Consider the following 144,179-nt stretch of genomic DNA (forward strand, 5'->3'; position numbering starts at 1 on the left):
TCATGATTTTATTTTAGCACGAAAATCAGATGCCCTTGCTACACACGAGACAGTTGGTTACCCTCAGCTTCCTGACAGAGCCTTGTCTGATCTAGATGTCTAAGATAGTAAGGGTCTGGTAAAAATGTAGGCTATATGGTTGAAAGAGAGGGAGATATTTTATCTGGAAAGAGAGAATGTTAAATTTTGCTTCAAGATAGTTGGCTTATTTTATAGTAAAGAGTGTAGAAAGTTTAGAGAGGGGTCAGAAGAAACCATCTGTAAGATGAGGATATAAAGTGTCTAGCACTGTAGTAGGTGATTTTTATAATATTATATATATCTCAGCATACCATAAATGTGTTTGAATAAAGGAGGGTCTGTAAATAGTACACCTCACCAGCTCAGTAGACAAGAAAATCGGTTGCAGTCATTACATAAACTTAATCAATCTAAAAATTAATCTACAGTTACCTTAGAATATCTGTCAGAATTTTATATCTCTGAAATTAATTGAGAATTTCTAAATAAATAATGAATGAATGTGAGTTTCAACTACCTTTATATCATTTACTTAGGTATAATTATATAAATAACCTAAAAATAATAGGTAGCAAGTAGAGTTTTGATATAAATTTCAATTTTTTTCTCTGCTAGGGAAATCATTAGTTTTTGCTGATGAGATAGTCAAACAATTCACTCTCAATATCTCATCACAGTCACTGGTTCCTTTCTCTTCATCACTCTTCCTGCTGGTACAGTATGCAGAACTAACTTTTTGTGCTTTTCATTAATGACTTCTCATTACTTATATAGGAATTCAACTCTTTTTTTCTCTAATGATTGATTATCCTGTATCCTAGTTAGCTCACTTTCTTTACTGTAGCATGCTGTGATAAGTGGAACATTCCATTTCCTTTAACAAGAAAAAAAAATTCTTGATTGTGAAAATGAGGTTCCTGTTATGTAGCAACATGGGCATTGTTACATTTTTGCTCTCATTGTACAATTTGTATTTTCCACATATCTCTCAATATTACTTTCAATTTACAAAACAACAGCATCACCAACAATAAGAAATCAATAGCTGCAAATCTTCCATATGCCAAATGCTGTGCTAGACCCTGAAGTAGAGAGTTGAATAAGATGTAGTCTCTGACCTTCAAAAATTGAGAGAGGGGTATGTCAACAAAACATTCCAATAATATTAGAGAGTAAAACAACAGGTTTGCACAAAGAACAAAATACCCCAAAAGTGTGATTCATTCATCTGGAAGTGTGGATTGGGCAGGAAATGTTGGGTTAAGACATTTTGCAGAGGTCATATCTGAGCTTATCCAGTTAAGTCCATTTCCTTCTCAATTGTAAACGACTTGTCCCGATGAAAAGATGATTAATGCACTAATTATACTGTATTAAGAGTGTATACAATGAAAACTAAGCCTCTTTCTCACTCTACATTTTTTTTTTTGCTATCTATGCAAGCAACCAAATCACAACTTTAAACCACCAACAAGAATAAGCAAATACAAAACCAAATACTTAAATGTGCAGGTGTTGTATTAACTATCAATTTTCTCCTACAGAAACCAATTTCAGACATTTTGTGAATACCTACTTTTTCTTACCTGGGGAGTTCTTCACCTTCTTTTTATCTAAATAGCTCTATTAAGACAAAGAGTAGTTGAATCCATTTCACTGTTCTATATTTCTTTAAGTTCTTAGACACTGTAGTTTGGGGGATGTAGCCTTCATATATAGAAAGTAAATGTCAAGTTGCAAAAGTAATGTATGGTTGGAGAGCCAAGGTTCTGATTTTTTTTTTCTTCATCTACAATTTAGACCACCATGTACAATGTCCTTTAGCTTCTAGGTCATTCTTTTCTTTTTGTAGAGAGTCTTAGTAGATAAAAATTACAGCCAACAGTCTCAAGGATACCAACCAGGGCTTCAGAGCCATATAACTTAAAAACTAGAAGGAACCTCAGATAACATATAAATAAATATATGCTTTTTCAGCTAAAGAAACTCAGAGAAGTGAAATGATTTGCCTCAGTTAAAACAAGTAGGTAGTGGCATGACTGTCACTAGAACTAATTCCTGTTTCCTTTTAAACTGGTCTTTACCCTAATACAAAAGCTGAAATAGAAACACTGGAGAGCTGATTACAATACATATTACTGGATCTCATCACCAGAGGTTGTAATTCGTTAGGTATAATGGAGGCCCAGTAATCTGCATTTCTAACAAGTTGCTGGCTGCTGCTGCTGCCTTAGTAAGAATACATGGAGAAACCTGCTCTACAGCATGCATCTTGAGGCCTTATGTAAGTATTCTTAAACCCAAGCCTGTAATAACTTAGTAGAAAGAAGTTCTGACTCTAAAGTGAATATTTCCTTTTCCTTCCTAATAAGACAGTTCATCTCTCTGTAGTACACTTAAAGGTTTGATCTAGAACCTGAAGATTTTCTCTTCGTAATTATTTATTTAATTTAAAGCCAGTTAATGTATGCATGCTTCTTAAAATATGAAATAACATTTTTACTGTATGACTTACACCTTATTCATTAATCGAAAGTACCTTCATCAACATTCATGATTATTGATTTACACGTCGTGAATTTACCTATCCAATATTTACCCATCTTGTCAAATTAGTCAACAATGACTGTAAATTATTCTGTCACAAACTTGCAATCCCCTGCTATCCCTTTACCTCTCTGCCTCCATCTTCCTTTCCCTCCCCATTCACTACCTGAGCTCATGTGGTCATGTCAGAAATATATCATTAAACTGTAATGATTATACTTTTGCTTTTCTTTGCTCCACAGACACACACTGACAAAAATCATTCTTCTTTCAAAGAAATCACAGTGTCTAAATAATTCCAAGGTTTTATAAATATATTAAGAAAACAAATGCATTGAGCAAATATAACTGCCATATTAAAAGATATTTTTAATATCACTAGACTATTTTTGCTTTTCTAAAAGTATAATTTTCTCCTAGGTCAACTATACACGTTTAATTTGTATGCTCATTGCTTTCTATTAAAGCAATTATGTATATTTTCTGGAAAAAAGATCCTAACTTTTAATAGACAGAATTTAACTAGGGTTTTTGACAGAGATATTCTCAATCAACTACCTATTCTTCTCGCTTTCGATAGTCATGAAGGCAGTCATAGAAAATGAAGGTTTATAATGAGACACTATAGTACCCTACCATGGGGACAATGATTGACATCATGTTCTCATTAATCTCTCCTTTCTTCTTTTTTTTTTTTGGTAAAAAATAAAAAAGCCATATGAACATATGAACATTTTTCAGGGCAAGCATGGAGCCATTATGAAAGCTAAAATTGATTTTTTTCTTGAACATCTAAACATACACACATGTGGAGGACATATTTGGGTAGTGATTGTTTCTCAATGACATTCTTTTGGAGAAGGATGGGAGGTCATATCTTTTGAAGAATTTTGTGAGCCTTAATTTTTCAGAAAGTCTTAGGTCTTCTTTATGATTCTAAAGAGTTAGAGAAACCTGTGGTAATCCAAAGAGTGAAACTAAAGACCCGTGTTAGTCTCCTTAACTCTGGGCTTAGTTGAGAAACCTTCAGCAAGATTAGCTACATAATTGTAGGGGGAGGATGTCCAGTACAAAGCATGGCTTGACTTCATGTTAAAAATCCTTAACAATTTCAAGATGGCAACTGTAGAGCATTAAACCAAATGTAGGACTCTTCTGCGAGCAGGGCCCTGTGTGCCTGCGCAGGCCACAAGCTCACGAAGCTGACTCTACCTCCAATGTCTCCATGGATCTCTTTGTGTATTGTGAAATTTTCATAGTATTTTTTTAATGTTGTCTTAAATTCACCCTTTGTTATTCTTTCTTTTAGCAGCAGTTTTAATGGGGCCTATGATGACACAGTCGAAGAATATTATTGCCCAGGTTCCCTATCACCTAGATGTGATCATATTACTAAGTTCAGGCTGAGGGGATGTAAACAAAATTGATGTGTGTGACTTCCAGGGCTCCTCCTTAAAGCTGACTCTACCTTCATGTTTCCTTCCAGAATGCAAAGCTCAATTCATCTGCAGAGAAAGAAGCTGGGGATTCAGAACAGAAACTATGAAGAAAAAAAAGAGTTGCATGTATTTGTACCTTTTGGTAAATGAAACATGTTAAATGATACAAATGAAAAGTACCCTACTAAAAAAATTCCCAGGTGAAAGAGAAGGCAGGAGAACTTGAGGTACAGTCTGTTGGGCTCTGAGGTGAGGAGATGCCAGCTAAAACATTGCTTTTTAAATATGTAAGTTCATATGCCCTCTGATTTGTCATTTTCCAAATTTTTCTCCCTTACTTTTTATGAGATCTCCTCATCTTTCTAGGTTTATCATTAATATACTTTGCTTTAGAGAATGTAACTGAGTCACAACATCTAGGAGACTTCTAATAAATAAATAAGATTTGAAATTAAGGTAAAGTTTAAAGCATAAGGACATAAAAATGGCACCTACTTTTATTTTCTAGCATTTAGTTTATCACAGCTTTACTAACTAATGTTCCTTGAAATAAGCTATATCAATTTACAGATATTATTAAAAATGCACAGAAAATAAATGAATACTAATATCCAAGCATGTGAATTAAATAACTCAAATTGAAACCTTGGCAATACCACCATCTTATGGTAACATTTTAAGGTTTTTAAAACTTTGATATTAATACATAGCAAATTATTTTTAATGTATACAATTATAATATATAACTATAAAATTCTTATAACTATACCAAATATTATATTAAATATATACATACATCATATATGCACATATATGATAGATGTATGTGTATGTATTTATATACAGTCATACACACATTGTTTAACAACTGGGATATGTGTACTTACACAAATCTAAATGATATGGCCTACTACACACCTGAGCTATACGGAGTAGCCTATTGCTCCTAGGTTACAAACTCGTAAGGCATGTTACTGTACTGAATAACATAGGCAGTTATAATGCAATGGCAAGTATTTGTATATTTAAATATATATAAACATAGAAAAGGTACAGTAAAAACACTGTATAAAAGGCAAAAATGGTAAACCTATGTAGGGCACTTATCATGAATGGAGCTTGTAGGACTGAGAATTACTCTGGATGAGTGAGTAGAGGGTGAATATGAAGGCCTGGAACATTACTGTGTACTACTGCAGACTTTATGATTTATTTATTTATTTATTTATTTATTTATTTATTTATTTATATCTTGAGACAGAGTCTCGCTCTGTTGCCCAGGCTGGAGTGCCATGGCACAATCTCAGCTCACTGCATTCTCCACCCCCCGAGTTCAAGCAATTCTCCTGCCTCAGCCACCTAAGTAGCTGGGATTACAGGTGTGCGCCACCATGCCCAGCTGATTTTTGTATTTTTAGTAGAGACGGGGATTCATCATGTTGGACAGGCTGGTCTCAAACTCCTGACCTCGTGATCCACCCGCCTTGGCCTCCCAAAGTGTTAGTATTACAGATGTGAGCCACCACGCCCGGCCTACTAGTGCAGACTTTAGAAATGCTTTACATGTAGGCCACACTCAATTTATTACGAATATTTTTTTCTTTAATAATAAATTGACTATCTTGCTGTAAGTTTTTACTTTATAAACTTTTCATTTTTAACATTTTTTTACTCCTGCTTTTTGAAAACTTTTGTAACAAAATTTATCTTAAAGTACAAAGACATTGTATAGCTGTACAAAATTTTTAATTTCTTTATATTCTTATTCTATAAGCCTTTTTCTATTTTTTAAATAATTTTTAACTTTTTTAACTTTTTTGTTAAAAACTAAGACACATGCACACACCTTGGCCTAGGCCTACAGAGGGTCAGGATCATAGAGTCATCACTAGGTAATAGAAATTTTCCAACTCAAATCTGATCATATGAGTCCACTGTTGTACACGCAGCCTGTTGTTGAGTGAAACGTTGTTACTGGTCACATGACTGTATGTAGCTCCACAAACATCTCTTTCTAAAACTTCATTGTATTGTTATTTTTCCAATATGCTAATTCACTGGTTTTTCCCTCCCGCACTTTCAAGTCTTTTATTTCTACACCATTTAATATCTTATACTGGCAGTACTCGAATTTGTCATGTATTTTTATAATTCTTGTCAGTTTATTTTCTATCTCATGTGATTATCTTCTATATTCATTTTTCTTCTTTCATAATTTTTTAAATGAAGTGTGCTTGTTCTCTAAATGGTCTCCTTTCTCTTAAGGTAAATCATCTATGAAAGCATTTTCTCCATGGGTCTTACCGGTGTCTTGTGAAATTTTCATAGGTTTTTCTTTTTGATGTTGTCTTAAATTCACCCTTTGTTATTCTTCCTTTTAGCAACAGTTTTAATGGGGCCCATGATGACTCAGTTAAAGAACATTATTGTCCAGGTTCCCTGTCACCTAGATGTGATCATATTATGAAGTGCAGGCTGACGGGATGTAAACAAAATTGATGTGTGTGACTTCCAGTGCTTTTCCCTAAGAATAGGATGTTTTCTCTGAATTCCCTTTCCCTGCACAGTAGGTTGGAAAATGTCAACAACCAAATTAACCATCGTGCTGCTAGAGATGAAAATCAAGTACAGATAATGACAGAGACTTTACTCGATTAAGTCCTTGGATGAGCTCAAGAAGTGTCTACTTAGCTGTAACCCCTTGGAAAGTTACCTTAAGAAAGTAAAATTGCTATGTTGTTTGAGAAGCTATATTTTTAAGTATTGTTATTATGGTAGTTTCTAGATCAAGATTTCTCAACTCAATATGATTGACATTTGGGGCTGAATGTGTTTTTGTACTAAAAAGCTGTCCTGTGTATTTTAGGGTGTTTAGTAGCATCCTTAGCCATTACCACTAGAGGCATTCTTAGCCATACCACTACGGCATTCTTCTGGTCGTGACTAGCAAAAATGTCTCTGGACTTTGGCAAATGTCCCCTGTGGAACAATTGTGTTTCTGCTTGAGAACCACTAGTCTGTAGATTAACGAATGTAGACATTGTTCCCTGTAGTAACGCTGCCTTAATAAAACTTATAAAATATTGCTTTCACTTAGGAGTCGGTGAGAAGAAGTGACAAGGCATTGAAGCCTGGAAGGTGGTGATAATTCACCTGCTGCAGCGTTGGATAGAACTGTTAACTGTGGAAAGTACTAGGCAGAACGTATTCCTGTGGAGATTAAAGCTGCTAGAGAAGTGCTTAGAAAGGCAGAATGTCAGTATATTTTGATTGCTATATGCAGTTTTTAGTAAAATATTATAACAAAAAATGAGCACAGCTAGGAAAAAATGAACACTTGAAATTAGAAATAGAGGTGACAGAACTTTTTAAGGGAGATAATCTAAAATTGGCTAATAAACTAGAAAAGTGAGATTTCTCAGAGTTGAAAAAACTAACTGCCTCAGTACTTCAACAATGGGAAAAATAGTGTCACTCATGGCTTTTTTTAGAGTCCCCCCATTTGGACTTTTCAGCCAAAAGTATGAAAAAGCCACACACAAAGATTAGATTATAAATACTGCCTTCATACCACTACGAACTTTTTCATATGACCACGTTAGTCATCTTTAAAATAAAGAAAAGCGGGCCCAGGGCCGGGCTTACGCCTTTTAATCCCAGCACTTTGGGAGGCCGAGAGGGTGGATAACCTGAGGTCAGGAGTTGGAGACCAGCCTGGCCAACACAGTGAAACCCTGTCTCTACTAACAGTATAAAATTTAACCAAGTGTGATGGCATGTGCCTATAGTTCCAGCTACTTGGGAGGCTGAGGCAGGGGAATTGCTTGAACCCGGGAGGCGGAGGTTGCAGTAAGCAGAGATCACACCACTGCACACCAGCCTGGGCGACAAAGTGAGACTCTGTCTCAAAAAAAAATAAAAAATAAAAATAAAAATAAAAAAAGGCCAAGCAAAGAAGCCAATTAATTAAAAACAAGGATCAGAAGGTAAAGAAGTGTAACTAGAAGAGATTTTTGGTGAAGTTCTTCCAAATGAAACTAAACAGACCAGAAACCTTAATTCTTGAAAAAGTTGAAAAACCACTAGCTCAGCATTGAAAGGCTTTTAATTGTGTGATACAAAAAGATATCCTTGGTTTATTAAACCAGAACCAGCTGCTTGTCATGGTGGCTCACACCTGTAATCCCAGTACTTTGGGAGGCTAAGGCGGGAAGATCATTTGAAGCCAGGAGTTCAAGACCAGCCTGGTCAACATGATGAAACCCCATCTGCACTAAAACTACAAAAATTAACCAGATGTGGTGGTACATGCCTTAATCCCTGCTACTTGGGAGGCTGAGTCATGAGAATCTCTTGAACCCGGGAGGTAGAGGCTGCAGTGAGCCAAGATCGTGCCACCTTACCCCAGCCTGAGTGACAGAGAGAGATTCTGTCTCAGAAAAATCAAACAAACAAAACTGTACCAGCAAAAAGAGGCTAGGAAATCTGTGCGGTGGCCTGATATGGCCTGATGAAGCATACCACCTGCTTCAGAATATGCCACGGAAGTTAAGGAAACAAAGAAAATTTCCCAATTGGTCAAATGACCGGCCAGAAAAGGACAATGGATAAGTTCCTCCCAGAGACCAGAACCAGTCTAACCAAGGAAATTCTGGTGCTGCCAGGTCAGGGAGTTCTCGAAATTCTGATCCAGAGTGATTTATTTCATAATTGTAATGAGCCAGTGACTTTTTCTAGGTAAGTATTTTTGTTGCAGTTGTCCTATTTCTTTTTCACTATTGTATATTGGCTAGGTATGGAGTGAGGGGCTGGGAGGTATGAGAAAAATGACTGTGTTTCTGAGTTCATCACTGTTGGGCCCCCACTGGATCACACAGAAAGAATTGTGTGTAATTCAGAGATACCCAATTTTGAGTAGGATGCAGTAACTGGACAAGTCATTTGATTGTATAGTATCTCTTGGAGAACAGATGTTTTCTTTTTGGAAAGCAAAACAGAACAAAACAAAACATGAATACTTGTACATGGATACTTGGGAGGCCAGTATGGCAGTCTGTCAGAAACCATTAATTTTCCTCAGTGTTTTTTCCCTCCTTACTTCCTTTCAACAATAGAATCTATTGACTTTTTAGCTGGGCACAAGGTATGCAGCTAGAGAGAATACATCCCCAATCCTCCCTTGCAAAATAGGCCTTATCTCACAACAAATGCCAATAGGATAAGTGAAAACAAATTTCTAAACTTTTTGAATCATGTATTGAAAAGAAAACTAATTGCCTTTCAAGAACTTCCCCCTTCAAGTTGGCAATCAAGTAGCAAAAACTTGAACAGTGGCATCATACCATACACAGACTGAACTCCCTCACTGGGAGTAACAGATCTATTTCACCAGTTTGGTTCCCTAGATGACCTCATAAAGGAAAGCCTGTGTTATTTGCCCTGGGTTCTCAGGTGAGAGAGTGATATGTTTTAATCTTGTTTCAACTACAACTACTGAAGTTTTGATTCCATTAATCCTAACTCCTACATCTTTCCTGGGATTATTATGATATTAACATTCTGCTTAAAATATGTTGAAGTTGCAGATGTATTAAGATTTATATTTGAAGCTTAATTATTCAGGATATTGAATATACACAATTGATCTGGGGTTACGGGACATAAGACATTATAGCTGGGAAAGGTTAATCTGCATTTTTACTCTTAATTACTATTGTTATTAATAGCATTGCTCTGAACTACCTCTTTGTCTACAGAATAAAGCAAAATATTTTCCAATAAGTGTTTTTTTTGTTTTTTCTACATTTCTTATCATTTTATCTTCTGTTTTCTAATAGAGAATTATATCTATTTTCCCATTATTAAACTATGTATATATATTTTATTTATCTCAAAAACCAAGTTTTATAACATACCAGTTTTGTTATCTATTTATTAAAGAATGCCTGCCTTAAAAATAAAACAATTACGTATTTACAACTTGGGTTTAACTTGTAGCTCTTTTTCTAGCTGGCATTTGTGTGTACTCTTGTGCACTGATATGCACACAAACATAATTCTTACCTTGAGTTTAATTTCTTTTCTTTTTAAAAATTCTTGGGTTTAATAAGGATCTTTCATTTCCCTTTCTTTTTCCTATTTAGTATAACATTTCCTCTTAGCAGAACTTTAATGGTACCCATGAGTTCTTATACTTAATTATTTTTCTCAGTTTGAGCATATTTATTGTTTGTTTGTGAACTTTCATTCCACTCTTTCCCAACAACTTAAGTTTTGACTTTTGGGTTTCAAATTGTGAAACAATAGCAAAGTTGGACTAAAATAAAAAGATTCAGCTTCTTCAGCTCACCTTCTTTAATAGGCAACTTAAGAAAATGTCCTCCCTACAATGCACAATGGTGAAGTTCAAATGAGAACTTGAATAGGCAAATACACGACCAAACTAAAATGAACTGCTGTGCTGATACTAAGAGTTCCCGGTGGCCCGTTGCTTGTCCGTTACATAGGTCTTGATCTAGGAGTAGATTTTAACAAAAGTCACATGGAAATGTAAAAGCACTAAGCTGACTTAAAGGCTGTGGACAGAAAACAGAAGGAAGTAACACTATGTTAACTACATGTTGCTGAGGGCCTCTACGCCAGGAAGGATTTTACCTTCCAGAAGCTCTAGACTGGCACCACCTCCAGTGCTGACATGGCTGACTTTATCCTCAGTGTTCCATTTGGCACAGCAAGTAGCAGTGTCTCCACCCCCTATAATAGTGATGCAGCCCTTGGAAGTGGCTTTCACAATTTCATCCATGAGGGCTTTGGTTCCCTTAGCAAAGGCATCCCATTCAAATACTCCTAACGGCCCATTCCAAACAATTAGCTTTGCTTGAACCACAACTTGAGCATGATTCTTGTTGCTCTCAGGACCACAGTCCAAACCCATCCAGCCGGGAGGTATGCCAGATGCTACAGTGGCTTTTCCAACCTGAGCATTCTCATCAAACTTGTCAGCAGTAACAAAGTCAACAGGAAAAGTAATCCTTACACCATTCTTTTGTGCTTTGGTCATGATATCTTTGACAATCTTGGCTCCCTCTTCATCAAACAGAGAAGCACCAATCTCCATGTTGTTGAGTACCTTAAGGAAGGTGTAAGCCATTCCACCACCAATAATCATCTCATTGACTTTGTCCAGCATATTTTTGATAAGTTGGATCTTGTCTGCCACTTTGGCTCCACCAAGTATAGCCAGAAAGGGTCTCACTGGGTTTTCCAAGGCTTTAGCAAAGTAATCTAGTTCCTTCTTCATCAAGAATCCAGATGCTTTATGGGGCAGATTCACTCCCACCATGGAACTATGAGCCCGGTGCGCAGTGCCAAAAGCATCATTGACATAGACGTCCCCTAGCTTAGAAAGCGATGCTCGGAAGCCTTCTATTTTATCTGGCTCAGCTTTAATCTTCTTTCCAGAAGGATCTTGGCCCTTCCCTTCTTCCTCCACATGAAAGCGCAAGTTCTCCAGCAGGATGACTGAACCAGGAGCTGGGTTGGCACAGGCATTCTCCACTTCTGCGCCTACACAGTCCTTCAGGAACAGAACATCCTTGCCCAGCAAGGATTTGAGCTCAGCAGCAACAGGCTGTAAGGAATATTTGTCAGGCATGGGAACACCATCAGGCCGACCTAGATGACTCATAAGAACTACTGCCTTGGCTCCATTGTCTAGGCAGTACTTGATGCTTGGGATGGAAGCCTTGATCCTCTGGTTGTTTGTAATCAGGTTCTTCTTCATGGGAACATTGAAGTCTACTCTCATGATTACTCGCTTCCCTCTAACATCCAGTTTGTCTAAAGTCAACTTCTTAGAAAGAGACATCTTGACAATATAAAAACATAGGCTGACACCTGGATCTTAATGCTGAAGAACCAACTTGCTGTTGGGAGGCTGAGTCGGTGGTGATTTTTAACGTCCTTGCCCCTTGCCCCACCCCTTTCTTTTCCACACTGTCTCCAGCGCAACAGCCACTGTTAGACTGGAAAGGAAATCTAGCTTTGTGATTGGCTCATGGTCCTGTCAATCTGGATCTGAAATGTGTTGCTAGGTGAAGATTCCAACTGCCTGGACAGAGGGCCAGGTAGGGGATTAGAGGTACCTGGCTTTGGGCGAGACTTGGGTAGGTGAAGAAATCCCAGAATAAGAATGGTTCTAAAAAACAACAAGAATGGTCCTGAGGTCTGCGACTCCTTCTGGCTCTTTTTGCCCCCACCCCACAGCTCGGTTAACAGTTGCTCTTATTATTAAAAACAAAACAAAAAGAACTCCACCCCCACACCCGCAAACCTACATACACCTCATTCACGTTAAATCTTAACTTTTTGATATATAAAAACCTCTGTAGTGCCAAATAAAAGAAATATTTGAAATAATGATTTTCATATGAAACCTCGCTTATTCAAGTCAGCATAGTATAGTTCTGTCTTTTCCTTGTCTTGATAAATATTTCTGTTGAGGATGCGGCTTGTTGTTAGCCTTCATCTTTAGATATATTCTAGGATGGGATGGGAATGCTGTCATATTTTCACTACTTTGCTTCTTCCATTTTACTACCACGGAAGAATTTCAGACTACCATGAAAGAATGGTCACTTCTGCAGGAGAATCCCATAAGATCATAGCAAAAAGAGTATCAGTAACAAGTGCTGAAAGTAATGGTGACATTTCTTTCAGACTACAATGTTACGATGAGGTTCTTTATTTTTTCTCTCCTCTCTGTTTGCTTTGCTACCTATACAGCTTAGAAAATGAGCTGAGAAAAGTGCATGGTTTTCATAAGGATGAAAACATCTATTAGAATTGAAAGTGAGTGAGATAGTCCATTTTTGGAGATAGCAAATGTATGTGGCTAGTTGGTTTAGTAATGAAAATTGGCTTTACAATTTTTTTTCATTCAACTCTATAAGCTGAATGAACTAAATATGTAAAATGAAGTCTTTGACAGAAATATATTTGAGGCATCACCTACTGAGATAGCTAAAATAAAAAATAAAAACAAGTGTTGAGAAAGACGTGGACAAATTGGAATCCTCATTTATTGCTGATAGGAATGTCTAATGGTGCATCCATTTCAGAAAAGAGTTTATCAGTTCCTCAATGTTGAAAATTAAGTCAGCAGTATTTAAAAGCAACCTTAAATGGTGTTAAAAATATATAGTAACAGAAACTCTCAGTTATTGCTCCCAGGAATGAAATATGCTACAGCCATTTTGGGAAACAGCTTGGCAGTTTCTTACAAATATGCATAGACTTACCATACAAGTCATCAATCCTATTTCCAGATATTCATCCAAGGACGTCAAAAACCTGTATTCTCTCAAAATTCTGTAAACAAATGTTTAGAGTAGTTTTCTTAATAATTACCAAAAATTGTATATTCTTCAAGTAATAAATAAATAAACTGTGATAGATCCATGCGATGGAATATTATTTTAAAAAAAGAAAAGAAACAAGCTATTTACTTACACAAAAGCCCTGGATAAAACTTAAATATGTCTTACTAGCTGAAGAAAGCCAGGCAAAATAATTATGTAGAGATTGTACAATTCCATTTGTATGATATTTGAAAAAAGGCAAGACTATAGGGATGGAAAACATATCAGTGGTTGCTACATGTTAGGAGAAGACAGGGTGGTCAACTATAATGGGGATACGCAGAAGGATTTTTAGTGTGGTAAACTTTTCTATGAGGTACTGGAGTGGTGGATACAACATTCTATGCACTTGTCAAAATTCATAGAATTTTACATTGTAGAGAGTGAACTTTATGAATGCAAATAAAAAAATATGATCTAGAGTGTTAGGGAATCTTATTATGTAATATAGCCTCTGACAAATAAGCCTAACTGTATTGTAATATATAGGAAATTTTACTACAGGTGATGTGGAAATTTTACTACAGGTCATGTGGAAAAAAAAAGGAGATGACTTAAGTAACTTTGCAAAAGAGGTTTTCAGTTTGTAAAATTAAAGACGAAAACAACTGTCCATAAATATAATACTCTAGTTGGTAAGTTTGAATATCACACACTTATAGGTGAATAATTCTTAAACTATGTGTGTTATTAGAGATAAGCAAATAATGGAAGATAATAAAAAGTTTCTCACTGTCAGGAAAATAAGTTACAAATAAGCAAGAGCAGAATGAACTCTGTGGTGCTAGATTAAGAGTCTGAGATATCAGTATGAACTCATATTAAGTTCAATATACACATAGGTTGATATGGAAATAATTGCAGATATGTGTATAATATGTGTTCATTTTCTATTGCTACTGTAACAAACTGTCACAAATTTAGCTACTTGAAATAACACAATTTTGTGTTCAAAAACAATCCTGTACATCAGAAATTCAGGTTGGCTCTCCTGGTTTCTTGCTCTGGATTTTATAAAGTTTTTTTGGCTGGGTTTTCATTACTAGGCTCTAGGAAGAATTTGCTTCTAATCTCGTTTAGGCTTTTGGCAGGATTCAGTTCCTTGCAATTATAGGACTGAGCTACCTGCTTTTGGCTAGCTGTTAACAAACCCCTGAAGGTCCTCTCAGGTTTGTAGATTCCTATATCTGAGAGCCAGCAATGATGCATTGAATTCTTAGAGTTGGAATCTCTCTGATTTTCATTTCTACTCCATCTGTTTTCTGCTTTCAGCCAGAGAAAATTCTCTGCTGTTAAGGACTCATTTGATTAAGTTGGGCCAAACTAGATAATACAGGATAAACTCCCCAATTAAATACTGTGATATAATTATATCTGCAAAGTCTCTTTTGTCATGTAGCACCAGTATTTACAAGTTCTGGGGAATAGGATATGGACATCTTTGGTGGGCCATTATTCTGCCTACTCAAACAGGATTTGGATACACACAAATATTTTCAAGCTCTGTTCATAAGAGGGCAGAGAAGCAGTGACTTATAAATAAATAAGTGGGGGTGGGGGAAGGACAAAATTTATAGAGGAATTCCAAATAATGTGTGTAGATACATTCTTCTACTAGAAGTGGAGCTTAATTGACTGCTTGAATGTAGTGATAAATAGATTCTGAGTATTCAAATTATTATTCATCATGATTTACAAATATTATAATTGAAAGACCCAAAAGGAAAATATGCTCTTCTGTTTTGACACCTTTCTGTAAAGAAGATTTGCAGTGTGTTCTGCACTAACCTAAACCACAAGGGCATTTTGTCACTACTTCCCCAAGATCTGTCTTCATGTAACAGCATCAAGCTCTGAGGACCTTGTCTTTCAAAATTAAAATCCTGATACCACATATCACCCCACATAGAGGCTGAAATGTCTTCTTGACTAAATCAAGTTTTCATCTATGTTCACAGTATCAGTGTCTCTACGTCCTGCTGTTCTTGGACAGGTTTTCCAGGTTTTGTTTATGCAAATGTCCTCTGTTTCTCTCCAGGACTTTTAAGGCCGGCTTACTTAGCTACTAGTATTTGCTCATGGTGGTGACTGATTAAAATCTATGGTGGAAAGATTTCATCACAGGCTTTCAATTTTCTTTGAAAATTGGAACATGTTATGGATATACTCGATTATTCTTTCTATTAGGAAGCCTTTGAAATATTTGGAGCAGTTTAACTTCAATTCACCTTTCTGTTGACAATGATTGTAAAATATGCAACTACATATTCCCTATGTTATGCAGAGTTCTGGGTGCTGAAATGACCAATAATCTATAGTTACACATATTCTCATGTACATATCGTGTCATTTTAGTCACTAATTTTTGATATTTCAAAATACACCAATCCTTCTTTTAACAATTTAAAAATAATTTTTAAATTGCTTATGAATTTGTAAATGTCCATATTAATAATAGCAGCAAATTACAATTTATGCATTTGAAAATATTTCCATGAGTTCTTGGGATCATTGTAAAAGGTAGGCTAAGGTCTGTGTGGTGCTATTTCCCACTTTCAATGGTGAAAACTGCTACTCTTGTATCAACCTAATAGATAACTTCTTACATAGTGCAGAATTAGTTTGAAAACAACAGAATAATTCACACGATAACATTATGTATGAATTAGCTGATGCATTTGTTTTAAAGTATACCTTTTTTGCATTTGTTCCTCCATCTACTTATCTATTCTTCTAACAGTTCTGTTGCATAAATTTTAAGTAAATTTTACTCTTTTTATATTTTTTTTCTATAATCTAATTTTTTAGAAGATAAAAGGACATGTGGAGATATGGCCAGAATTAAATAGCTAAGTTACTCAGTCACAAATAGGTAAATTTTAGGACGTTTGTGTATTAAATTCCTACAGATCTCTGTTATTGATTATTAATTGATATAGGCACTGAATAGGACAAACTCAATGTGAAGACTAAGAATTTTAGTGTTATTGCAATAAAGTTAATGTGACATAAGTTCTATAAATATTATAGTATATAACACAAATTATTACCAGTTGAAACTAATCCTAGGGGAGAATTGATGTATTGCTGATATTAGGTTTTATTTTCCTTAAGGAGTCCAAATTAGATCAGTGGATGTAATCATCCTTAATAAGAAAATTGTCTTCTTAAAGTTATAATTGAAAAGCGTGTTTCAAGAGTGAACACTTTAATTAAAATTTTAATAAAAGAGATTGGAAGCTACGGAGTTTAATTCACAGCAATAAGTTATTTTAGAGTTATTTAAAACTAATGAGTAACCTGGGATTATTTTTCTAAAGACGTTCCAAAAACTTTTATCAATTTAGCTTTAAATATATTTTATTATTCTACAATAAAATAATGAATTAATTCATTAAAACTAAAACAATTGTAAGTATCAGCTTGTCTTCTAATACTGAAACTCAGGACATTCCCATTGCTATATGATTTTTCTATTACTCCCAAGCTAAAAAGTTTCAATAGAAAATAGAAGTATTGGATGCCTCCTGAGAAACAAATGGTCCACTGAATTTTAATAAAATATATCTTTACTTATTAAGGCTACTACTTAATCCTCATTATGATGTATCTAATTGTGGCTTGCATTATGCAAAACATATTTATAATTTAAACAATTATATTAGTTGATTAACTTTTGATACAGTCAAAATATTTGCCTGATACTATTTCTTGGGGTTTCATCTGTTATAGCATGTTGAGGATAACACTGCAATAGAGAAAGGGCATAGATGGGAAAGGAGACAGCTGTAGTTTGCATAAGCTCTAAGCTAAAAGAAACACAGATTATGAAAATGTGTCTTTGTATCTCCAACATTAACTAGGGGAATTGGGACAGTTATTGGATAAATTCACTGCAGGTGACAAGAATAATTGATGAACTAGTTTAATCGAAATATATGGAAGACTATATACATTCCAAAAATACGACCCAACACCACTGATTTCTGTATAAGATGAAGACCTGTAAAATAGATTCTAGTTCTCAGTCTCTTATCTAGTTTTGGAAATTCCAATGTGAGACAGGGAATGATATGGACCTCCTTTTAGTAACAACCAAAACCTATGGGAGGCCCTAAGGTTTTTGAATTCTTGTATTTCCTGGGAGGCAGAAAGTGGCCTTCAGTGGAAGTCCAAAAACCAAGAAGAGAGATTGAGTTGCTGTAGAGGATATTTGTTGCATTGTTTCTCTCTCCATTGTATGCAGTTGAAATCAAGCCTATTCATGAGTGTGATCAGGATGGACTTAACTGGAGCAGCAATTGGAAAGGGTATGCCTTGTAAACTGTGATGGGCTAAGTCCTGGGAAGTACTGAAATGTTGATGTTATAATTCAGTAAAATAAAGTGTCAAGAAAAAAGGAAAAAAGAAAAAAAGTGAAAAGACCACAGAGAAGAAAGAATAACTAAAAAAGTGAAAAGACAAATAAAATAAGAGAGGAAAGAGAAACTTGATATGTCATTTCGAACTCTCTTTCTTTATCACTTCAAAATCTCTTTCTTTTATTGTTCCAATTGTAGAGTTCTATAGAGGTGATACTGAAGCCAGGCTGGAGTGAAGCCCCATGAACAATAATTATGCTTAAGTCTGGTAGGCTCTAGCTCTCAGCTGATAATCTAGGAAATAAGCTATTGAAGTAGATGTACTATAATGTTCCCTAGAGGACAGACAATATCTATGCTGGAAATGGGAATAGGGAGCAGGAAATCATGCACTATATTGTAGGAGGCTCTTTCAATGTATATTTTCTCCAATTTCAACACACACACATAAATGAAGTTAGTACTTGAGGCTTGGCTCACCCCGCAGATTGGTAATAACGACAATAAAGATATTTATAAGGAGAAAAATTCAACATCTCTGAGGAGCTTCAGCATTATGAGTGAAAGCTAACAGATAGCAAAATATATCTAGGGAAGCCAAATTCATAGCTTAACACAAGATTTAAACAAATGGAAAAAGTCTTACAGAAATGATTACAATGAAAATATGAAGGACAATAAAGCCATTATAAAGCATAACCACTTCAATTTATTGGATACAAAAAAATGTTGAAATATGTAACTCAAAGGGATAGATTGCATCATAAAATAAAAGCTTTAAAATGATGAATGAATGATCAGATAATTTGTGGAGGAATTCTTGCATAACACACCAGAAGAGGGCCAAGAGGAAATGAGTGAGGACAAAGTTAAGGTGTGAGGAAATTAAAATTTGTAACAATATTAATATCTATCACAGAGAAGTCATAAAAGGAGAAAAAATATAAAATGAAGATGATTAAGGTTTTAACAAATTACATCCTATAATAGAATAAAAAAATCAGATCTCAGGTTCAAAGTGTTCATAACATGATATGCAGAATAGCCAATATTTGAAACAAATTCACACTCTAGAAACACTACAATGAATTTTAGGAACATTAACACCAAGAACATATATTTTTCTTAAGTTTCCAGGGTAGAAAAGCAGATCACTGCAAGGGAAAAGATTCAGATTGAGATCCCACAACAGGGTGACTATAGTCAATAACTTAATTTTACATTTTAGAATAACCATTATAAAAGACTGTGATTGTATTGTTCGTAACATAAATGATAAATGCTTGAGAGTATGACACTCTCTTCTCCATGATGTGATTATTTCACATTGCATGCTTGTATCAAAACATTCAAAACATCTCATGTACCCCACAAATATACACACTTACTATGTACTCACAAAAATTAAAAATTAAAAAAATTAAATTAAATACAAAAATTTTCACAATTAGCAAAAACAAATTTTAACCTAAACTTTTATATCTAGGTAATGTATAATTTAAATGGGAGAGTTAATTAAAAAGTATTTCCAATAATAAAGAATATCAGAATTTTTGTCTCACTGAGAGATAAAAGAAATTTCTTAAAAAAATAAATAAAAACAAAAGACCAACTCCTATTCAAATAGGAGGAAATTGAAATGCAGAACAAATCAATAAATTTGGAAAATGAAGCATGACTAAAAATTCTAGTAGAATTAATTGTCCAAATAAGTAATCATCACAGTTTTTAGGATATTCATTGTTGTTTTAAATCATAATTTGATTTTTATAATACTGTCTTATAGTTTTGCCAATATATAAAAGCACTGTTTATGTTGATAGGTTGATCTTAAATATGTCTTCCTTGCTGAGGTTTCCTACAAATTTAAGAAAAATCTTGAAATAATGAATGTACAAATGACTTAAGTAATTGCTTAATGTCAAAATAATTAGATTTCTCTTTCCTTCTTATCTTTATGCTTATTGTCATATATCTTAATTTGAATTGTTTTGGACAAGGAATCGACAATATTTCAAACACTTGAAGTGATATTAGGCGTTGATATAGTTTGGCTCTCCCAAATTCTGGGAATTGTATCTCCCAGAATTCCCATGTGTTATAGGAGGGACGCAGGAGGAGGTAATTGAGTCACGGGCGCCAGTCTTTTCTGTGCTATTCTCATGATAGTGAATAAGTCTCATGAGATCTGATGGGTTTATCGGGAGTTTCCGCTTTTGCTTCTTCTTCATTTTCTGTTGCTGCCATGATGTAAGAAGCACCTTTCACCTCCCACCATAATTCTGAGGACTCCCCAGCACTGTGGAACTTTTTGTCCAATTAAACCTCTTTTTATTCCCAGTCTTGGGTACGTTCTTTATCAGCAGGGTGAAAATGGACTAATACAATAAACTGGTACCAGAAGTGGGGCATTGCGGAAAAGATACCTGAAAATGTGGAAGCAGCTTTGGAACTGGGTAACAGGCAAAGGTTGGAACAGTTTGGAGGGTTCAGGAGAAGACAGGAAAATGTGGGAAAGTTTGGGACTTCTCAGAGACTTGTTGCATGGCTTTGACCAAAATGCTGATAGCAATATGGACAATAAGGTCCAGTCTGAGATGGTCTCAGATGGAGATGAGGAACTAGTTTGGAACTGGAGTAAAGGTGACTCTTGTTATGTTTTAGCAAAGAAACTAGTGGCATTTTGCCCCTGCTCTAGAGATCTGTGGAACTTTGAACTTAAGAGAGATGATTTAGGATATCTGGTAGAAGAAATTTCTAAGCAGTAAAGCGTTCAAGATGTGACTTGGGTACTGCTAAAGGAATTCAGTTTTAAAAGGGAAATGAACCAAAAAGGTTCAGAAATTTCCGTCCTGACAATGCAATAGAAAAGAAAAAAACATTTTCTGGGAAGAAATTCAAATCAGCTGCAAAAATTTGCATATGTAGCAAGGAAACTAATGTTAATCCCCAAGACCATGGGGAAAATGTCAATAGGCCGTGTCAGAGAGCTTCATAGCAGCACTCCCCATCACAGGCCCAGAGGCCCAGGAGGAAAAAGTGGTTTCATGGTCCAGGCCCAGGATCCCCATGCTGTGTGCAGCTTAGGGACTTGGCGCCCTGTGTCCCAGCTGCTCCAGGTTTGGCTGAAAGGGGCCAGCATACAGTTTAGGCTGTGGTTTCAGAGGGTGGAAACCCCAAGTCTTGGCAGCTTCCATGTGGTATTGAGACTGCGGGTGCACAGAAATCAAGAATTGAGGTTTGGGAACCTCCGCCAAGATTTCAGAAGATGTATGAAAACGCCTGGATGACTAGACGAAAGTTTGTTGCAGGGGCAGGGCCCTCATGAAGAATCTCTGCTAGCACAGTGCAGAAGGGAAATGTGGGGTTGGATCCCCCACACAGCATTCCCAGGGGTGTGCTGCTTAGTGGAGCTGTGAGAAGAGGGCCACCATCCACCAGACCCCAGAATGGTAGATCCACCAACAGCATGAACCATGTGCTTAGAAAAGTCACAGACACTCAATGCCAGCCTGTGAAAGCAGCCAGGTGGGTGGCTGTACCCTGCAAAACCATAGGGCAGAGCTGCCCAAGACCATGGGAACCCACCTCTTGCATCAGAGTAACCTAGATATAAGGCCTGGAGTAAAAGGCGATCATTTTGGAGCTTTAAAGTTTGACTGCCCCGCTGGATTTCAGACTTGCATGGGACCTGTAACTCCTTTGTTTTGGTCAGTTCCTTCCATTTGGAATGGCTGTATTTACCCAATACCTGGACCCCCATTGTATCTAGGAAAGAACTAGCTTGCTTTTAATTTTACTGGCTCTTAGGTGGAAGGGACTTGCCTTGTCTCAGTTGAGACTTTGAACTGTGGACTTGTGGGTTAACGCTAAAATGAGTTAAGACTGTGGACTGGGTACAGTGGCTCACGCCTGTAATCCCAGCACTTTGGGAGGCCTAGGCGAGTAGATTTCCTGAGCTCAGGAGTTCAAGACCAGCCTGGGCAACAGGGTGAAACTCCATCTCTGCTAAAATACAAAAAAATAGCCAGGTGTGGCAGCATGCTCCTGTAGTCCCAGCTTCTCGAGAGGCTGAGGCAGGAGAATTGCTTGAACACAGGAGGCAGAGTTGCAGTGAGCCAAGATCATGGCACTGCACTCCAGCCTGGGCAACACAGCAAGACTCTGTCTCCAAAAAAAGAAGAAGAAAAAAAATAGACTTTGGGGGGCTATTGGGAACGCATGGTTGGTTTTGAAATGTGAGGACATGAGATTTGGAGGGGCCAGGGGTGGAGTGATATGGTTTGGCTGTGTCTCCACCAAATCTCAACTTGAATTGTATTTCCCAGAATTCCTACCTGTTGTCAGGGGGACCCACGGGGAGGTAGTTGAATCATGGGGGCTGTTCTTTCCCATGCTATTCTCACAATAATAAATAAGTCTTACGGGATCTGATGGGTTTATCAAGGGTTTCCACTTTTGCTTCTTCCTCATTTTCTCTTGCTGCTGACACATAAGATGTGCCTTTCACCTCCCCCCGTGATTCTGAGGCCTCCCCAGCCATGTGGAACTGTCCAATTAAACCTCTTTTTCTTCCCAGTCTTGGGTATGTCTTTATCAGTAGCATGAAAACGGACTAATACAAACTTATTTCAGACACACTTTGTTTTTTCCAAATTTTAAGTTTTCTGAAATCAAGATGCTCCTGGCATTGAAGTGAGTTACAGATATGAATAGAATCTACTATTCATTCTAGTAGAAGACAGAAAATTTTGTTCAATTTGTCTTAGTTTCACTTTTCTGTTGGCAATATATGTAAAATATACCTTTCATTATCCTATGTACAGAATTCTGGGTGCTGAAATGACCAATAATACATATTAATATAAACAAATTTAATCAATTATTTTAGGAACAAAATAGACTAATACTTTAGTAAATATGAACACTTACTTTTTATGAAACAATTAATATGCCATTTAAAGCTCTTAATGTAAAGTTCTAAAAAACTTTTGCATTCTAAAAATTTTCTTTTTTTTTTAATTAGCAACTTAGGATTTATTTTAGATTGCCATTGATAGCTCATTAGTCTTTTTAAAGCATCATTTCTTCCTTGGTTCTGTCTTTTTTTAAGCTTTTATTTTAGGTTCAGGAGTGCATGTGCAGGTTTGTTATACAGGTAAATTGCATGTCATGGGGCTTTGCAGTACAGATTATTTTATCACCCAGGTAATAAGCATAATGCCCAATAGGTGGTTTTTCATTCCTCACCCTCTTCCCACCCTCCACCCTTAAGTAGGCCCCAGTGTTTGTTGTTCCCTTCTTTGTTCCATGAGTATTCAATGTTTAGATCCCACTTCTAAGTGAGCCTGCAGTATTTGTTTTTCTGTTCCTGTGTTAGTTTGCTTAGGATAATGGCCTCCAGCTCCATCCATATTGTTATAAAAGCAGCTAGAAAGAAGAGAAAGGTAACCTACACAGGGACTTTATACTAACAGCAGAACCTTCAGCAGAAACCCTACAAGCCAGAAGAGATTGGATGCCTAGTCAGCACTCTTAGAAAAAGAATTTTCAAGCAAGAATTTCACATCCAGACAAACTAAGCTTCTTAAGCAAAGGAGAAATAAGATCCTTTTCAGGCAAGCAAATGTTAAGAAATTTGTTACCACCATATTTGCCTTACAAGAGGTCCTTAAAAATTGAAAAATAACTTTCTATATGCCTGCATAATTGTCTTGCAATAGACAGGAGTCTTATTTTCCTGTTTGACTTTTTATTTTTACAGAGCTCAAAACTTTCAGTAGGACAGCTGGGTGCAGTGGCTCACACCTGTAATCCCAGGTGGGTGAATCACGAGGTCAGGAGATCAAGACCATCCTGCTGACATGGTGAAACTGTCTCTACTAAAAATACAAAAAAGTAGCTGGGCGTGGTGGCAGGCACCTGTAGTCCCAGCTACTTGGGAGACTGAGGCAGGAGAATGGCGTGAACCTGGGAGGCAGAGCTTGCATTGAGCCGAGATCTTGCCACTGCACCCCAGCCTGGGTGATGGAGCGAGACTCCGTCTCAAACAAACAAACAAACAAAACAAAACAAAACAAAACAAAAACTGTCAGTAGGACATAAAAGATTATGACTAGGGCAACCAATTACTGAGTTTTCATTAAACAAATCTTTTCATTAGTCTAGGGATAATGTCTAATTACAGTTGTTACATATCCAATAGCGGTCTCCCTAATAAAAAACATGTTTTATAATTTTTAATAATTTTATAATGTTTACATGCATAAACATTTTATTTTTTATAATTAAATAATTATATTTAATTGATTAATTTTCAATGTCTTTAAAGTTTTGCAGTGTAATCTACCATGTGGTTTAATCTATAATAATATGTTGAAAATAACACTGCCACAGAGAAGGGGTAGAGGCTGGAGATGAGAGGGTTGTAGTCTGTTTCTTCCCCCTGACAGTGATCCTCGCATATGCCATGAGATTCCTGTGCTGCTGAAACACTCCATGATTGAAAGGCTGTGATCATAAAGAGAGGAGTGGGAAGTATTAGTTTGTCTCACATTTCTGAGATATGTGAGCTATGTACCATATTAATCACATTTGGATTCTGATATGGGTTGGCTGTGTCCCCATCCAAATCTCATCTTGAATTATAGCTCCCATAATTCCCATATGTCATGGCAGGGACCCAGTGGGAGGTAACTGAATCATGGAGATGGTTCTTTCCTATGTTGTTCTCATGACAGTGAATAAGTCTCACGAGATCTGATGGTTTCATAAAGGGGAGTTCCCCTGCACAGGCTCTTTTTGCCTGCTGCCATGTGAGAGGTGACTTTGCTCCTCCTTTGCCTTCCACCATGATTGTGAGGTGTCCCTGGCCACGTGGAACTTTGAGCCACTTAAACCTCTTTCCTTTGTAAGTTACCCAGTCTCAGGTATGTTTTTATTAGCAGTGTGAGAACACGCTAATACACATTCTCACAAATTATTTTAATTTTTGAAGCAACTTGAGTCTCTTTCTTATAAGGGATATAATCTGTACCCAGATCTATCAAAGAAATCACTGTCTATGGCAGCTATAGCTTTACAAAATGTATTTCTTAAATAATAAGACTTGAAAATTAAAATTACTCCTTGATCCATGGGTTGCAGAATTGATATTGTGTTAACAGGCATGGAAATAGTGTTAATCTCCTTGGACAACTACATCACAGCTCCTGGGTGACCAGTTGCATTGTCAATGACCAGTAACATTTTGAAAGCAATATTATTTTGTCAGCATTTAATCTCAACAGTGGGCATAAAATATTCAGAAAAACATGCTGTAAAAAAATGTTCTGGGCTGGGTGCGATGGTTCATGCCTGTAATCCCAGCACTTTGGGAGGCCAAGACAGGTGAATCATGAGGTCAGGAGTTCCAGACCAGCCTGGCCAACATGGTGAAACCCTGTCTCTACTAAAAATACAAAAATTAGCCAGGCATGGTGACATGTGCTTGTAATCCCAGCTACTCAGAAGGCTGAGGCAGGAGAACTGTTAGAACCCAGGAGGTGGAAGTTGCAGTGAGCTGAGATCATGCCACTGCACTCCAGCCTGAGCGACAGAGTAAAGCTGTGTCTCAAAAAAAAAATGTTCAGGAAGATAGCTGATTAGAAGCAGCTGTGGTCTGCAGCTCTCATGGAGAAGAATGAAAATGGCGAGTGAATTCTACACCTTCAACTGAGGTAACCAGGTTAACCAGGTTCTCACTTTGGGACTGTCTAGGTGGTCCTCATGACCCACAGAGAGTGAGGAAAGGCAGGTGGGGTGATGGCCCACCCAGGAGTATTGTGGAATCAGGGGAACCCCTACCCCCAGCTAAGGGAGGCGGTGAGTGATTGTGTGACCTGGGCCAGGAAACCACATGTTTCTCATGGATCTTGCAGCCCGCAGATGAAGAGATCCCCTTGTGAGCCAATACCACCAGGGCATTAGGTTCAAAGCACAGAGCTGTGCAGACTCTTGGAGGTCGCTCAGGCACACACAGAGACCCAGGAATTTTTGCATACTCGGGCCCTGGGAATTCTGGTGAGGCAGATCTGTCCATTCTCCTAGGAAAGGGGCTGAAGTCTGGGAGCCAAGTGGCATTGTTCAGCAGGCCTTGCTCCCAAGATAAGACCCACTGGCTTGGAATTCCAGCTGGCCAGAAGCAGCAGGCTGGATACTCTATGAGATGTTCGAGTTCCCTGGAGGAGGCTCGGCTGCTCTCTCTGCAACCTGAGTTTGCTATTTTGGTCTGCCAGCTCCAGGGAGTCCGGGTAGTCCAGACCAGGAGCAATTCCCCAGAGCAGAGGACAGCTGCTGTGGCAGATCATGGCCAGACTGCTTTTTTTTTTTTTTTAAATGGAGTCTCACTCTGTTGCCCAGGCTGGAGTGCAGTGGCACTATCTTGGCTCACTGCAACTTCTGCCTCCCGGGTTCAAGCGATTCTTCTGCTTCAGCCTCCTGAGTAGCTGGGACTAAAGGTGTCCTCCACCACACCAAGCTAATTTTTGTATTTTTAGTAGAGATGGGGTTTCACCATATTGGCCAGGCTGGTCTTGAACTCCTGACCTCGTGATCCGCCCACCTTGGGCTCCCAAAGTGCTGGGATTACAGGTGTGAGCCACAGTGCCTGGCCCAGACTGCTTCTTTAAGTGAGACCCCAATCCATCCCTCCTCAATGCGCAGGGCCTCCCTTCAAGAATTTTAGTGACTCTCGCCAAGGTTTCATGGACAGAACTTCTGGTCTTTCTGGGTGGAGTGCCTCAGGGGAGGAGTGGCCATCATCTTTGCAGTTCAGTGACTTACGCTTTCCTGCCTGATGGATCTGGAGAGTTCAGGTGGTCTGGAGGAGGGGGCTTTCCCCTCAGTGCAGCATACCTACTCCACCAACGGGCAGCCAGACTGCTTCTTTAACCTGGTCCCTGATCCCATTCCTCCTGACTGAGTGAGACCTCCCAATAGGGATCTCCAGGCACTTCCTGTAATAGCATTTGGGGGCAGCATCAGGTCGGTGCCCTTCTGAGATGGAACTCTAAGAGGAAGGAGCAGGCTGCCATCTCTACTGTTTTGCAGTTTCACTGGTAATACCTCCAAGTGCAGGGGGTACCCAGGTGATTAAAGTCTGGAGTGGACCCCCAGCCAACCACAGCAGCCCTACAGAAAAGGGGTCTGACTGCTGAAAGAAAAACAAACAAATAGAAATCAACAATAGCAGCATCAACAAAAAAGACCCCACAAAAACCCCATTCAAAGGTCAGCAACCTTAAAGGTCAAAGACAGATAAGACCACAAAGATGAGAAAGAATCAATATAAAAATGCTGAAAATTGAAAAAGCCAGAGCCCCTCTTCTCCTCCAAATGATCACACCACCTCTTTATCAAGGGCACAAAACTAGGCTGAGACTGAGATGGCTGAATTGACAGGAGTAGGCTTCAGAAGGTGGGTGATAATGAACTTCACTGAGCTAAAGGAGCATGTTCTAACCCAATGGAAAGAAGCTAATAATCATGATAAAACATTACAGGAGATGATAACCAAAATAGCCAGTTTAGAGAGGAATATAAATGACCTGATGGAGCTGAAAAACACAACAAGAAAACTTCACAGTGCAATCACAAGTATCAACAGTCAAATAGGCCAGGTGGAGGAAGGAATCTCAGAGCTTGAAGACTATCTTTCTGAAATAAGACAAGCAGAAAAGAATAGAGAAAAAAGAATGAAAAGACATGAACAAAACCTCTGAGAAATATGTGATTATGTGAAAAACAAATGAACAAACAAACAAACAAACCTATGACTGATTGGGGTAACTGAAAGAGACGCGAGAGCAGAACCAAGTTGGAAAACATACTTCAGGATGTCATCCGGGAGGACTTCAACCTAGCAAGACAGGCTAACATTCAAATTCAGGAAATCCACAGAAGTCCATTAAGATACTCCACGAGATCAACCCCAAGACATCTAATTCTCAGATTCTCCAAGGTTGAAATGAAAGAAAAAATGTTAAGGCAGACAAAGAGAAAGGCTAGGTCACCTACAAATGGAAACCCATCAGACTAACAGCGGACCTCTCAGCAGAAAGTCTGTAAGCCAGAAGAAATTGGGGGCCAATATTCAACATTCTTAAATAAAAGAATGTCCAACCCAGAATTTCGTATCTGGCCAAGCTAAGCTTCATAGGTGAAGGAGAAATAAGATCGTCTTCAGACAAGCAAATTCTAAGGAAATTCATCACCACCAGGCCTGCCTTTTAAGAGCTCCTGAAGGAAGCACTCAATATGGAAAGGAAAAACTGTTACCATCCACCACAAAAACACACTGAAGTACAAGCAGTTCTCGTGTCTTAGCCTCCCAAGAAGCTGAGATTACAAGTGTGTACCACCATACCTGGATAATTTTTGTATTTTCAATAGAGATGGGGTTTCACCATGTTGTCCAGGCTGGTCTTGAACTCCTTGCCTCAAACAATCTGCCTACCCCAGCCTCCAAAAGTGCTGGGATTATAGGTGTGAGCCACCACGGCCTGCCAGCATTAATTATCTTAGTTAGATCTGAATAACTTACTGCAGCTTCTCCATCAACATTTGCTCTTTCACTTTGTACTTTTGCTTTATGAAGATGGTTTATTTCCTTAAACCTCCTGGAGCAACTTCTGCTAGCTTCAAACTTTTCTTCTGCAACTTCCTCCCCTCTCTCAGTCTTCATAAAATCGAAGAGGGTTAGGGCCTTGCTCTGTATTAGGCTTTGCTTAAGGAAATGTGGCTGGTTTGATCTGTCCAGACTACTAAAACTTTTTCCATATCAGCTATAAGGCTGTTTTGCTTTTATATTATTCACGTGTTCATTAGAGTAGCACTTTTAATTTCCTTCAGTAACTTTTATTTGCATTCACAACTCTTCCTCGCATTTGAATACTTAGAGAATATTGGAGGGTTATGACTTGGCCTCATTTTAATATTGTTCTGTGGAAATAGGGAGGTCCAAGGAGAGGATGACATATAGCAACTGCCTATTGTTGAAGCAGTCAGAACACACACAACATATATTAATTAAATTTGTCATCTTATATGGGTGTGGTCCATGGCACCCCAAAACTATTACAATAGTGACATCAGGGATCACTGGTCACTGTAATAAGTATAATAATAATGAAAAAGTTGAAAATATTTTGAGAATTACAGTATCGTGAGAATGTGGCACAGAGATGTGAAGGGAGCACATACTATTGGGAAATGGTCCTTAGAGACTTATTTGATGCAGGGCTGCCAAAATCTTTAATCTGTAAAAAAAAAAAAAATGCAGTATCTGTACAACACAATAAAGTGAAGTGCAGTAGAACAGGGTATGCTTGTATTTGTACACTTATGCTCATAGCAGCATAATTTGCAATAGCCAAAGGTGAAAACAACCCAAATGTTCATTGACAGCCGAATGTATAAACCAAACGTGCTATATACACACAGTGGAATATTATTCATCCTTCAAAATAAATGACGTTCCAACACATTACAACATGGATGAACATGGATTGAAGATATTATGTTGAGGGAAATAAGCCCATTACAAAAGGACAAACACTATATGAGTACACTTATATGAGGTACCTAGAGTATCAAATTGATAGAAATAAAAAGCGAAATGTGGTCTCCAGGAGCTGAGGAAAGGGAAAATGAACAGTTATTGTTTAATTTGCACAGTTTCAGTTGACAAAGATGAAAAAGCTCTGTAGACAGTGAGATGGTTGCAGAATAATATCAATGTACTTTATGTTCCTGATCACTAATGCTACATAATTAAAAAATGATAAATGAGAAATGTCTGCTCATATCCTTTGCCCACTTTTTGATGGGGTTCAACAGACACATGAAAAAATGCTCATCATCACTGGCCATCAGAGAAATGCAAATCAAAACCACAATGAGATACCATCTCACACCAGTTAGAATGGCGATCATTCAAAAGTCAGGAAACAACAGGTGCTGGAGAGGATGTGGAGAAATAGGAACACTTTTACACTGTTGGTGGGATTGTAAACTAGTTCAACCATATGGAAAACAGTATGGCGATTCCTCAGGGATCTAGAACTAGATGTACCATATGACCCAGCCATCCCATTACTGGGTATATACCCAAAGGATTATAAATCATGCTGCTATAAAGACACATGCACACGTATGTTTATTGCGGCACTATTCACAATAGCAAAGACTTGGAATCAACCCAAATGTCCATCAGTGACAGACTGGATTAAGAAAATGTGGCACATATACACCATGGAATACTATGCAGCCATAAAAAAGGATGAATTTGTGTCCTTTGTAGGGACATGGATGCAGCTGGAAACCATCATTCTTAGCAAACTATCACAAGAACAGAAAACCAAACACCGCATGTTCTCACTCATAGGTGGGAACTGAACAATGAGATCACTTGGACTCGGGAAGGGGAACATCACACACCGGGGCCTATCATGGGGAGGGGGGAGGGGGGAGGGATTGCATTGGGAGTTATACCTGATGTAAATGATGAGTTGATGGGTGCTGATGAGTTGATGGGTGCAGCACACCAACATGGCACAAGTATACATATGTAACAAACCTGCACGTTATGCACATGTACCCTAGAACTCAAAGTATAATAATAATAATAATACAAAATGATAAATGGTAAATTTTATAGGAATTCCACTATTGGAAAAGAGGCAGAGGCTGTTGTTTTTATTATTTACATACATTACAAATGTAACTTAAAAATGAGATTGATTTTGTGGCTTCTTGAGAAACCAAATGAAGAAAAATGGAACTAAGGGATGTCAATGATAAACACAGCCAAACATTAGTTAAATTATTGAGAAAATACTTGAGTCGGTAATGACTATTGCAGTACAGAAAAGAATCCAGTGTGAACTCAAGTCTATTTAGATTCATACAGAGTGACTGGCATTATAAAGGGAGGATGAGGAAATAGGGAGCAGGTGAGTGGAAGCTCAATAGTGCCAGAGAAAGAAAACAAATTTAAAAGTGGGGAGTTTGTCAATGGAAAACACACCTGGGTTTGCTAACTGGCACTAACTGGCACTTGTGGGAATTAGGCTACACTTTTCCCACAGACACTGTGACACAGGGGCCCTAATCTTCAGGTGCTGGCTGAAACAAACTTTTGATGATCTTGAGTTTTTTCAGGAATGCACTTTAAGAAAGGCTAATATCATCCTACGGATGCAGCCTTAAACTGTTTGAAATGATCGAAGTGTGTTTTCAAGTCTTTATAGGCCAAAATTGGCAGGTATATTCAAGAAATAGGCTCCTCTGAACCAGGATAGAGTTTGGTAAAAGAGAATATTTTTTAGAGATTAAGCATCTTCTATAAGTCATATATTAAGGGAATTACACTTCACTGGGATCTGAATTATAAGAGGAACTCAATAGGTCAAGTGTAAGTTTATAATAAGATGGTAGAATGATTACAGTTTTTTCTCATTTTTTTTTTGGTCACACATGCTTACAGTCACTTAAAAATACATGTATTTGCCAACACACAGGCTTACCTTTTTATAAAGGTTACCTGCTATATCTTTATCTGAGGATGTCCATTTCCCACTCTGAAAATTTTTAGACTCATTGTACCAACTTTCAAATACATTTGATCATGAGACAGGATAAGATGACAATTGTATATTTCCTCGACAGACATTTACTCTCTGAAAAAGGGAAACAGGGCTGGGCCACACTCTACAAGAATATTTTTCTCATTTTTATTTTACAAATGCTTCTCTGATCATCTAGGCAACATCTAGAGAGGGTAAACTCCGTTATATCCCTGTTGGCAATCTTCTTTCTTTCTCATTGATAAATGAGTATGTGGTGCCCAGGTTCAGTGATAAGTTGATAGCAGGAGATGATAAACAAGCTTTGAAATCAAATCAACTAATCTTTCAGTCTCTGCCTCTTTCAAGCTAATGGAGATAAGTGAAACCAACTCAGAGAAGCTTAAGAATTGTAACAGTGTCCATGGCTACTCTGAAGCCATTGTATTCATTATGTAAGGACCATGAGATAAGCATCTGTTCTATTTAACCATCCACCACATATGGTGTGGGCTTTTCATCCAGCATGGTATTCAGGAATGATCCTCCTTTCTCTGGGCCAGGGAAGATTCAAATTGCCAACTTATTGAACCCAGTCCCACACTGTTTCCCAGGGCCACAGTTTTTCAGTCCAATACTCACCCACCACTCCACCTCCTCCCACATCTCAAGTACTTTTTGGTAGAGTGGCCATGCCTTCCAGTTCAGAGTGTCCCAAGGTATGTGAAAATTAAATCCAGGAAGTCTACCTAATGATGGACTTGCCTTTCTCTACACAGTATTTGAGTTTCTTCTCTGAAAAACACCCTGCTACCTACACCAAGGAAATTAATGCGGCTAAGGAAAACACATGACGGTGTATTCATCTCCTGTCTTTACAACAACCACCAACAGTAGCCAACTCAGCTTATAGTGTTGCTTCTCTGTGATAGGCAATGTAAGCCTCCAAAAGGCTATTCAGATTTCTGTCCCATTTTAGGAGAATATGAATTTAAGTAATTCAAAAGCCTAACATTCTGTCACAAGCGATTGTGAAGAGAAGACAAGGAAGAGAAAGAAAGTTTAAAAAAAGAATTTTAATTTCCTGCCCTACTTGTTCATCCTCTATCTCTGGTAGTTCCCATCCTCAATGGGGTAGTGAGCTTTAGAAATATCTAGATAGGTATGGGAGCAGCTAGAAAATTGGGAGTACTTGTATGCTTTCCTCAGAGAATAAGGAGTAAGCAAACTTTGAGGGAAGCCTTGAGTTAATGGTTTTACAATGTGTCCTTGGTAAATAAATCAAACTGCTAGAGCCCATGTCCTTTAATATGGCTTGGGTTAATAACTTTTCAGTTACCGTAGAAATGGCACACAAAATTGCTAAGGGTGCTCAAGAGTAAACAAGAGGTAGAGAAAATCCAAGAGAACAGTATTTTACTTTAATTTGCAAAAACAAATTTTAAAAAGTATTGTACTGCATTAGACCAAATTTGCTACACTGAATTCAAATTTATTTTATTTTTTTCAAAATGTTTTTTCTTCTCTATTTAGCAAAAAGACTAGCAAGGAAAGTTAGCTCAATTCACAGAAAATAAACAAATTAATATTTTCCCTACACTTTTCAGTGTAATGGTAGCCATTTGGTGATCTGCAGAGTCAGGCTGGTAGGGCTGTATTGAGCTGTGTCCACAGCGGAAAGCTTAGCCACCACCATCTATTACTGATGAAAAACACCAGCCAGTCCTCTTAGTTCCTGCACCCAATGTTGCTTTCTAAATTCCTTTAAGAGCTACTGTTACTTGCTGTGTATTTTTAAGGTGGATGTGTGATGAAATAAGGTCATATATGTGTCTATATACAAGTAGTACACTTGAAAAATTAAAAAAAATTTTTGATGAGTTACAAATGCTAAAGCATACAGTATGGTGAAATCCTTTTGTCATAAGAGTTTTGGAGAACAGCTAAAAGAGTTTAGTTTTATTCAGTTATGCTACTGAAAATTAATTTGTCAATGATATTGCTCAAAAATTACCAATAATCTGTAGATATAGAAGTTCCATTAGTACTTTTTATTATTTTATAATGAAATATTCTTGTCGATACTTTTAATATCTAATAATAAAATACTAATGGCTTTTCTGAAAACTAGCAATGAACCTAATTTACATGGTTGTCATATTGCCATGAGATGGGCTCACCTTTGATCCCTTAAAAATGTTCTTATGGGTAGATGAGAAGAATTGCATATGGACAATTCCTAAAGCTAAAGAAATCCTAGTGGTAATATACTGTGAGTAGCTGACATAACTGCATTGAGTGGAAACCATCTAAGCATCTAGCTGCCTGTCCAGTCTTTATTGCATTGCTCAAATATTCTATAATTTTTAGAGCTTTGATTCCCTTATCCTTGGTGACCTGAATTTGGAATCTATAAATGTGAATATTCAAATTAAATAATAATGATAATTTTTAAAACTCTGTGTATTAGGCCACATTTCACCATCAAGTATGGGTACAAATGTAAATACAGACTGCATGATGTTACTTACTCTTGCCGTGAAATTAACAACCCCTGGAGAGTTCTGAGCCCAAAGATGGGCCATATATGAACCCACTGCATATCCGCACTTGCAATTTTCCACTCCTGTTCTTTGATCTGTATTAGTTTACACTACTTTGACATCATTCTGGCCTTTTGTGCAGCATCTTTACTCCAGTTCTATAGAGGAAGAGTAAATATCAAACACATGATCTTATTAAAATTTCCGTGATGAGTCTAGATTATTTTTTACAATCACATCTAGCAATATCCTCAACTTATAAGCTAAAAATTTAAATAATGAAATTACTCTTGAATATTATGGCAGAAAAAATAAAACCTAGTTCCTTAAATTCACAAATTCAAAAGTTGATAACATTCAGATTAGCCTCTCTTTCTGATGCAGTAAAGACTTAAGGAAATGTTTTCAGTAGATCTACCAAGATAGAAATCCATCACATCATTTATTTGTAGTTTTACCTCTGACATGTTATTTTATCTACTGACATCTCAGTTTTTTGACTCATAATTCATATTTAAACATTTGTTCAAAAGGTTTGCTGTGATAATCAATGCCATATAATTATTATATGACAAATCCTGTGCTATGTGCTGAATTAATAAATAGTAACTATAATTGGAAAGAAGTATAGTATTGGGCATCTATATTTAAAATTGTGAATAATAAAAATTGATAGGTAACACAACACACTAGAATCTGTTTCTAGTTCTGCAAATATTTTTTCTTACTTTTTCCTCACAGCAACTCCAAAATGGAGGTACTATTGTTATCTCCATTTACAAATTAGGAAACTGAGATACAGATATGCTCTCGGGTACTTGTCAGCAGTAGTTGTTCTACAAATAAGGTGAAAAGTAGAACCTCTTTATCATTAGGTATTGGATAAATAATCTCCCTAAGACTGTTTCATCCTCTCATTCTCTACATCGATTTAAAGGACTGCTACCATGTTCACATGCAAAACATTACCAAAAAAAAGTATGGACATTGTTTTTTCAATAGGATTTTATGTAAGTTATTTAGCTCCTCATTAGAATAATTTTAGAATGACAACCTAACTTAGAATTTCAGTATTTTCTCTTTTAGTGGAAGAAGTCTTAACTATATGTGTGTGCTGCCATCTGATGATAACTTTCTAGGACTACAGTTCATGTTAATGAATTTACTAAACTACAAGATGAGTGAAATAATTCATTAGCCTAACACTGTGTAAAAACATGGTTGTCAGCTTTTATTTTTTTCATGCAAGAAAACACACACTTGTTACAGCCTGTATCTAAGGAACAGAGATACAACACCACATTCAGTTCTCCCAGCAGAGGGAATATTATCACACTTGCTAATAAAGATAACTTGCCTATTATTGAATACATAGACTTAGAACAGGAACTTACCTAGTTAAATCCCAACTGACTGCTTGTTGTGGATGCTGTGCATCATCATTCTGAAGGGCGTATTCGCCCAGCAGCTGGGAGTCCTACCCCAAAGCAGCTCTACTCTATGCCCTTTCTGAAAATTGCCATAATCCCTTTGCTGGGCAAGCCCACTTCGAGAGCCGGTAGACATACATTTCAGGCTACCTTTCTCCACTTAAGGACAACTCAGAAGAGCTTTCCTAGTTTTATAGCTTCCTATAGGATTAGCTAAGGCTTGTATTGTGGCTATATCACAGACCAGTTTCTTCTCGTGCTTAACCTTGCTCCTTGACAGGTACATTGTAAAAATAAATCTGCAGATTGCCCCCTAACAAACATTCTGCATGCTAATCTCCATCTCAGAGTATGCTTACTACATCCAGGGTAACCTCCCTGTAACACTAATTATATCCAGTTTGTACTTCAGACCACTTTGAGAAAACTATCTAGGATATTACCTCTGATTACTGATGGTAGAATACTTCTGTTTTATGATACATCCAGGAATAAAGTCACAAATGGGAACTCATGGTTGCTGCACCAAAGCTATGAATTCCAGCTTTAACAAGTGATTTTATTTAATCAGGTTATCACTTTAGGTGATGACTTCTTTTTCTGTTTTTGAAAATCTCTGCAGGCAGTTATGTTTGGCCCTTCACTCTAACTGTAATTCTTTCAGGTTCACCCCACACATCCCATGCATTGCTTATAAAACAGCTTATTCTATATTCTCATATTTTCTTTGAAATGTCAGTCAGTTTTAGTGATAAACTTAATTTATAATCTTGTTACTATTTCATAATTTTGTACCTTGGCACTTGAATACATGCATTCTTATAATATTTTCTAATGTCTCCTTTGTGCTCATCTTAACTCCCCAGTAATAAGGTTTCTAAAGTCTTATTTTTAAACAAAAAAGAGAAATCTTACTTTTAAATGAGCTCATGTAAGGCTATGTTTTTTATTTATTCTTCAATCGTTTTAGTACTAACTAGGAACATTCATTTGCTCTTCTGGCAACCAAGGAGTTTGGACCCTTTTTGTCCTAAGGAAGAAAAGTGGCTAAGAGCAGAATACCTGGAGCTGGCCCACTTCCACTGGAATATGGACTCCAGTGCTTATAACTTTGGATAAGGTGCGTAATTTTTCTGAATGTCAGTGTCATTATCTGTAAAATGGAGACGGTGGTATTATCTACCTCACAGGATTATTGGAAGAATTGAATGAGTCAATGTAAGAAGGTACTAGAAAATTGCCTATCAATAAGCAACATATGCATGTTAGCTAAAATCCTTCCAACAGGAGAATGCTTATGATAGCTATTGATTTTTATTGTTTTGTTCAAGTGATTTTTTGAATTCTAAGATGACCAAGATTAAAATTTTGTCCTTATGTAATTTGCATGAAGAAGTTGTTCATTAGAATCACCCTGCGGGGCCTGCACTATTTTCTAACCCTTGTTGCTCTAGGCCAGACCAGGGTTCAAGAAGTAGGTTGAGGGTGCTCATCAACCTGAGTGATACTGCTGGCCAATGAATGTGAGACTAATTACCTCATGTGCCTGACTTTCCTAAATTGGTCTTGTGGAAGAACGTAGGTTTAGAGTGGAAAGACAGTTTCTCTCAGCTTTTATGGAATGCAATGAAACTAGAGAGTAAATTTACCAACATTTATTTATCTGACAACATCAACAGGCTAAATATCTGGATATCTTAAATCTCAGATGAGTGTCTTAGCCTCTGGATTACTGCCCAATGAAGAAAGCTATGAAATGCATGGATAACTTGTTAATCAATATTTGCCACATGTGCCGGCAGCATCAGTATCAGTTGGGAGCTTACGGTGACCTCCATGTCAGACCTCCTGAATCAGAATATCAGAGAAGGGGGCCCAGGCAAGTGTGCTTTACTAAGTTCTTCAGAAGATTCTTAATGACACCGAAGTTTGAGAAGCACTGTCTTAGGGTACATAAGCATGTAGCTAGACTAGCAGAACTCTGTCATTAACTAACTGTATGATGGTGAGAAAGTTGCTTACCTCTTCTGAGCTTCTATTTCTTCTTCTGTATCATATGTTTGTTGTGAAGATCAAACTTTTAGTACATTGCAAGTGCATGGAACTTAACAAAAACTCAGTAGACATTATTATTATTATTGCCAATATTGATGTTGCTGATTTTTAGGTCTTACCATCTTCAGCATGTTGCTGGCTGGTGAAATGACTCCTCTCCTGAGGGTGTAATCTGCATTAACAATTTCTTCTTGTACATTTGGTGATTCAATGTTTGTTATGTAAGTGGTAAAATTGTTCACTACATTTATTAAATATTTAAATGGTAAATAATATAACTACAAAGAAACAATGGATAAAAACTAAAAATGCTACATTCAAGGCACCAGTTGAGATTGCTTTGAACAATTTTAGAATCCATGGTAGTAAATATACTGTATATGTATGTGCAGGTATATAGTTTTCCATAGTTGCACCTTATCTAAGTTATAAATATATACATTTTGCATAGATTCCTTATATATGGTTTTAAAAAGCAAATTAATGAGAGGGCAGAGAGTTGGTGCTGATTACATCTAACCTCAGAAGCAGGAGACAGATTAATTTAATTTGTCCTTTCCATTTTTAGAAGCAATGAATTTTTTTTGAAAAAGTTTAAATAATCAAACTTCAGCTAAATTTTTAGAGTCATCCAGATAAAGGGAGACAAAGGAGGATGAAGTCTCATGCAATCAGCTGGCATTTCTCTTAGGCTGATTAATTTAACATGTAGTTCAACCTCCACAGTATTCTATTTCTTTCAAGTTGATTTACAGAATAATTTTGTGTTTTACAATTAATGGCATCTTCTATTAGATGAAATACTTTAATATATTGATATTCATTCCTAGGTTACCATGCTTCATCTGCCAATGCATTGAAAACTTTGAATATAAATTAATTCAACCACTGTAGAAGATGGTGTGGTGATTCCTCAAAGACCTAGAGGCAGAAATACCATTTGATCCAGCAATCCGATTACTGTGTATACACCCAAAGAAATATAAACCATTCTATTACAAAGATACTTGCATGCATATGTTCATTGCAGCATTATTCACAATAGCAAAGGCATGGAGTCAACCCAAATGCCTATCAATGATAAAGAATATGTGGTACATATACACCATGGAATACCATGCACCCATAAAAAGGAACAAGATCATGTTCCTTTGCAGGGACATGGATGGAGCTGGAAGGCATTATCCTAAGCAAAATAACAAAGAAATGGAAAACCAAACACCCCATGTCTTCACTTCTAAGTGGGAGCTAAACAATGAGAACACATGGACACAGGGAGAGGAACAACACACACTGGGGCCTGTTGGGGGTAGGGGGATAGAGAGCATTAGGAAAAGCAGCTAATACATGCTGGGCTTAAAGCATAGGTGATGGGTTGATCGGTGCAGCAAACCACCATGGCACATGTCTACCTATGTAACAAATCTGCACATCTTACACATGTACCCCAGAACTTAAAATAAAAATAAAAATGTAAAAAACCTCAAGAAAAAAAGAAAATGTGATTTCTCATTGTAATATTGGAAATGTAAGTTAATAGATGGTAAATAACAGGATGTTTACATCATTAGAAGCAAGTTTTATGACTGATAAATGTTTGTATGAGACAAAATTCTAGCCAGTCTATGGAGGTTGAGGAGACTTCCCTGCTACTTTCACCAATTTTACCCAGCTTGTCTTTCACAGGTATGAATCTTGATGACACCCTATGACCCCACAACTAGGTCAACCTGAAATGTGTGTTTTATTGAAGCAAGTTTTTGCCTATGTTTACTGTAGAGATAATTTTATAGCCTCCTATATCCTGCTGTTGCTCTTGGGCAGGTTTCCCAGGTTTTGTTGGTGAAGATGTCCTCTGATTGATTCTCTAGCAATCCTTTGATGACTGCTAGCTTAGGCCAGTTTTCCTAGCGTGATGATTAAACTACAGGTAAGAAGATATCAATACAGACTGTTAAATTCAGAAGAAATTCAAAGCAGTTTGAAATCAACTTTGAAATATGACACAAGTAATAATCTATTATTTATTCTATTAAGAAAACGTTGAGAATTTAATGAAATTCAATTCACCTTTCTCTTGACAATATATGTAAAATATGCATTTTATTAGGCTTGTACAGAGACAAGATGCAAAGATATGCAATCATTTATATTTCTCTAAGCAATTTTAATCACCCGTTTCAAAACGATGAATTATTCACTCATTTGATATTAATACACACATTTTATAAAGCAATGATCTTCATTTTGAAACTACCCATGAACTACCAAGTTTGTAATGTAAAAAATTTGTGTGAAATTTTAGGATTGTTCTTAAAGGTAAAAAAGTGGCAGTGCAATTCTATTTACTCATTATTCAATGCAGAACAGCTTTTTTTTAAATTAAGAGATTCTTATTCTATCACATTGTGGAAAGATAAGTAATGCATACATTTTAACATACCTTCTTTATTATTATATTGGTTTCTATGTCTATTTAGCTACTCTTTAACATATTACTATTACATAAATATTAAGATAATTTAATTTTGTTTAATTTTTGTTTCTCCAATATGGACATTTGTTGTTTCCTAAGTGACTGCAAAGTGCATTAGATAATCATGGGGACAAAGTAAAATGGCTAAACCACTGAAATCACAAGGACATATTTTCTGTAGGTACTATGCATACTGAATACCTCCTCATCCTCTGTTATTAGTTATTATTTCAGGTAATCACAGAATAGGACAAACCCATGATGTGAGGTCCTACATGGAAATTTTAATTTTATTAAATTGAAGTAAATAAGAATCATTACAAAGTAAACAAGGCAAATCATCTTTATCTCAAACTAATCCTAGAAGAGGACTGATATGTTGCTGAAATTCAATTGTGTTTCATATTCTCTTAGAATTCAAATTGTAGCTGAATCACCTTGCATAACAAAAAATTATGTTCTAAGATTTTTTATTTTTCATAAAGTGCTTCAAAAATGATCCTTCAATAGAATTTTAAAATTGCTATTAGGAGATAGAGATTTCAAATCCACAATAACAAAGTTAATTTTCTAACAATACTTCATTACTAAGATTTTCTTAATTTTAGTCTTAGGGAGATTTTTAAAAAATCATTAAATAAAGTAATGAATTTGTTAATAAAAACTGGAATACAACTTCTACATGCCTGCATAATTATCTTCTAATACACACATGCAGGAGTCTCATTTTCCTTTATGAATTTTGATCACTGCAGAATTTACACCTTCCAAAAGGAAATAGAAGAATGTGACTAAAACAAATTGAGTTTCATTAAAACACACCTTTTTTTATTAATGACAGTCATGCTATATCCTCTGCAGGTCTGCATAATGTAAAATAGATTTTCTCATTAAATAACTGCACATGATTGAACGATTTTTAATGTCTTTAAAATGTACGCTTTGTAATACATCATGTGATATCTTCCACTACCATACAGGATACAGGCAGGGGAGGAGAGACTCGTAGTCTGTATAGGGTCTAGCTCCAGCAAAGAAAAGGAAATATAATGTGTGTTTTTAGTTCCAGCATTAAGTAGGGAAACTGAGGAGAGTTAGTTAGAACTAAGGAATATAGAACTGATGAGAATTAGAGATTAGATGAACTATGTAAGCAGACACAGATCATTGATTCTCATAACCTTAATAGAAATATCCCTTAAGAATATATATATTCCAGAAAATGGCCAGACATCACTAATTTCCTTATAAGATGGAAATTTAAGTAAGACACATTAATTTTCTGAACTTCCTCTACCCCTAGAGACAACAGAAATTAGACCTGAATTTTAATATAGCCTTTTTCTCAATTATAAAAATTGATGTACCCAAGGATGGTTAATTCTTTTGTTTTCTTGAGGGGCACAAAGAAATAGCCTCATTAGGAGATGTCCAAAGTTCATGGGGAAAAGATAGGTTGCTGTACAGGATTTTTGTTGAACTATCTATCTTGCACTCATCCCTGTTGAGATCAAGCCAGTGATTGAGATTAGGATGGATGTAACTGGGGTAGCAGTGGGGAGGGGAATGAACTTTGATGAAAGAAGTGCTGGCCATGTCCGGAGTTTAGGTCTAAGAAGTTCAAAAAATACAATGTCAAACAAAAGGAAACATCAAAGAAATAAAAGGAGGCAAAAGAAACTTGTATCTTGATCATGAGACAGGTATCGTGGAAATAGATTTAGAGCATCTGCTGCTCTCTCTTTGGCCATTGTAATTTTAGAACACTGCTGGGGGCAGGCTGAAGTGGGAAGCCAAAAACCTAGAACGACAAATACATTTAAGTCTGGCAGCCCCTATCCTTTGACAATTAAAACAGATGTAGCAGAGAAGGAAGAAATTATGAGTACAGCAGCAGAGAAGTTACCCTGTGAGAAGGAATTGTCCATTTGTGGGAACAGAGGATAGGGAGGAAGAGACCATTAACTGCAACACAAAGCATCTCACGCCTTGTGACTTTCTTCAACTCAACCTAACACAGAAAAAAAAATAAATAAAGTGAGAAGTCTTTTCTGATGTCTTCAGATATACCAATAAAGCCAACAAATATATCGATTGAAAAATATTTAATCTTATGAGAGGAAGATAACAGTGGAACATCATATACTAAAAGAAACTAAACTACTTAAAAAATCAATACAAATTGTAAAAAGCACAAAAGTTGCAAAGAAATAAACATAATGGAAATCTAAATGGTGATCAAGCTATTATAAAATATAACTGCTTAGAGATATTGGAAATGAAATAAAAAATAGCTAAAATAAAAACTCAAAAGGATAGATTGCATAGTTCATCAGTTATATAAATAGATAAAGAAAGAATGAACTGAAGCAAGGTGGTGCACTGCTTTCAGAATGTATTGAAAAGGGCCAAAGAGAATGATAACTAAGTCAAGATATGTAAAAACTTAAAGAAATTATCAAGATCCACTAGTGATAGTCATAAAAGGAGAGAAAGTATAAATAAATGTGACAAAATATTTGAGAAAATGATTATGTATCATGAAAAATAACATAAGATCTCACAAAAAAAGAGGATTATGCCAAGAATGGTGGCGCACTCCTGTAGTCCTAGCTACTCAGGAGACTGAGGCAGGAGAAATACTGGAGCCCAGGAGTTCAAGGCTCTACTGCACTATGATTGTGTCTGTAAGTAGTCACTGCGCTCCGGCCTGGGTAACATAGCAAGACTCTCACCTCTGAAAAATAGAGAGGGGGAGAGAGAGAGGATCATGCGTTATGCAAAACAGCTAAGATTTAAGACACGTACGTAGAAATAGCACAATGAATTTAAACAACACAGCAAGAAGGAGGGATAGCATTTCAAGAGATATACCTAATGTAAACGACAAGTTAACGGGTGCAGCACACCAACATGGCACGTGTATACATATGTAACAAACCTGCATGTTGCGCACATGTACCCTAAAGTATAATAATAAAAAAAGAAAATAAATAAAAGAAAAAAAAAAGAAAATTGTTTAAAGTTTTCAGAAAGGAAAAATAAATCACATATAAGAGATGTCTAGTTTTCAAAATACTCCTGGGTATTTTAAACAACTTTGTCAAGTAATTATAGCTATATTTTATATTTTGAACAATTGCAGTCATGACAGGCATATTATAACAGCTTCTTTATACATAATATAGTTTACTTTTCATATTAGTTTAGCAGTTCTTTTTATCAGGTTTAATAATTTCACTTCCATTCTTAATGTATTCTGAAATATCAAGAGATTAGTCAAATTTAAATTTATTAGCCACTATGAGTGAAGAACACGTTAAAACTCTATTAAACGTATTTTTTTTTTTTAAATCTGGAAAAATAACTGGCACACATGTTCATGGGTGAGATGATTTGGCAATGAAAGAAGCAAATTTTTCTCAAACAATCTATAAATTCATACAAAGACAATCATAATCCATAGGATTTTTAGAGGGTGGACAGATGAACATATCGTAAGTTTTAAATGGAAAAATAAGAACTTTTTTTAATAGGGAAATTTAAGAAAGATAATAATAGAACCCCTCACCCTATCAGATATTAAGACAAATATGAAGCTTAAGCATTGAAATCACAGAGAAAAAGGCATAGAATGATTTAAATAGATTAATAGGATAAAAGAGAAAATTTAGGAATAGACCCTGTACATTCAGACACTAGGTTCCATAGATGATTGGATAGAGAAAATGTGGTACATAAATACAATGGAGAGCTATTCAGTCATAAAAAAGAATGAGATTCGGTCATTTGCAAAAACATGAATGGAACTAGAGATTATTATGTTAAGTGATATAACCCAGGCACAGAAAGACAAACATCACATGTTCTCATATTTGTGGGATCTAAAAATCATAATCGAACCCATGGACATAGAGAATAGAAGGATGGTTATCAGAGGCTGCATAGGGTAGTGGGGCACTGGGGAGGAGGTGGGGGTGGTTAATGGGTACAAAAATATTTAGAAAGAATGAATAAGTCCTACTATTTGATAGCACAATAGAGTGACTATAGTCAATAATAACTGTACATTTTTCATTTAAAAGAGTGTAATTGGATTGTTTGTTACTCAAAGGATAAATGCTTGAGGAGATGGATACCCCAATCTCTATGATGTGATTATTTCACATTGCATGCCTGTATCAAAACATCTTGTGTACCCCATAAATATAGACACCTACTATGTATACACAAAACATAAAAATCAAATAAATAAATAAATGAAAAGAGAAAATAGTTTATATGGTAAATAATATTTGATAAATTGGTTTACTGACAGGGGAAAAATAGAAAAATAGATCCTCAGCTAACCGAAATTATTTTTAAAAATATTATAATACATGAAATATATTAGGAAAGAATTCAGGAACAAATAAAACTGCAGGTCCAGGAATTTCTGTGAGTACATACTCGTGTAAAGGGGTTTATGGAAGAAAAGTTAAGATATTTTTCACAAATGGATGAAAACTACTAAAGGAGGGGAAAACCTGAGAGATGAATATTATATATAGTTAACAGCAAATGGATAACTTATGACCATATTTTTTAAAAAGTCAAATTACTTTATTTGTTCAAAACAATATGGTTTGTGCATTAAACAGATGTTATTAGATATTGCTTGTTGAAAATATTACCATGGTTCAGATTATACTGGAGAAATCCTTTGTTGTTTCTTTGTGGCATCCTTTCATCTTGTAAGTTATCTTTTCCAATAGACTGTGTCCATATTTATTTTGGTGGTACCATCAATAATTGCACTACCTTCAGTGTTTTAGAATTTTCTGAAGGCAATTGAAAAGCAGGAGAGTGACTTGCCAATGATCACATACTGTAGGAGCTTCTTCTTCATATATTTGCAATTTTTATACAGTATCTATGCTGAGCTGTAACATTCCATATAAGTAGTTTGCAAATGCGCTTGACAGAATAACAATTTTTTAAAGAAAATAACAAAGATTCATAATAAATAGAAATAGATAATACTAATAAAAGGATCCCTCAGACATTTAGCTCTTTATCATTCAGTTGAGAGCAACTTCTTGCCAGAAATTTTTCTGTCGAGAGAGTTTACACGTACCGTATGCCATAATGATCTGTCACTTTACAAATACGTTTCATGGTCCTGAACCACAGTGGAGAACTTCTTACTCAGATTTTAAAGCCCCACCAATTAGAAGAATTGCTTACTATATATATAGCAGGTCAGGAAACCTCTGTTTTCTTGCATCTGTAGATGATTGACCCCCTACACAGCGAACTTAGGAAATATCTTCATTCATGCAAAAAAAATGCAGGTTCACTTAGTGGTAGGGTATTGGCCAAGATAAAGGAGCCACATTCTCTCAGATCCTCCTTCTTAAAACTGAGAAACTTGAGCATACACAACAAACAAGTACAGGAAGACTCTAGAAGTGAAACTAAGAAAGCAAACTGCATAAGGACCTTGGACTTGAGTATCATCATAAAAATGACTTCTCTGAGTTTCCTTTTTGCTTCCCATGTATACTAGACAGAGCACTGCAGAAGTCTCAACCCCAGAACTAGTAACAGGATCAGGCAAAAATTAAAACAAACAAACTAAAACAGAATAAGGAAAGCCTGCTCAACTCAGCCAAAGGATTAAGAAGGGTGAAATAATAAAGAAGGAAAAAGAAATTGGCAATAACTGTCTGACTCCAGACATAAAATGAAAAAACTGTCCACAAAATAAATGCTTGGAATGGCTTCAGTAGAACTCAGCACAGAGGCCATAACACCCTACAAACTTCTGAAAAATTAGAGCTACTGAAAAAATTTAATAGGCAGAGAGGAACAATGTATACCTATGGAAGAATAACAATTTTAGTGACAGTAGATTTCTCATTTGAAACCACAAAGTTCAGAAGAGAGTGGCACACTTTACAAGTAGTTGAAAAATAATGATTAACCCTGAATCCTATATCCAGTGAAGGTATACTTCAGGAATAAAGGGAACATAAAGGCATTCTCACATAAAGAAGGGTCAGATAATTGATTTGTAAGCCTACCCTTAAAGAATGGCTAAAGGATGTTTTCTAAAGAAAAATAAAAAGAAATGATAAGAGAAGTTTTAAAAATTCAGCAAAGAAAGAACATCAGAATGGATAAAAATAAGGGTTAAATACAAGAGACTTGTCTCTTCATGATTTTCTTAAAATATTTGTTGGTTGAAGCAAAAATTGTTACACCACACATGGCGATGTTTAGTATATGTAAAGTTAGTACTTAGCATAAATATATTATTAAAGTGGGAAGGAAAAGTACCTAAATAAAAGTGAGGTTTCTACCCTTCACTCTAAGTGACAAAATATCAACACAAGTAGACTGTGATAATTTAAGTAGATATATATATATTTTTTATATGTAGAGTAACCACTAGAAGAAGCTATACAAAGTGGTATACTCAAAAACAGTATACATTTAAGATGGAAATATTAAAAATGTTCAAATAACTCACAGAAAGGTAAGCAAAAAGAAACAGAGGAATAACAAACAGAGAAACAAATGAAAATAAATAATACAAGGCCAACTTAAGCCTAAATATACTAATAATTTTAAAAAGCACAAAGAAAGAAAATGGTGGAGAGAGTATCAAGAGGGATCATGACATAGTTCAGTAAACAACTGAATTCAAAGCTTGGCCAAAGTGAGAATTCTGCTATGACAACATCATTTAATACATTATATTTAGATATGTACGTGGATACGTTTTCGTGATAGTCATCACAAGACCATCAGGCAAGGGAAATTTCAATGGTATTTGAGTCTTCCTGGATACCTCTGCGAGGCATGATGGAGTGGTGGGAATGGTATTAGACTCAGTCCAAAGGAATGGTTAAAATGAGATAAGAACCCCATCGAAGCTCTCACATAGTTTCAGACACAAAGAGAGGTATCAGGGCTCCATACCAGGTCTGTTCTCTAAATTGAAACATGTCTCACTTAGAAACTCATTCTCTATCATGGTTCTAACATTCTAATTATTATTTGACAGCTCTATGCAATGCTTAGTTTAACAAGTATTTAAAAATCCTGTTCATAAAATGGTTGGAATGGATGAGAAAGAAAAGAATTTCAAAACCTACATTTCATGTGTATACTTTCCACATTAGAGTCTTCTAATAACCTCCTGTTGTAGCTCTATATAGTGATATACAATTTTATGGCATCTAAATTTTGGAAGGAGCTATTTTTGTGTAGGATCTCTCTATTACTTTCAAGCTATTTAATAATGAAGTCATGTAAAATTTTGGAGCCTTAGTGTTTACATACATAAAATTGTAATAATAAATCCCACCACAAAAGGCTATAAGTAGTTGAAGTGATACCGTATAACTGACACAGTGTAGTAATAACATTCAGCATAATTCTAAACACCTGAATATAGTTACTATTTGAAAAAATGATTTGACATTTACAACCTCAAGTCAGAAACCTAAATGCAGTTGAGATTTGCAGAAGCAAAATAATTATCATGCCTCTTCAGAGGTAATTTAGCTTTATTTTAAGAACATACATGTTTGATATGTCTTTTACTAAATAATATTCTCAAGTTTTTGTAATATGATTCATTTATATGCCTAAAGAAGCTCCAATATTCACAGAATTTTATCAACAAATGTGAAGTTTTTCGTACACTAGAGATATTTACATAAATAATTCATCAAAAGTGTTATAGGGTGTTGTACAGATTAAGTCAAAGACCAGACATGGTATTTATGGTGCTTTTGTGCCCAAATGTTCCCTTCCAAAAGGGTTGCTAAATGCAGTGTGTATTGCTGTGAATGCCATAAATACCACTTCATGGTCTTGTTTTGGAAGTACTTTTCTGAAAGGATTTGCATTTAAGTGGCAGTGAATTCTGAACTTTACATTCCATGAAGCCGGATAAAAACATTTCTATTCCATTTTTACATGAGGCCATTGGTTTCACAATATGAAATTTTCTATATTGCTTCATGATTTTTCTTCCCATAAAAACATACAGTAACTACATGCTAATATAAGTATAAGGAACATACCACATCCCTACTATGATACAATGGTTTGCCGTATATAATCCCAGAGCTATTCTGGTATCACCATTCCTTTAGCAGTGAGGGAATAGCAGTGCCCTTCCTTGTTAAAGAAAACATAGTGTTTACCATGATGTCCCAACTATTTAGGCTTTGAGCACATTTCGAAAGTCCACTATTACCTTGTATGGCAATTATCAGTCTGGACACTTCGAAAGATTTTATTTTTGTCTCCATACACATCTATACAGAATATAGTATATATTGTAGTATTCTTATAATGAAGAGTCAAGAATGTACTATCTTTGTTTGAGGCATCATTTAGCCTTTCTTTTCAAGTTACCCAGTAATCTAAATCTATTTTTTGCCACCCTGCCCTCCACTGCTACCTGACAACCTAATCAGATTTTTATTCCGAATGTTGATCTTTTCTACCTTTGCTTCACAGATCATCTTGACTTTCATTCATACATGTAAGCACACACACACACACACACACACACACAGAGAGAGAGAGAGAGAGAGAGACAGACAGAGAGAGACAGAGAGAGAGAGATTCAGAGAGAGAGAGAAACACGTATCTGTTTTGGGCTCCTGAGTCTGTGACACTCCCCCCCGACAGTGACCTTGAAATATATCATGAGTTTTCATACTATGAGTAAGTGTGCTATTCTGTCCATAGACCCTGTTGATAAGCTATGGGCATGAGGGTGATGTTGAAGACCATTCTGAAAAGTTACACCATTGTTTGCCACACGTTTTCTTGGAGATAGCCTATGAAGCTATTTAAGTCACTTAGCCAATATTCTTCTTATAAGTAAGCATGGTTTCTGCTCCCTCTTCCAAGTGACGTGACACATGGTGGATACCCAGGGAACTTTCTTTTGTATCAACTTTCAGGAGAAAACAGCGGATTTTTGGGAAAATGAAACACACTAAAACTAAAAACAAATACCAGGTATTGGGCTTTGCTTGTAGCTACACTATTGGCCATATTTCTTTAGTGTTCAAATTTACTAATGTTTATGTCCTCATTTGAAACAGGCAAAGATTTGTGCTTCTTGATCACTGAATATATTATTTTACAACACTAAGGACTCATTGTTTAATATTTTGTTTTCACTTTCATTCCTCTACTTACTTAAAACATGTGTCTAAAAAAGTTATCTGCATTTTTTCAAATTGTGTAATTTAATAAAATGAAATCAAAGGATTAGATATTTCAAATAACTCACAGCGGTATAAAGTGTTTCCAGTCATGATGTTAGAAATGTAAAAAATCAGAAAATGTTTGAGTGAAAGGAGGAATGAGAGCAACAGAAGAAGTGGATGGGGGAGGGAAATACTAGATCATGTCATATGTATGTAGATTCTATAATTTTGACTTTTAGAAAACTGCATCTCTCATCATAAGAATATAAAAACTTTAATCGTTTTTCTAACCACCTGCCTAGTATTTCGTATCATGAATCATTCCTAATTTACTTAGCTTTTTATTTCTGCACCTAGGTGTATTTTTATAGCATTTGGTTTTCCTTTATTATAAATAATGCTTAAGTAAAAATCTTTTTATAGAGACATATTTTTGCATGTGAGCATTTCGGTATAATACATTCCTTCACGAGAAACTGACAAAAAAAAAAAAGCATGTTTTTTTAATTCACTTGGTATCTTTAAATAGGGGCCTTTCTACAAACTTAGTTCCTACTAATAATGTATAGAAATGGTTGCCTCTTCCACTTCTCTGATGGGTAGATTTTAGCATATAATTAATTTATTCTTAGCTGGACAGAAAGATAATCCTACCTATATTTGAAATACATTTTTGTATTATGAAAGAGATAACTTTTCTGTTTAATGGCAAGTGTATTTCTGTATCTATTTAGTGGTTTTTCTCTCCTCTTTTTTTCTAATGTAACATTTTTCATTATTACCAATCTATAGATTCATTTTTTATATTTATGTAAACATACATAAGCCACACAGATCAACTATGTATTGACCTTTTAAACTAAAAGATTTAAAAATTAATCTTAACCTTTCACTTGCTCATTTTTAAAAAAGTTTTCCAGTGAAATTACCGTCTTCAAATAAACACTTTCAAGATTTCATGTCATGATTTTGTTCAAATTTCCTGCCCTAGTATTTTAATACTGTTTTCCAAACGTTATCTTTCTCATATGTAAATATCTTTATCAAAACATACATCTTTTAATTTAATTTTAATTTTGGTGGTCTCTATCGAATAATTATTTTCTGAATGAATTTAGGATAAACTCTATAAAAGCTCTTCTTGCTATTTCCATTATGATTGTACGGTATTACTAAATAATGTAGTGAAATCAGATATTTCTGCTAAATTGAATGTTTTGTTTAATTAAAGGTAGTTTTATACTACAGATTTCTTGAAAATCCCTTTGTTGTATTAATAAATTACTCCATACTTGTTATGTTATTTGGGTTGGGGAAGAGATTGTTCATTTATTACCATAACACGTGTTCACTGCTGAGTTCACAAAAGGAATAGTCCAGAGAGTGCCGTCAACTATGTCTGAAGGGCAGAGCTCAGGGACTGGAGTTTGAAGAGAATGAATACTAATGCCGGCTAATAGTTATCGAGCACATAAGGATTTTACATATGAACTCATTCAATCCTTAAAACAAACTTATGAAGTAAGTTCTGTCTCTTACTATAACTTATGGATGAGGACAAAGAAAAATAATGTTTTTCAAAGTCACAGAGCAAGCACATGTTGTGCCCTGAATTCAAACCAGCTGGGTGACATCTCTGCTCATGCTCTTCATCTTTGTATTATACACCTAGACCTTTTTTTTTTTTTTTTTTTTTTTTTTTTTTTTTTTACTACTGTGAAAGTACAGACTGCCACTGGATATTGTTTCCGCTTCAAAATTATTTGTTATATTTATTCTATATTCAGTAATGTTTGGAAAGAGGTGTAAGACTTTCTGTTTTTTAGAAAGCTGTTGCATGGTAAATAAGAATTCTTTCCACTGTCATCTAAAAATAGCTTTTTAAAATGATTTTCCAAGCAATATGTGTGATTCTGAAAGCTTCTGAGATAATAGAAGAATGGTGTACATGAGGTCATCCCCCACCCCCAATCTTCTTCATTACGGGGTACTTTTCACATAGTCAATGTGCTCTGAGATATTTTGGGGAGAAATACTTTTCATATTTAACAAATATAATTTATTGCGAAGTAAGCCAGCATATTATTTAAACTTGGGTAACGTAGACAAAGTCAAAGTTTTGTTACTTGCTTATTTGATTTTCCTAAGACATAGATTTACCCTTCCTCCTCCTTCCCCAACCCTTAAGAAATATTTGAATATGCTTACTCTTATGCAAAGTGGGAAGAGATGTAGTTGGAATGCAAATTTTGAGAAGTATCATGTTAACTTCTAGAGAGAGCATATTGTAGTGTAAGAACACGGTAACACTGCCTATAGTAGACTGCAGGATTAGTTGGTTATCTAGCATGCAAAATTCAGAACTCAGGGCTCTAATTTAATCACTCTAAAATCTAATGCTACCTTGGTGAGGTAAGAGAAATCATAATACCTGACAATGAAAAAATAAGTAAAGATTTTCTACAGCACATGCATTTAATTATCTTAGGTAAATTATTATTACTTTGATTTTTGTAATGTATTAAGTATTTCGGCTATAAAGTACCATCCTACTTACAGGGTCACAGGATAAGTTACTGTTCTCCTGATGTTAATATGTCCATGATTATGCTAATGACATTTACTCAAAAGATAGATACAATCAAGTGGGTAGATCTAACGAATGTAGTTTAAATAAAAAGTGAGAAAGGGTCTGAAGGATTTACATGGGAGAAATGCCCATGGATCTAGATGGAAAGACATGGGTCATGTCAAGAGGGCATCATTCTCAAATTGTCCCCTTTTCTGGGAGCCACACAGAATTTTTGTATCTGTGACAAGAACCTCTGTATGGTGAAGAATGGGTTTAAGGCATGGCATTTTTACTTTTGGAAAGTGGGTGATGTCTTTTTTTTTTCCAAACACTTTATCAAAATGAGTAAAGAAATATACAAGTAGGTAGAGCTACTTTTTATTAAAATGAGTAAAGAAATATACAAGTAGGGTATAACTTTGGTATAATGTTAAAATTTGACCAAATATTTCTAGCCTTCCCTTTTCTCATGTCAAGCCCTTCAATATTCCCTAATGCTTCAGTGCATTTTACGTTTGTTGGCCTTAACTGTGCTGTTCCATTGTGTTGAAATAATCATAACCTTTGCAATCCTGTTTACTCAGAAGATGTGTCATTCCACCCTTAAGGCTTTCCTGAATCTCCAAACAAAAGCTATTTATGCTCATCTGGCAATAATAATATGTGACCCGTATGTCTTTAGGGACTTATTTATTTCTCATATTATGCTATTTTTATATTTGTTTTATACTGCCTTTGAAATGAAATGAAACTGTATTCTTTCTGTATGTATAAACATGCATCTTGCATGCAATCAGTACTGAATACATATTTTGTTAAATTAATGGCACACGAAGCTTTTTTTATTGTTTCTTGCTTCACAAATGTATATATAAATGTGACAATAAAACAATGAGACATTTAAACTACTTCCAATTAAGTGATATTTACCTTGCAAGATGAGGCTGAACTCTGTTTGCTTTGTGGATTCCTTTAATGATTGATTTAAAGTAGAAGTAAAATTTTAAAAGTGAAGAATTATTACTGGATGTTAGTTGCGCAGGGAAGATAATCAGAGTGGCTGAAAATATGGGGAAAGCGGGGGTGGGAGTTCAACCACGTAAGACCTACTTTAGCCCAGGTTACTGTTGAGGGACTCAGTTATACCGTAAGTTGAATTATGCCAACTTAAGAACTATAAATTGCATGATTTAAATTTAAGGCAGGTGTTGGGCTTGGCCTTTTACTCCAGTAATAAGAAAATTGAAAACAGTGTTACTTCAGGATGTATCAGGACAGGAGTTAAGGTCTCTAGCATGATTAAAATCAAATAAAATTTAGCAGAAGCTACTGAACTATAGCAAAAGACATGATCCAACAGATATCTCCTCCTCATCGTCACAGCACAGAACTGATGAAAATAACAAAGACCTATTTTATCTCAGTGTCACACCGACAAGAGGCTTGACAGAACATGCGAGGTGTCGAGTGGTTGCATCCAAGAAAACGGACTTCTAAGCCACAGTCGGTGTATTCATCATAGTAGATACAGGGGTTCGCTGAAAGAAAATAGTATGGTTTTACAACACAACCTTTTAAAAATCACATTTGCTGAGGAAAGAGACCATCTTATTAAAGACACAAATAAATTTTTATTAACAATAGCTAACTCAATTTGATTAGCATAAGCTAACTTATGCTAATCCGAATGCAAAACAGGTGATAAGATCATGTTTGAAAGAAAAAGGTAAAATTTTTGTCTTTGTATAAAACAGGTTTTTTATCACAATTTTTAAAATCCAATATAAACAGATTGGAGAGGGATTATTTTTTAAATTACATTGTCATTTTGAAAGTATTAACTATGCCATTGCAATATAAAATAGTCACACTATTTCGTCTAATTATCTACTGCTGCATTGTTTATTGGTTAAAGGTTTGCTTTGGATTATTAAAAGTGATGTATAGCCAATGGAAAATGGAATTAAAAACCACATATAGGATGGCACCCACCCACCCAGAAGTTATCTCGATTAACATTCTAGTGATTTTTCTCACCTTGCTCTATCCCAAGGATGTGCACGCACCTATATTCTGGTACATAGAGAGGCAGAAATGCACACAAAATTCTCCAATCACAATGAAGATACCCAACATTTTAAATTTGTGGCAATAGCATCAAAAAGTTTACTAAAATAGTTTTTAACCTGAATTCTCTATCACAAATAACAAATGGATCTATTTGTCTCTCTATAAAGGCAAGAATAACAATAATTTAATTCCCTCTCTCTTTTAAGATTTTCTGACCTTATCATGCAGTCCTGAATTTGAATCTTGATAATTTGGTGGTCAATTTAAATTTTTCCATTATATTTCTTCTCTTTCATTATCAAGTTTGATCATTGCATGAAATTTATAACAATCTTATAAATTTTAAATTTACATTTATGTCTTACTGTTTATTATTTTAGTCAATACCTTTCTACGCTGTATACATTTTCCCTTCCTAAATTATTAAACTGATTCACCTTTCAGGAACTTGGAGAATAACTACAGTAGATTTATCAAGGTGCAACAAGGAAATGAAATGTGGATGTTATATTACTCCTGAGCAATTGTATATTTGATAGTGTATCTCTGCTTCTTTTTCCTATAATCAGCAATTTGCCAAAGTCATTACTCCTTTTTGAAAAAATCAATTACCTATCATTATCCTACTTTATTCTCTTATGTAGTATTCTGGTGAAATATGATTATCAATGGATTTGTTTTCTTTAGAGGTAACATTTTTTTCTTTGAATCTGTAAAATTATCAATGGATTTTTTTTCTTTAGAGGTAACATTTTTTTCTTTGAATCTATAAAGTGTTGTAATCCATTGTTTTCTTTTATCTGTTGTTATTAATTTATATACTTTCCTAATATTATAAGTAAGAATTATTATTTTTATACATTTCATTCGAATTGCATTAAATGATTTATATCTGCATATCTAGGTCTTACATTTTTAGCACTGTTTGTGCCCAATGTATTCAATTCTTAAGTTCATATATTTCTTTAATAGCTCTCACTTCCTCAAACACTTACAGGTAAAGAAAGGGCTTATGATATACATCGTCTATATAATAGAATCAATCTTCTTGAGTAACATTTCTCTTTCCTACTCTTCTTTTACTTCTATTAAATTGTTATACCACTACAGACATTGTTTTTCTCACCTAGATTCTAAAAATCTACTAAATTGCCATCCTTTCTCCCCCTAAGGCATAGAAAATTGGTTGATTTTTATTTATTTATTTATTTATTTTTTGATGGGGAGGAAACTCTCTCCAACTACCTTTTTTTTCCAGAAACAGGGTATAAAAAGTGAAGTGGATACAGAGAAAGAGAGAGTGAGACAGACAGAGAAGTAAATAAATTAAGAGTAAAAGAGAAGAGAAATGAGAGAAAGGTAAAAGGAGGAAGAAGAATCCATTTTCTTTCTTACTTTAAAAGCAAATAGAGTAACCTGATTAGGTGAAGAAAAATAAGTGACCTTTCAAGTTGGGGGTCACAGGATGTTTTTCTTAGGTTTATTTTTTCCTCCACAGACTTATTACTAATATAATTTATCTTAATCAATATTATTCCTAGGAATTAAGAAATTATGGTTGCAGGTAGGCTTTAAAAAGTGAAATTTGGCTATCTAAGGAAATAAACAGAAATGGCACCCATTGGGCTACAACTTCACCTTAGGTAAGATTTTTCAAGAAATTAAAAAAAAAAAGAGGCTGTAAGGAATGTAAGAAATAATATGAGCATCAGCTAACTTTTTAGGTGGTTCACAGGAACAAAAGAAGAATAAGGATCACTCAGTAAAAATTTCATGCTATAATAAGTGGTCAGGCAACCTGAGTAATCATGGAGTGGCAAGCAATTGGAGAACATCGGTAAACTGAAAGCAACGAGCCTAAATTATGGGCTGCAATAAGAGGGCCCAAGAACTTTTTAGAGAGCAGAGAAAAATCTACACTTACCTCAATATTTTATCTAGGTTGACCTTAATTAAGTATTTTAATCTATAGGGTGGGAACTCGAGTTCTCAGACCTAGACCTTGTAATTTCCTTTGCCATAGGTTAAATCAACGGTCTTCAGTCACTCTGGCAATTGGGGAGGGGTAAGCAGAAATAATTTGTGTATTTTCTTTGGTATGAATGAGATGAAAGCTGTACAAAAGTGCAATGTTTTTCAATGCTTAATTTAAAGGATGTATCATTCCCAGACCAATGGGTTAACTGTAAACAAACAGAATGTAGAAAACTTACTGCAAAGTTTGTCTTCACAGTTATTTGGGCAGGCTTCACATGGGACACCCGTCTTATAAGGTTCATGCTTTGTTTCAGGATAATTTCCCCTTGAATAAAAAAAAGTGATTTCATAAAACTCATCTTTGAAAAATGCATATAAAATCTTACTCACAGTGTACAGCCAACTTTAAAAACAAATTGTACAAATATTCTTGTAAAGAAGAGTGATAATTTTTAAAATGGGTATAAGATTTCCAGTCTTATATCTATAATTTTTTTTTTTGCACATAGAACCAATAAATATGAGTGACATGAAAATATTTTTCAGGCAATGTGCACATCTCGTTGGACAGTCAAGTCCTAACAGTACTTGGGAACTTTGGGTACCCTCGAGTATAAGCAAGAGGGCTTTAGAGCCAATTACAACAGAGCACTATTCTTCATTAATACCTATAAGGACTTGGTAAACCATCATTTAAAAGGGCATGATTCTTACCAATGTTAAGAAGAAAGTCTCAAGTGAGGCAAGTTAGAGAGGTTCTAACTCCATCTTGCACTATGTTATAAGAAATTTTTTCATGTTAATGTCTTTTGTTGAAACAGATGGTATATATAAAAGATGAAAGTACATCAGCATGGATAAAACTAAAGTGTTGGGGTGTGGGAAAGAAAGTAGATAAGAAGTTCTAGTTCTGGACTAACTTGAAACTTTTGCAAAGACAGGCAGGGCTCAATGACTTATCCCTGTAATCCCAGCACTTTGGGAGGGCAAGGTGGAAGGATTACTTGAGCCCAAAAGTTCAAGATAAGCCGGGGCAAAAAAAAAAAAAAAAAAAAAAAAAAAAAAAAAGCAGCTTCATATCTACCACCAAAAAAAAAAAAAAAAAAATTAGTCAGGCCTGGTGGCACATGCCTGTAGTTTCAGGTACTTGGAAGACTGAAGTGGGAGGATAGCTGGAGCCCAGAAGGTCAATGCTGCACTGAGCTATGTTGACACCTCTGTACTCCAACCTGGGTGACAGAACAAGGCCCTATCTCAAAAGGAAAAACAAAAAAGAAAAGACAATTCTTACCTGTGTATGTCTAAAAACATACATAGTGTCTAAAAACATATATAGTGTCTAAAAACATAGATAATATCTGTTTCTAAAGTAATACAACTTAAAAAAGTAAATGTTCTGGTTTTAAAAAACCTTTTTTAATCTGGTATTCGTTTATCTGAGCTGCTAAAATTTCACTTTGAAAAGAAGATTGTTACTAAATTCAGTAAGAGATTTAGTCAGAGACTTGGACTAATCTTCAACCAAGAAATTTCCCCTATCATAGCTCTCCATGTTTTATACTTTTCTTTTTCGGAGCAGTTGAAGTTCACTGCAGACCACCAACCCTTGAAAATACGTATTGCAAACCATGTGTTGTAGGAGCAAAGAGATTTTATTGTCTTCAGCACAATTTATATATAACTCAGATAGAGTTATTATATGATGATATTACACTCTGAATCAATAGTGATAGTGGAGGCACCACTGCAAATGTGAAGTACAGCAGTGTATTTTCAAATCAGTCATGTTCAATGATTCATATTGAACATCTAGTATTGTGCTACATACATGGGAGACAGTGGTTGAGCACAATGCGTTGAGCTAACATTATGGAGGAAAGACTTATGTGTTAATCTAAGAAATACATGTAGCTGAAGGATATGCATAATGGCGTCACTGACTTTTATCAGCAGAAGTGATATTGAACTGGCATTTGTAGTCAAATATCAGGCGGTTCTATTCAACTCTGAACAATCTTCTCTTTTCTGATAACCATCACTGGAGCCACACAGATGGGCCCTGCAGTCATCTTTGTCTTACTTGATCTTGTGTCATAATCACAGTTGATAGGAGAAGAAGGTGCAGCAGACCCTTACTGAAACAATCAGATTAAGTTTTCTAGGAATTGCAACTAGTATCTGTGATAGAATCTATAACATGTGAATTTCATTTTTAAAGAGAAGACATACATCAACTTTTTGACTAGATAGCTAAGTACAGAGAAAGATACTTGGCTCTTTCCATTTGTTTCCTTGTTAAGACACCACTGCATGCCTGTCCTTTTGGTCTAACAATACTCTTGTTTCGTTGAAGTAAATGCCCTCATTTCTTTGCTTAACCAAATTTGTTTCTCTTATATAATAATTACCTGAAGAATCAATGACACATAGGAAGACTGCTGGTAAATTGCTCTGAAAATATATTGGAGTTTTTTTTTTTTTTAAATAAGAGAAAATACAGTCAAAGGAATAAAATAATATGTAACTAAATATGTGTTTTCACATAAATAGGAAGTAGCCAAGACTCAAACTACAGATTGTATAACCATTCATCTTTGAAGGACACCTCGGTTATTTCCAGCTCTTGTCTATTATGAATACAGTTGCTATAAACATTTGTGCACACACAAAAAACAAAGTTCGAAAAACTAGATTAGGTTACTTTAGGGGGTTATATATTTTAAAAACTAATAATACATACTCATGACAATAGTGACAAACGTAGAAATATCGAGGTGATCCTTTGTGGCGGCATGGTGCAATGGCACAGCCAATCAGGTAAGATGTGGCCCAAACAATCTGCAATGATAAAGAATTGTTTTACTGCAGATTAGATATTTTACTAAATGACTATAATATCAATATAGGCATCCATGATTAAAAGTTAACATGTTGCTTTTAGGTTTACTTTGGGTATGGCTTAACAAGAAGTCATAGAAACAAAAGGACTGCTACATGTCTAGATACCATACATGCATGTACACACACATAGCTGCACACAATGCAAACCAGGTGGAGAAAATCAACTGACGAGAGGGTGACTTGATGATTGGCATTGTCTCTATTTATTGTCGGTTTTTCTTTCTGAAAATAAGTAGGGCTTCTAGATGTAATTTCTAATTTTAAAGAATCCCAATGTTCATTTTCTCTGAGATAGGAGAGATGGGTAGACAGAAGGTAAAGGTACAAAAGGTAGTGTTGATCATTTTGTTATGAACAGGCTGATGTTCAAAGGAGACTTGAGTGTTGCCTTTCTGGACATGGGCTGCACATGGCTGTGCATAGTACTAATTTCTCTGATCGTATCCAGTGTACTCACGGCTGATCAAAACTCTATGTCGACTCTCCATGACTCATTCTTATTGGAACGAAACATGAGAGGCTGTCTTCAATGCTGGCTCATTCTCCCCTTCTCATCAAACTTATGTGGACGAGATAACTTATCAGTTTACATAATGAAGGCTGCTTGGTGATTATATAAAAATCAAAGCTTGGAAGAAACTTTTCTTATCGGTCAGTGAACAGGCATACTGTAGAGTACTGAGTTTGTTTTTGAGGAATAGTGAGCCAGGTTTAAGTACCATCATTTACTTCTTGGGTAGGTTGTACTTAGAAGTTTGTTTTATGCCTCTGAGTTTCATTTTCTCAGCTGTAAAATGGGATACAACAATGTTGTCCTCTACATCATCAGTGAAAGGTAGGATTAAACATTCAAATATTTAAGAATATTTAAGTGGTCCAAAAGGAGATGTTTTCAGTAAGTGCGATTGTTCCCACTTGCCACTGCCCCACATGAGCCTGGGTAGCTTTCTTACAGTCCTAGAGACTTTCCTCACATTTCTGTTCATATTCTTGATTACAGAACATGTCTGCTATGACTCTTTTAGATAAAATATTGTTTTCTCTTTACAAAGAGAGTCATGCATGAGTGCCAATCTCTCCACACCATATGGCTTTTAATTTTCTGCTGCTAACCTAGGCTTTTACTAAAACTATTGCTCTACCTGGGCATAAAAATTTTTATAATGTAGATTCTTTGTTTGCAGGTTCTTGCTAACATTTTCTACCAATGAGTATTTTCCATAAGAGACCCTGTTGAATTCAGACTCTAATGGAGCATATAACCTGAAACATGATTTTAATAAAAATGCAGCTGAACATCTATTTTGCTATGTTCCCTCTATATGTTAATTGGTAATAAGATTATTGAACTTAATTTATTCATTTATTCCTTTAACTCATAGCAAAGAAAAATTGAAAATGAAACTTTTTTCATTAGGTCTTCAGACACAAATGACTTTAGAAAAAGAGTTTTTATTTTACAAAATTTTTCATGAACATACTAATGTATTTATACAAGGTTACAGAAAATGTCGGAAAATGTCTGGAAAAGACTTGTGGTATATTCCCCCACTGGGCCTGCTGTCATGGGCTTACTCACCTTCACATTAACATTCTTGTTGTTCAGTTGATTCTGCTTGGAACCCTATATTCTGCTCCTTGCCCTTCCCTGCCCTCAACTGCTTCTGATTTTTAGAACATTAGGTGAAATGAAGTTCCCATCTCTCCAGTGCATATGAAAGATTAAGAGCTGTGTAAAGACCACTGGACTAGGATTCAGATCTGGGTTTTAGTCCTCACTCCTCCATTTGCTAGCCATGAAAAAAATCCATAACTGGTGGAATGTAAAATGTTTCTATATTCTACTGTATTAAATTTTAAGCAAATGAAAGCAAATTTCTTTGATTTTATTGTCTTCATTCCTTGGCAACAGGAAATGAGAGAAATCATTTTGATAAAACGTGTTCTATTTTGAAAGTGACAATGATTCACTTTGAAGGAGACAAATCAAGATTATCTGAAGGTGATGGAATGCAGTTAATATACCACAATGATGAGATAATGCTTTTGCGATAAAATTAGTGTGTTAGTTGACTTATATAGGAAATAGAAGGTTTGAATCAAGGCCACATATTTGTTAGATTTTTAGCTTTCTAGATGTTCATTGTATTTTTATCCTCTAATCCTTTGTTAAGGTAAATTATATGATTAAGTAGTTTAATGTTAAGATACTCCCAGATTCCTGCCACATACCCTTTGTGTCTAAGTGTATCAATCTTAAAAGAAAATGCTATTTACTAGTGTTTTATTTAGGATTTCTGCATTAATTTCTGTGATTATGCTTCTTTTTAAATATGCTTTATCTTCATTGACTTTTAACATCAAATTTAAGTAGGCTTTATTTCAAGTGGATTTTATTTTATGAAACTTACCAATGGGCACATGTGAGAATATAGTGAAAGGAAGCAGTCTTTAAGCCAGAAGGAGAATCCTCTCAAGAAACTAACCATGCTGGCACTCTGATCTTGGACTTTCAGGCTTTGTGAATTCAAGAAAATAAATTTCTGTTGTTTAAGTCATTCAGCAATGTGATGTTTTGTTACGGTAGGCTGAGAACACTAAAGCAGATTTTGGTATCAAGAACTGAGATGCTGCTTCAACAAATACCTAAAAATGTGGAAGCAGCCTTGGAATTGGGTAATGGGTAGAGACTGGAAGTTTTAAGTGCATGCTATAAAAAGTGTATATTGCTTGGAAGGGACTGGTGATAGAAATAAGAGCATTAAAGTATATTTTGTTGTGGTCTCAGATATAAATAAGGGACATGTTCTTGGAAATTGGAAGAAAGGTAATCTTTATTATAAAGTAGCAAACAAAATGGCTGCTGCCTTGTCTTCTAGTGTTTGTGGAAGGCAAAAGTTGTGAACAACAAACGTGGAATTTTGGCTGAGGAGATTTCAGAGCAAAGGGTTGAAGGAGTGGTTTGGTTTCTCCTCACCACTTACAGTAAACTACAAGAGGAGAGAAAGAAATTGAAGAATTATTTATGCAAGGACAAACCAGAACTAGAAGATTTACACGATCGTTAGCCCATCTATATTACAGAAAATGAGAAAGTATTTTCCAAAGAGAACCCTAATGTCGCTGAACAACCATTAGATAAAGATACCATGGATATGATTTATGGATTCAATCATACATCTCAGCAGAAATAGACGTGTGATTATACAGTGGAGGTACTGCCAGTTTGAACTAAAGTGGACAGAGAAAACAGACCCAAGTGATGGAAGGCTGTCAGACTTCTTAGACTCTTCAGAAAGACATGATGGAGATATTTCATTGTAAACATGCATTATCCTTCAAGAAAAGGGAAGAATGACTCCCCAAATGTTTCAGAGATCATGATGGCTGCCATTCCCATTACAGGTCCAGGGTGCAAGGCTGCTTCCTGCTTAGCTTCAAAGAGTATTGTCCCTTCAGGTGATCTCTGAAAGCAGCCATGTTAGCAGGGCCTCTTCAGAGAGTCATTTGATGAGGCTGCCTCACTGAGCTAAAGGGAAAAGGCTGCCCACAGAGCCATGGGTGATGCTGCCTCCAAGTTGGCCAAGAGTGCAGAGCATCAAACCAAAGAGAATTATTCTCAAGCCTTACTATCACATGAAATTTCTTTTGCAAGGTTTTGGATTTGCCTGGGACCCATTACTGCTTCCTTTTCTATTTCTTTTTTGAAATGAGAATATCTATCTTATGCCTGTGTGTCTATTGTACTATGGAAGCACATAACTTTTCTTGTTTCATGGGTTCACTGCTGGCGAGAAATGTTACCTCTGGATGAATCACACCTTGAATCTCATGCATTTAGATAATATTCAGATAATATTTAGATGAGATTTTGGGCCTTAGACTTTAGAGTTGATGCTGGAATAAATTAAAAATTTGAGGGCTATTGGGATAGAATGAATCTATTTTGCATGTGAGGAGAAAATAAATTTGTTGGGGAGTGGCAATGGTACAATGTTATGAGCTGAATTGGTCCCCCAAAATTCATATTCTGTACCCCTAACTTCCATCCAGTGTAGCTGTATTTGAAAATAGAGATTCTAAAGAAATAATTAAGATTAAATAAAGACATATGACTTGGGCCCTGTTCCAGTAGGATGTGTCCTTATAAGAACAGATGCTAGACAACTTGCTCTTATGGTCTCTCTTGTCTCTGTCTCTATCCTTGATTCTCTCTGGCTCCAGTTTTGCACTGGGAAAAAGCCGTGTTAGGACATTATGACAAGGTGTCAGGCAGAAAGCTTTCACTAGAAACTGACTATGCTCTATTAATATCATAGACTTCTAGGATCCAGAATGTGGGAAAATAAATTTCTGTTGTTTAATCCACCTAGCTGTGGTATTTTGTTATGGCATCCTAAGCAGACTGATAGAGCAAAGATGTGAAGAAATTGCAAATTTTGTAAATTGCTGGTGGGAATATAAAATGGTGCAGCTGCAACAGAAAATATAATAGTACTCCAGTTTTTCAAATAATAAACATAATATTCACATATGATCCAGTAATTCCTCTCCTTGGCATATGCCCAAAACAATTGAAAGCAAGCACTCAAACAGATATTTTCACACCAATGTTTAAAGCAGTATTATTCACAATAGCCAAAAAAAATGGAAACAACTCAAATGCCCATCGGAACAGACAAGCAAAAGGTGATATACACATACAGTGAAATACTATTTAGCCTTTAAAAAAGAATACAATTCTGACACACGCTACAACATGGATGAGCATAGATTTAATATATTATGCTAAGTGAAATAAAGCAGACACAAAAGGACAAATATCATATAATTCCAAAGTTATGAGGTACTTTGAGTAGTGAAACTGTTCACAGAGACAGAAAGTAGAGTGGTGGTTGCCAGAGGTTTGGGGGAGGAATGGAAGGTGTTGTTTAGTGAGTACAGAGTTTCGGTTTGGGAAAATGACAATATTCTGATGATGGGGTTGCACAACCATCTGAGTGGACTTATTGCCACTGAACATTCATGCCACATTAATGCCGAACATGAAACCATTTAAAATGGTTAAAATAGTAATTTTTAAAATGTATTTTTTACCACAATAAAACTAAAGTTAGAAATCAGGGGTTTCCCTGTATTTTAAGGTACCATTATTTTCACTTTTAAATACTACCAATATCAAATTAGATTGACATCTTATGATTTTGTGAGTTTCTGGAAAATCTAGTGAGTAAAGAAGGAAACTGAGAAGTTAGGCATCTTCTCTAAGCCATATTTTGAACAGAACAATTCCTTCTATTCCAAATTATAAGAGGAACTCAGTAAATTCAGTAAAGATTGCCATAAGAAGGTAGAATTATTTTCAGTTGTTTCTCACCTATGTTTCCACACACATGCTTATCTCTTAAACAATATGCATGTTTTCCAGCACACAGGTTACCTGAGTGTACCGGTCGGTACTTATGTCATCATCCGCTGATGGCCATATTCCATATTTGAAATATTTAGACTCACTGTACCAGACTCCAATTACACTGGACCATGATACAGGATAAGTTGTCATATGCATATTTTCTCCGCAAAAGGTATCTGAAATGAGAAAATGGGCTGGGTCATACTCTGAACAAATGGGAAATAGTATACAAGGAGACTTTCTTCATTTTTGTTTTGTGAATGGTTCACTAATCATCTTGACAACATCTTCTGAGAGGGAGTAAAATCTGTTGTATCCCTGCTGAAAGCCTTCTTTCTCATTGATGGATGAGCATGTGGTACTCAAGTTTAGTGAAAAGTTGCTAGTAGGTGATGAACACATTTTGAAATCAAATCAATCAACATTTCAGTCTCTGCTGCTTCCAAGCTGCTTTAGATAGGTGAAACCAAATCAGAGAAGCCTAAGAGTTTTAACAGGGTCTATGGCTTAAAAGAAGCTACACACAGGTGTTCACAATACAAAGATGTTGAATAATCATTTGTTTATTTAGCCATTCATGTATAGTGTGGGCTTTTGGTTGAACATGGTATTCAGGAGTATCTGCCTTTTCTTAAGGCAGGCAGGAACCACTTTGCTATTTCACTGCTCAAAAGCATTGGACTAAGATTCCAAATATTCTGCAGATATAAATGTGAGTTAGCATTTTTAAAACATCTTAATTTTAAAAAGATTCTCATTTTAAAATATAATGTGTATTCCTGAGTGAAGGTGATACAGTTTGGATGTCCCCTCCAAATCTCATGTTGAGATGTAATCCCAGTGTTGAAGATGGGGCCTGGCTGGAGATGTTTACCTCACGGTAGCGGATTCCTCAAATAACTCAGTGCTGTCTTCATAATGGTGAGTGGGTTCTCAAGAGATCTGGTTGTTTAAAAGTGCGTGGCACCCCCCAACTCTCTCTCTCTTGCTCCCTCTCTCACCATGTAAGACACTTGCTCGCCCTTCACCTTCTGCCATGACTGTAAGCTTCCTAAGGTCTCACCAAAAGCCAGGTAAATGTGGGTGCCATGCTTCCTGTACAGTCCACAGAGTTATGAGCTAATTAAATCTCTTTTTAATAAATTACCCAGGCTCAGGTATTTCTTTATAGCAACACAAAAATAGTGTAACACAGAAGTAATAATTTTTTAAAAAAATTTATTTCCTGGAAACTAGCAGTAAGTTACCTAATCTATATGCTTTAAGATGGGCTCGGGAGGGCTGAGCAAGATGGCCAAATAGGAACAGCTCCAGTCTTCAGCTCCCAGCGTGAGCGACACAGAAGATGGGTGATTTCTGCATTTTCAACTGAGGTACCGGGTTCATCTCACTGGGGAGTGCTGGACAATCGGTGCTGGTCAGCTGGAGCAGACCGACCAGCCAGAGCTGAAGCAGGGCGAGGCATCACCTCACCTGGGAAGCGCAAGGGGGAAGGAAATCCCTTTTCCTAGCCAAGGGAAACTGAGACACACAACACCTGGAAAATAGGGTAACTCCCACCCTAATACTGCGCTTTACCAAGGGTCTTAGCAAATGGCACACCAGGAGATTTTATACCACACCTGGCCGGGCGGGTCCCACGCCCAGGGAGCCTCCCTCATTGCTAGCACAGCAGTCTGAGATCTAACTGCATGGCAGCAGCGAGACTGGGGGAGGGGTGCCCGCCATTGCTGAGGCTTAAGTAGGTAAATGAAGCCGAAGCCGCTGGGAAGCTCAAACTGGGTGGAGGCCACAGCAGCTCAAGGAAACCTGCCTGTCTCTGTAGACTCCACCTCTGGGGACAGGGCCCACCTGAAAAAAAGAAGCAGAAACCTGTGCAGATGTAAATGATCCTGTCTGACAGCTTTGAAGAGAGCAGTGGATCTCACAACATGGTGGTTGAGATCTGAGAAAGGACAGATGGCCTGCTCAAGTGGGTCCCTGACCCCTGAGTAGCCTAACTGGGAGACATCCCCGACGAGGTGCAGACTGACACCCCGCACCTCGCACAACGGGGTACACCCCTGAGATGAAGCTTCCAGAGCAAGAATCAGACAGGAACACTCGCTGTTCAGCAACATTCTATCTTCTGCAGCCTCCGCTGCTGACACCCAGGCAAACAGGGTCTGGAGTGGACCTCAAGCAATCTCTAACAGACCTACAGCTGAGGGTCCTGACTGTTAGGAGGAAAACTAACAAACAGAAAGGACACCCACACCAAAACCCCATCAGCACATCACCAACATCAAAGACCAAAGGCAGATAAAACCACAAATATGGGGAAAAAGCAGGGCAGAAAAGCTGGAAATTCAAAAAATAAGAGTTCATCTCCCCCTCCAAAGGAATGCAGTTCATCACCAGCAAAGGATCAAAGCTGGATGGAGAATGACTTTGTCAAGTTGAGAGAAGAAGGCTTCAGTCGACAAACTTCTCAGAGCTAAAGGAGGAACTATGTAACCAGCGCAAAGAAACTAAATATCTTGAAAAAAGAATGGAAGAATGGATAACTAGAATAATCAATGCAGGGAAGGCCATAAACGAACTGACAGAGATAAAAACCATGACAGGAGAAATACGTGACAAATGCACAAGCTTCAGTAACCGACTTGATCAACTGAAAGAAAGCATATCAATGATTGAAGATCAAATAAATGAAATGAACTGAGAAAAGAAGTCTAGAGAAAAAAGAGGAAAAAGAAATGAACAAAGCCTTCAAGAAGTATGGAATTATGTGAAAATACCAAATCTACATCTGATTGGGGTGTCTGAAAGTGAGGGGGAAAATGGAACCAAGTTGGAAAACACTCTTCAGGATATCATCCAGGAGAACTTCCCCAACCTAGTAAGGCAGGCCAACATTCAAATTCAGGAACTACGGAGAACACCACAAAGATACTCCTCGAGAAGAGCAACTCCAAGACACATAATTGTCAGATTCACCAAAGTTGAAATGAAGGAAAAAATGTTAAGGACAGCCAGAGAGAAAGGTCGGGTTACCCACAAAGGGAAGCCCATCAAACTAACAGCAGATCTCTCAGCAGAAACTCTCCAAGCCAGAAGAGAGTGGAGGCCAATATTCAACATTCTTAAAGAAAAGAATTTTAAACCCAGAATTTCATATTCAGCCAAACTAAGTTTCCTAAGTGAAGGAGAAATAAAATCCTTTCCAGACAAGCAAATGCTTAGAGATTTTGTCACCACCAGGCCTACCCTATAAGAGATCCTGAAGGAAGCACTAAACATGGAAAGGAGCAACCAGTAGCAGCCACTGCAAAAACATGCCAAAATGTAAAGACCATCGATGCTAGGAAGAAACTGCATCAACTAACAAGCAAAATAACCAGCTAACATCATAATGACAGGTTCAAATTTCACACATAACAATATTAACCTTAAATGTAAATGGGCTAAATGGTCCAATTAAAAGACACAGACTGGAAAATTGGATAAAGAGTCAAGACCCATCAGTTTGCTGCATTCAGGAGACACATCTCACATGCAGAGACACACATAGGCTCCAAATAAAGGGATGGAGGAACATCTACCAAGCAAATGGAGAACAAAAATAAGCAGGGGTTGCAATACTAGTCTCTGATAAAACAGACTTTAAACCAAAAAAGATCAAAAGAGACAAAGAAGGCCATTACATAATGGTAAAGGGATCAATTCAACAGGAAGAGCTAACTATCCTAAATATATATGCACCCAATACAGGAGCACCCACATTCATAAAGCAAGTCCTTAGATACTTACAAAAAGACTTAGACTCCCATACAATAATAATGGGAGACTTCAACACTCCACTGTCAACATTAGACAGATCAATGAGACAGAAAGTTAACAAGGATATCCAGGAATTGAACTCAACTCTGCACCAAGTGGGCCTAATAGACATCAACAGAACTCTCCACCCCAAATCAACAGAGTATACATTCTTCTCAGCACCACATCACACTTATTCCAAAATTGACCACATAGTTGGAAGTAAAGCACTCCTCAGCAAATGTAAAAGAACAGAAATCATAACAAATTGTCTCTCAGACCACAGTGCAATCAAACTAGAACTCAGGATTAAGAAACTCAGCCAAAACCACTCAACTACATGGAAACTGAACAACCTGTTCCTGAATGACTACTGGGTACATAACGAAATGAAGGCAGAAATAAAGATGTTCTTTGAAACCAATGAGAACAAAGATACAACATACCAGAATCTCTGGGACACATTTGAAGCAGTGTGTAGAGGGAAATTGATAGCACTAAATGCCCACAAGAGAAAGCTGGAAAGATCTAAAATTGACACTCTAACATCACAATTAAAATAACTAGAGAAGCAAGAGCAAACACATTCAAAAGCTAGCAGAAGGGAAGAAATAACTAAGATCAGAGCAGAACTGAAGGAGATAGAGACACAAAAAACCCTCCAAAAAAATCAATGAATCCAGGAGTTGGTTTTTTGAAAAGATCAACAAAATTGACAGACCACTAGCAAGACTAATAAAGAAGAAAAGAGAGAAGAAACAAATAGACGCAATAAAAAATGCTAAAGGGGATATCACCACCGACCCCACAGAAATACAAACTATCATCAGAGAATACTATAAACACCTCTATGCAAATAAACTAGAAAACCTAGAAAAAATGGATAATTTCCTGGACACTTATACTCTCCCAATACTAAACCAGGAAGAAGTTGAATCCCTGAATAGACCAATAGCAGGCTCTGAAATTGAGGCAATAATTAATAACCTACAAACCAAAAAAAGTCCAGGACCAGATGGATTCACAGCCGAATTCGACCACAGGTACAAGGAGGAGCTGGTACCATTCCTTCTGAAACTATTCCAATCAATAGAAAAAGAGGGAATCCTCCCTAACTCATTTTATGAGGCCAACATCATCCTGATACCAAAGCCTGGCAGAGACACAACAAAAAAAGGGAATTTTAGACCAATATCCCTGATGAACATCGATGCAAAAATCCTCAATAAAATACTGGCAAACCAAATCCAGCAGCACATCAAAAAGCTTATCCACTATGATCAATTGGGCTTCATCCCTGGGATGCAAGGCTGGTTCAACATATACAAATCAATAAACGTAACCCATCACATAAACAGAAGCAAAGACAAAAACCACATGATTATCTCAATAGATGCAGAAAAGGCCTTTGACAACATTCAACAGCCCTTCATACTAAAAACTCTCAATAAATTTGGTATTGATGGAACGTATCTCAAAATAATAAGAGCTATTTATGACAGACCCAGAGCCAATATCATACTGAATGGGCAAAAACTGGAAAAATTCCCTTTGAAAACTGGCACAAGACAGGGATGCCCTCTCTCACCACTCCTATTCCACATAGTGTTGGAAGTTCTGGCTAGGGCAATAGGCAAGAGAAAGAAATAAAGGGTATTCAGTTAGGAAAAGAAGAAGTCAAATTGTCCCTGTTTGCAGATGACATGATTGTATATTTAGAAAACCCCATTGTCTCAGCCCAAAATCTCCTTAAGCTGATAAGCAACTTCAGTAAAGTCTCAGGATACAAAATTAATGTGCAAAAATCACAAGCAATCTTATACAGCAGTAACAGACATACAGAGAGTCAAATCATGAATGAACTTCCATTCACAATTGCTTCAAAGAGAATAAAATATCTAGGAATCCAACTTACAAGGGATGTAAAGGACCTCTTCAAGGAGAACTACAAACCACTGCTCAGTGAAATAAAAGAGGACACAAACAAATGGAAGAACATACCATGCTCATAGATAGGAAGAATCAATATCATGAAAATGGCCATACTGCCCAAGGTAATTTATAGATTCAATGCCATCCCCATCAAGCTACCAATGAGTTTCTTCACAGAATTGGAAAAAACTGCTTTAAAGTTCGTATGGAACCAAAACAGAGCCCACATTGCCAAGACAATCCTAAGCGAAAAGAACAAAGCTGGAGGCATCACGCTACCTGACTGACTTCAAACTATACTGCAAGGCTACAGTAACCAAAACAGTGTGGTACTGGTACCAAAACAGAGATATAGACCAACGGAACAGAACAGAACCCTCAGAAATAATACCACACATCTACAACCATCTGATCTTTGACAAACCTGAGAGAAACAAGAAATGGGGAAAGGATTCCCTCCTTAATAAATGGTGCTGGGAAAATTGGCTAGCCATAAGTAGAAAGCTGAAACTGGATCCTTTCCTTACTCCTTATACGAAAATTAATTCAAGATGGATTAGAGACCTAAATGTTAGACCTAAAACCATAAAAACTCTAGAAGAAAACTTAGGTAATACCATTCAGGACATAGGCATGGGCAAGGACTTCATATCTAAAACACCAAAAGCAACGGCAACAGAAGCCAAAATTGACAAATGGGGTCTCATTAAACTAAAGAGCTTCTGCACTGCAAAAGAAACTACCATCAGAGTGAACAGGCAACCTACAGAATGGGAGAAAATTTTTGCAATCTACTCATCTGACAAAGGGCTAATATCCAGAACCTACAAAGAACTCAAACAAATTTACAAGAAAAAAACAAACAACCCCATCAAAAAGTGGGCAAAGTATATGAACAGATATTCCTCAAAAGAAGACATTCATATAGCCAACAGACACATGAAAAAATGCTCATCATCACTGGCCATCAGAGAAATGCAAATCAAAACAACAATGAGATACCATCTCACACCAGTTAGAATGGCAATCATTCAAAAATCAGGAAACAACAGGTGCTGGAGAGGATGTGGAGAAATAGGAACACTTTTACACTGTTGGTGGGATTGTAAACTAGTTCAACCATTGTGGAAAACAGTATGGCGATTCCTCAAAGATCTAGAACTAGAAATACCATATGACCCAGCCATCCTATTACTGGGTATATACCCAAAGGATTATAAATCATGCTGCTATAAAGACACATGCAGACGTATGTTTATTGCAGCGCTATTCACAATAGCCAAGACTTGGAATCAACCTAAATGTCCATCAGTGACAGACTGGATTAAGAAAATGTGGCACATATACACCATGGAATACTGTGCAGCCATGAAAAAGGATGAGTTTGTGTCCTTTGTTGGGACATAGATGCAGCTGGAAACCATCATTCTCAGCAAACTATTGCAAGAACAGAAAACCAAACACCGCATGTTCTCACTCATAGGTGGGAACTGAACAATGAGATCACTTGGACTCGGGAAGGGGCACATCACACACTGGGACCTATTATGGGGAGGGGGGAGGGGGGAGGGATGACATTGGGAGTTATACCTGATGTAAATGGCGAGTTGATGGGTGCTGACAAGTTGATGGGTGCAGCACACCAACATGGCACAAGGATACATATGTTATAAACCTGCACGTTGTGCGCATGTACCCTAGAACTTAAAGTATAAAAAAAAAAAAAAAAAAAAGATGGGCTCATTTTTGAGCACCTAAAATTATCTTATGGGCAGCTGTGCAGGGCTGCATATAACTTATTTCTCAACTGCATTACCGTTCCAAAGCTAAGAAGATCCCCTGGTGTTATTGTTCAGTAGCTAAAGTAACTACACAGAATGGAGACCTAGGTCTCTAGCTGCTCACTCCACTCTTCTGCAATACTGAGAGTTTTGATTCATTTCTCCTGATGGTCAGAGCTTGGAATCTGAAAACTTCAGAACTTGGAATCTGAAAACTTAAAGATATAAACCTTAAAAATTAATGAGTTAAAAACAGTGTAATAGTCCACAACTCACTGCCATGTATGACCCAGTGCAAACAAGGAAATCTAGATGACCTAATTTACTTTCATCAGGGTACATAACAATCCCTGTTTTACTATTGTTTTTTTTTTTCTTTTTAGTCCAAAGGCGGGTCATAGAGACACACACTTACTTGGAAGTCTCCTCTCAAGGGGGTTGCTCTCTGTCATATCACAATAGCGTGAAAAAGTTTTGGCATTTTGTGCAGCCTCTTCACTCCAACTCTGTAGTGGAAAGAAAAAAAAAAAACAAGCACATCGTCCAATTAATATTTTCATAAGATTCTAATTTATTGTTTCTAATAATCCATGAGATATAATATCTTCAATTGTATCAACTAGAAATATAAATAACGAGATTACTATTAAACGTTCTAGTAGAAAGAGAAAGACAACAATTTCAATGTATTATGTTGGCCCTTGAATTCACAAATTCAAAATTTGTTAATTACATTCAGAGATAGATTCTCTCACAGATGTAGTAGAGAATTTAAGTAACTGCTTCCAGGGAAACAGACCAGAATTACCTAGTAATTTATTTGTAGTTTAAACTCAGACATGTTATTTTATCTCTTTGAATCTCAGTTTATCCGTCTGGAAACTGTTAGCTGTAATTTATGCCCAACGGTTTGTTCAAATGTGATAATCCAAGGAATACAACTAAGATGTGATCAATCTTATGTATTGAATAAATGATGGCTGTGATTAGAAGCAAGGACACAGTCACATTTATATCTAAAATTATGAATAACAAAAATGGAAGCTAACTCCACATGCCAGAATCTGTCGCCAATTTTGTGTGTATCTTCTCTCACTTTAACCTCAGAGCAACTCTACAAAAGAGATAATATTATATCCATTTGTAAATAAGGTAACTAAGGCACAGAGATGTTAAGTAACTTTTAGGGGGTCACACTACATATAATTGACAAAATAAGAATTTGAATCCACTTACGATGGCTTTAGAGTATGTATTCTTGAATCTCAGTGTGCATCAACTATGCTGAGTTGAAGCATTTGGTCAGGTATGAGTAAGTAACAGCTATTCTCCCAGTGCAGAAAGGGAGAAATTCTGCATCTGTAAGTATGACACTCTGTGGTAAACCATCTCCCTAACATTCTTCTATCATTGTGGTGTATATGAAACTGCCCAATTTTTACAAAGAACTGAGCCTATGAACATTTGTCTTATCTGAGTTCCTTTGTCAGGAAACCCACCATCAGGCCCCTCAGGTGGTAGCAGGGAACTGAGGCTTTCCTGATCACCACACCTGGGCAAGGAGACACAGCTACTACCTGTCGACCAGCTCCTCTTTCTTGTCCCTCCTATATAAACCTGTAACTTTGGTTGGTTAAGGAGAGGGAAGGATTTGACAGGCTGACATCACCCACAACAAAGTCTTTCTTCTCAGGCAATGGGCAATACTCATCTAGTGACTGGCTTTCTGTGCTTCAAGCAACTATACCTTGACTGAACGCCTGTTGTTCAGCAGCATATACGTCCATTTAAAAGAATATCCTTATATGTGCATATAACACATTGCCAACAGAAAGTGTAGAGTTTATTTTTACCATGTTTTTGTGTAAATCATTCAGCTACTCTTTAGACTGTTTGGAGGACATTCATTTTCAGTATCGTCCTGAGCATGTAAAGTTTAATTATTATATGTATTTGCTGCCATCTTGTGGTCAACTTTTTGAATTACCCTTGGGGTTGAATTTACTAAACCATGAGACGAATTAAATAACTCATTAGCTTAGCACTGGGTAAAACCATGGTTTTGCAGGTTTTGATCGTTTCAAGCAAAAAAAAAAATTATTTTAGTTATGGCTATGTCTAACTTTTGAGCAGAAATGACACAACACATCTACCAGTGTATAGGCTCTCTGGGCTGGGGGAATAACACGGCATTCACTAGCAAAGAAAACTTACGGGAACTGGAACTTATCTGGTTAAAATATAGCAGGACGTTTGCACTTTGAAGAAGCTGTATAGGACATTACCTCTGATTAATGTTGGTGAGATACTCCTTTTTTGAGACATATTCACAATTAAAATTGAAGTTTGTATCTATGATCATACCAAAGCTCGGAATTTCAGCTTTAACAAGTGACTCTGCTTTAGTTCTAATATTGTGTTCAGAAACTATTTTTTTTTTTTTAACAAAATCTCTGCCTGGTAATTGTGGTTAACTCTTCAGTCCTATTGTTCCTTAAATTTGCTGTTGCTACTTCTAATCCTATATATGTCCTATGCATTGTTTGTGGAGCAGCTGAACCCTCATATTTCTTTTGAAATAGTTCTCAGTTTTACTGGTACACTTACTTTTATCATCTTGTTGACATTTCATACCTTTGTACCTTAGCGCTTGAATATATGCATTCTTATATTGTTTCCAGTTTTTCTTCTGTATTTGCCTTTCATCTCCAATCTCAAATCAGAGGCTATATTTTTCACGTTTCTTTAACCTTGTTTGTACCTCCTAGGTAAACTTATTTGCTCATCTGGCAACCAAGGAATTTGGACTCTACTTCTCCAGCTCCTTGGATCTGGCCCACTTGCATTTTAATCTGGGCCCCAGTTCTTAAGATTTTGAATAAACTCCTCAATTTTCCTTAGGTTCAGTGTCATAATATGTAAAATGAAGAAAATTGTATTGGAAGAATGCAATGAGCTAATGTAACAAGGTATTTGAAAAATGCCTGTAAATAATAAACACAACATGTATGTTTGCTACACCACCATGCAGGAATGCCTATGAAAGCTATTGATTTTTATCTTTAGTTCAAATATCTCTTTGGATTTTAAAGCGATTAAGAGATAAATCTCAAAATCATTTATCTATTTCCTTGTTTCATCCTCTTCATCATTTGTAAGAGAAAGGTGTTCCTTAGAATCACCCTCCACAGCCTGCACTGTTTCTAACCCTTGTTGCTATAGGCTGGTCCAGGGTTCAAGGAAGCAGGTTGAGGGTGCTCATGAAACTGAGTGATGCTGCTGGATAACAAATGTGGGAGTAATCACCTAAACACCTGAGACTTCCCTAAATTTTTCTTGTAGCAGAGCATAGCAGGTTTATAATGAAAGAATTTCTCTTCCTCTTTATGGGATGCAATGATACTGGGGGATAAATTTGCCAATATTTATTTACCTGGCCACATCAACTAACTAGATATCTGGACATTTTAACTGTAGGAAGAGTGTTTTAGCCTCTGGACTACTGCCCAATGAAGACAGCTATGAAATGCATGGATAACTTGTTGATCAGTATTTGTCGTATATACTGGCAGCATAAGCATCAGCTGGGAGCTTGTGGCGGTCTCCAGGTCAGACCTCCTGAATCAGGATATCAGACACCAAGAAAGTGTGCTTTACTAAGTTCTTCAGGTAATTCTTGAGTACATGAAAGGCTGAGAAGCACTGCCTTAGAGTATTGAGGAATGAAGCTAGGCTGGCTGAGCTCTGTCCTTGACTAACCATGCAATCATCAGAAAGTTACTTACCTTCTCTGGGTCTCTGTTTCTTCCGCTACATAAAATATTTGTTGTGAAGATAAAACTTTTAGCACTTTGAAAGTGTGTAGAACTTAATAAAAACTCAGTAAACACCACTACTATTATTGCCATCATGGTTGTTGCTATTGTTCGATCTTACCATCTTCAGCATGTTGCTGGCTGGTGGAACTACTCCTCTTCTGAGAGTGTTGTGTATATTAACGATCTCTTGTTGTACATCTGGCAAGTCAGTGACGAGCTTATTAAATAGGTTTTTAGCTGATTTCCTCTGTTACCAGAAAAATATTAATTAGTGTTACTTCTTTTAAGTGGAATTTGTCACATATATTTTGCAGACCTATAGGCAATGCAAATTAATACTTTATATTAAACAGTGATTTATAGCATTTTCAAATTTATAGTGTCTCATTATATTGGATTCCGTTTCTCCAGTACTAGTTTTGAGGATTTCTGAACATCAGGATGACATTACATTAGTCTTCAGAATAATGCACTGGTTATCCTGTGATTAGGGTTTTTCCAGGTTCATACTTTGGACGATGATGAAGCACTTTTTATTGGGCAATAAGATCCACAAAGGAAGATACCTTCAAAGCATGCCTGTTACTTACTTCTCTGGATTATTCTCCACACACCACCCACCCTGCGACAACTGTACTCTCTACTTCCCAAATAAACTACTTCCACTTGAACCCTTGTCTAGTGGTGTGTGTCTGGGAGAACCCAAACTAAGAAATTCATTACTGAGGACAAAGCCGCAAGTGCTATCAACACAAATTCTGTGTCTTCTTCCTGTTCATATGAGAAAACGTCAATGCTCTCAAGTGTATGTGTGGGAGAGTATAACATAGAATTCAAATTCAGCCTACAATCTTGAATTCGTGACTGTTCTTTTCATTTATTTTTTTTTATTCTGAAACTCACTAAGAAGAAAAATACATGACCAAAGTATTTAGTTTAGCATTAATCGCTATAAAGAGCATTATTGTGTGTGTGTGTGTGTGTGTGTGTGTGTGTGTGTGTGAGAGAGATATCACATGCACTTCATACCTTTTTTAAAAAATGTAGCAGAACTAATGTACTATAATGTGAGGGGTGTCTGTTGCTTCCTTAATACCACATGACCATCAGCACAATTTATGAATGCGTAAGATCTAACACCATAACTTACACAAATAAAGAAGTATTCACTGTCATTTATATCAACAGTTTAGGGTATGGGGAGAAAACTTAAATATGGAATTCAGAAGACTCCTCTAGAGACTGTCTCTATGGACATATTCACATGGCGTTATTTTTTTCTCACATTGCAAGTCACTCTGATTTGGACTAGAGGAAAGGCTGAGGACCCACATGATTCCACATACTATTTCCAGATTACAACTCTCCTTGCTCCTCTGAAAACCTTTGCGGTATGGAAACTCATGACATTTGCTTCTCACACCTCATTCTTGAACATTTATTTAACATCTTATCATGGGTTTTTTTTCCTACTTCCTCTCTTTCCTGGAAATTGTGTTTCCTGAAACGAATTCATCTTTTCCACTCAGATTTCTGAAGTCAACTCAAAGGACTTTAATATCCACATGGATGAATCCAACCCTTTGATGTCTCAGGCCCTTAAAATCTTCCTCTTCTAGACTTCTCCTTCAATCATCTTTATCCTCACTTTAATGGTCACCAACTGTATCTCACTACATCCCAAAACATCATACCGCTCAAATCACCTGGTCAAGCATTTCCCCGCCTGATCAGAAATTCCTGTTCTTCCAAGTTGCCAAGATCAGACATTCTGACTGTTCTTCAATATAATTGAGCCTGCTAACTCATTCTTCATTTTCTCTACTAGCCCTCTCTTGTCTTTCCTTTCATCTCTATCTGTGTTCTCTAATTTCACAACTCTCCTTTTGCAATATTTAATCTTTTGTCTGCACACCATCATCTAGAAATGCCTAACTAAAACACCCCAACTTTAGATGAGACTGACAATTCTCCTGCCTGTTCTATCAGCTGAGCATTGCCAGAAAAATGTCTCAAAAAACAACACAGCACATATCTGCATGACTCCAAATCAGTAAGATTGACCTCAAATAGTTCCTTAATTCTGCTAATCAATTCTAATGAATTGTTTGGTTAACTCACTCTGTCACTCTCCACATTACTGTAGAACTTTTGCACTCTCCTCTATTCACAACTACCTTCTCTCAGCAGATTGTGAAACATCCTTCTTCCTTCAGTAAAGAGAAGCAATCAGAGGGCAGCTGCTTCAAATGTCTTACCCAGTCTGTCAATCTACCTGTATCTGTCCCCTTTCTTTCCTCTTCTTCTGTGGTACAAGTGAATAGGTCATTCTTTCTAATCTTTCTAAGGCTCAACTCTCCAACAGTGTTATTTAGTCCATTCTCTTCTACCTTTTTCCCAAATCTTACATTATTTTTCATTTTGTTTGCTGTCAGCCACCCTTTTTTTTTTTTTTTTGCCCTTCCCAGTCCTGTTTATTTATGATTATGCAGCTTATATCTTTTTTTGAGAAGAAGTCCTGCTCTGTTGCTTGGAGTGGAGTGCAGTAGCATGATCTTGGTTCACTGCAGCCTCTACCTCCCAGGCTCAAGTGATTCTCCTGCCTCAACCTCCCAAGTAGCTAGGATTATAGGCATGCACCACCATGCCTGGCTGCATGCTACTTATATCTTAAAACAAATAAACAAGCAAACATCTCTTCGTTTACCTTACTTTCCCATTCAACTATTGTTCTCTGTCTCTGCTCTCTTTCCCTATCTATATTCTGGAAAATATTGCCAACTCTGGCTGTCTACAATTGCCCAAGTAATAGAGCCTTGTATTTACCTCCTCCCATTTTTTCAATAATATGTTCTCTATCCTAGGTGATCCACCTTCCCTGCTGCTTAGGCATTAGGCAATGTCTGGAGAAATTTGAAGTTGTCATGATGGGCATGATAGGGGGAGATAAGATTGCCATCTTAGAATAGAGAGCAAGGATGCTGCTGCTAAATTCCTGCAAGGCCCAGGACAGCCCTCCCTGAAACAAATAATTATCTCATACAAAATGGCAATGAGGTTTAAGTTGGGAAATGCCTCCATTAAAAATATTCCTATTAAGGTCTCTGAGAAGCTCAATTTGCATATGCAATATTGTTTTAATGACTTTATTCTACTTAGTTTATTGGCAGCTGACTCCTCTCACTAAGCTTTCGGTGTAGAAATAGTCTTTCTTTTGGTGTGAGGAACAAAACACTCTCTTTATTTTATCCTTCCTTTCAGACTTCTCTGTTTCTTTCACCTGGACTGATTGTGGCTACTGTCTAGCTTTCCACTGGCCTTCCTGAATCCACTAATGCTTTACTACATCTACATTCTCTGTCCCACTCCTTGATCCATTCTTTCATAATCCAGTCTCCAGTCATCATTCAGAGCAAAAATTTTAAAACATAGACACAATGGAGTCACTTTACTGTTAAAAGTCTTCAACAGTTTACCATTCATAGAAAGAGAAACTCAAATCTTTAACAAGGCCTTTGAATATTCTGTTTATTCTCAGCCTCTATCTAGGATATGTGCCCTTATCTCTGCTGTAGTCACATTAATTTTTTTTTTTTTTTTTTTTTTTTAGTTATCTGAGTTTCCTTCCTGCCATAGAATATTTGCCCATGCCTGTATCTTTGATAGTACATCTTGTTAGTTTGCAAGGCCAACTTATTCTTCAGATCGCAGGTATACCATGTGCTCAGAGAAGTCTCTAATTAACTCAGAGAAGATTCAGCCTGCCTGTTATCTGATCATAACTCTCTATAGCTTTCCTTAAGAAAACGATTTGTGTAACACCTACCAGATTGTCGTGGAAAACTACCTGTATAAAAAGTAAAAACAATTTCTGTTAAATTAGATGCTTAATATCCCAGCAAACACTGCCACTTGTGGAAGTTTAAAATACAATTCAGGTCTGGTAGTTAGTCCATTTGATTTCTACCTGGAATCTGAAAAAAATAAAGCATAATACTATTTTTGTTGGTAAATTGGAGCACATTATTTACTTTAACTGAAACTCATGTTTAAAGTTTATGTAATAAATTTGTGTTGGGGGCTTAATTTATCTTCTTGTTTAAATTTAAAATTCTTAAGCCTTTATTTTATGACCAAACTGTCTACAAAATTGTATGAAAATATTCTAATAGATCTCCGTTATAAAGCATAAACATATTGTTTTATCAATGCCTTCTACTTTTTCTTTTGTATTCTTGGTCAAAAGCGGATTGGGTATGGTTTCCCTTGGATGGGTGGAGTTCTACTTATCTACTCTTTGCTCTGGACTTTTAACTAGCGATGCTAATTTCATCTTTCACATGACAATCTGGGTTAGGCTGTTTCCCAGAATTTGGCCTAAGTGGTCTAGACAGCCTAGTACTAGGTCTTGATGGCAAACATAGGTTTCTGACTGTTTGCCCTTTTCCCATGCCTCTGGAATGGTGGCTACACTTCAGATTAGCTTTTTCCTTATTATGAAGCATGAAGATCACCCTTCCACACTGGGGAAGTAAAATGGTCAGAGAATCGGAGGGAAGGAAGAAGTCTTATTCAGGACTCTAATTCAGGACACTAATTCCAACTTACCGGAGGATTATTGGGCATTAAACAGGAGCTCCACCTAGTCTCTCTTTGGGGAAGAGGAGTGAGTAATAGGATTCAAATACCAAACCAACACCCTAATAGCCTACTGCATATGGATTTTCTTTCCACAATAAAACTAAGTGCCTTTTATTTCTTACTTCTCTACCTGGCCTATGAAAATATTTTCTATACCAAGGTTTTCTATACCATGGTTTTTTCTATACCACTCATTTTCTATACCAAGGTTATTTACTTCAGTTTGTCATAAAATTTTGGGTAAATTAAAATATATATTATTTTCTTTATACCATTGAAGTTATTGAAAGGTGAATATTATTGGCTGATCATAGAATATTATGTCATTGGGTGTTCTACTTCTGTTTTGTGACTGTTGAAGTTATTGTTTTTAATTATTAGTGAGATTAAGGTAGCCTATGGAATTCAAACTGCTAATCAACTCCTCATATCGCTCTTTGTGCTGTTGGCACCTTTCCATTTTATATTTAATTTTGATGCTTTAAATTATTGTTATAGTAAAAAATTATATAGTTCATCTGCATTCTCAGCTTTTTCCCTGTATTATCCAGAGAGGCCACAATGAAATAGATATGGACCCATGGAGCTAACCGATTAAGTATAATTTCAGGCCCTGCCATGTCTTATTCCTCAGATATTGGCCATATGACTCAACTTTCCTATTCTTTGGTTCTCTCCTTTATAAAATGGTATTAAGATGAGTACTCGCCTAACAGGGCTATTGTGAAAACAAACTGAGTAATGGGTGTAGCAGTCTCACAACAGTGCCTCTGATGTGAATTCTATTAAAGTGTTAGCTCTTATCTTTATTTAGAAAGTAATTATGAAACCCAACCCTCACATACTTTCATGGACAACATAGGCAGTAAGCAAGCAGCAGCAACCAAAAACAAGAGGTGTTTAATTTCCATCCCTGAAAAGAAAAATAACATAATTTTAGATTATTCTCAATTCATAGGATAACATCTTGTAATAAACTTTATTTAAACCACTTTTGCATGTGTTTGCAATATTTTCCCTAAAAGAAACCTTTAGGATCCAAACAAGGTTTAATGTGTTAGTCATTAGGACCCAGATAGGAAGGCAGGACTGTTGTTTGAAGGATAGTAGACTCTCAAAAACATAAATTTTTTTAATCCCTGGACCTTCGAATATGTTATATTGTGTGACATAAGGGAATTAAGGTGGCAGATGGAATTCAAACTGCTAAATAGCTAACATTAAAGTAGGGAGATTTTCCTGGAATATCTGGGTGGACCTAATGTAATCACAAGGGTATTTAATGTTGAAGAGGAAGTCAAAAGAGTCAATGTCAGTGATGAGCATGAGACAGACTTGACCAGTCATGCTGAATCTGAAGACAGAGGAAGATACTGCAAGCTAAAGAATATGGATAGCCTCTGGAAGTAGGAAAAGGTAAGGAAACAATTCTCCCCATAGTTTCCCTGTTGACATCCTGATTTTAGCCCAGGAAGACCTATCTGAATTTCTGACCTCCAGAACAGTAGGATAATAAACCTATATTTATTTTAGAACATTCAATTCTAAAATAAATTCATAAAATTCAATTTATGATAACTTGTTATAGTAGCAAGAGGAAACTAATATAAGAAACGGAAAGATTATATTTAAACTCTCCATCAGCTACAAAGAAGAGGAGTAATTTGGTATTGCTAATTTATGTAAGTGACTTAGAGATATTCCATAATATCTGATCACCTTGCTAAGCACGGTTGTCATTATGAGTCTAACAAATCAGAGCTAATGTACCCTCTCCTTTCTTTTTAGTTAATATAGCTAGTTAACTCTAGGATATTAATAAGTATAGATTATTGAATTTAGTTGGCACCTTCTTTTCACCATCTGCGAAGTTTATTTCTGAATTAATCCTGCTGTGTGAGAAGCAAAAAAGGCTAACAGTTTGGTTCTCATTTTACAAAAGCAAGCACTCTTAAAGAACAAGTTACCAGATTTGTGCAGAATAATACGGGGCAGACAATTACTCGTGCTTTTCCCCCCAATGACGTAGTTTACCACTGCTCTCACGCTTCCCATGCTGACTGCCAGACACGCTCAATGTGAGAGAGAACTCTCAAAATCAGTTCTTTCAGAGAACATACACACGTAAACAATCTCACCTTTATCATTCTTTTTTATCTATTTCCTTGCCTTTCTCTCTCCCTCCAAATGTTCACATAGCCTCACATTTCAAGATTTATTGTAATATGGTGACACGGATGATGAAATATTCCTTTTTCTTACTAATCCTCAAAAAATCTAGTAAAGCAGACAATATTAACCCTGAGGTAACTGAAAAAAAAGTAAAATAAAAGGGAGATTCTGAGGGGAGGGGCTTCAAGAGAGATAGCTGACTAAGCATCTGGCACTTGCCTTCTCCACAAAGAAGAACCAAAATAAGGAGTAGATAATTAAACTCCAAATAGACCATCTAGTATTCAACAGATAAGTGACATGAAACACCTAAAGCAAGGAAGGAGAGAAAAACAAGGCAGTCTGCTCAGTTGGGATTGGCTGGGAGCCTGGAAAGACTCCTTAATGTATGGAAAGGGTAAGAGAGTGACTCCCACTAATGCACATTTTCATCATGGACTTCTGCATCCTAGCCATTGGGATGCCTCTAGACCCTCACAGACCACCCCCCCTGCCCCGAGGCTACCAAAGAGTTGCCTGGAGACTGCCCAAAGGCACAGTTCCAGAGGAGAGTTCACGGTGGGTCCCATGGGTTTCACACACCCTTGAGTGCTAGGCAGCTACAGAAGGGTCCTTTATTGAGGTCTTATTCCCAACCAGGCTGCATTCTGCACAGGGTCCCAACAGCCCTTGCATATCCACATCTCTGGAGCCACATTGACATTTCCCACCTGAAGTGTCTGCTGCTCCTAGCTGCTGTTGCCAGAGACGATATATTTAACAAGTGCTGAAAGAAAAAAAAAAAAAAAAGAAACTTCCACCTATGGATACTATAACCAAGAAAGTTATCCTTCATAAATGAAAGATTTAAAAAACGTATATTCCAGACAAGCAAAAGCTAAGGGAATTTGCTACCATTAGACTGGCCCTACTGGTAATGCTTAAAGGAGTCCTACACATGGAAGTGAAAAGATATCTACTATCATGAAAACACACAAAAGTATTAAACCCACTGGTAGAGCAAACACAAATAAGGAAGAGAGAACACTCAAATGTTATCACTAAGTAAAACCAGCTGACCACAATGATAATAAGAGAAAAAGGAAACAAAAAATATACAAAACAACCAGTAATTAACTAACAAAATGACATATCAATGATAACATTGAACATAAATGGATTAAATTTTACACTTAAAAAACATAGAGTGACTAAGTGGATTAAAATATAACCCAACTATATTCTATCTATAAGAAACTCATCTCACCTATAAAGACAGATATAGAATGAAAGTAAAGGGATATAAAAAGATATTCCATGCAAATGGAAACCAAAACCAAGCAGAAATAGCTACAGTTATATAAGATACAACAGACTTTAAGTTCAAAATAGCAAAAGCAGACAAAAAATGTCATTACGTAATGAAAAAAGGAATCAATTCAGCAAGATAAAGTAACAATTCTAAATGTATACACCCAACAATGGAGCACCCAGATATATAAAGCAAATATTATTATATCTAAAGGGAGAGATAAACTCCAATGCAATAATAGTAGGGACTCCAACACCCTACTCTCAGCATTAGACAGCTCATATAGATAGAAATTAACAGATAAACATTGGATTTAAATTGTATATTAAACCAAAGGAACCTAACAGACATTTATATAACATTTTATCCAACAGCTACAAAGTGCACATTCCTCTTATCAGCACATGAAACATTCTCTAGGATGGACCATATGTTAGAAAACAAAACAAGTCTCAACGAATTTTTAAACATTGAAATGATGTCAAGTATCTTCTCTTACTACAATGAAATAAAACTAGAAATCAATAACAAGAGGAACTTTGGAAACTGTAAAAAATGTGGAAATTAAACGGCAGACTCCTGAATGACCATTGGGTCAAGGAAGGAATTAAGGAGTAAATCAAACATTTTTTTAAACAAATAAAAATGGAAATACAGCATACCAAAACCTATGGGGATACAGCAAAAGCAGTGCTAAAAGGCAAATTTATAGTGACAAACAACTACCTCAAACAAAAGAAAGATTTTAAATAAACAATCTAACAATGCACCTCAAGAATGAAAAAAAAAAAAAAAAATTGCCGGGCGCGGTGGCTCAAGCCTGTAATCCCAGCACTTTGGGAGGCGGAGACGGGCGGATCACGAGGTCAGGGGATCGAGACCATCCTGGCTAACACGGTGAAACCCCGTCTCTACTAAAAAATACAAAAAACTAGCCGGGCGACATGGCGGGCGCCTGTAGTCCCAGCTACTCGGGAGGCTGAGGCAGGAGAATGGCGTGAACCCGGGAGGCAGAGCTTGCAGTGAGCCGAGATCCGGCCACTGCACTCCAGCCTGGGCGACAGAGCGAGACTCCGTCTCAAAAAAAAAAAAAAAAAAAAAAAAAGAATGAAAAAAAAAATAAGGGCAAATCAAACCCAAAACTGGTAGAAGAAATCACAAAGTTCAGAGCAGAACTGGACAAAATAGAGACTTTAAAAAATAATACAAAGGATAAAAAAAGTTGAACTTTTGAAAATATAAACAAGACTGATAAACCAGTAGGCCAAGTAACCAAGATAAAAAAGAGGAGACCCAAATAATAAAATCAGAAAAAAAGAAGATATTACAATTGTCACTAGAGAAATACAGAAGACCACAAGACAATCATGGATAACTGTATAATAACAACTGAAAATTTTAGAGAAAATGAATGAACTCCTGGAGACATACAACCTACCAAGATTGAACCAGAAAGAAATAGAAACCAGAGCTGACCAATAATGAGTAATGACATTGAATTGTAATAAAAACTCTACCAATAAGAAAAGTCCAGGGTCAGATGATTTCACTGCTGAATTCTACCGAGTTGTCAAAGATGAACTAACACCTATTCTTCTCAAACTATTCCAAAATATTTCAGGAAAAGTAAAGTTGCCCTAATTCATTCTAAGAGGCTGGCATTACTCTGATACCAAAACCAGACAAGAATGCAACAAAGAAGAAATCTATAGGCCAATATCCCTGATGAACATAGATTCAAAGTTCCTTAACAAAATACTAACAAACCAAATCCAACAGCACATGTAAAATATAATGGACAATGATCAAGTGGGATTTATAGCAGGGATGCCAGGATGGTTCGACATATGCAAATCAATAAATGTGACATATCACATTAACAAAATAAGGGAAAAGAACCATATGGTAATCTCAATAGACTCCTTAAAAGCATTTGATAAAATTTAACATCTCCTCCTAACAAAAAACTCCCAACAAACTAAGCATTGAAAGAATCTAACTTGGCCAGGCACGGTAGCTCACACCTGTAATTCCAGCACTTTGGGAGGCCGAGGTGGGCAGATCACTCGAGGTCATGAGTTTAAGACCAGCCTGGGCAACGTGGTGACACCTCGTCTCTACTAAAAATACAAAATATTAGCAAGGCGTGGTGGCACGTACCTGTAGTCCTAGCTACTCAGGAGGCTGAGGTGGGAGAATTAGTTGAACCTAGGAGCTGGAGGTTGCAGTTAGCCAAGATCATGCCATTGCACTCCAGCCTGGGTGACAGAGAAAGACCCCATCAAAAAAAAAAGGAAAAAAAAAAAAAAAAGAACATAACTCAACATAATAAAGGCCATATATGACAAATCCACATCTAGCATCACACTAAATGGGCAAAAGCTGAATGTCTTTCCTCTAAGACCCAAAACAAGACAACATTGCCCATGTTCAGCACTCTTATTTAACATAGTGCTGGGAAGTCCTAGCAAGAGAAATCATGCAAGAGAAAGAAATAAAAGGCATTCAAATTGGGAAAGAGAAAGTCAAATTGTCACTCTTTCCAGATGATATGATCTTGTATCTAGAAAACCTAAAGACTCTACCAAATTCTTAGATCTGATAAGTAAGTTAAATAACTTTGCAAGACACAAAATCAACATGCAAAAATCAGTAGTGTTTCAAATAAAATACCTAAAGATAAATTTTACCAAAGAGGTGAAAAAATTCTACAAGGAAAATTGAAAAAGTCTTATGAAAGAAATTGAAAAAGACACAAATAACTAAAAGTAATCCCATGCTCATGAATTAGAAAAATTAATTTTGTTAATATAACCATGATGTCTAAAGTGATCTACAGATTCACACAATTCTCATCAAAATACCAGTGTCATTTTCCATAGAAATAGAAAAAAAGTCCTACGATTAAATGGAACCAAATATAGCTTAAATAGCCAAAGCCATTCTGAGCAAATAGAATAAAACTAGAGTCATGATACTACCTGAGTTCAAAGTATATTACAAGTCTCTAGTAAATAAAAATCGAGGTATTGCTATAAAAATAGATACATAAAAGAGAGAACCAATAAAATGGAAGAGAGAACCAAGAAATAAACCCACATACATACAGCCAACTGACTTTTGACAAAGACACCAAGAGCATTCATTAGAAAAAGGATATCCTCTTCATTAATGGTGCTAAAAAATTGGATGCTCATATGCATAAGAATGAAAGTGAACCCTTATTTTTCACCAAATGTGAAAATAAACTTAAAATAGATTAAAGACTTAAACACAAATCTTGGAACTATAAGATTATTAGAAAAAATCATAGGAAAAACTTCAGGACATTGATCTAGACGAAGCTTTTATTATTGAGACCTCAAAAGCACAGACAACAAGAACAAGAATAGGTAAATGGGACTGTTAAACTAAGAACTTCTTCACAGCAAAGAAAACAATCAACAGAGTGAATGGCAATGTGTTTAATGGAAGTAAATATTTGCAAATATTCTTGACTAATATCCAGAATATGTAAGAAACTCAAACAACTCAACAGTGAAAAAACAAATAATCCTATTAAAAAGTGTGAAAGGACTTTTGATGAATAGATATTTCTCAAAAGAGGACATAAGAATGGCCAAAGAATATATGAAAAAATATTCAACATCACTAATCATCAGGGAAATACAAATTAAAACAACAATGAGATATTATCTTGCTCCAGTTAGAATGACTATTATTAAAAGACAAACAATTACTGATGCTAGTTATGGATGCTAGTGAAAAAAGATCTCTTATATGCTGTTGATGAGAGTATAAATTAGTATAGCCACTATTGAAAACATTATGGAGATTGAAAACATGTAAGTAGAAGTACCATGCAATCTAGTAATTCTACTGAGTATTTATCCAAAAGAAAATAAATGAGTATATCAGAAGAATACCCGTACTCCCATGTTTATTTCAGCACTATTTGCAATAATCAAGATAAGGAATCAATCTAAGTGCTCATTAATGGATGAGTGGATTAAGAAAATGTGGCATATATACACAATAGAATGCTATCAGCCATAAAGAGTAATGAAATTATGCATTTGCAGCAACATGGATAGAACTGGAGGTCCTTAGATTAGATGAATATGCTAGGCACAGGAAGACAAATATTGTATGTTGTCACTCATATACAGAAGCTGAAAAAAAGTTGATCTCATGGAGACAGAGAGTAGAATGATAGATATTGGATACTGGGAAGGGTGTGTGTGTAGGTTGAGGCACGTGGGAGTGGATAAAGAGAGGTTGGTTAATGGGTGCAAACATACAGCTAGATAGAAGAAATAAATTTCAATGCTTAATAGCACAGTAGGTTGACTATAGTTAACAATAACACACGTATATATATACTTTACATATTTATCTCTACATTATATATATTGCATACATGTGTAAATACATATATATACACAAAATATATATATACACCTATACTCTGACATTTTATTATTCATATTAGTCCTCATTATGAGGCTATCTATACTGCTGTTTTTACATTTTCCGAGGAACACTTTTTTGGGGTGATGTGTGCTCATTATCTTGATTGTTATGATGCTTTCATGATTGTACACTTACATGTACCTTAACTGTACCTCAAAAAAGCTGTTATGAAAAGCTCAAGAACTACCCTCCCAAATTTGTTTTCCACCAGATAAAAATTGGTACTGATAATTTAGATTTTGTCTTTCAAGTCTTCTTTTTTTCTTATATACAAATCCAGTACTTAGTTGAATTTACATGTAAAAACATAATTTATATAAAATATTATCTCGCTTTTCTCAGAATTTCCATTTTATTTTGAAAATATGATTAATTTGTAATTTACCTGTGATTTTGATATAACACTAAATCTAGGTAAATTAATCCCAGAACTTATTTTCTGTGCAAGTAGTAAAAGCATCCAGAAGAAAACTCATTATGATCTCTTGAGAATGATAATGGGATAATCGGTGTTACCTGGGATTATGGTTACTTTGCATGTTGGCATATCCAATGAATTCTGATTGATCAAAGTTTAGGGCAACTATGCTAAGGGAAACTGCTAAGAAAGGACCTTAGATTTTTCAGCCCATGTTTTGGCTTGAGGTCAATGAATAGGTAAAAGGCATATACTCGAAGTTACACCTTCTCAGAGAAAAGAAGCTGCAAAAAACAAACAAACAAACAAACAAACCTAGGAGGGTCATTATTTTTGTTTGTTTGAGGTCTAAATAGTCACTTGGGGTGACTGAGTCACAATATGATGGTAAAAGTTAATAATTCAACATCAGCAGTAAATTAAGCATTTTAGAATGAGGATTGAATACAGGAAATTATGAAGGTATCTCTGTTGTCCCAGAATTATAATAGTACAGATTTTGGGCCCTGGGATAATTCCTGGAGGTATGGGTCGAAATTGGGTAGGGCTGAAGGGATGGAAAACTGCAGGAAATAGAGCACTTGGCAAATTGCAAATCTTGCTAATGTAAGAAAGATGTAGACATAAAGATTAGAATTGTAGAGCATAGCTCAGAGTTGGAACAGAGGTTGTGAGGGTGGAAATATAAATGGGTCCAGGATAAAAGACCCTGTAGATCCAGACTGAGATACTAAGCCCTAGTCCAACCTCTGGTACTTATCTTATCCCAGTGTTCCAATGGAATAAATTATTCTCTACTGCCTGGAGGATTGCAAATCTAGGAACTAAGTAGGCCATTTCAGCCAAGGAATTACATAGCTGCTTGAACTCAGGTAAAGGGTAGCTCTTCTGAACAGACGTATTACAGAAGAAGAAGAAGCATCATTTCATTGGCTTTAGCATAATTCCTTCTTAAGACAATTATTTTATACACAAATGGCAATCTTAAGCCAATACTCTTAAAATATTTTTAGATAATAATACCAGGAACTTGATACATTATTTAAATGTATTTCTTTACCCTTTAGTTTCAGATTGTGTTTCTTGTTGACAAATTTGTAGATCATAAACAACTAAAAGTTAATACTTTGTGAGAGGAAAGATCAAAGATGAGGGAAAAGACTGAGGACGACTGGGTACTGCCCTATGGCATGCCCTGGGGAATGCACTCTCATAGATTCAATTGTTAGACCATGACCTTCTCAGTACTCACATGAAGAACAGTCCCTTCCTTGCCTTAACCAAAGAAAATACATCTTCTTTTTAATCTTCCCCACCTCAGTGAATCTGTTATTTGTTTAAAAAAGTTACTGAGGTGTAACTTATATATAACATAGCATGCAAGTCTTAAGTGTATAGTTTGATTCATTTACAACTATGTATATACTAGTGTTAACTACTACCAAAATCAATATATAGATAATTTCCAATACCCAAGAAGGTCCCTTGCACCCCTTTCAGTCTGAAGACCCCAAAAGTAAAACCCATCTTGATATAACTAGGATTAGTTTCATCAGTTTTTAAACTTTGAATAAGTGAAATATATATTTTCAATGTCTAACCTCTTTCACCACTCATTATTATGTTTATGAGATTCATCCATGTTGCATGTGAAGAAGTTTGTATTTGTTAATAACTGCAGAGTATTCCACTGCATACACACAGTACAATTAATTTAATCATTCTATTAATTATAATAATTTTGATTATTTTCAGTTTGGAACCATTACAAATAAAACTATGAACATTTTCTCTGTACCTCTTTTAGTAAACACTGTTGTTATTCACTCTGTGTGTGTGTGTGTGTGTGTATGCTGTTGTTATTCACTCTGTGTGTGTCTGTGTGTGTGTATGTATGTGTGTGTGTTTGGATACATACCCCAGAGTGGGATTATTGGGCTGTATGGTACACACATGTTTTCCTTTAGTAGATATTGTCCAATATTTTTCCAAATGAGTTTTATCAAATCATACTCCCGTCAGCTTCATATCCTCACCTATTATTTGTATTCTCAATTTTTTTCAATTTTATCTATTATGTTTACGTAATGCTATTTCATTGCAGTTTTTAATTTATATTTGTTTAATAACAAGATATTGAGCTTATTTGCACGTGTTCATCAGTCACTTTGATCCCATCTTTTGCATAATCTCCATCTAATGTTTTTTCCATTGTTGTAATTAGGTTGACTGTTTTTTTCCTTTTTCGCTTGTATGAATTCTCTACGTCTTCTTGATAAGGCAATTGTCAAATGCTTTACAAATATCTTCCCTTAGTCTGTGGCTTATGATTTGAACTATCTTAGTTGTAGCTTTTGTTAAACAAAAGTTTCTAATTCAAATAAATCTAACTAATCTTTATTTTCTTATGTTAGTGCTTATGCATGTGTTGGCATGTGTGTGTTCTATTTAAGAAATTTTGGCCCAAAGTTAATGAGTCATAAAGACATTTAGCATTGAAAAATATTGGAGAACAAAGCTGTAGGATTTACAGTACCAAGTATTAAAACTCACTATAATGCTGAAGTCATTAAGACGGAGTACTAGTAACACAAGTACAGATACATGGACCAATGGCATATTATGTAATTCAGAAACAAGTTCACACACATAGTCACTTGATTTATGACAGTCTCAAATGCAATTGAATGGGGAAAGGTTGATCATTTTTATAAAAGACAGGAGGTCAATGGAATATCTAATAGAGAAAAGATAAGTATTCTGATCACCACCTTCCACTAAAAACAAAAATTATTTTCCCTTGAGTTATAGATTTAAATGTGAGTACCATCTTATTTTTACAAATCTAAATGTGCAACTATCGTATCTGTAAGACATAAATTCCAGCTATTTGATAATTATCTGATATTATTTGAAGTGTGCAGTCACATTTCTTCCAAATTCTCTTGTCTAGTGATTTTCTCTCATTATAGTCAATTTGATCCATTGCATTATATGTAAAAGGTCTTCGTGAAAACAAAAGGAAGGCACTTAGTGGAGGCTTTGGAATATATTACTAAAGGTAAGATTTCCATAAGCGGTTTTGGGGAGAATAATTCAGAGAGTACGAAGCATTAATGGGATTGAGATAGAAACTGGAAAGGGAGTGAGGGAGGAGGAAGGGCACAAAGGGAAGTTGTTGAGAAAGGCTGAGGTCAGGTGGGGCACAAAAGTTGTGTAATTTATGAATCCAAGACCTAGCATGAAGACCCTGGAGACTTGAAGCAAGAGTGGAGACCGGCAGATGGAAAGACTGTAGCAAGGAGTTTGGACAGCTTAAAATCCTGCCCGCTGGGGCCCACCACTGAGTTCTCAATTTCTCCTTCATGCTGTCTTGGTTCTGATAGAGGCTGCCTTACAGTCTTTGTAAAACAAATCTTTTATCGCCATTATCCACTAAATGTCTAGCAACTCTCCAAAATAAAATGTCAAGTTATAAAAGAAACAGAGGAACACTAGCTGTTTGACTATGGACCCTTAGTACTGGCTAACTCTTTTGGCAGCATTTTCAATATTTCATGAAACAAAAGATGCCTACCTTGTCATTTTCAGATCTATATAACCACATAGTAATTGTCCCTACATGAAAAAATGTTTCTTCTAAGTCCTCCCCAAGAAGTTCATGAGAATGAAGTCAACATGTAATATTACTTTGTATTTATATAGTGTATTTTAGCTTGTAAACTCCTTTAATAAAAGCATGGAGATAACTAAACATTTACTTTTAGATCACAATAGTATTAGAATAAAACATTGCATGTAATCTCATTTAACATTATAACAGTGCTATTTGGTAGTCACTTATGAATCTTATTTTCAAATAAACAAACTGACAAAGATATAATATAACTTACCCAAGTCCACACAGCTTGTAAATTTGTGTCCTAATAAGAACCCAGCCTTTCACTATGTAGGGTACTCGGGCTTTTAAATGACAGTACACGGGGGAGATTTGTTCAATGAGGCAGTCAGTACAAGGTACGTGCCTCTAACAGATCAAGGGATTTACAGTGGACACTGGACATGAATACATGATAATCAGAACAAATCTAGAGTCTGTGAAGATTACAAATCATGATTGTGAGGACATTTCTAGTTTGTAACCCAGGCAACATCATCAATGAACCTCATCAATTTTAAACTTTTACCTTGGGAACAAACTGCAAAGATTAGTTGCATGATTCGGCAGAGCCACAATCAGATAACAAAGGTCACTGTAAGGGAAAATGACTTGCTGGTCCAGAAAGGGGTAACAACTTCTCAGCTTTATTAAATTCATTCAGTAATTATTTATTGAGGTCTTAAGATGATTTATGCTCTCTTCTAGATGCTGAAGATACGTAGAATAACCAAACATATAAACTACACAATCTTATGCAGTTTGGTAACTGTTCTATAACGTGTCACATACTTGGAGAGGTTCTGGGAATGAAAAGATACTCAATTTTCCTAAGAACTTCCTGGGAGGCTGAGACGGGCGGATCACGAGGTCAGGAGATCGAGACCATCCTGGCTAACACAGTGAAACCCCGTCTCTACTAAAAACACAAAAAACTAGCCGGGCGAGGTGGCGGGCGCCTGTAGTCCCCGCTACTCGGGAGGCTGAGGCAGGAGAATGGTGTAAACCCGGGAGGCGGAGCTTGCAGTGAGCTGAGATCCGGCCACTGCACTCCAGCCTGGGCGACAGAGCAAGACTCCGTCTCAAAAAAAAAAAAAAAAAAAAAAAAAAAAAAAGGAAAACTACCTGCAGTTTGGGAGAATTCTAATAGAGATTTGTCCAGAAACAATGTGGAAGCAACTAACTACGTTGAAAGGTATAGAAATACTGAACACTAAATTGTAAAACACTAAAAATTCCAGATATCATTTGAGTCACATAATGAGAAATAAACAGGACATTTAGAACAAAGAAAGAAATATCACACAGACAGAAATCACATATGAGAATAGAAAATTTACTCTGAAACTAGGTGTAATCAGATGTTGTTGAATTGTCTTATTATTCTGAAAACTTGGGTAATATTTGTATATGTGAGTGCATGGCCATTTATATTGAAGTCTCTACATAGCTTGCTGGCATCTTTTTAAAATTATGAATTAAGTTTTTGTTCTTTGTAAGAAAGAATATATTATTATTTAATAAAAAACATTTTTCTTATGTCTTGCTTAAGAAAGGGCAATTGAATATCTAAAAGGAAAGAGTAAAAATAAGGAAAGAAGTGTGTAGTCATAAGTTATTTTGTGTTAGTTCTGGGGTGATGGTTAGGAAATAAAAATTAAAAGAAAGATCAGAGGCTCTTAAGATAGAACTTTCTGGTCTTGCTAAAGTATATAATGAATGTCCAGAAAACTATCTGCAGGAAAGGAGAACTAAACATCACTAAAAATTGCTCACCTAAGCCAGAAGAATTTTTTTTTTTTGGTTGAGGGAGATGGTGTTAATTTAAAAACATACCAAAGCTTATCTGTAAAGTCTTTCATAGATAAGATGAATTATCTTTAGCTTAACTTTAATTGACTTTAAATAATTTTACATAATCTTGAAATTAACACTTACAAATTATTGAGCAACTTTCTCCAACAAACTATGTTGTGAAAAGAAAGCTGGAAAAGAATGCTGTTACTTCACCACACCAGCATGGTTTATATACTGGAAATGTATAATTGTCATTTATTTCTTGCTAAACTGCTGTTTATAAAGGAGAGTGTTGATTCAACATCAAGTGAAGTGTTTATGGAAACTTAATTGCTTTGGTTTTATCTGTTGGTCCTGTCAATTCCTGGCATTGCTCTACCCAACACAATGCTGTCTGTATTTATAGCACTGATGTCTTCATATAGAGTTGTTATCCAGCTTCAAATATGGTTTTAAAATAATTTAGGAAGTGTTGGAAAGCAAAGAATAACTTGATTTGCATGTGAGTCCCAAACATGGGTGCCAGTTGGCTGTTTCTCTTCATAAATTTCCTATTTTCATAGATTGTTCTCTTTCTGTTTAAGCTTTTTAGCATAGTAGGAAATTATCTACAGTAACTTTTTTTCCCCTAAAACAAAAATTTGACACATTTATCTAGCATATAACAACATGATAGAATATTTCTACTTGAATCATCCCAGAACACTCTTGAGAGATAAAGGCTGATTTGCTTACAATCACATCTTGTTTGTCTGAATATATCCATTTTAAAAAGAACCTTTACATCAATCATTTATTCAGAGATTGGCTAACAAAAATTTTAGAAACCACATATAAATAATACATATTGAAGGAAGCATTCATGTGTTAAATGTGATTTTAAAATCATATTTGTAAAATAATTGTTGCATATATTCTAGCTATGGCTTTATTCTAATTATCCACTGTACACAGACATCCTCTCCCTTCACTTTCTCCATGACTGAACTCTTACCTACAACAATCTCATTTGTGTCTCATTGCTTCTTCACGCCACTCAGTAAAATTGTGCTTATGCTTCAAAGTCCTCTATGTTGCAAGGGCTCAATGACTCCAGACTTGCTCAGAATCTCAGGCCAAAAAGTACTCTAGACTTTAACAAATTCAAACTTACATTACACATAAAATAAAGCCAAAGTCAGCTTTTGAATCTGAATTTTAAGAATCCTGGGAGATTAGTGGCCCTTTGAAAATTTCCTCCTCTTATTCTACAATTTGCAGCCTCTCCTGTGTTCTTGTATCATTTGCCCAGGAGTAGATAACTGCCATGTTATAAAGATAATCAGAAGCCCTGTGGAAAGGCCAATCTGGAGAGCAGCTAGGGCCTCCCACCAACCAACAGTACCAACTTGTGAGTCACATAAGTAAATCAATTTGGAAGCAGGAAAGTCATCAGAGACATAAATGTCTGCAGTCTCAACTGACAACTGATTGCAATCAATGAGGCAACATAAACTAAATGTGCTCAGTCAAGCCATCCTTGAATTACTGATTCCCAGTCCGAGAGACAACATTTATTACTTTAAATCATTGAGCCTTGGGATTATTTATTATGAGAAGTAGATAGGTAAAACAAAGTTGAATAGAAAGATAAATGTATATTGACTTTCATTCTGATTATGAAAGCTATAAATTGCAGAGTCATTGAGCCCTTGCAACATAGAGGACTTTGAAGCATAAGCAGATCTCAGGATATATTGCTTAATTTTTAAAAATAAATGCAATTTAATTTGATTAATGATCAAATACTATGAATCAATATTTAGTCTTCATAAATTTTTAGTTTACACTTTGGCAGTCAGTCCCTGACATAAAGCAACCAACCTAAAATTACCTTATGTGTCCTCATGTTAGGCTATTTTTCCTACCTAGAGAATATAACACTTGAAATTGTTTCTCACTATGCACACTCAAACTTAATTTTGATAATTAAGAATGAAGTTTACATTATTCATCAACAAAATGGAGCCAAAGGAACAGAGTTCTTTATAGAACTGGTCATATTCAATGTGAAGGAATATTATTTCTTTCAAGATTATGTATTGCTTATATTACTGGTGGCAACAGTTCTACCTTTAGTGAAATTATTAGCAGTAGGAGATAAAATATTTAAAGTTGTTTTTAAAGCTCAGTACCTACACTTAACAAAAATATAAACTTGACAACCCATTTGACCTCCAGATTTTATTTCCTAGTTTCATTTCAGTGAATCAGAACCATAAAGGTGAGCTACTAATATATTTTAAGGAGTGTTAAACTGATAGACACAAGCAAATATCTGTGTATGACTGAAAATTCCTAATTAGTTGATTGGTTTAAATACATTCTTCAACCCACAGATATTTCAATTTTCTTATTTTAAAATATAGAAATTAGGATATATGCTCTCCAAGTATTCCTCCTGAATTAATATACCATGTTGAATTTCAGTTTTCTCTGTTGTTCCAAAGTTAGAAAAAATAAATAAACAAATGAGGAGGGAGACATTTTCAGTCAATAAGAGAACTTTAGCAAGCCAGAAACCTAATGTAGTTATTACTATTAATGATAGATCATCCTTCAGTAGTTATTGAATAATAAACATGGTAATTCTGAATAATATTAGAACTAAAACAGTTATATAGTTTCTTAAGGCAAGTACTGACACCTAATGCTATAAAACATTTAGAAAAATAGACCCAATTGATTTCAGATAACTAAAAGCACTCAGAAAAATCGTGATTTTTTCCCTTCATGTTCTTCCAGAGTAGTTCAAATCATAACTGATAATGTGCAAAGAGTAATGACATTTGATTTTGAATGTAAATGTTAGAAATAACTTTCCTCTTGGGGTAGGGAGAACCACCATTTTTAAGAGTTGGTCGACTCAGCCCTTTCAGCCTGCCTTCAGGATATTATTTTATGAGGCCAGCATCATCCTGATACCAAAACTTGGTAGAGATACAACAACAACAACAACAAAAACTTCAGGCCAATATCCTTGATGAACGTTGATTCAAAAATCCTCAGTAAAATACTGGCAAACCAAATCCAGCAGTGCGTCAAAAAATTTATCCACCATGATCAAGTTGCCTTCATCTCCAGGATGCAAGATTGGTCCAGCATACACAAATCAATAAATGTGTTCATCACATAAGCAGAACTAAAAACAAAAACCACATGACTATCTCAATAGAATGCAGGAAAGGCCTTTGTTAAAAAACCACATTCCATTCATGTTAAAAACTCTCAATAAATTAGGTATTGAAGAAACATAACTCAAAATAATAAGAGCCATGTATAACAAACCCACAGCAAACATAATACCAAATGGGCAAAAGCTGAAAGCATTTTCCTTGAAAACTGACACAAGATGAAGATGCCCTTTCTCAACACTCCTATTCAACATATTATTGGAAATTACGGCCTGGGCAATCAGGCAAGAGAAGAAAATAAAGGGTATTCAAATAGGAAGAGAGGAAGTCAAACTCTCTTTGTTTGTAGATGACATGATCCTACATACAGAAAACCCCATTGTCTCAGCCCAGAAGCTTCTTAAGCTAATAAACAACTTCAACTTCAGCAAAGTCTCAGAATATAAAATCAGTGTGCAAAAATCAATAACATTCCTATATACCAACAAGAGGCAAGCAGAAGGCCAAATAATGAATGAACTCCTAATTTCCTAATTAGGTTCACAATTGCTTCCTAGGAGTATAGCTAATAAGGGAAGTGAAGGACTTCATCTAGGAGAGCTACTAACTACTGCTCAAACAAATCAAAGAGGACACAAACAAATGGAAAAATATTCCATGCTCATGGATTGGAAGAATCAATATCGTGAAAATGACCATACTGCCCAAAGTAATTTATAGATTCAATGCTATTCCCATTAAACTATCACTGGCATTCTTCACAGAATTAGAAAATTTTATTTTAAAATTTATGTAGAACCAAAGAAGACCTCAAATAGCCAAGAAAATTCAAAGTATAAAGAACAAAGCTGGAGGCATCACTCTACCAAACTTCAAACTATACTACAAGGCTACAGTAATCAAAACAGCATGGTACTGGTATAGGAAAAGACATATAGACCAGTGGAACAGAATAGAACACTCAGAAATAAGACTGCCCACCTACAACCATCTGATCTTTGACAAGCCTGACAAAAACAAGCAATGGGTAAGGATTCCTATTGAATAAATGGTGCTGGGAGAGCTGGCTAGCCATACACAGGAAAATGAAACTGAATCTTTTCCTTACACTTTATACAAAAATTAACTCAAGATAGATTAAAGACTTAAATGTAAAACCCCAAACTACAAAAACCCTTAAAAAATCTAGGCATAGGCATGGGCAGAGATGTCAAGATGAAAATGCCAAAAGCAATTTCAACAAAGCAAAAATTGACAATGGGATCTAATTAAAGAGCTTCTGCACAGCAAAAGAAACTACCATCAGAGTGAACAGAGAACCTATAGAAAGGGAGAAAAATTTTTGCAGTCCATTCACCTGACAAAGGTCTAATATCCAGAGAGTACAAGGAACTTAAACAAATTCACAAGAAAAAAAAAACAACGCCATTAAAAGGTGGGCAAAGGACATGAACAGATACTTCTCAAAAGAAGACATTCATGCAGCCAACAACATATGAAAAGAAGCTGAACATCACTGATCATTAGAGAAATGCAAATCAAAACCACAATGAGACACTATCTCACTCCAGTCAGAATGGTTACTGTTAAAAGTCAAAAGGAACAGATGCTGATGAGGTTGCAGAGAAAAAGGAATGCTTTTACACTGCTGGTGGGAGTGTAAGTTAGTTCAACCATTGTGGAAGACAGTGTGAAAATTCCTTAAAGACCTAAAGGCAGAAATACTACTTGATCCAACAATTTCATTACTGGGTATATACTCAAAGGAATATAAATATTCTATTATAAAGATGCATGCACATGTGTGTTCACTGCAGCACTATGCTTAAAAGCAAAGACATAAAATCAACCTAAATGCCTATGAATGATAGGCTGGATAAAGAAAATGTGATATATATACACCATGGAACACTATGCAGCCATCAAAAGGAACACAGTTATGTCCTTTGCAGTGACATGGAAGGGGTTGGAAACCATTCTCCTTAACACACTAATACAGGAACAGAAAACAAAACACTATATATTCTCACTTATATGTGGGTGCTGAATGATGAGAACACATGGACACATGATGGGGAACAACACCCACTAGGGCCTGTCAGAAGGGAAGATACGGGGAGGGAGAGTATCAGTAAGAATAGCTAATGGATGCTGGGCTTAATACCTAGGTTATGCAATGATCTGTGCAGCAAACCACCATGGCATACATTCACCTATGTAACTAACCTGCACATGTACCACTGAACTTAGAAATTGAAGAAAAAAAGTATTATCTCACCAAGCTCTGTCCAGGTGGCTGCAAAGAAACTGGACTATGAATGCATAAAGCTCACACACACACACACACACACACACATACACACACACACAGAGTATAACTTTCCAATTAATTTTTTTTGTACTTTAAGGAAATTTGAGCCCTTTAAAGCTTAGCTCTTGCCTTTAGGCTTTCACAGATTTAAGATAAAGTTAATATAGTCCTACTTCATGTTATGAACCTGATAACCTACTACAGGCAATATGTTCAATGATTCTTTCTGGTCCAGAAATTTCAAGCAGGTCAGAAGGAGAGGGAGCAAATGGGTAGGAGTGAATCATGAGATTGGATTTATAGTAGTCCCACAAATTACTCTCACGAAGTACTCTTTCTATTAGAATGGAATGTTTATTGACAATATAGATGAAAAGTCGTGGCCTTATATAATTTTGGGAGCCATTTTTTAAAATTCAGATCACCAGTGGAAAGACAATGTTCCATGTGATATTACTTTAAAATCACTTCCATCAGCATGACCTGGGGAAAACCTCAACAGTCAAACCAATAGTCAGAAATCTCTGATCTAGTAATCACATTGCACAAATAAATAAAATGATACATATAACCATCTACCAGAGTATGCTGTATATTATCCAAGTATTTTTCAAAAACAAGCAAAAACAAGGATGCTACCTCAGCCTCTCACAAAGGCATATGTTTAATTGTACCTGTTCTATGTTCTGCTGCTTTACCTCTCACTTTGTCTGCTAAGGGGATGTTTTTCTTCACTAATATAAGAAGAGGAAGAATTTTCTTAATCCATTTACAATTCTTTCTTAATGCAGTTAGGAAAATGACAATATTCTTGTGTAATAGAAGATATTATCATTGCTGTCTTATGTATGAATGGAGTATGGTTCTGAGAAGCAACTTAAAATCTCAGAACTGTGAGAATCCAGGCCCTATAGCTTTGAGTCTAGATTTTTAAATAATACTCTCTTCTGCTTCACATCATTTTAAAACAGATAAGTTAAATGAAACAAAATTAAAAATGCCCTTTCTCTCTTGCATAGTTTTAATGAGGGTGATATTTCCACTAATTCATAAATTGGTCACCAAGAACAAACAACGAGGTCAATCTTCAGCAAACTAGGAAGACAATTTGCACAGAGATATAATTTTGTGGTGAAAACTCAGATGAAATAATCTGAACACAATTCAGTGTTCAATGTGTTTGATGTGGATATGTTAATGAAATATAGGTTGAGTATCTCTTATCCAAAATGCTTGGGACCAGAAACATTTGGGATTTCAATTTTAAAAAATATTTGCATATACATAATGAGATATCCTGGGGATGGGACCCAAGTCTAAACACAAACTTATTCACATTTCATATATACTTTACACACAGCCTGAAGGTAATTTTATACAATATTTTAAAATAATTTTGTGCATGAACCAAGGTTTGTGTACATTGAACCATCAGAAAACAAAGGTGTTACTATCTCAGCCGCCCACTTAGACAATCTGTGGTTGCTTGGCATTGACATTATTCCTGACTCTAAATACATATGCAATCTATAAACAATCATTTGCTTACACTTATTCACACATAAGTACTTAACAGAAAACAATTATGATATACCATTAATATAGTGAAAAATCATGTGTTTAGGCTAACTAAGCAATAGAGTAGCATCACCAGAATACCTGTATCTGCTGTTAAACAGCAACAACAAACAACAGCAAGTTTTTAGTCTCCATTTATAATGTGGTGTTTTGATTAAAAGTTTACTACACACTGTATTTTTGTAACTTCTTCTGTGCTTTCTTCCTCCCATGTTTTTTATCCTTTTCTTTACTTTTATTTTTGGTTTTTTTTTTTGGTACAGAGTGAGCGTATATATGTATGGGGTACATGAGATATTTTGATACAGGCATACAGTGCATAATAATCACATTAGGGCAAATGAAGTATCCATTAGCCCAATTATTTATCATTTGTTTGTGTTAAAAAATCTAATTCTATTATTTTAGTAATTTTTAAACATGTGATAAAATAATGTTGACTATTATTACCCTGTTGGGCTATCAAATACTAGATCTTATTTATTCTATCTAAGTATATTTTCTCTATCCCTTAACCAACCCCACTTCCCAACCTGCCCCACCCAACAACCTTTTCCAGCCTTTGGTAACCATCATTCTACTCTCTATCTCCATGGGTTCATTTATTCTAATTTTTAGATCCCACAAATGAATGAGAACATGCAAAGTTTGTCTTTCTGTGCCTGGCTTATTTCACTTAACAAAATGTCCTACATTTCCATCCATCTTGTTGCAAATGACAGTATCTCATTCTTTTTTATGGCTGCATAGGACTCCATTGTATACATATGGAGTAATACCACAGTTTCTTTATTTATTTGTCTATTGATAGGCACTTAGGTTGCTTCCAAATCATGGCTACCGTGAATAGTGCTGCAATAAACATGAGAGTGGAGGTATTTCTTTGATATGCTGATTTCCTTTCTTTTGGCTATATACCTAGCAATGGAATTGATAGGATCACATAATAGTTCTATTTTTAGTTTTTTGAGAAACCTCCAAACTGTTCTCCATAGTGGTTGCACTAATTTACATTCCCACTAACAGTGTATGAGGGTTCTCTTTTCTTCACATTCTCGCCAGCATTTATTATTGCCTGTCTTCTGGATAAAAGTCATTTTAACTGGGCTAAGATAATATGTCATTGTAGTTTTGATTTGCACTTCTCTGGTCAACGGTGTTGAGCACCTTTTTGTATACTCACTTGCCATTTGTTTATCTTCTATTGAGAAATGTGTATTCAGATTTTTGCCCATTTAAAAATTAGATTATTAGAATTTTTTCTTTACAGTTGTTTCACCTACTTATATATTCTGGTTATTAAACCTCTGTCAGAAAGATAGTTTGCAAATCTTTTCTCCCATTATTTAGTTTATGTTGTCACTTCATTGATTGTTTCCTTTATGGTGCAGAAGCTTTTAACTTGATATGATCCTAGTTGTCAATTTTTGCTTTGGTTTCCTGTACTTGTGGGGTACTATTCAAAAAATCTTTGCCCAGTCCAATGTCCTGGAGAATTTCCTCAATGTTTTCTGGCAGTATTTTCATAGTTTGAGGTCTTTGATTTAAGTCTTCAATCCATTTTGATTTGATTTTTGTATATGGCAAGACACAGGGTCTAGTTTCATTCTTCTGAATATAGATATCCAGTTTTCCCAGCATCCTTTATTGAAGAGAATGTCCTTTCCCCAATGTATGTTATTGATGCCTCTGTTGTACATGAATTCACTGTAGATGTATCAATTTGTTTCTAGGTTCTGCATTCTGTTCCATTGGTCTATGAGTCTGTTTTTATGCTAGTGCCAGGCAGTTTTGGTTACTATAGCTCTGTAGTATAATGTGAAGTCAGGTAGTGTGATTACTCCAGTTTTATCCTTTTTGCTCAGAATAGTTTTTGCTATTCTAGGTATTTTGTGGTTTCATATAAATCTGAGGACTATTTTTTCTGTTTATGTGAAGAATGTCATTGGTATTTTGATGGTGATTGCATTAAATCTGTAGATTCCTTTGGGTAGTATGTACATTTTAATACTATTGATTCTTCCAATCCATGAACTGTGGATTTTTCTTCCATTTTTTTTTTGTGTGTGTATGTGTGTGTGTGTTCTCTTCAGTTTCCTTCCTCAGTGTTTTATGGTTTTCATTATAAAAATCTTTCACTTTTTCTGGTTAAGTTAAATTCTAGGTATTTAATTTTATGTGTGGCTATTGTAAATGGGATTACTATTTAAATTTCTTTTTCACATTGTTCACTGGTGGCATGTAGAAATGCTACTAATTTTGTATATTGATATTTGTATCCTGTAACTTTACTGATTTTTTTTTTATCAGTTCTAATAGTTTGTGTGTGTGTGTGTGTGTGTGTGTGTGTGTGTGTGTGTGTGTAGAGTCCTTAGGTTTTTCCAAATATAAGGTCATATTATCTGCAAACAAGGATAATTTGACTCTTCCTTTCCAATTTGGATACCTTTTATTTCTTTCTCTTGTCTGATTTCTCTATCTAGAACTGCCAGCATTATGTTAAATAGCAGTGGTAAAAGCTGGCATTCTTGTCATTATCCGAATCTTAGAGGAAAGGCTTTCAGTTTTTCCCCATTCAGTATGATATTAGCTGTGTGTGTGTTATATATGGCTTTTATGGTATTGAGGTATATTTCTTCTATTACTAGTTTTTTTTAGGGCTTTTATTATGAAGAGATGTTGAATTTTATCGAATGCTTTTCCAGCATCAATTGAAATGATCATATAGTTTTGTCTTTCATTCTGTTGTTACAGTGTATCACATTGATTTGCTTAGGTTGAGCCATCCTTATATCCTGCAATAAATCCCATTTGGTCATGATGAATAGTATTTTTAATGTTTTGTTGGATTCATTTTGCTAATAGTTTGTTGAGGATTTTTGCATTAATGTTTATCAAGGATATTGACCTGTAGTTTTCTTTTTTTGCTGTGTCTTTTTCTGGTTTTGATATCAGGTTAATTCTGGCCTCAAGGAATGAGCTTGGACATATTCATTCTTCCTTTATTTTTTGTAATAGTTTGAGTAACATTAGTTCTTTAAATGTTTGGTAAAATTCAGCAGCGGACATTGGGTCCTGGGCTTACCTGTTACTGGTCAGGTTTTCAGATTTTTTATGGTTCAATCGTTCAATCCTGGTAGGTTGTATGTGTCTAGGAATTTATTCATTTCTTCTAGGTTTTCCAATTTATTGGCATATAGTTGCTCAGACTAGCCACCAATGATCCTTTGAATCTCTGTGGTATTGGCTGTAATATCTTTTTCATCTCTGAGTTTATTTATTTGAGTATTCTCTTTTTTATAGTCAGGCTAAAGGTTTGCCAATTTTGTTTACCTTTTTTAAAAACAAACTTTTGATTTCATTCATCTTTTATATTGTTTTCTTTGTTTTAATTTTATTTATTTATTCTCTGATCATATTTCTTTTCTTCTACTAATTTTGAGTTTGGTTTGTTTTTTCTTTTCTAGTTCTTTAAGATGCATTGTTAGGATGCTTATTTGAAGTTTTTCTACTTTTGTGATGTAGGCACTTATGGCTATAAGTTTTCCTTTTAGTACTGTTTTCACTGTGTCCCATATATTTTGGTATATTGTGTTTTCACTTTATTTTGTTTCTAAAAATTTCTGAATTTTTTTCTTAATTTCTTCATTGACCCACTGGCCATTCAAGAGCATATTGCTTAATCTCTATGTGTTTGTAAAGTTTCCATAATTCCTTTGGTTATTGATTTCTTTATTTTTTACCTTTTACTTTAAGTCCGGGGCACATGTGCAAATTTATTATATTGGTAAGCTTGTGTTACAGAGGTTTGTTGAACTGATTATTTCATCACTCAGGTATTAAGCCCAGTACCCAATAGTCATTTTTACTGATCCTTTTCCTCCTCCCACCTTCCGCCATCCAGTAGGCCTCCGTGTCTGTTGTTCCCCTCTATGTGTCCATAGCTTCTCATTATTTAGCTCCTACTTATAAGTGAGAACATGTTATATTTTTTTTGTTGTTGTTGTTGTTCCTGTGTTAGTTTGCTAAGGACAATGGCCTTTAAGTGCCATCCATGTCCCTGTAAAGAACATGATATTTTTCTTTTTTATGGCTGCATGGTATTCCATGGTATATATGTACCACATTTTCTTTCTAGTTTTATTCCATTGTGGTCAGATTAGATACTTGATATTATTTTAGATTTTGTTAAATTTTTGGCTTGTTTTGTGAGTTAATGTATAGTTTATGCTTGAGAATGACCCATTCACTGAGGAGGAGAATGCCTATTCTGTAGCCATATGATGAAATGTTATCTTAACATCTACTAAGTCCATTTGGTCTATAGTGCAGATTAAGGTCAATGTTTCTTTGTTGATTTTCTGTTTGGATGATATGTCGTATGCTGAAAGTAGAGTGTTGAAGTCTCCAGCTATTATTATATTGGTGCCTATTCTCTCTTTATCTCTAATAATATTTGCTTTATATATCTGTGTCCTCCAGTGTTGAGTGCATATATATTTACAATTGTATCCTCTTGCTCTATTTACCCTTTGTCATTACATAAGAACCTCTTGTCTCTCTTTATAGTTTTTGTCTTTAAATCTATTTTATTTGATGTAAGTATAGCTACCGCTGCTTTTTTGGGGTTTCCATTTGCATTACATATACTTTTCAACCCCTTCATTTTTAGTCTGTGTGTGTGTCTATATCAGTGAAGTATGTTTCTTGTAGGCAACAAATCATTGGGTCTGTTTTTTTCTTTTGATTTTTTTGTCTATTCAGCCACTATACATCTTTTGATTGGAGAGTTTAATTTATTTATATTAATGTTACTAATGATAAGTAAGAACTTAATCCTGCCATATTGTTACTTGTTTTGTGGTTGTTTTGTTGTCTTCTCTTTCCTCTTTCCCTCCCTCTGGTCTTCCTTTTGTTGAAGGTGACTTTTGCTGGTGATAAGTTTTACTTTTTTGCTTTTTCTTTGTACCTGTTATAGATTGTTTGATTTGAGGTTACTATAAGGCTTGCAAATAATACCTTATAATCTATTAATTTAAACTGATGACAACTTAGCACTGATTGCAGAAATAAACACACAAAGGGAAAACTAATAAAAATTATACACTTTAACTTCATTCCCCCATTTTTAGCTTCTTATTGTTTCTAATTATATCTTATTATATAACGTATAATAAGATATCTATGTCTTGAAAATTTGTTGCAGTTTTTATTTCTGATGAGTTCATCTTTTTTCTTTCTACCCAAGTTATGAGTAGTTTACATACCACAACTACAGTGTTATAATATTCTGTATTTTTCTGTGTACTGTTATAAATGAGGTTTGTTCCTTTGGATAATTTATATTTACCATTAACCTCCTTTTATTCCAGATTGAAGAACTCCCCTTAGCGTTTTTTTTTTGTTTTTCTTTCTTTCTTTTCTTTTCTTTTTTTGACCGAGGCTTGCTCTGTCACCCAGGTTGGAGTACAGTGGTGCGATCTCGGCTCTCTGCAAACTCCACTCCCAAGGTTCACGCCATTCTTCTGCCTCAGCCTCCCGAGTAGCTGTGACTACAGGTGCCCGCCACCACACCTGGCTAATTTTTTGTTATTTTTAGTAGAGACAGGGTTTCACCATGTTAGCCAGGATGGTCTCGATCTCCTGACCTCGTGATCCACCCACCTCATCCTCCCAAAGTCCCCTTAGAATTTCTTATACTAGTCTTGTGTTGATGAAATACTTCACTTTTTGTTAGTCTGAAAAGTCTTTATTTCTTCTTCATGTTTAAAGGATATTTTCCCTTGATATGCTATTCTAGGAAAAGAGTTGTTTTTCTTTGGTACTTTAAACATATCATGCAATTCTCTCTTGGCCTTTAAGGAGAAGAGAAATCTCCTCTGAGGTTTCCACCGAGAAGGCTAATGCCAGATATATTGAAGCTCCTTTGTATATTACTTGTTTGTTTTCTCTTGCTGCTTTTAGGATTCTTTCTTTATCCTTGACGTTTGGGAGTTGGATTGTTAAATGCCTTGGTGTAGGTATATTTGGGTTATATCTGCTTGGTGTTCTATAATCTTATTGTTCTTAAATGTTGATATCTTTCTCGAGGTTTAGGATGTTCTCTGTTATTATCCCTTTGAATAGATTTTCTTACCCCAATGTTTCTTTGTACCTCCTCTTTAAGGCTCATAAATCTTAGATTTACCCCTTTGAGGCTATTTTCTAGATCTTGTAGGCATGCTTCATTGTTTCATTTTTATTTTTATTTTTGGTCTCCTCTCCCTGTGTATTTTCAAATGGCCTGACTTTAATCTCACTGATTATTTCTTCTACTTGATTAATTCTGCTGTTAAGAGACTCTAATGCATTTTTCAATATATCAGTTGCATTCTTCAGCTCCGGAGTTTCTGCTTGATTCTTTTTTAATTATTTTAATCTCTTTATTGACTTTATCTGGTAGAATTCTTAATTTCTCCTCTGTGTTATCTTACATTTTATTGAGCTTCCTCAAAATAACTATTTTGAATCATCTGTCTGAAAATTCACATGTCTCTGTCTCTCCAGAATGGGTCACTGGTGCCTTATTTCATTTATTTCATTTGTTTGGTGAGGTCATGTTTTTCTGGATGGTCTGGATGCTCATGGATGTTCATCATTGTCTGGGCAATGAAAAATTAGGTATTTATTGTAATCTTCACAATCTGGGCTTATTTGTATCCATTCTTCTTTGGAAGGGTTTCCAGATATTCAAAGAGACATGGGTATCGTGATCTAAGTCTTTGGTGTCATGGAGGTCTTGAGTTAGATCTGGGAGAATTCCCTGAATTGCAAGGCAGAAACTCTTGTTCTCTTCCTTTACTTTTCCCCAAACAAACAGAGTCTGTCTCTGGGTTGAGCTCCTGGGAGCTGGGGAGGGATGACACAATTATACTTGTGCCCACTACCACTGGGACTGTGCTGGGTAAGACCTGTTATTATTGGCACAGCACAGCATTAGGTCACACCCAAGGCCCTCAGTGACCACTGCCTAGCTACCACCTATGTTCATTCAAGGCCCAAGGGGCTCTACAATCAGCAGATGACAATCCAGCTAGGCTTGCTTTCTTCTCTTAAGGGTGATGAGTTTTCTTAGCCCTGAAAGATACTGTCTGGGAGCCAGGGCCTGGAGTAGAGAACCTTAAGAATCTACCTGGTGCTCCATTCTATTGTGGCTGGGCTGGCAACCAAGCTGCAAGACAAAGTCTTCCCCATGCTTTCTTCCCCTTACCTAAAGCAGAGGAGTTTCTCCCTGTGTCCACTAGTGCCCCAGGCCCACAGCAACTGTTGCCTGGCTACTGCCGATTTTCATTTAGAGCCCATGGGCTCTTCAGTCAGCTTGTGGTGAATGTTTCCAGACTGGGGTCTCTTCCTTCAGGGCAAGTGACTCCATTCTGGTCCAGGACCAGCAGCCAAGGCCTGGAATCAGGAATATCAGGAGCCTGCTTGTTGCTCTACCCAACTGTGGCCCAAGATGCAAGAGAAAGTCCCTTTTACTCTTTCCTCTCCTTTCCTCCCTTGGCTACCCTGGCTGGTGTCTCGCTAGGTCACATGTACACCAAGTCCACTGGCTCCAAGTTCAGCACAGCACCACAGTTTGCCTAGGATTTGCAGTCCTTGTGGCCTAGACTTCTTTTCAAGTTTATTTAGAACCCCAGAGTCCTTTAGCCCATGGTGGCAGGGCTTTCCAGAATTTTCCTCTGTAGGCACTGACTGAGTTCATCCTGGTTTTGCTTTCTGTTGTGCCAGTGCAGCACTGAGTTCTAATTCAAATTCCCGTGATCAATGCCTTCTCTCTCCCAAAAGCACACAGATTATCTCTGCACCACACAGTCACTGCTGGGGGATGGGACGGGATGGTGTCAGCAATTCAGGATTTCATTTTCTGTCCTTTTCAGTGCCTCTTTTAGTGATATGAAATTAAAACCAGGTACTGTGATTGCTCACCTGATTTTTTGGAGCTTATAAAAAAAGGTGATTTTTTTGTATGAATAGTTGTTGAATTTGTTGTTTCCACAGAAGAGACAATTATTGGAGAGTTCTATTTGGCCATCTTGCTCTGCCTCCTCAATCTGTACTATGTGTGTGTGTGTGTGTGTGTGTGTATTATATATTATATATAGTATATGTATAGTACAGGTTGCATGTTATATATATGTATATATAGTATATGTATAGTACAGATTGCATGTTATTATATATGTGTGTGTGTATGTATGTATGTATGTGTATATACGTGTGTGTGTATATATATATGCATCAGATTTTCATTGGCCATGACCTTGGGAAATTCATCAAATAATTTCTCCACTGCTATAAGATCAGCATACACACACACACACACACACACACACACACACACATAAAAGATCAGAAGCAGTTGGAGGGACAAAAAAGTTGGTCTTCCACGGGTAAGAAGAAACTTTGTGTGATGGTTTTTTAAAATGTCTTCTCTAGAGTCATCTGCCTCATTAACAATGGTTTTTCTCTTTGAAGTCTCTCTTTGATTTTATAAACTGAAAATGATTTCTTCTGTTATAAATGCATGGTTCTCTAGTACTTTAATAAAACAATCACACATTTTCACTATGTTGTCTATACATATTTTTCTGCAGTGTTAACAGTGTCATCTTCATCCTCACTATTATGATCACTTGTATTCAGAACAACTTTGGCTATTTTACCGTTGGACAATGAATGAACAACTGGTGCTTCATTATCAATGTTAAAACCTTCTTTGATATTCACTTTTTCCAATTTATTGACATAGTCTCAAGGCATAGTTTTTGTATATATAACCAGGTCAGACATTGTTTTTATTCTCACTTCACATACAGAATCCTTCGAAGTCATCATCTTGCTCATGATAATCAGTGAACATAGTTGCAGGTCAGAGATTGTGCCAGTCATGCACAACTATGTCTTTAGTCAGTGTGTTCCACGCATTGGCAACAGCATATACAACATCCTTCATGCTAAACTCCTTTTGAAAACTCCCACACCCATGCCTCGATTCAGAAAGTGTTCTTATATTTACTCTTTATTGATCTAAGGATACCCTGGTCACATGACTGAATTCATAAAGTCACATTTGGGGAAAGCACGTGGCATAAACAACATTTTTGATGAGTTTCTGCTGGAGGATGCGCAAAACAATTGTCAATGAATAACAAAATCTTGTAGTTTTCATCTAGTCCAAATTCCCTGCAGTGAGTATGAGCCACTCATACAAAATGTTTTTGAAACCAATCAGAAAAGATATTCCTAATGATTCATGCTTTTTTGTTAGCATAAAAATGGACTGGTAAAAAACTCACTCTTTGAAAATAGTGAGGATGCAATCCTTTGCTTATTATGGCGAGTTTACATTTATGTGTACCTACTGCATTAGCACATCCCAGCAAAGTTATTCTGTCTTGGCATCCTTAATTCCTGTAGGGGCTTCCTCATCAGCTGCAGTGAATGTCTTTCTTGGGCAACAACACCAAAGCAGTGATGTTTCATTGGCGTTCTAAACTTGTTCTTCCATCAGATTTTCATCAGCCATGACCTTGGAAAATTCATCAAATAATTTCTCCACTGCTTTAAGATCAGCAGATGCTTAATTACGACAAATCATTAAAAATGTTATGTCTTGTCTTTTAAAAAATTTCTGACACCTGCCTGTTAAATATTCACAGTTCTCTTCACTGTTTAGTTCACCGAAATATATTTTTTCTTGTTTCATGGTCAGCATGCCGTTAGTGACATGTGTTCATTGTGATGCTGATGAATCCAGTCTTTCAACACATGATCAAGATCTTCACTTTAAGCTTCATGCAGTGTTTTTCTATTTTCTATTAACTTATCTTCATCACTTTCAGCATGAAACTCCAATAGTTTATCCTTCTGTTTCTTCAGGTTATATATGGTAGTCATTTCAACACCATAGTCTTCTGTAAGACATTGAACACTTACACCACTGTTCAGTTTACCCAAAATCTAACTTTTTATGCTATAGATAAACAGAAATGCCTTCCGTTTTTCTTATTACTGTTATCTCTAGGGGAACCTGAAGGTTTCTTGACATTTTCAACAACATCTATACACCACAGAGCAGAAAATAAGAAAAAAAAATACTATAGTAAGTAATACACATAGGTCTCAGACCCATTTAAAGCACTGTGTGGAACCTATTGTTAGTGCATCCAACCTGCAAGCATGTCATTTTATTACCTTTTGCGTGTGTACTGGTGTGGATGAATCTGGGCATGTGCAGAAAAAAATACTGGAGCTGAAGGGGCCAGTTGAGTCTTTTTTCCCTTGGGGATGAAGAATAAACAGTGTTTTGTGCAACTGGTCACATGAAATCAGGTGTGGACTTTTCCACCTTTGGTGTCATGGCACTCAAAAAGTTTCGTATTTTGGAGCATTTCAGATTTCAGATCTTCAGATTAGGGATGCTCAACCTGAATACAACAAAACAACAAAATGAGATACAAAGATGTTTAGTACATTTTATGGTCAGAAAAACATAATGAACAACTTACATTTGGTGATGCATACTTGAATTAGGTTAATGATTAAAGCCCTTTTCTTCAGGAAGTCTCCTGTCTGTCTAGTTCTTGACTGAATATCCCTTTATATATTCTCATAATTGTGCTTATATTTAACACAAAGCAAGGCATTTCACTGTAGCCTTTCCACTGCAAGTGTTTTGAATTGCATGTGTTGGGGAAGGGGGTCGATGAAGCTATTTAAACCTAAGGACATTAAAATGCCCTTGTCTGAGCTGGGTGCTGTGGCTCACACCTGTAATCCTAGCACTTTGGGAGGCTGAGGCAGGTGGATCACCTGAGGTTAGGAATTCAAGGCCAGCTTGGCCAATATGGTGAAAGCCTGTCTCTACTAAAAATACAAAAATTATCTGGACGTGGTGGCAGGCACCTGTAATCCCAGCTACTCAGGAGACTGATGCAGGAGAATTGCTTGAATCCAGGACAGGAGGTGGAGGTTGCAGTGAGCCGAGATCATGCCATGGCACCCCAGCCTGGGAGACAACAGCTAAACTCCATTTCAAAAAAAAATGCCTTTGTCTAAATGTAAAAATGTTTTCAAAAGTGTCAGATATTGCTGAGTCCATTCCACAGACTCTGGCTGAGTAACGTATGAAAGAAGTATGCAGACACAGGTATTTTGCCTGAGAGCATGGCTAGGGGATTGCATGGCTTAACACTGCTGATGAGAGTGCAGCCCCAATAAGCCAGAGAGGTTTGTATTTATTCAGTACAGTTTTAATGACAAAGACATGGACCAAACACAATTTGTGAGTAATTAACATTGTCGATCCCCAAGTAGAAAGCAGTCCTACACGCAAATGATCAAAGGTTGGTGTCCAGAGATGAAAGTAAATGAATTCATCTAGATAAATTCCTTTATATTCCCTGTTATCTACCCTTCACCCTCTGCTTCACGGTAAGAGAATTAGATGCCTTCAGCTTTTATTCTCTCCCAAAGCTTTGCAAAACCTCCCAGCCTTCCAAGAAGGTTTGTGTCTTTCCCTATAATTTTTCCCACCACCCTGACCAATCTCCTACATATCCCCCTTCTCTGTTTTTCACATCAGGCTTTGTTGATTGAAGAGTACAGATGAGTGCAGCAACAGGTTTGTCTGGGGTAGCAGCTACTGCTTGTATTCCAGCTTTGCGTCCTAGAATTAGTAAATAATATGAGACAAACACGAGTATAATTAGTAATATTCTTTTCCAATCAAGGAGTGACATGTAGTGTTACTTGGCCCCTTAGTCTAATGTGTGTCATTACCAAGGAACACCACTGGGAGTATGTCAACCCCTCCCAGCCAAGCAGTTACATTATTAGAAGCTGGGAAGGGGTGTCTGCCCAGGTAACAGGGCAGAAGAAAGTCAGGTTTAGAAGATGGGCCTAATAGAGTGTAGCAGGTATCAGTTGCAGCCAGAGTGAGAGAATAAGAAAAGTCAATATTCTACGAGAGTTGCAATGTACAACAGAAAGCATTTGTTTAGCTAGTTTTTGGGTAAGTTGAAATTGTTTAGATAAGTTGCTCCAATTTTGGTGAAAAAATTGATACAATTAGGTGACTTGGTGAAGCAGTGACATCATAACCCGCAGGTCTGCTTGATTATTGCCATAAGCCAGTGGGCCAGGAAGCGAGCTATGGGCTCAAATATGTGTGATAAAAATAGGAAGTGTACATTGATCCAGCAATTGCTGAAGTTGAAGAAGAAGTGCACACAGAATGGGCTTGAGAGTGGACTTAATGAGGACTGTCTCAAGGTTCTGTAATAAGTAAACAGAATAAGCAGAGTCACTAACAATATTGATGGGTTGAGTGGAAAAAGTTTCCAGGGCCAATATTAAGGCTCCAACCTCAGCTCTCCGAGTACTAGTAAATCCAGATCAAGTGAAGGAGTTATGCAGTTCCCATCAGACAGCTGTTTTTCCATTTTTACTAGAGCTATCAGTAAAAAGCATTAAAGTGTTAGGTATGGGGCACTGAACTACCTTTGTAGGCATAACTATTGGAGTATGAGATAAGAACTGAAGTAGTTTGTCAGCAGGAAGGGCATGTTCTACATGGCCTGCATAATCACAGAGTGCTATTTGCAGGTCTAGAGATAAGGGCAAGACTGTTTCTAACTGGTTTTTGCTCAAGGGAATTCTTATAACATCAGGGTCATAATATAGCAACAGTTTGCATTATCTATGGCCTGTATAGATTACTTTACTAACTAGTTGGATATAGGGAGACAGTGTTTTAGTCCCGGTATGTGAGCAAAAGATCCATTCTAGAAAGCACAGCCCTGGGGCCATCTGTCCTATTAATCCTGTTGGGGAATGTTTAGTGGGAACAAACAATTGGACTGAATATTGTGGTCTGTGCGATCTAGTTGCTTCTGAGAAAGAGCTTGCTCTATTTCCGCATTTCCCTTTTTGCTGCGGGGTTAAATACCCGGAAGAGTCTAGGGCTGTATTGCCCTTTAGGATAGAAAACAGGTTTTGTAACTTATCAGTAGTTATGCCCAAGGTGGGGCAAAGTCAATTACTATCACTCAGTAATTTCTGATAATCATTTAAGGTGTGTAAGTTGTCAGTGTTCAATTTAACTTTTTGAAGTCTCACTGACTGGGAAGTTAGTATACATCCAAGATATTTCAAAGGAGAAGACATCTGTACTTTTTCAGGTGCTATGATTAAACCTCTTAAATGTGTATTCCTTTGGACATAGGCATATAAACTTGAAAGTGCTGGCTCTGTTGGGCCTGCTAGTAAAATATCATCCATAAAATGAATAATCTTGCACTTAGGAAATTCTTTTCTCATGGGGAGCAAAGTCTGATTTACATGATACTGACACATGGTAGGACTGTTCAGCATTTCTTGAGGAAGTACTTTCCAATGAAATCAATGAGTTGGCCTTTCGTTACTGATAGCTAGTATAGTAAACACAAATTTTTCTCTGTCCTGTTCTGCAAGAAGAATAGTATAAAAACAGTCTTTTAAGTCAATAATGACTACAGGCCAATCTTGAGGAATCAGCTCAGGGGAAGAGAGCCGCTGTTGAAGGGGCCCCATAGGTTGCAAATTAGCATTAATAGCCTATAAGTCATGCAAAAGTCTCCATTTGCCAGATCTTTTGGGAATGACAAAAATGGGCAAATTCCAAAGGTTGTTTTATAGTTCCATATGGCTGGCTTTTAATTGCTCCTCAACTAATTCATGGGCCCTTTGTGATTTCTCTACCTTTAAAGGTGAATGCTGAGAGAATTTGCCATTACCAAGCCACTACTACAGGACCTGCTAAAAGGAGCTCTAAATCTTGAAACAAATTCCCAAAACACAACAAAACAGAAACTCTTTAAAGCATAAATCACACAGGACCTATAAAACAAAAATACAAGTTAAAAAGCAAAAACAAAAAAACAAAAAGCCAAGGTATACAGGCAACAAAGAGCATGATGACTGTAACGATGCCTCACATTTCACTACCAACATTGAATGTAAATGGCCTATTTGCTCCACCTAAAAGATACAGAACTCCAGAATGGATAAGAACTCACCAACCAACTATCTGCTGCCTTCAGGAGACTCATCTAACATGTAAGGACTCACATAAACTTAAAGTAAAGCGATGGAAAAAGGTATTTCATGCAAATGGACACCAAAATCAAGCAGTGGAAGCTATTCTTATACCAGACAAAACAAACTTTAAAGCTACAGGAGTTAAAAGATACAGAGAGGGACATTATATAATCGTAAAAGGCCTTATCCAACAGGAAAATATCACAATCCTAAATATATATGCACCTAACACTTGAGCTCCCAAATTTATAAAACAATTACTAATAGACCTATGAAATGAGATATGTAGAAACACAATAAAAGTGGGGACTTCAATACTCCACTGACAGCACTAGACAGTAATTAAGTCATTAAGTCAACAAAGAAACAAGGTATTTAAACTATACCTTGTTACAAATGGACTTAACAGACATATACAGAAGATTTCATCCCACAACCCCAGAATACACATTCTATTCAACAGTGCATGGAACTGTCTCCAGGATAGACCATATGATAGGCCATAAAATGAGCCTCATAAAATTAAAACAAATTGAAATTATATTAAGCACTCTCTCAGACCACAGTGGAATAAAACTGGAAATCAACTCCAAAAGGAACTTTCAAAACCATGCAAATACATGGAAATTAAATAACCTGCTCCTGAATGAGCACTGGGTCAAAAAGGAAATCAAGGTGCCAATTAAAAAAAATTTCTAACTGAACAACAATAATGACACAACCTAACAAAAACTCTGGGATACAGCAAAGGTGGTGCCAAGAGGAAAGCTGATAGCCATAAATGCCTACATGAAAAAGACTGAAAGAGTACAATCTGACATTCTAAGGTCACACCTCAAGGAACTAAAGAACAAACCAAATTCAAACTCATCAGAAGAAATAACCAAGATCAGAGCAGAATTAAATGAAATTGAAACAAACAAAGAAAAAACATATGAAAGATAAATGAAACAAAAAGCTGGTTCTTTGAAAAGATAAATAAAATTGACAGACCATTAGCAAGATTAACCAAGAAAAGAAGAGAGAAAATCTAAATAATCTCACTGAGAAATGAAACAGGAGACATTGCAACTGACACTACTCAAATACAAAAGATAATTCAAGGTTACAATCACCTTTACTCACATAAACTATGAAACTTAGAAGAGATGGATAAACTCCTGGAAAAATACAACTCTCCTAGCATAAATCAGGAAGAATTAGATACCCCAAACAGACCAATAACAAGCAGAAAGAATGAAATGAATAAAATGAAAAGAATAAATAAAAAACTACCAACAAAAAAATTCCAGGACCAGATGGATTCACAGCAGACTTCTGCCAGAAATTCAAAGAAGAATTGGTATCAATCCTTTTGACATTACTCCACAAGATATGAAAAGAAGGAACCCTCTCTAATTCATTGTATGAAGCCAGAATCACCATAATACCAAAACTAGGAAAATACATAACTAAAAAAGAAAACTGCAGGCTGATATCCTTGATGAGCATAGGTGCTAAAATTCTTAACAAAATAGTAGCTAACCAAATCCAACAATATATCAAAAAGATAATCCACCATGATCAAATGGGTTTCATATCTGGGATGCAGGGATGGTTTAACATCAAGTCAACAAATGTGATACACCACATAAACAGAATTAAAAACAACAATCAGGTGATTATCTCAACAGATGCAGAAAAAGCATTTGACAAAATCCAGCATCACTTTATGATTAAAACTCTCAGCAAAATTGGCATACAAAGGACATACCTTAATGTAATAAAAGCCATCTATGACAAATCCACAGCCAACATCATACTGAATGGGGAAAATTTGAAAGCATTCTCTCTGTTAACTGGAACAAGCCAAGGATGCCCACTCTCACCACTCTTCTTCAACACAGTACTGGAAGCCCTAGCCAGAGCATTCAGAAGAGAGAGAGAAATACAGGGCACCCAAATCAGTAAGGAGGAAGTCAAACTGTCACTGTTTGCTGATGATATGATTGCTTACCTTGAAAATCCTAAGGACTCCTCCAGAAAGCTCCTAGAACTGATTAAAGAATTCAGCAAAGTTTGCAGATTGAAGATTAATGTACACAAAGAGCTACAAATCAGTAGTTCTTCTATACACCAACAGTGACCAACCAGAGAATCAAATCAGTAACTCAACCCCTTTTACAATAGCTGCAAAAATAAATAGATAAAATAAAATAAAATACTTAGGAATATACCTAACCAAGGAGTCAAAAGACCTCTACAAGGAAAACTACAAAACACTGCTGAAATAAATCATAGATGATATGAACAAATAGAAACACATCCTACTCTCATATGTGGGTAGAATCAATATTGTGAAAATGACCATAGTGCCAAAAGCAATCTACAAATCCATGAAATTCCCATCAAAATGCCACCATCATTCTTCACAGAATTAGAAAAAACAATTCTAAAATTAATATGGAACCAAAAAAGAGTCCACATATCCAAAGCAAGACTAAGCAAAAAGAACAAATCTGGAGGCATCACACTACCTGATTTCAAACTATATTATAAGGCCATAGTCCCCAAAATAGAGTGGTGCTGGTGTAAAAATAGACACATAGACCAATGGAAACCACAGAATAGAGAACCCAGAAATAAACCCAAATACAGTCAACTGACTTTCGACAAAGCAAACAAAAACATAAAGTGGGGAAAGGACACCCAACAAATAGTGCTGGGTAGCCACGTGTAGGAGAATGAAACTGTATCTTCATCTCTCACCTTATAAAAAATCAACTCAAGATGGATTAAGGATTCAAACCTAAGATCTGAAACTATAAAAATCATAGAAGATAACACTGGGAAAACCCTTCTAGACATTGGCTTAGGCAAGAATTTCATGACCAAGAACTCAAAAGCAATGCAATAAAAACAAAGATAAATAGCTGGGACCTAATTAAATGAAAGAGCTTTTGCACGGCAAAAGGAACAGTCAGCAGAGTAAAAAGACAACCCACAGAGTGGGAGAAAATTCTTCAAAATCTATCCATCTGACAAAGGACTAACATCCAGAATCTGCAATGAGCTCAAACAAACCAGTAAGAATAAAACAAACAATCCCGTCAAAAAGTGGGCTAAGGACGTGAATAGATAATTCTCAGAACAAGATATACAAATGGCCAAGCAACATATGAAAAAATGCTCAACATCACTAATGATCAGGGTAATGAAAATCAAAACCACAATGCGATATCACCTTACTCTTGCAAGAATGGTGATAATCAAAAAATCAAAAAGCAGTAGATGTTGTCATGGATGTGTTGAACAGGGAACATTTCTACACTGCTCGTGGGAATGTGAACTAGTACAACCACTATGGAAAACAGTGTGGAGATTCCTTAAGGAACTAAAAGTAGAACCACCATTTGATACAGCAATCCTACTACTGGGTATCTACCCAGAGGAAAAGAAGTCATTGAAAAAGATACTTGCACATCCATGTTTATTTGCAATTCACAATTGCAAAATCACGGAACCAACTCAGGTACCCATCAATCCACAAATGGATAAAGAAATTGTAGTATATATATACGATGGCATACTGTGCAGCCAAAAAAAAAAAAAAAAAAAAAAGAATTAATTAACAGCATTTGCAGTGATCTGAATGAGATTGGAGACTATTATTCCAAGTGAAGTAACTCAGGAATGGAAAACCAAAGATCGTATGTTCTCACTGATATGTGGGAGCGAAGCTATGAGTATGCAAAGGCATAAGAATGATGCTATGGACTTTGGGGACTTGGGGGTAAGAGTGGGACGGGAGTGAGGGACAAAAGACTACAAATATGGTGATATGTATACTGCTCGGGTGAAGGGTGCAGCAAAATCTCAGAACTTACCACTAAAGAACTTACTCATGTAACCAAATACCACCTGTACCCCAATAACTTGTGGAAAAAAGTAAATAAAATTTTTAAAAAGTAAATGTCAGAAACTAAAATATCTCTATTAAACACAACATATATATGTTTTATATTATAAATCTGCTTGTGGATTTATTGTATAGTCTGTGACTAAAAAATTTGGAGTCATGAGGAAACCAATATTCTCTCCTCATTACAATGTCCAATATATGCCAAATCAAACAATATTTGTGTAATCAACAGGAAAGCTTATAAAATATGAGGCATTAATACATTAAACATTTTTTAAGAAGTAAAATCCATAAGGAGGAAAGTGCACAATCACAGGTATACAGTTCAGTGACTATTTACAAAATGAACATGCTCACATGTAGTAGGTTGAGTGGTGGCTTCAAAGAGGAAAGCCCACATTCTAATACCCAGAAACTATGAATGTGACCTTATTTGGAAAAGGGTTCCTGCAAATGTAATTAAGCAAAAGATTTTGAGATGTCATCATCCTGTATATCTGGATGGTGGGCCTTAAATTCATAGCAAGTCTTTATAAAGGAAAAGGGTTAGACAGAGACACAGAGACTATCTTGGAATTGTGCAACCACAAGCCAAGAAACAACAGAAACCAGGTGGAAGAGGCAAAAAAGGATTCTTCTCCAGAGCCTTCAGAGGGAGCACAGCCCCGTTGACACTTTGACTTCAGACTTCTGGCCTCCAGACCTGTGAAGAGAAAACCAAAATAGTTGTTGTAATCAATCTAGTTTGGGATGATTTGGTACAGCAGTCTTAATATATCAATATAAAACATAACCATGAAGGTCAAGAAGTAGACTGTTAATAACACTTAAGAATCCCCTCTTGTTCCAACCACATTCTTCTTCCTAATAGCACAGATAATTTGTGAATGCTTTGGAATTATATATGAATGAAGTCATACAGTATTTTTTATGGCTAATTTTTTTTTGCTCAATATTACATTTGTGAAATTTAGTAGTGTCACTGATGCCGTTTATATTTTCATTTTAGAATAATAATTTCTGTATGAATGTCTTCTTTTGAGAAATGTCTGTTCATATCCTTTGCCCACTTTTTGATGGGATTGTTTGTTTTTTTCAGCCAACAGACACATGAAAAAATGCTCATCATCACCGGCCATCAGAGAAATGCAAATCAAAACCACAATGAGATACCATCTCACACCAGTTAGAATGGCGATCATTCAAAAGTCAGGAAACAACAGGTGCTGGAGAGGATGTGGAGAAATAGGAACACTTTTACACTGTTGGTGGGATTGTAAACTAGTTCAACCATTATGGAAAACAGTATGGCGATTCCTCAAGGATCTAGAACTAGATGTACCATATGACCCAGCCATCCCATTACTGGGTATATACCCAAAGGATTATAAATCATGCTGCTATAAAGACACATGCACACGTATGTTTATTGCGGCACTACTCACAATAGCAAAGACTTGGAATCAACCCAAATGTCCATCAGTGACAGACTGGATTAAGAAAATGTGGCACATATACACCATGGAATACTATGCAGCCATAAAAAAGGATGAGTTTGTGTCCTTTGTAGGGACATGGATGCAGCTGGAAACCATCATTCTTAGCAAACTATCACAAGAACAGAAAACCAAACACCGCATGTTCTCACTCATAGGTGGGAACTGAACAATGAGATCACTTGGACTTGGGAAGGGGAACATCACACACCGGGGCCTATTATGGGGAGGGGGGAGGGGGGAGGGATTGCACTGGGAGTTATACCTGATGTAAATGAAGAGTTGATGGGTGCTGACGAGTTGATGGCTGCAGCACACCAACATGGTACAAGTATACATATGTAACAAACCTGCACGTTATGCACATGTACCCTAGAACTCAAAGTATAATAATAAAAAATAAAAAATAAAAAAAAAGAATAATAATTTCATTTTACAAATGTATCACACTTTATTTGACTAACTGGCAATGGACATTTTTATTAGCTTTTGGTAATTTTGTGTAATTCTATACTTTTTAGTAATTGCATTACAAATTCTTAGATACTTCTTTGGGACACATGTGCATATTTTTCTTCTGAGTATAGAAATTATATTGCTGGGTCACATTCAAATTTAGTTTAGTTCCTGCTTCCGTAATTCACCCTAGCGCCAACTGTCCTATCTATACTAACGTAGTTCCTCCCTTCCCATTTTCTACCTACCTACCATCAGACAATCTGCTTGGACTAAAAGGAAAAATCTTCATTATAGATTGTTACAGTAGGGTGTTTTTCCTTTATTGTGAAGAGATGTATTTATTTGGTATGACAGCCTGAAGTGATCTAATTACACTATTGATAAATAAACCCTTGCAGTGTCCACTGGTTGCTTAACCTGCTCCAACACCATTCTCAGAGATATTCCTTAGGATCCAAATCTCATTTTTCACATTTGCCCCATGGTCTGCTTTCATCTCCAGTCCCCCAAGATCCAGTCTCAAAGGTGAACTATTCCATGACTCCCTCCTGCCTTATCCAAGTTAGATTTTGTTTTAGCAGGTTTTTTGGATTGTTGTTTTTACGTTTTTATTTACCTTTTTTATTATATAGTGAGACCAGCCCTCAATATGGAGTCAACATGGTTGGAGTTAAAAATTATCATGCTTGAGAAAGCAACTAAATGGCAGAATAATATGAATAATATCTAATTATTATGTGTGTGCTTGTTATTCCTTTATTAAATGGAATTTTGATACTCTAAGGACTCTACTGTTCTTGACAGATCAAATATCTAAAAATATCAAATAGCCTGATTAGTTTATTGTGAATAACAGAAAACAAAGCAAAAAACACTAATACCTTGCCATTTTTTTTTGTTCTTCAAGTAATAAACCCTAAATATAGGGGCTCCCAATTAGAACAAAGTAATGGAGGTCCTAGTATTAATTTAAAAAATGAGATACTAATGAAGGGTTATTACAGTTGACCCTTGAAGAACATAGATTTTAACTGTGTGGGTTCACTTACATGTGAATTTTCTTTTGCCTCTGACATTCTTGAGACAGAAATACCAACACATCCTGTTACTCCTCCTTCTCAGGCCATTCAAAGTGAAGACAACCAGGATGAAGGCTTTTAGGATGATGCACTCCCACTTAATGAATAGCAAATACATTTTCTTTCTTATGATTTTTAAAAATAAAATTTTCTTTCTCCTAGCTTACTTTAGTGTAAGAATACAATGAAAAATACATATAATATAAAACATTTAGTTGACTGTTTATGTTATTGGTATGACTTTCAGTCAATTATAGGTTATAAGAAGTTCAGTTTTGAGGGAGCTAAACTTATGCATGGATTTTTGATTGCACAAGGGGTTGGTGCCTCCAATTCCCGTTATTGTTCAAGGGCCCACTATGTTTTGCTCATCCTAGAAAACCGCATTTATGCACAAGAATTGGTGCATAAATGTAAGAAAAGGTACCCCCTTTCTTACAATTTTTTAGTAAAAGGAATATGATTACATGGGAGAAATTATTGCTAGTTTCTCCAATAACCCTATTTCTGCCCATGGATGTACCATTCTGGATCAATTTTTCACTTGAATATTGTTTAGCAAAAATTCATCCTGGCATTTGATAGATCTGACCAAAAGTCTCAATTTCTATTGCTTAATTCCCACTGCTATTGAAAGTTTGTGTTCCTTGTTAATATGAGTGTACTTCGTAGTTCTCAAACAAAGTACTTAACAAACAAAAGTTGTACAGTAAAGATGTGTTAAAGGAAGGGAAAAGGAAATGAAAAGTGAGGATGCAAAAATGGAGACCACTTCTTTTATTATTACAGCACATTGGGGCACAGGATTTTAAGTATTCATTTCTTTGAATGCTATCGACTGCCTTAGTATTTCCCTCAGTTTGCCTGCACTTTAGACAGGATTCTTTCTCACTATAGGCTTCTGACTTACCTCTTCTTAGAGCATTTACTTGGGAAACTGGCACTTGTAAATTTTTTCTGTGGCTCTTTGAGATGTAAACCTTATATAACCCAGGAACATCTTTCTCAAGAACTTTGGAACTATTGCTTTGAATCGTAATCATATAGAACCTGGAGACTGTCTTTTAAACTCCGTGGGAGAGTAGAAGCTTCACTTCACCTAACAATCAGTAAACAGGAATAAGCTAATCACATGGATCAAGCACCCTCAATGTCCTCCAGTACTTTCCCAATAGCTGGCTCCACTGTTTTAAAATCCTCCAGGCTTTTGTTTCAATGGACTTGAGTCAATCTGTCTTTCCTATTGCAATATAATCTTAACCCTTATTATGACAGTATTGAATAAAGTTTTCCTTGTCATTTTTAAACAAGTATTATGTTATTATGTATTATGTGCAAGTTTTCTTTTATACTACTCCCTTACTGTCTCTTTACCTTTTCAGTTTCTCATTATTTTTCATACTTTAGGTCAGATGTTATGACACATCTATTTCCAAGAGACAAAAGAGAAATGAGACTAAAGTGAACTCAAGAATGTAACTCTCCCCACACAACAATGGGCTCATTTAAATTTTAAAATGTCACCATTTTCTATGGGAGCCAAGTTCAGTCCTCCTCACTTCAGAGACAGCAACATTTTGGGTAGAGAAAGTCATCCTTTCTACTTCACAAACAGAGGAGGCTTGAACAAAATAAACAAGAAAGACAAGGGATCCAGAATCTATTTTCAAGGAGTAATGGATAACAAATGGAGAAAACATTGAAAGGAAAGATGACAAGAGGAAGACACAGGTCACTTAGAGAATTAGAAAAAATACAACAAACAGAGAAATTTGAAAGTGCTAATTTTAAAAATGTGAAAATAAACAAAATTTCCTAAGCCTCTGCCAAGTAATGCATGAACTTTGTACATTCCTATTGCACAAAACAAGTGGATGAACGGATAACTTCTGAACAGTCAGTGGGAAAATGATTCTTTTCCTGTGGATGTACAGTCAGATAGGATAACCACCAGACTGGGGCTATCATAGGCATATTCTTTTCTACTTCCCCAATATGGATTACATAGAATCAGTAATTTAGACCTCGAAATTCTAGGATGTAGTATAAAGAACTTTAACTTCTAAAAAAGAAGGAACTAGAGGTAAATCATATGTAGCTTATTTTAAGCATTTTGTTTTTTAAAAAGTTAGGATGAACATTAGAAAATCTTCAAGTAAATCTATGATGTTATGTTTCAGCAATGCCAATATTTGTGAAAGCACTGTATACGTTATTTTCTCCTACATAGAATCCTCCAGTGGTTCTTCATAGTTTTTATGATATATTTCATATTATTGGTTAGCAGATAATTTTCCTCAGAATATGCTTCTGCCTATCTTTTTTGTATTCATTTGCCTTTTTACCTCTTAAACCTTATTTGGAACATCAGCATGTGTATTTGTTGAGTAAATCATGTAATAGCTATTTCTGACAGGAGTGATAATATAATGAGCATATTTAACTAACAACATGTAGTCGTTTTTCTCTCTTAAAATGATATAAATTGAGCTACCTCTGCTTATTGTACAATACTTCTACCTGCTTGCTGACTTTGGTACCTTCCGTCTTGATGCTAAAATATTTGCGGATCCTCGGCTATCAGCTCATTTTTAGGAGTGAGGCACTATAGACACTCATTGGAAGCACATGAGGACAGATCTTATAAACCAGTAAAGTTCACTGTAGATTAATCAAACATCAATGTAACTTATATTTTGTATAAGCTGTATATCAATACAGTTTACCTGGCTCTAACAGGTAAATTGCATTGATAAAGAAGGTATCTAACATGATGCTAAACCCAGGGATGTCTTTTTTTGGTTCCCAATGAGATTCCCTAAACCCAGGGATATCTTTTTTTGGTTCCCAATGAGATTCCAAGTGACAACAGAAATTTAGCTTCGGTGACTCTCTTTTATTCTAAAATTTTTCATCTTCTTTTTTGATTCTGTGTTTTTGTTTTTGTCCATTAACAACCACTAAATTATTCTCCATTAGTAACAGTAACTAGGAAGAGTTTGGCTTTATCATCTGATCATTTCATTACTATGGCTGATGGATGACAGAAATGTGTTCTATCACCCATGAGAGATGATGAAGAATTTAGTTTGTTAATATTTTTCATATATTTGTATATTTTTGAGCTCAAATATATGAATAATTTCATGCCCCCAGGAAGAAATGTGTGAATTTTTTTGTGTTTTTATTTGTAATCTGTAGTTGAAGTTGTAGAGCTGAAGGTATAATACAAGCTCTCTATGTACTTGTTTGTCTATGAATGTATAAACAAGAAAGCTTTGACATTTACCTATGACTATAAAATGTTTTCTTACCTCCAGAATTTATTAACACATTATTATAAAAGAATATGCATGCCTGTAGAAAGTTGTGCTATTTAAAATTAGCGAAATGCACTGGACAATTCGGGAGATGATCTTTTTTACTTTATTGTCATAGGGAGAATGCTAACTAATGAGAAACATCCCAGAAGAAAAAGAAGAATCTGTGGTTTAATAGAAGCTGGCAAACAAAGGGGTAATCCACAAGTGGATGAACGTCATGAACAAGGAGGCAGAAGTATTTTACTTCAAAATACGTGAGAGTATGACAGTTCTTTGTCACGAAACATATTATCACAAGGGTGGGGAACTTCCTTATTTTTGCTGCTTTCTAGAAACATAGGACTCAGATAAAATTCAACACTGACAATTACATGCGCTTAGTTAATATTTTAAAATATTTGTATGAATCAATTCTCATTTATCTACCTGCCATGTTTTTTATGTACTATGTAAGATAGATCATTCTCTTTAAAAGCTAATAGTTCATATTGCTAGTGCAGTCGATATGATGAGCAATGGTGACAGAAATATGTGTGTGTGTGCCCTTTCTTCCCAAAGAGACATTATCTCAACATATCGGCTTCTTCTAGAATATCAAAACAAATATAGCAATGAACATATAAAGAAAGACAATTCTATCTCAGCTGAGTCTGAATAGAAGCATAACACATATTAACATTTTTACAAAGTTTGCTCATTTCTGATGGGCTTATGCGTTTATTTTATTGACCAATTTCTTCTTCTTCAATATGAAATATTATTCTTAACTTTCTAGGAAATTTTCCTACATTGAAAAAATTCCCGCTCTTACCAGAATTGTTTTTCATGATTTCAGAGGAGATGGTAACCCTATCTTGCAGTTTCTGTGAAGGGTTGGAATTTAACTCTGGTAGGTACCTTGCTCCAAGTTGTAAAACTGCCTCCTATCATAAAGATATGAGAAATTTATTTTTCCTTTGGATAAAGCCAATTAGCAAACACAGATGCCCTATGACTGCACTCTAAAAGTTTTTAATATTTTTCCGCCAGCTCACCCCAGTCTTTAAAAACCTTCAGCCTCCTTCTCCTACATAATTTAGTTCAGACTTAGTTCTGGTCTCTCTCTCTCTCTGATTGCAATAGCCCCTTTCCTTCCTAGGCAATACTCCTTTCAAATAAATGTCTATACTAAACCAGAATTTGTTTTTCATTTGACACGTTTGACAAGTTCACGTTATATTTATATAAAAATCATGTTTTTCTGTTTTTTTTTTTTTTGAAAAAATTATTTGAGCACTTCAAATGTCAAAATTTGGAGCCCCTCACCCCCAACCAGGAAAAAATTCTTTAATTTAAATTAGCAAAGAGTTAAAGACCTGGCTGCTGGTATTATAGGAGCAGAGTGGAAGGTTAGAACTGAAAATTCTGATTCTGCATGTAATAAGCTATCATTTTTTCCTTGCAATTTTTCATTGCCCTCTGCTTCGTTTTTGGTTTCCAATTTCAAAGCTCTTCTTGTTTAGTTTCTTCAACTTATAACTTTCCTAAGTTCTTCAGAGGAGGAGTCATCTGCCTGTGTAAGTAAAGGAAGTCACTGAAGAAGGGTAGTGGGGAGAAGGTTTAAGTCCTCTAAATAAAGACTTTTGATCAGTCATTCTAGGTCTTATATTTCCATCACTCATATTCATTTCTATTTCCCAAGCTGGGTTATAAATTTACATCTTTCAAATGTTACATTTTTCATTGATAGTATGAATATTTTCCTCATACTTGTTTGTTGATCAAATATGTGACAAACTTTTAGTCACCAGATTGGTTTATACACGTAAATTGCTAAAATCTCTAAAAGTTTGTCCTATTTTTAAATATATACTAAAAAATTTTTAAAGGAGATACATTATCAAAACACCAAGTATCATTATAATTGCATTTATGAAGCTCTGTAGTTCTATTATGTCAATCAAGACAAGAGTTCCCCATAGATTAAAAAAAATCATTAATAGTGTGAAATTTTTAATTGTGAGAGAAAAGAGATTTTTTTAAGTGAGTCCTATAGATTTTCCACAAAGGGCTTCCCTAAATCTAAAAGGAGAAATGACTCAGGAATTCCTCTGTTTAGGAATAGAGGGTGAAATGTGTTGTAATTTTAGCAGTGCCAACGAGTAGTACAGATGGGATGAAGAGATAGCCAGGCAGATGGTGCCAAAGCAAGAATAGCAGCTGCTGGTGAGTGAGAGCTGAGCAGATGGTGTAATGGCATAGGCCACGGCAGCCATCAGCAGCAAGAAGTATTATAAGTTCATGTTAGAAGATTCTGGAACAGCTGTCCTGAACCTAGTACAATATGAGGCCCTTAATTTCAATGATCATTTGTTAGCATGCACTGGTATCAAGAGTTGAGGAAAGACTCCATTGATTATTGAGCAGGCTGATACTTCTATAAGAATACAGTCATTGATTTAGTCAGACAGTAATCTGACTAAGCAAAGAAGATGTTATTTGTTGTGTGTATACTTGCAGGTATAAGAAGGAGCCCTAATATTTGCATAAGGCATTATTGTTGATGATTTTTAAGCACTACCAACACATATCATTTCTTAACCCTTCTAACTGATTTTTCTTGTGGCATAAAAGCCTTCAGATGCATAAGAGACAAAAGGGTATTGGCTGAAAATTAAAAATTCCTGAGTTCTTTCTCAAAACTGTTAAATCAGAGATTCTAGGAATAAAGCCATAAATCTATCATTAACAAGCCTCTTCAGGGAATTTTATGCACATTAAATTTAGTTTCCACCTTAAGGATATTTAGGGAAATGTTGACAAAAATGTAAAATCTGTATGAATAAGTATAGCTACAAATGAAAATAAGTCAAAATAAATCATTTTTTTAAACATGTGTATAGGAAGTCGTATGAGATTATTTTGACTTCGTATGTGACTAGATGCAGATGCTCAAATGTTATTGCTCTTTCTCATTCTCAGTCTCTCAGATCTGCTTGTCTCTGCTGGGCCTCTTTCTACAGAGTAGGAAGGTTCATCTTCCAAACAATTCCTCTCCTTGTCCCTGAAAATGACTGTTCTTAATCGGATTGTATTCCTGTCTTGGGAAACAGTAATTCCCAGGTGTGCAATGGGACATTTTTATCATAGGCCAGCAAGTGTAATGACCAGGGAAAAAGTGAATATGGATAGTTTGGGGAACTGAATATAGTTTAACGGAACTCAAACTAGAACAGGATGGGGTGGGCCTAAAAAGAGAGAGTAAATCAAAATGTTCATATGCTAAAGAATCTGAACCTTAAATTTGAGGAGATTTTTAAAACAACATTGAAAGATTTACTCAGGCAATTGCAGTTTTAGATAATCATTTTTGAAAGATTATCTTTATCATTCCTTTAATTCTTAGGGACAAATATTGTTCAAAGACACCTTGAAATTTAAGGAATCTTAACAATGGAACTCCTTTCACACCTCTATCTCCCTGCCTTCAAATGTGTTCAGCTTAAAACTGACAAGTGGATAGAAATTAAACATTTTCTAAATAATTTACCATGAAACTCAAAACTTCTAGTTCTGTGATGCCTTAATTTTAGTATAAGAGTGGTAATGTATGTTGGCCACATTTTAAAAAATGAACCGTAGAGGAAAGAATGCTATTCATATAAGAAACTAGTATCTTTACAACATGCAGACAAGCTTGTTTGCACCTGATTCTCTGTAATGTGAAAATATCCCATCTTAAAACTGATGTTCCATATCTCCTGACCTAATCACTAAAAAATGTTAAAGATTAAGGGTTTATGATGATAGAAGAACAACAGCTTTCCAGTATTGAGTATTCAAAATATGCAAAGAGTTCAACATGTGTTTTATCACTTAATTTTCACTATAATTCTACTAGGAAGTACTATAACACTTCTCATTTTTCTGTTGAAGGGTTTGAGACTTTAGGAAATTAAATAACCAGGCCAAGATCACATAAGAATAAGTGGTAGTAGAGATAAGACTTGAATGGTTTTCTCTCTGATCTCTGGAGATATATATATATATATATATCCTTAACCACTACGTCCATCATGCAAGTGACTTAACCAACTTCATCCTTAGTTTTCTACTTGACAAAATACATAATATAACATTACCTCACAGGATATCTGTGAGTGTTAAATGAAACATATACACATAAAGTGACTAAGGCAATAATTTAGGTTCATCACTTGGAATATGTGGGCTCTTAAATCACTATGGCTTTGGGAGAAACTGCTATATTGTTGCTTACCAGTTTATTTTTATTTGTAGACCCGGAAGTAAGTCATATCACACTTGCTCATAGTTTTATGGTTGGAGATGTTCAGTGGTTCCATTAATGACAGGGAAGTGAGTTGCAAGGTATGGGAATGCAGATGGAATATTTAGTGAGCTCTACTGTCACTCAACAATATATAGCCACAAAATTATGATGTTTGATTTCCAAAAAGAATTGTCATAATGTAAATCCTAACTGTGCCTCAAATCAAAGTTTAATTATTGAGGTTTTAAGTTGAGGAGGGAAATTCCACCTAACTTTTTAGATACTTTAGCTATGTAATTCAAACTTTCAAAGTCTACTTAAGGTTTTTACAAAAAACCTTTCTTTCTAAATGGTCCACAAATCATATATTTTTGTAAAAAAGGAATTCTCAAATTTAAATGTTTTAATTTGTATAGCTTACTATAAATTGCTCTATTTTTCACATAATGGAGTGAAATATTATATTTCTGATTTAAAAATTTGAACAACTGAACTGGTCAAATTAAAGTTAGACGTGCCTGCCTTTTTTTCTCTGGAGATCTAAGTTTTAGGCACATGACAATTCATGATTAGCAAAATGCCAACAGATTTTACTTTTTTGTACCAGGTCTAAATAAAGAATAACAAAGCAGTCACTTTTTATTAACATTAATTATAATCTTTCTATATAACACTCAGTTTATGCAAGAACTTTTTTTCTGTTGCCTCTTATTTAGGTTGTAATTCTTCTGATTGTTTCTTGTCTAATAGTACACTATGAAGTCATGATTAGCATTTTACAAATATTCCATCAGTAAGAGCTTATTTTGCCTGTGAATTTTTCTGCTTCATTACCTTCTGTCAGTACATAACAACCGTAAGTAAGGAAATAATTAATTTCCATTCTAAGAATTCCTATAGGAACAACTGATATTTTCCTGGCAGTGTTCATGAATACTTGAAGATATGCCAAAAATAAATCATGAGAAAGTGCTATTTGTCAGGATACTTAGCCCCAAAATGGGTTATTGTCAGCACCTAGCAGATGTGAGGTGATGACACGGTGGCAGGTCATATTCCCCACTAGATTTGGCAGTCCTTAGAGTAATAGAAGCCAAGGCATATAAACCTTGACTCTGACTAGAATACCCTCCTGAAAATCCTTTCTTCTCACTAACACATATGCAGCCAAAGCTTCTGTTCTCTTCTTAGGCTAATGAGCATATCTAATGCTAAAGGTAAATACCCAAAGGACTAGACTATATTTAACACCTGTGTTATGTGTAAACTGCCTCTTCAGAGGATTTATAGTCAAAGAGGAGCTATAGAACTTAGAGAAGGTGAAGTTTATTCTAGACAGAAGGATATTAAACTTGTGATTTGTCATGGTTCTTTTATGCCTGTGGGGATCTATGCTATTATCATAACTGTTAACCTAGAATTTGTTTCTAATTATTTTCTACTTATAGATATATAAGTAGGGTTTGTTATAGGAAGCCCACTTATTTTAGGGAAACTAATTCTAAAATACTTTTCCTTAAATACGATTTTTTAATCTATGCAAAATGAATTAATTTACCATTTTAAAACATCAAATTTTTGCTCTTCATAGATAGTGGCTTCAAAATTGTAAAGGATTGAAACTTATCAACTCCTATTTAATAAGGAGACAGTCCTCTAATGACATTGCATATCTATTTTTAATAAAGCTGTAACAAAAAATTATATGACTTTTCATTTTCTGCTTCATCAACTAAGCTTTTCTCTGCATGTTCAGAGAGATTTTCCTAGTTACTAACTTTCTAATATGCATTTTACTCTTTATTTTAGGTGATTCTAAAAATATGTGTATCATTTCTGAACTTAGGTGGTAAAGTAGAGACTCACTAGTTTACATTTAGGTTAAAGACTGCCTTTATAAATATTCCTACAGTTTAAAGGCTTTACTCTCTGGTCTTGAATATGTAACAGCTTTGCAAAATGTTTTGCGAGCAAAGTATATATTCAGAATATTTCAATATGTGAGCTTTGATTAAAGGAATAGAGAAATAGCATACACTATTGAAATAATTTATATGGCAATAATAAGGAATATGATATAATCTATCATTGTGTATCTTCTGATGCCAAATACTCAATTAGTAACTTTTACTTTACTCTCAAAACAACTCTGCAGTGAGTTCATTTCACAAGGAAAAAAAGTTTAAATACTTACCCAAGACCACATAGTCACGAAATTCTTGAGGTAGGATTCAAACCCAGTGGTTTTTTTTTTTTTTTTTTTTTTTTTTTAATTCTCTGCTCACTATCTTTCTACTGCATAACAGTAATCTTATCTTGTGGACTTTTTTTTCTCAATAGTAAACATTTTTCAGTCTAGACACCAGTATTTTGATAGACATCAAATTACTTATTTCAGTTAATAAGTAAGGGACTGACTAAAACACATAAATGAAAATACATAACATTGGAGATGCATGGTGTATTATTCTGTTTTGCATTGCTATACAGGAATACCTGAGTCTGGGTAATTTAATAAATTATTTGGTTGTGCAGGCTGTACAAGCATGGTGCCAATCTGCTCACTTCTGGTGAGGCCTCAGGAAACTTTTACTCATGGTGGAAGGCGAAAGGAGAGCAGGCAAGTCACATGGGGAGAGAATGAGAAGAGAGAGAAGGAGGTACCAGGCTTCTTTAAACAGCCAGCTCAGGAGAACAAATAGAGCTGGAACTCACTCATTACCATGGGGAAGTCACCAAGCCATTCATGAAGGACCCACCTCCATGATTCAAACATCTCCCACTAGACCTCACTTTCAACACTGGGGCTCACATTTCAACATGAGATCTGGAAGGGACACGCATCCAAACTATATCAGAAGGTTAATTGTATTTACTGCAAGCATGTTAAATTTGTTCCACCTAACAAAATTTACCCTTTTGTTATATACTGTTTTGCTGTGTAGTTTATAAAACACTTTAATACTTAAGATATTGAATCTCTCAACAGGTTTTAAGAGTGCCCGCACTGACTACATGAACACCGTAATTTTACATCATTTTGTGTATTTGATTTTACAGAAAGCTCTTATTGTTCTTTGATTTGGATTTTTACTATTAGCGTATTCATCAAGTCACATTATTTCCCAACAGAGTATTTGAAATTTGGTTACTGTGGTGACACATTTGCATGCAATTTTAACTTATTTCTTTCAGCAACTAAAAGGGAGAGAAATGGCAGGATAATGAATTAGTAAGGATTTGGGGACAGAAAATATTTATTACAAGTGCTGTTTGAGAACGATCAATAATTATAAGAACATATAATCTTTTAATACAATTGGAAGTGAATTTAATTCAACTTTTGATTCTCTTATTTCTCCTTTGAGACATCCACTCAAAGTAGAGTAGCCTTCAATAGCCAACAAAATGCTACTGTTGTCAACTCAAAGATCTGTTTTATTCTTAGCATCCCAACTTTACTCTTCAGCCTGGGGCAGGAACCAGTGTTACTGATACACGAAATTTTAGGATAGTTAAAGCCAGGAGATTAAACTAAATGTGGATATGTTAATGTTTTGGTATTTTATATAAGAAGAAAGGGCTTTTAAGAAAGATAGAACTGGAAAACTTGACACAACTCCCCTTTATAAAAATGTGTTTTAATGTTAAATAACCAGACAAAGACAATTGAGAGTGAATAGGAAATTGGAAAGAATTGGGAACAATAGTAGCATTTTCTTGGCAATTGAAGACTACTCTGCTTTGAGAAAATGTCTCAAAGGAGAAAAAGGAGGTCTCAAAAAAGGACTAGATGAAATATTGACACATAAAATCTCTTTGACATTTTCTGTTAGAGTCAGTCTTGGCAGGACAGTACCTTATACATGTAGAATGAAGGTAGATGTCATATGAACAAACAGAAAACCTAAGTGCATATCTTTAAGTTACACATTTCCAAAGTGTTATTAAGAGTAGAACACAAAAATTTAAGGAGAGAGAGAAGAGGGACAGGTGAAGGTCTGGTGGCTGAGCGTACTAGAAGAGAATGCTGAGAGTCTGGCCACAAGGATATTTAGGCTTACATAATATCACTAGCATTAAGAAGATTAACTTGCAAATCATTAAAAGCAATGGATTATTTCCAATGGAGGACAAAATTATTCTACCTATTACTGAATAGCATGTCTATTTCCTCATTTGGCTTCCAGAATTTTAAGCTGAATAAACCAGCAAGTAATATGGTACATACTATTGCTTATTCTGAATATTAATGTTACTAATTTAAGCTTATTTTTATATTTGAGCAATAAAATATTTTAATGAAATGTTATATTTTTTAAAATTTAACTTTTGTGTCAAATATTAATCGATATTGCATTAAAATATTTTTATAGAGCAAGTGATTTTATGGAGTAATAGATTTTGTAGAGTAAGATATTTTACAGCATGAGGTTAATTGTACTTAATTGATAGCAGTCTGAGCATGATTTTTGTTGATATATTATACCCCCATGAATTACATATTAAAGTCTCAGAATCCCTTAAACTGTGAGCATGCTCTTTTTCTTTTTCTTTCAATTCTAAAATATTGTTATGATCTTAAAAATTAACTTCATATTCTCTTCACATTTGGAAGTAGAAATCTCATGCTCAAATAAATACTTTGTGTGAGTGTGTCTGTGTGTGTGCGTGCGTGTGTGTTGGGAGCTAATATAATCTGTATTTCTTCTTTTGTTTAGACTTTGTATAAGACATAGCTTATTGTGAAGCTGTTCAAGATTACATAAACATAGATTTTTAAAAATGCTTTTGAAAGGTAAATATGTTAAAATTAGTTCACACTGTATCCCCATACTCAAACTACACAGCATGACAGACAAAACATTATTAGTACATACTTATACAAACATGCTTATGCCCAGAAACAGGTTAAATTCATCTGGGGAGAAGAAATGGAATGAAAACAAAGTAGCCACATGAAAAGGCAAGTCTATAGGGCTTCACTCCTGGAAATGACTCCTGGAAATGTCATCTTCAAGCTCCACTCCCAGAGAAAGCAGTTGTAACAGTGCCCCACCCACTGTCAGGAAGCAGAACACCTGTTTGCAAATGGAAAGTGGAAACCGCTTTGACTCTGAGTAGGATCTGATGCCTGTAGTGAACAATATCCCAGGAGTGTCAGGGAAGGGCCATGATAACCCCTCAACCAGAGCGTGGGGCAAGCTACACACTGACTCTAAAATGTATTGGTTATATTTTCTTAGCACAATACAGAACCAGACATATAAGAACTGATTCTCACCTGAGAAACCTGGGGGTCCTAGAAAAGCAAGCACAGACCAAACAAAGATGGAGAAGTGAGCATGAAGAGAAAACAATCAGCTGGCCAAGAAATTTCTTCCAAAAAATATGGTTGCAGTAAGAAACATTAATTTCATGGAAACATCCCAACAAGAGATCACTCTTGAGATAACATAAATAAAAGAATATGCTAAAAGGGAATTAAAATAAGACTGAACAAAGTTCTCAAAAATACAACTAGTATTCCAAAATAAACAGAAGGCTATGAAACAGAATCAGTTGGATATGTATCAATAACTGTTAGATACAGAGAACCAGCACATTATTGATCTTGGAACAAAATGTATATAGTCACCCAAGAGCATGACTCCTCACATGAAGAAGGAGTCAGTAGCTCCTTCAAGATTGAATGGATGATGGTGATTGCATTGTGTTCGGAGCCTGAGATTTCACGAGGTTATTTATCCACTAAACAACTCGGTATTTGAATCTCCCTCAACAAAGTCCTGAATCTTCCTGGCAGAAAAAGCAAAGCATTAAGATTATGTGTCCAGGCTTACTGAGTTAAACAACCTTTTTTCTGAACCAGACTAATAGCCCTTAACCTATGAATGCTTTTAAGGGCCTTCATTGTTATAAGCTGCCTTGTGAAGACCAAAGCTGAGAGGAAAAACAGTGGCCTATTTCTCAAGTATTCATTTTAGAGTCAAGTACATTTTCCATGTACCTATGTGTCTAATAACTAAGACTTCAATATCCATGTGCTTGAAATAGACATGAATTTTAATCTAAGACATGATCTGCCTAAGTGTGATCGTTTAAAGTTACCTGCAGGATTTGCCATATCTACTGCACCACTGCTCCTCCATCTAGGCTGCATTTCTGGGGAAAAAAGTTATCTGTCAGATGACTGTCGAAACGTTATTTTTATATCAGAGTATATTTATTGTAGTAGCTTAAATGGTTATAGAACATTTGTTAAATTATTTTATGCACACATTACTTAATGCTAAATCAGAAGAAAAATGTAGGTGCAGCCCATTTAGGCCCTCAGGGTCTGGACTGTGTGGTGAGTGTTGGAAATGTTCAGTGAGCCAAGAAGCTGTCAGCACTAGGATTGCTGGTGCCAAGAGAGGCCTGAGCAGACTGCTCCCTGCTGGCACCCTTCTTTCCCTGACAGGGATACTGACGGTGAGAAGGACACCACTGCTGCTGCTCTGGTTCTTGTCAGAACAGGAAATCACAAGTAGATCTACAAATAGCCATTTTATTATCTTCTGAGAACCAAATACAAAGCATTCCCAGTTTGTGTAAGATAGACGGAGATCAGAGGCAGGCCAAAGGTTACAGCTATGAATGGCAGATTAAATGCTTTCTTTCTACAGCTATAATTATGTCTAATAATAATTATGGTTAATGAGAAGTTGAGAACAGATTCACCCTTCTACCTAATTCCCCAAATTATATTTTCAATTCTACCACTAAGTTTTTTTCCAGAGCTACCCAAAGAAAATATTAAATCAGATAACTTTGGAAATTATGTAAGTATTCAGTTTTTACAGTAAATTAAAACAAACAAACAAACAAACAAACATGTAAGAATTCGTAAGGCGAGAACCAAATCTGGCACAATCTGTTTTGTTAACATGTATAATATTCTGTCAAGGCAGGTATTTCAGCAACAAGAACATTATAAATAATTAATCAGTAATCAATCAATTACAACATTATCACCAATTATAACTGACATCTTTAATCTTTATATATTTTGTATGGCACTGCATGGATATATTTTGCAATTTGGCTTTCTTATGAAGTTTGTAGTTTAGATAATATTTGCTACTGTTTGCTTGCATGTTCATAACAACATATTTTAAAAGGCAAGCAAATTATGACATTAAATAAGGTTCTGAAAATATATTTTTTTAAAACGTCAAAGCAACTTTAATGCTGTTGCAATACCTGTGAGACCCCCTAACATGACCCAGGCAGATTTTTTTTTTTTAAATCTGGGAAAAATGACAGGTTTACATGCTGTGAAAGTATAAATTCATGCACATACCAGCCCTCTGGGTTACTGAGGATACTATTTGGCATACTGAGGGGAATAATTGGCAATGTGGCACACCCACAGTTCGGCACACCCTCCACCACTTGAAAAGGTTGTGTGGGTTTTTTTTTTTTACATTGTTTTAAAACTTTAAGACATATTAAAACTGTTGATTTTTTTTAAAAAAAGGATTTTCTGGATAAAATATTTTTAATCCTTACCCTTCTGATGGGTTTAATCACATATTAATAATAATTTCCTAAAAGCTTACTGTGTTCTGGAGGCATTTGAAGAATATAAAGCAAATATCCCCATTACCAGTAATTTTACAATCCAGCTTGATCAACAGATTTTTCATGGAAACACACTTTGGGTGCCAATGGTTTTATTATTTAACTCTTGGAATTCATGATTTTTGACACCCTCACCCTTACCTACCTACACATCTTCTTTTCTAGTGACTGCCCATCCATGATTCAACACAATTTCTCTCTGATGTAAGGAATCAAAACAAAATTGTTGATGCTTTCTTCCAAGAACTCTTTCAGGACTTTCCAAGTATCAACTCATTTGGACCATAGCCTACTTCCTCTCGCATTATTTATGTATATTCTTACTTCCTATCTCTGTGTCCCATTAAGTCTTAATGTCCCTATGTTTGTTTAGTCAGTGCTTGATTTTTAGTAATATAGATTTTCACCTTTCCTGCAAATCTAAGTATGTATCTCATGGCGTATATATACTTTTTCATTTGAGGCAGCCAAAGGATTTTGAATTAAATGTAAACACTCGGGTTCAAGTCCTTGGTTTGCCATTTGCCCATCTGTATAATTTTGTTTGTTTCACCTTTCTCTGAACCTCCTTTTTCCATTTACAAAATGAAGTTACTGTAATTGACGAACAAACTGCCATCTTGTCCCAGTGTCCATGATTCCATAATCCTGACTCTCCAAGTTCTATTGTTCCAACTGGGTTTCTTTCTACATTCAACAGGTAATAATGTCTGTTTAAATATTTGAATGATTTTTTGGCATAAGCTTACTCTGAAGAAATTCACAGGGCATAGGCATATGTTTATTCTACAATTTTTAGTACCCACTATTTGTGAAGTGTTGCAGGAGTGTTGACAGAGTTTAAACTTCCATGGTAAGAATCTTTAGAAGGAGGTGAAGAAACAGAGAAACAACGAAAATTTGGTTAAAATTTAAAAGTGGCTAATTCTCTTGGAGTTCAGAGTAAATCTAGGTTACTTCATCAAGAGTGATAGGGGCTGGTGGAAAATCAGAATCTACTTCATAGTATAGGTTTCAAGGAGTAGGAGAATTTTAACAAGTGGAAAATGTGGGGAAATGATGCTTGTAGCACAGGGAAGTATTGACAGCATGACACAGTTTGTAAAATGCAGGGCGTTATAGAGAGAAAGTTCATTTTTCCTTGAATGTTCACTTTGTGTTGAGTATGTCTTGAATGTTGAGATACATAGAGAAAACTTTTTTCTTTTTTTGATAAGGGTTACCATTTAAAAGCTTTTAGCTTATTATTATTATTATTATTATTTATTTATTTTCAAGGGTACAGGTTGTTAATAAAGACCAAACAGAGTGGGTCGTAACGTTTATTTGTGTGTTTATTTTTTACTTATGTTTATTTTTTTAGATGGAGTCTCACTCTGTCACCAGGCTGGAGTGCAGTGGCACGATCTTGGCTCACTGCAACCTCTGCCTCCCAGTTTCAAGCTCTTCTCCTGCCTCTGCCTCTTGAATGTCTGGGACTACAGGCATGTGCCACCATGCCTGGCTAAGTTTTGTACTTTTTAGTACAGACGGGGTTTCACCATGTTGACCAGGATGGTACCGATCTCTTGACCTCCTGATCTGCCCGAGTCGGCCTCCCAAAGTACTGGGATTACAGGCGTGAGTCATCGTGCCCAGCCTATTTGTGTGTTAAGTGGCTCAAATTTTTATACAAAATAATGGAAGAGGTGATTGTCTATGTGAAACATTTTTTTTTGTTAGAGTTTCTGTATGGTGTTCCTTCTCTGATGGTGAGATGTTGAGGCTTGAAATTTGTGTTGAAGTAACTGACCTCAGTAAAGAATAAATGACAACATTTAAACCATTCAGGGAACAATAGTCATGAAATGAAGCAGACACCTTTAACTTTTCATTAATTTCTTGTTATTTATTATTAAGAAAATTTTTACAAACACCTAAAAACAAGTTTTCTACTTTATTTTTTCTGTGGTTAAGCAGATTATACAGAATTTCTGTAAGTGATGGTACAAACATGTTTTCATTATTAAAATTATTGTTTTCTGTTAAAAGAGATTATTCCAAAGTTGTTGAATATTCAATTTGTCCTTTCTTTTTTCCTTTTTCTCCTTCCTTTCTTTCCCTCTTTTCCTTTTTCCTTTCTCTCTCTATCCCTTACCTTCCCTTTCCCTTCCCCTTCCCTTTTCCCTTCCCCTTCCCTTTCTCTTCCTTTCCTTTTCCCTTGCCCTTCCCCTTCCCCTCCCTCCTCCTCCCCCCACCCTCTCCCCCTCCCCTCCCCTCCCCTCCCATCTCCTCTCCTATCCTCTCCTCTCCTTTCCTATCCTCTCCTCTCCTCTCCTTTCCTTTCCTTTCCTGTTGATATTGATATAAACTATGTCACTGAAGTCATCTTCTGAGGAATCCCAATATTGCTTCTCTAGGGATTTAATTATTTATCACCTTTGCATCATTACACAAATTAACCACACACTAAGTCTCTCAGGGTTACCTTTGCAATTGTAAATGGTATAATTTCATTAGTGGCTTTCACAAGCCATTAATCAGGGACATTTTAATTGAATGTAAAGTGATAATTTCCTTTCATAAGCAAATTTACCGTGTGAGTCTTAAGAGACTGACAGGAGTGTAGGTTTTGCTTACTTGGTTGGATTTGGGTAGCACTGAAGTCTTAAGCGATTGCTCAGATCTTCAGAGGAGTTAGAAATAGAGGAAGATAGTACATGTTGTAGTACAGTTTTCATTTTTTTGTTTTTAAACACACACCTAAGCAACATTATTAGAAAAGGACATGCCTCCCCTCTTAACACGAGCATCATGCTGCTTAAAGGTGACAAATTGACAAGTTCAGGGAGAACAGTGTCTAATCCAAAGACTGGGTACCAGAATGACAGTGACAGGGCTAAATCCCATCACACTTCCATCAGCTCATCCCAGGCAAGATCAGAAGGGAACTGGCAGCCTCTGAAATGGCTGCTCAGGATTCACTCTGTGACCTGTTTGGCTCCTAGAGTCTTAGCAGAGACCACCAGCAGGGGAGCTAATTACTGCCAGTCTGTAATGTGGACCCCCCTCCCCCTAGGATTAACTGAATGGAGGTCACTTCTTTTATAGCTATCCCGTGTCCAGCTGTGAAGAGCTATTACCCAGTGAGAACTTGTTCCCAGTAATGATCAGATGGGGCTTTGCATTGGAGACCCAGAAGTAAAGTCTCCATAATGAATCCCTGGAGTCATCCATCCCCTCACTAGTCTTGCTACAGTTCTAAAATGAGATTTAAAAAAAATTCCTGCACTTTATTCCCCCCTCTACTGGCTGTATATTTTTGCTCTCTGTCTGGTCTTCATTTCTCTCTGCATAAGCAGTTTTAAGCTTTATTTAAGTGTTGCTTTTCCAAGTGTTCATGACTTTGTGCAGGGCTCACCACACATCACTCATGCCTTATTTTACAGGGCGAGTGGGTAATTAGCATCTTTCACAATTAGCCAGGATTTGCTCTGCTAATTTCATTCCCTGATGAAGGTGCTAACTTGGCGTGAAACTGTAATATGTTGGGTGATTTATTAAGTCGCCACCGATGGGTAGAAATCACATGCCTGCCTTTACTGTTGAGAAAGTTAACAGCATCCATTTGTAAGAGATGGTATTTGAAAAGTGATGTTGGTGTGATTGAATGTGTGAATGCATAATGAAGTCAACCCAGATAGCCCCTTTCTGATTAAATTGTATTAAAATTATGTGGTGGTTCCTTGAAACAAGACTCTCAAGAAAGAAATATGTGACCGTCTTTAAAAGTAACTGTCAGTCACAGTGTAATTTACTGGGAGACTATAGAGGAAAATGTCATACCTATTTTTTAAGCAACACATAGAAGATGCCATAGATATGAAGGCTCTTTGCCTAAACAAGTTGTATATATAACTTTTAACAACACAGGGGACAAACTTATTTTTAAAATCTCCAAATTAAACAATTTGGCACATTCACGACGAGATTTACTATAATGTGTTTCCCTCATCTTATTTCCACGTTAAATTTACGTTTTTTAAATATTCAGTATGAAATTCATAATTGAGAAAAATTGATTATACTGAAACCTGGGCTTCTGACAGCTCTGAGTAATAATACCTGTTGCTTTTTTTCATTTATCCTGTGTTTACAAAGGAATATTTATTAGAAAAGAAAGGATGAGAGGAAGGAAGAAAGGAAGGAAGGAGAGAGAGAAAGGAAGGAAAAGAAAAGAAAAGCTCCTGTACATGGGAGAAATCTGAAAGACCCAATAAGAGAGTAAACTGACATTAAGTGCTTCTTTTTTTTCTTTTCTTTTTTTTTTTTTTAGACCGAGTCGGAGTCCCGCTCTGTCGCCCAGGCTGGAGTGCAGTGGCGCCATCTCGGCTCACTGCAAGCTCCTCCTCCCGGGTTCACGCTGTTCTCCTGCCTCAGCCTCCTGAGTAGCTGGGACTACAGGCGCCCGCCACCACGCCCAGCTATTTTTTTTTTTTTTTTTTTGTACTTTTAGTAGAGATGGGGTTTCACTCCGTAGCCAGGATGGTCTCGATCTCCTGACCTCGTGATCTGCCCGCCTTGGCCTCCCAAAGTGCTGGGATTACAGGTGTGAGCCACTACGCCCTGCCCATTTTGTGCTTCTTGATGAGAAGCAATGTGTGATCTTGTGATACATCATTGCTAGGAGAAATTGTTATAAAATATATTATTGAAGCAATTGGTAAAATCTGAATATGAGTTTCATATTAGATAACTATTGCATCATTTTTAAATTTCTTTAATTTTATACGTGTACTACGACTATGTAACATGTCTGTTCTACGGAGATATATGCTGAAATATTTACAGGCGAAGGGTCAGGAGGTCTGCAAGGCACTTTTCAAAAGGTTCAGTCAAAAACTGAATATATACCTACATAACATATGTGTGTATTTTGTATGTATACATTGTACCTATATTAAAAGAAAGTGGAAAAAAAGCATATATAGCAGAGTTAACAATTAGTGAACACAAGAGGGGTATTTAGAAATTCTTGTTTTTTTTTTCAAAATAAAAAGGAAATATGTGATGTCACATCAGAAAGCACTACAGATAATTATTCATTCTGAATGCCATCTTTGTTATTTGTTTCCATTTTTAAAACATTCAAAACTCAAATACACTTTTATTATTATTATTATTATTATTATTATTATTATTATTATTTGAGATGTAGTCTCACTCTGTCACCCAGGCTGGAGTGCAGTGGCACAATCTCGACTCATTGCAACCTCTGCTTCCCGAGCTCAAGAGATTCTTGTGCCTCAGCCTCCTGAGTAGCTGGAGTCACAGGCGTGTGCCACCACACCTAGCTAATTTTTTTTTTCTTGGTAGAGACGAGGTTTCACCGTGTTGGCAAGGCTGGTCTCGAACTCCTGACCTCAGGAGATTCCTCTGCCTCTGCCTCCCAAAGTACTGGGATTACAGGTGTGAGCCACCGTACCTGGCCTCAAGTGGGCTTCATTTTTAATAATGAACAATCATATCCTAAACAATGATCTAACTCAGTATTTTTGTATACTAAAACTCTTAGTCCTTTTGGCTTCTGTAAATATCACAGACCATTTAAAATTTGCAAAGACATTGGAAAAGATGAAAAAAAAACTGGAGGAAGATATTTTGTAAACGATGACATAACGTTTTTTTGAGAGGATAACAAAAGATAAAAGGTATGGGTGGTGAAATTATGTTTAGAGTGCTAACTCCTCAAGTTAATAACATTAAAATTTAAATTATAAAGTAGCAGTTTAAATATATTATTGAGAAATATATAATTAAATCATGGAATAAATAGCAAAGACAAAGTAATGGAATTGGGAAGTGAAGAATGGTGAAATAAGGGTCGCTATATTTCATTGAAAATCTAAAGTACTCTTTGATATTTTAGAGCCAGTATATCTATCACTTGGACAATAATCAAGGTAAAACTAAGTCCAATAATTACAAAAATTTAAACACAAAGAAATATTAAAAACAACTGAGGACTTACTATGTACAGAGCCTAGTATAAGTAGATGTACATATATTGTATCATTAAAAACTCAAAACAATCTGAGTATTTATTATCTTCTTGTATTCTTCACATAGAACTTATGAGAAAAGAGAACCACAAGGATTCAAAAACTTACCAAGATCACACAATAGGACTGAAATAAGAATACAAAATCATGTTTGTTAAATTTCCAAACCAGTTCTTTTAACAAGTACAAAATGCTACTTAACCCACCTCATTTGTTTGACCTATATTTACTTGACATACATTTATATATTTACTTGACATATATTTATTCATTTATTTGACATATATTTACTTGACTACTATGTTCTAGGCATGGAGTTAAGCACAGGACACACACACACACACACACATATATGTCATATATATATAAGAGTACTTTGATATACATATGTATCAAAGAGTACTTTAGAAATATATACATACGTACATATATACATATGTGTGTGTGTAGAGAGGTGTGTGTGTGTGTGTATGTGCTCAAGCTCAATTAATGTGACAGCCAAATGAATTATTGCATTGTTCTTATGACTATGATATGTACTAAATAAAAATGAAAGAATCACATGTCCAAACCTGGATCTCTTTTCTAGTCGAACGCTTTGCCCACTAGCACAGACAATTCCCCTAAAAGAGGCATGATATACCACAGGACTCTCTCTTCTTGAAGCCCATGAATGTTTTATCAGAGATGTGAGAACATGATTGCATTGTGGCAGAACACGCGAGATGGGAGCTAATGAATCAATTCATTCCTCTTTTATTTGAAGCATAGTCTTGAGTCACAGTTTGGATGACTGCTTATGGTTGGTCCTATGAGATGCAGAACTATATTTCTCAAGGATCTACTGCAAGGAGTTTAGAAATAATATATTTTTAGTAATGTGGAAAGGAAGAAAAGTCAGTAAAGGGGTCAACAAAGTCACATTCAGTGTCAGGAAGAGATCCAGGAGACAGTAGCATCAAAAAGGAAG

At 35.9% G+C, this 144,179-nt stretch overlaps 2 protein-coding genes and 1 long non-coding RNA gene across 3 annotated transcripts; 1 reads left to right on the forward strand and 2 right to left on the reverse strand.

Moving 5' to 3' along the window:
* Window positions 1–5,225: 5,225 nt before the first annotated feature.
* LOC140708942 (uncharacterized) lies at window positions 5,226–38,425 on the forward strand. Its single transcript, XR_012089255.1, has 4 exons — window positions 5,226–5,386; window positions 34,676–34,781; window positions 37,078–37,243; window positions 38,250–38,425. It is a non-coding gene; the product is annotated as an uncharacterized lncRNA (long non-coding RNA).
* PGK2 (phosphoglycerate kinase 2) lies at window positions 10,347–11,972 on the reverse strand. Its single transcript, XM_007972297.3, has one exon. It carries the CDS (start codon window positions 11,872–11,874, stop codon window positions 10,621–10,623), a length of 1,254 nt encoding a protein of 417 aa, XP_007970488.3. The 5' UTR covers window positions 11,875–11,972; the 3' UTR covers window positions 10,347–10,620.
* Window positions 38,426–52,579: 14,154 nt separating the features above from the next.
* Window positions 52,580–80,936, reverse strand: CRISP1 (cysteine rich secretory protein 1). The gene is made up of 7 exons (XM_038006160.2): window positions 80,871–80,936; window positions 75,503–75,631; window positions 71,982–72,072; window positions 64,080–64,228; window positions 58,479–58,576; window positions 55,975–56,063; window positions 52,580–53,229 (listed from the first exon to the last, which is right to left on the reverse strand). Exons 1-7 carry the CDS (start codon window positions 80,934–80,936, stop codon window positions 53,102–53,104), a joined length of 750 nt encoding a protein of 249 aa, XP_037862088.2. The 3' UTR covers window positions 52,580–53,101.
* Window positions 80,937–144,179: the final 63,243 nt, after the last annotated feature.

Source organism: Chlorocebus sabaeus, chromosome 17 (genome assembly GCF_047675955.1).
Source record: "Chlorocebus sabaeus isolate Y175 chromosome 17, mChlSab1.0.hap1, whole genome shotgun sequence".
NCBI classification, from domain to species: domain Eukaryota; kingdom Metazoa; phylum Chordata; class Mammalia; order Primates; family Cercopithecidae; genus Chlorocebus; species Chlorocebus sabaeus.

Bases quoted from the DNA above. Each gene is read 5' to 3' on its own strand.
- PGK2 (XM_007972297.3), bottom strand. From the start codon at position 11,874: ATGTCTCTTTCTAAGAAGTTGACTTTAGACAAACTGGATGTTAGAGGG.
- CRISP1 (XM_038006160.2), bottom strand. From the start codon at position 80,936: ATGGAAATTAAACACCTCTTGTTTTTGGTTGCTGCTGCTTGCTTACTG. The intron at 75,632-80,870 runs GTATGTGAGGGT...TTCTGGTAACAG, and splicing joins TGCCTATGTTGTCCATGAAA to AGGAAATCAGCTAAAAACCT. The intron at 58,577-64,079 runs GTAACCTGTGTG...TTATCATTGCAG, and splicing joins GTACCGACCGGTACACTCAG to ATTGTTTGGGCCACATCTTA.